At 38.1% G+C, this 141,156-nt stretch overlaps 1 protein-coding gene and 1 long non-coding RNA gene across 4 annotated transcripts; one reads left to right on the plus strand and one right to left on the minus strand.

The window, feature by feature from the left end:
* Window positions 1–30,365: 30,365 nt before the first annotated feature.
* On the minus strand, window positions 30,366–92,116 carry LOC115897049. 3 transcript variants are annotated; one of them, XR_004056998.1, is made up of 4 exons: window positions 92,023–92,116; window positions 90,307–90,423; window positions 33,716–33,901; window positions 30,366–32,768 (listed from the first exon to the last, which is right to left on the minus strand). It is a non-coding gene; the product is annotated as an uncharacterized LOC115897049 (long non-coding RNA). The 3 variants fall into 3 exon arrangements; XR_004056996.1 differs by having other exon boundaries at window positions 90,307–90,426; window positions 92,023–92,111; XR_004056997.1 differs by lacking the exon at window positions 90,307–90,423 and having other exon boundaries at window positions 92,023–92,112.
* Window positions 92,117–92,151: 35 nt separating this feature from the next.
* On the plus strand, window positions 92,152–119,060 carry IRAK1BP1 (interleukin 1 receptor associated kinase 1 binding protein 1). The gene is made up of 4 exons (XM_010370064.2): window positions 92,152–92,524; window positions 106,226–106,291; window positions 118,551–118,681; window positions 118,782–119,060. The coding sequence occupies exons 1-4, from the start codon at window positions 92,210–92,212 to the stop codon at window positions 119,050–119,052; spliced, it is 783 nt and encodes a 260-aa protein (XP_010368366.1). The 5' UTR covers window positions 92,152–92,209; the 3' UTR covers window positions 119,053–119,060.
* Window positions 119,061–141,156: the final 22,096 nt, after the last annotated feature.

Consider the following 141,156-nt stretch of genomic DNA (forward strand, 5'->3'; position numbering starts at 1 on the left):
AATCCAAATAACCTTACTAAGAAATGAAACAGAAGATATTACAACTGACACCACTGAAATACAAAAGATCATTCAAGGCTACTATGAATACCTTTATGCACATAAACTATCGTAGCTTAAATCAGGAAGAATTACATACCCTGAACAGACCAATAACAAGCAGCAAGACTGATACGGTAATTTAAAAACTACCAACAAAAAAAAAAGTACAGGACCAGACAGATTCACAGTAGAATTCTACCAGGCATTCAAAGAAGAATTTGCACCAGTTATTTTAACACTATTCCACAAGATAAAGAAAGAAGGAACCCTTCCTAATTCATCACCAAAATCACTTCACTGGTGAATTCTATCAAATATTTAAGGATGAAATAATATCAAAATTACACAATCTTTTTCAGATTACCTAGGAGGAAAGAATACTTCCAACTTGTGAATCAACCCAAATGTCCATCTGTGACAGACTGGATTAAGAAAATGTGGCACATATACACCATGGAACACTATGCAGCCATAAAAAAGGATGAGTTTGCGTCCTTTGTAGGGACATGGATGCAGCTGGAAAACATCATTCTTAGCAAACTATCACAAGAACAGAAAACCAAACACCGCATGTTCTCACTCATAGGTGGGAACTGAACAATGAGATCACTTGGACTCGGGAAGGGGAACATCATGCACTGGGGCCTATCATGGGGAGGGGGGAGGGGGGAGGAGGGAGGGATTGCATTGGGGAGTTATACATGATATAAATGATGAATTGATGGGTGCTGACGAGTTGATGGGTGCAGCACACCAACATGGCAAAAGTATACATATGTAACAAACCTGCACGTTATGCACATGTACCCTAGAACTTAAAGTATAATAAAAAAAAAAAAAAAAAAAAAAGAATACTTCCAACTTGTTTCCAAAATTAGGAAAAGACATAACCAAAAAAGAAAACTGTAGACCAATATCCTTGATGAACATTGATATTAAAATCCTTAACAAAATACTAGCTAACTGAATCCAACAACATATCAAAAAGATAATCCAACCTGATCAAGTAGGTTTCATACCAGGGATGCAGGGATGGTTTAACATACACAAGTCAATAAATGTGATACACCACATAAACAGAATTAAAAACAAAAATCACATGATCATCTAATAGATTCAGAAAAAGCATTCGACAAAATCCAGCATCCCTTTATGATTAAAGCTCTCAGCAACATCAGCATACAAGGGACATACCTTAATGTAATAAAAGCCATCTATGACAAACCCACAGCCAACATAATACTGAATGGGGAAAGTTGAAAGCATTTCCTCTGAGAACTGGAACAAGACAAGGATGCCCACTCTCACCACTTCTCTTCAACACATTACTAGAAGTCCTAGGCAGAGCAGTGGGACAACAGAAAGAAATAAAGGGCATCCGAGTCGGTAAAGAGGAAGTCAAACTGTCATTGTTTGTTGATGATATGATCATTTACCTTGAAAACCCTAAGGACTCCTCCAGAAAGCTCCTACAACTGATAAAACAATTCAGCAAAGTTTCTAGATACAAGATTAATGTACACAAATCAGTAGCTTTTCTATACAACAACGACTAAGCAGAGAATCAAATCAAGAACTCAACCCCTTTTACAATAGCTGCAAAAAAATAAACTATTTACAAATATACCTAACCAAGCAATCAAAAGACCTGTATAAGAAAACTACAAAACTGCTGAAAATCATAGATGACACAAACAAATGGAAACACATCCCATGCTCATGAATTGGTAGAATCAATATTGTGAAAATGACCATACTGCCAAAAGCAATCTAAAACCTCAACGCAATCCCCATCAAAATACCACCATCATTCTTCAAAGAATTAGAAAAAACAATTCTAAAATTAATATGAAACCAAAAAGGAACCTGCAGAGCTAAAGCAAGACTAAGCAAAAAGAACAAATCTGGAGGTATCACACTACCTGACGTCAAAATATACTCTAAGGCCCTAGTCACCAAAACTGTGGTACTGGTATAAAAATAGGTGTACAGACCAATGGAACAGATCAGGGAACACAGAAATAAACCCAAATACTCACAGCCAACTGATCTTCGACAAAGCAAACAAAAACATTACGTGGGGAAAGGACATCCTATTCAACAAACGGTGCTGGGATAATTGGCTAGCCACATGTAGGAGAATGAAACTGGATCCTCATCTCTCACCTTATAGAAAAATAAACTCAAGATGGATTAAAGACTTAAACTTAAGACCTGAAACTATAAAAATTCTAGAAGATAACACTGGAAAAACCCTTCCAGACATTGGCTTAAGCAAGGATTTCATGACCAAGAACCCAAAAGCAAATGCAATAAAAACAAACATAAATAGCTGGGACTTGAGGGGGCGGAGCAAGATGGCCGAATAGGAACAGCTCCAGTCTCCAACTCCCAGCGCGAGCGACACAGAAGACCGGTGATTTCTGCATTTTCAACTGAGGTACTGGGGTCATCTCACTAGGGAGTGCCGGACAATCGGTGCTGGTCAGCTGCTGCAGCCTGACCAGCGAGAGCTGAAGCAGGGCGAGGCATGGCCTCACCTGGAAGCGCAAGGGGGAAGGGGATCCGTTTTCCTAGCCAGGGGAACTGAGACACACAACACCTGGAAAATCGGGTAACTCCCACCCCAATACTGCGCTGTAAGCATACAGGCACACCAGGAGAATATATCCCACACCTGGCCGGGAGGGTCCCACGCCCACGAAGCCTCCCTCACTGCTAACACAGCAGTCTGCGGCAATCTATCCGCAAGGCAGCAGCGAGGCTGGGGGAGGGGCGCCCGCCATTGCTGAGGCTTAAGTAGGTAAACAAAGCCGCTGGGAAGCTCGAACTGGGTGGAGCTCACAGCAGCTCAAGGAAGCCTGCCTGTCTCTGTAGTCTCCACCTCTGGAGACAGCGCACAGCTGAAGACCAACAAGGGAAGTAGCGGGAGCCGGTGCAGACGCGAACGACTCTGTCTGACAGCTTTGGGGAGAGCCGTGGATCTCCCAACGCGGAGGTTGAGATCTGAGAACGGACACACTGCCTGCTCAGGTGTGTCCCTGACCCCTGAGTAGCCTAGCTGGGAGAAATCCCCCACTAGGGGCAGTCTGACACCCCACACCTCACAGGGTGGAGTACACCCCTGAGAGGAAACTTCCAAAGGAAGAATCAGACAGGTACACTCGCTGTTCAGCAATATTCTATCTTCGGCAACCTCTGCTGCTGATACCCAGGCAAACAGGGTCTGGAGTGGACCTCAAGCAATCTCCAACAGACCAACAGACAGTCCTTCTGACTGTCAGAAGGAAAACTATCAAACAGGAAGGACACCTATACCAAAACCCCATCAGTACGTCACCACCATCAAAGACCAGAGACAGATAAAACCACAAAGATGGGGAAGAAGCAGGGCAGAAAAGCTGGAAATTCAAAAAATAAGAGCGCATCTCCCCCTGCAAAGGAGCGCAGCCCATCGCCAGCAACGGATCAAAGCTGGTCAGAGAATGACTTGGACGAGAGGAGAGAAGAAGGCTTCAGTCCATCAAACTTATCAGAGCTAAAGGAGGAATGACGTACCCAGCGCAATGAAACTAAAAATCTTGAAAAAAGAGTGGAAGAATTGACAGCTAGACTAATTAATGCAGAGAAGATCATAAACGAAATGACAGAGATGAAAACCATGACACGAGAAATACGTGACAAATGCACAAGCTTCAGTAACCGACTCGATCAACTGGAAGAAAGAGTATCAGCGATTGAAGATCAAATGAATGAAATGAAGCAAGAAGAGAAACCAAAAGAAAAAAGAAGAAAAAGAAATGAGCAAAGCCTGAAAGAAGTATGGGATTATGTAAAAAGACCAAATCTACGTCTGATTGGGGTGCCTGAAAGTGAGGGGGAAAATGGAACCAACTTGGAAAACACTTCAGGATATCATCCAGGAGAACTTCCACAACCTAGTAGGGCAGGCCAACATTCAAATTCAGGAAATACAGAGAACGCCACAAAGATACTCCTCCAGAAGAGCAACTCCAAGACACATAATTGCCAGATTCACCAAAGTTGAAATGAAGGAAAAAATCTTAAGGACAGCCAGAGAGAAAGGTCGGGTTACCCACAAAGGGAAGCCCATCAGACTAACAGCAGATCTCTCGGCAGAAACTCTACAAGCCAGAAGAGAGTGGGGGCCAATATTCAACGTTCTTAAAGAAAAGAATTTTAAACCCAGAATTTCATATCCAGCCAAACTAAGTTTCATAAGTGAAGGAGAAATAAAATCCTTTACAGATAAGCAAATGCTTAGAGATTTTGTCACCACCAGGCCTGCCTTACAAGAGACCCTGAAGGAAGCCCTAAACATGGAAAGGAACAACCAGTACCAGCCATCGAAAAAACATGCCAAAATGTAAAGACCATCGAGGCTAGGAAGAAACTGCATCAACTAACGAGCAAAATAACCAGTTAATATCATAATGGCAGGATCAAGTTCACACATAACAATATTAACCTTAAATGTTAATGGACTAAATGCTCCAATTAAAAGACACAGACTGGCAAACTGGATAAAGAGTCAAGACCCATCAGTCTGCTGTATTCAGGAGACCCATCTCACATGCAGAGACATACATAGGCTCAAAATAAAGGGATGGAGGAAGATCTACCAAGCAAATGGAGAACAAAAAAAAGCAGGGGTTGCAATCCTTGTCTCTGATAAAACAGACTTTAAACCATCAAAGATCAAAAGAGACAAAGAAGGCCATTACATAATGGTAAAGGGATCAATTCAACAGGAAGAGCTAACTCTCCTAAATATATATGCACCCAATACAGGAGCACCCAGATTCATAAAGCAAGTCCTTAGAGACTTACAAAGAGACTTAGACTCCCATACAATAATAATGGGAGACTTCAACACCCCACTGTAAACATTAGACAGATCAACGAGACAGAAAGTTAACAAGGATATCCAGGAATTGAACTCATCTCTGCACCAAGCGGACCTAATAGACATCTATAGAACTCTCCACCCCAAATCAACAGAATATACATTCTTCTCAGCACCACATTGCACTTATTCCAAAATTGACCACATAATTGGAAGTAAAGCACTCCTCAGCAAATGTACAAGAACAGAAATTATAACAAACTGTCTCTCAGACCACAGTGCAATCAAACTAGAACTCAGGACTAAGAAACTCAATGAAAACTGCTCAACTACATGGAAACTGACCAACCTGCTCCTGAATGACTACTGGGTACATAACGAAATGAAGGCAGAAATAAAGAATTTTAGACCAATATCCCTGATGAACATTGATGCAAAAATTCTCAATAAAATACTGGCAAACCGGATTCAGCAGCACATCAAAAAGCTTATCCACCATGATCAAGTGGGCTTCATCCCTGGGATGCAAGGCTGGTTCAACATTCGCAAATCAATAAATGTAATCCAGCATATAAACAGAACCAAAGACAAGAACCACATGATTATCTCAATAGATGCAGAAAAGGCTTTTGACAAAATTCAACAGCCCTTCATGCTAAAAACGCTCAATAAATTCGGTATTGATGGAACGTACCTCAAAATAATAAGAGCTATTTATGACAAACCCACAGCTAATATCATACTGAATGGGCAAAAACTGGAAAAATTCCCTTTGAAAACTGGCACAAGACAGGGATGCCCTCTCTCACCACTCCTATTCAACATAGTGTTGGAAGTTCTGGCTAGGGCAATCAGGCAAGAGAAAGAAATCAAGGGTATCCAGTTAGGAAAAGAAGAAGTCAAATTGTCCCTGTTTGCAGATGACATGATTGTATATTTAGAAAACCCCATCGTCTCAGCCCAAAATCTCCTTAAGCTGATAAGCAACTTCAGCAAAGTCTCAGGATACAAAATTAATGTGCAAAAATCACAAGCATTCTTATACACCAGTAACAGACAAGCAGAGAGCCAAATCAGGAATGAACTTCCATTCACAATTGCTTCAAAGAGAATAAAATACCTAGGAATCCAGCTTACAAGGGATGTAAAGGACCTCTTCAAGGAGAACTACAAACCACTGCTCAGTGAAATCAAAGAGGACACAAACAAATGGAAGAACATACCATGCTCATGGATAGGAAGAATCAATATCGTGAAAATGGCCATACTCCCCAAGGTTATTTATAGATTCAATGCCATCCCCATCAAGCTACCAATGACTTTCTTCACAGAATTGGAAAAAACTGCTTTAAAGTTCATATGGAACCAAAAAAGAGCCCGCATTGCCAAGACAATCCTAAGTCAAAAGGACAAAGCTGGAGGCGTCACGCTACCTGACTTCAAACTATACTACAAGGCTACAGTAACCAAAACAGCATGGTACTGGTACCAAAACAGAGATATAGACCAATGGAACAGAACAGAGTCCTCAGAAATAATACCGCACATCTACAGCCATCTGATCTTTGACAAACCTGAGAGAAACAAGAAATGGGGAAAGGATTCCCTATTTAATAAATGGTGCTGGGAAAATTGGCTAGCCATAAGTAGAAAGCTGAAACTGGATCCTTTCCTTACCCCTTATACGAAGATTAATTCAAGATGGATTAGAGACTTAAATGTTAGACCTAATACCATAAAAACCCTAGAAGAAAATCTAGGTAGTACCATTCAGGACATAGGCATGGGCAAGGACTTCATGTCTAAAACACCAAAAGCAACGGCAGCAAAAGCCAAAATTGACAAATGGGATCTAATTAAACTAAAGAGCTTTTGCACAGCAAAAGAAACTACCATCAGAGTGAACAGGCAACCTACACAATGGGAGAAAATTTTTGCAACCTACTCATCTGACAAAGGGCTAATATCCAGAATCTACAAAGAACTCAAACAAATATACGAGAAAAAAACAAACAACCCCATCAAAAAGTGGGGAAAGGATATGAACAGACATTTCTCAAAAGAAGATATTCATACAGCCAACAGACACATGAAAAAATGCTCATCGTCACTCGCCATCAGAGAAATGCAAATCAAAACCACAATGAGATACCATCTCACACCAGTTAGAATGACAATCATTAAGAAGTCAGGAAACAACAGGTGTTGGAGAGGATGTGGAGAAATAGGAACACTTTTACACTGTTGGTGGGATTGTAAACTAGTTCAACCATTATGGAAAACAGTATGGCAATTCCTCAAGGATCTAGAACTAGATGTACCATATGACCCAGCCATCCCACTACTGGGTATATACCCAAAGGATTATAAATTATTCTACTACAAAGACACATGTACATGTATGTTTATTGCGGCACTATTCACAATAGCAAAGACTTGGAATCAACCCAAATGTCCATCTGTGACAGACTGGATTAAGAAAATGTGGCACATATACACCATGGAATACTATGCAGCCATAAAAAAGGATGAGTTTGCGTCCTTTGTAGGGACATGGATGCAGCTGGAAAACATCATTCTTAGCAAACTATCACAAGAACAGAAAACCAAACACCGCATGTTCTCACTCATAGGTGGGAACTGAACAATGAGATCACTTGGACTCGGGAAGGGGAACATCACGCACTGGGGCCTATCATGGGGAGGGGGGAGGGGGGAGGAGGGAGGGATTGCATTGGGGAGTTATACATGATATAAATGATGAATTGATGGGTGCTGACGAGTTGATGGGTGCAGCACACCAACATGACATAAGTATACATATGTAACAAACCTGCACGTTATGCACATGTACCCTAGAACTTAAAGTATAATAAAAATAAAAAATAAAATAAAATAAAAAAGTCATTGGAGATAAACAAAAAAAAAAAAAAAATAGCTGGGACTTGATTAAACTAAAGAGCTTTTGCACGGCAAAAGGAGCAGTCAGCAGAGTAAACAGAAAACCCACAGAGTGGGAGAAAATCTTCACAACCTATACATCTGACAAAAAACTAATATCTAGAATCTACAATGAACTCAAACAAATAAGTAAGAAAAAAAAAATCCCATCCGAAAGTGGGCTAATGAATAGTCAGTTCTCAAAAGAAGATATACAAATGGCCAACAAACATATGAAAAAATGCTCGACATTGCTAATGATCAGGGAAATGTAAACCAAAACCACAAAGCAATACCACATTACTCCTGCAAGAATGGCCCTAGTCAAAAAATCAAAAAACAGCAGATGTTGGTGTGGATGTGGTGAACAGGGAATACTTCTACACTGCTGGTGGGAATGTAAACTAGTACAGCCTCTATTGGCATAAAGTACCTCATAATATTCACTTGTGATGCATATATATAAGAAAACTTAGATGAAACTAGCTTTAAATCCTTTTTAAAAAGTTGATGTAAGAAGCACCAAATCTAAATAACTCTGTAAAGTAAATGAATTTGTAATTTCTTCCTAAAAAAACTTCAGGCCAAAATCACTTCACTGGTAAATTCTATCAAATATTTAAGGATGAAATAATATCAAAATTATACAATCTTTTTCAGATTACCTAGGAGGAAAGAATACTTCCAACTTGTTTTATGAGGTTAGCATAACCCTGAATCCAAAACACTACAATAACATTATAAGAAAAAAAATAGACTAAAACCTTTAAGAACATAGACAAAAATACTCAACAAAGTAGTAGCAAACTGAATCTAGCAACATATACAAAATAATAGTAAGATATGGCTAACTGAAATTCATTCCAGGAATGCAAGATTGGTTTAACATGAGAAAATCTTATCGATGTAATTCACATTATTGCCACAGTAAAGGAGATAAAATGTTTCTCCTAAGATCAAAAACAAACAAATGTGTACACATTCACTACTATTTGACAGTATACAGAGGTCTCAGCAAGGGTCAGGAGACAATTTGAAAAGATAGTGAGACAGAGACAGATACAGATTATAAAGGAAGACATAAAATAGTATTTATTCAAAGATGACATGATTGTATACCAATATTTCAAAATCCTACGTAATCTACTTTTTAATAGACTTTGTCAGGGCACTTTTAAGTTTATAGAAAAATTGAGCAGCAAATGTAGAAAGTTCCCATATACTCCCTCACTCCCCTACACACAGTTTCCCCTATTAACATCTTGCATTTGTGTGCTCCACTTGTTACAATTGAACAAATCTTGATACATTATTAACTAGTCTACAGTCCACATTAAGTTTCACCCTTTGTGTTATACAAGTTCAATAGATTTGGACAAGTTCATCATGTCAAGTATCCATATTTACAGTATCATATAGAACATTTTCACCTCCTTAAAACTACACTGTGCTCTACCTATTCATCTCTCCCTCATTCCCCCCAAAGCCCTAGCAAGCACTGATCATTTTACTGTCTCAACAGTTTTGCTTTTTCCCTATCATATAGTTGAAAACACATTATGTACAGCTAATTCGGATTGACTTCCTTCATTTAGCAATGTGCTTTTATGGTTCCTCCATGTCTTTTCATAGTTTGGCAAACTCATTCCTTTTAACTGCTGAGTAGTATTCCATTGTATGTATGAACCACAGTTTACACATCCATTAACCAATGGAAGACACCTTGATCAGTTTCTGGCAATTAGGAATAAGGCTGCTATAGACATTCACGCGCAGGTTTAGGGGCAAATACCTAGGGGCATGATTGCTAGATAATATTGTAAGCCTATGCTGAGCTTTATAAGGAACTGCCAAACTCTTCCAAAGAGGCTGTACCATTTCTCCTTCCTATCAGCAATGAATGAGATCTCCTCTTGCTGCACATCCTTACCAGCACTTGGTAGTGTCAGTATTCTGTATTTTATTTAGGAATCTATTTTTTAAAACTACTAGAACAAACAAGTGAATTTAGTAAAGTTGTAAGATACAAGGTCAGTATACAAAAATAGATTGTATTTCTATATACTAGCAACAAATAATTATAAAATAATATTTTATTATATATACATATATATTTTTTTTTACTTTAAGTTCTGGGATACACGTGCTGAGCATGCAGGTTTGTTACATAGGTATACATGTTCCATGGTCCATGGTGGTTTGCTGCACCTATCAACTCATCATCTAGATTTCAAGCACTGCATGCATTAGGTGTTTGTCCTAATGCTCTCCCTCCCCTTTCCCCCCACCCCACCGACAGGCCCTGGTGTGTGATATTCCCCTCCCTGTGTCCACGTGTTCTCATTGTTCAACTCCCATTTATGAGTGAGAGCATGTGGTGTTTGGTTTTCTGTTCCTGGGTTAATTTGCAGAGGATGATGGTTTCCAGCTTCATCCATGTCCCTGCAAAGGACATGAACTCATTCCTTTTTATGGCTGCATAGTACTCCATCATGTATAGATGCCACATTTTTTTAATCCAGTCTAACATTGATAGGCATTTGGGTTGGTTCCAAGTCTTTGCTATTGTAAACAATGCTGTATTAAACATATGTGTGCATGTGTCTTTACTGTAGAATGATTTATAATCCTTTGGGCATATACCCAGTAATGGGATTTCTGGGTCAAATGGTATTTTTGGTTCTAGGTCCTTGAGGAATCGCCACACTGTCTTCCATAATGGTTGAACCAATTTACACTCCCACCAACATTGTAAAAGCGTTCCTAAAATGCTATTTATGACAGCCTAAAAACACTGATAAATTTAATGAAAACACTGAAAACTAAAAACCATTTCTTAAGAACATTTAAAGAAGGTCTAAATAAATGAAGACAATCTAAATATATATATGCTCTGATCATATATTTGAAGATTCAACATTATTAAACTATCAATACTTCCCCCAAATTAATCTGTATATCCAATTAAACCCTAACCAAAATCCCAGGAAAAAAAAAATTTAACTGTTGAACTCACTTTACAATTTATATACAAATTCAAAGAATCTAGAATAGCCAAAACAATTCTGAAAAACAACGAAGTTGTAGGATTTACACTCCCTGATTTCAAGATTTACTACAAAGCTATAGTAGCTGTTACGATGTGATCTTTGGCCAAGAATAGAGAAGTAAATCAATGGAACAAGATGAGGTCCAGCCATAAGCCCACCTATATATGGCCAATTGATTTTCAACAAAAATACTAAGGCAATTCAAGAAAGAAAGATAATGTTAATAAATGGTCTGGAACAACTGAAACTCCATAAGAAAAAAAGAAGAACCTTGACCACTATCTCTTACCATGCTAAAAAAAAAAAAAGGTAGGGGGTGAATATCTTCATGACTTTGGAGTAAAGATTTTGTTACACTAGACGAAAATGTGTGTGTGTGTGTGTGTGTGTGTGTGTGTGTGTGTGTATACATATCCATAAACTTTAAATAATAAATTTTACTTCATCAAAATTAAAAATTATTACTATTCAAAAACACCATTATGAAAATGAAAAGGCAATCCACAGATTGGGGGGGAGGTAAATCTTTCCAAAACATGTATCTGACTAGTATTAAAGATATACAAAGAATTCTGTATCAATCAGAGCTTGATCAATAAAACAGAACCACTAAGAGTTCCATACATATGTGTGTATGTATATATACATATGTATATAGACAGATTTCATTATATGGATTTGATCTCATACATTTATGGGAGACTGTCTCCGTGAAACTGTTGTCTGTACATCTGATGCTAGAGTCTGAGATCAGCTAATAAAGCAGTCAGGAAGAGAAATTAAATGCAATATGAGAGAAGCAAGAAGAAACTCACCTATAAGGATGGTCTGAAATCGCCAAGAACAGACTGCACCAATCTCTCACCAACTTCAATCAAGCTTCCAACTTCAGTGAATAGGGAGATGTATTAGTTTGCAAGAGTTGCCAGAGCAATACGATAAAAACTGGATAGCTTAAAATAGAAATTTATTGTCTTGGTTCTAGAGGCTAGAAATCTCAGATCAAGATGTTAGCAGGGTTGGTTCCTCCTGAGAGCTGCCAGGGAGAACTTCTTCCATTCTTCTTGCTTAGCTTCTGGTGGTTTGCTGGCCATCTTTGGCATTCCTTGGTATCTGCTACATCACCCTAATCTCTTCCTTCATCTTCACTTGGCATTCTCTGTGAATGTGTGTGTCTCTGTGTTCACATTGTCCCTTTTCAAAAGGACACCACTTTATTTGGATTAGGGCCCACTCTAATGACTCATTTTAACTTGATTACCTTTGTCTCTATAAAGACTCTATCTCTAAATAAGGTTACATTCTGTGGTACTGAAGGCTAGTACCCCAACATATATTTTTGGGGGGACACAAATTCAACTGACTACAGGAGATAAGCATGCACCTGGCCCAGGATTCAGCACAATGTAAAGGGGAAGTCTGGCTGGATGAGCTATGAACTCAGATGCTGCCTCATGCTCACAGGGTGACCAGCAAATTAGCAACAGTGTATGTGAGCTGCAACAGTGCCACCTGCCTCGCTCCAACTTTCCATGAATAAAAAGAAGATAGTTGCTGCTTTATGTCTGCATTGTAAATCCTGTGCAAATTTTCAGGCCCAAAACAACCAGAGATGGAGATCCTAGAAAAAAGTAGTTCCAGTTAAGTTAAGGTGACACAATAGCAAATTCACCACAAACTCATACAACACAATGCAGACAAAATGCAATTTTCAAATTAATAAAAGGTTTAGATGTACCTTCCACAATATGAGATATATAAATGGTCAAGAAACACATTTAAAGGTGTTTATTCCCATTAGTCTTCAGGAAAGTGCAAATTAAAATCATAATGACATACTACTGAATATCCCCCAAATGGCTAAAATTAAAACAAAAACCGGAGCGTACCAAATGTTGATTGCAATGAGTTTTTAAATTATCTTGAAGAACATGAAAATACTTTATCCAACCAATAGTATATTATATCATTATGGTGATTCATAATGATGATATACCTTTATATTTGATTCCTTTACCAACTAAAGTGGGCGTAGCCACGTGCAAGGCATAACAATGGCTCCCCAAAATGTTCACATTCTAATCCCAGAACCTATGAATATGTTAGGTCACATGGTAAAGGAAAATTAAGGTTGCAGAGGAAATTAAAGTTGCTAATCAGCTGACCTTAAAATAGAGAGATTATCTTGGATTATCCAATGGGTCCAATGTAGTCACAAGGATCATTCAAAAAAGAGGGAAGCAGAAGAGGGAGTGTCAGAGAAAAACATATAAGAACAAAAGCATCATCAAAGCTACATTGCTAGCTTTGCAGACAGAGGAATGAGACCCCAAGTCAGTGAATGTGAACAGGTTCTAGAAGCTATAAAAGACAAGGAAACAGATTTTCTCCTAGTACAACCAGAAAGTAACACAGCCCAGTGGGCATCTTGATTTTAGCCCTAAGCAACTTGTGTTGGATTTCTGACCTACAAAACCATAAGATGATAAATTCGTGTTTTAAAGTGTGTAGTCATTTGTTACATCAGTCATAGAAAGCTAACACAAGTAGATATTATTAAGATTGTTTTACAGATAAAATAAAGCAGAGAAGTCCAGCATCTGGGCTATCACCAGCTGCTCACAGGGCCTAGACAGTCTACACCTTATGGTTTTTGGCTCTCACTCCACGGTTGCTTCCACAGTGCCACTCAGCTTTCTCTGTGTGTAAGCAGGATCATGTCAGCAAATGACTCAAAGAAATTATGAGCAGTGAGACTCAGACATGGAACAGGTCTTAGCTTTCTGACAAGAAAGTCACATACATTTCCACTCTCAAAAGTTCATGGATTTGAGCAGGGCACAGTGGCTCACACCTGTAATCCCAGCACTTTGGGAGGCCGAGTTAGGAGGATCACTTGAGGCCAGAAGTTGGAGACCAGCCTGGGAAACATAATTAGACCTAATCTCTAAGAAAAAAAATTTCATTAGCTAGGAAAAGCTGGAATCATTCCCCTTGAAAACCAGCACAAGACAAGGATGGCTTCTCTCACCACTCCTATTCAATATAGAATTGGAAGTCCTAGCCAGCACAACCAGGCAAGAGACAGAAAAAGGCAACCACAAAGGAAGAGAGGAAGTAAAACTATTCCTGTTCACAGATAACATAATCCTGTAATTAGAAAATCCCATAGTCTCAGCCCAAAAGCTTCTTGCTGATAAACAATTGCAGCAAAGTCTCAGGATATCAAAATCAGTGTGCAAAAATCACTAGCATTTCTATACAACAGCACCAGTCAAGCCTAGAGCCAAATCAGGAATGAACTCCCATTCACAACTGCCACAAAAAGAAAATACCTAGGAATACAACTAACTAGGAAGGTGAAAGATCTCTATGAGGAGAACTACAAACCAGTACTCAAAAAAATCAAAGGCGGTACAAACAATTGGAAAAATATTCCATGCTCACAGATAGGAAGAATCAATATCGTTAAAATAGCCATACTGCCCCAAGAAATTTATAAATTGAATGCTATTCCTATTAAACCACCAATGACATTCTTCACAGAACTAGAGAAAATGATTTTAAAATTCATATGAAATCAAAAAAGAGCCCAAATAGCCAAGGCATTCCTCAACAAAAAGGACAAAGCTGGAGGCATCACACTATCTGACTTCAAACCACTGTACTGGGCTACAGTCACCAAAACAGCACGATACTGGTACAAAAACAGACATGTGGACCAATGGGATGGAATAGAAAACCCAGAAATAAGACTATACACCTATTATTATCTGATCTTCGACAAACCTTACAAAAACAAGCAATGGGGAAAGGATTCCCTATTCAACAAATGTTGGGAAAACTGGCTAGCCATAGGCAGAGGTTGAAATTGGACTCCTTCCTAACACCTATATGAAAATTAACTCAGGATAAATTAAACACTTAAATATAAAACCCAAAAGTATAAAAACTCTGGAAGATAAGCTAGGCAATAACATTCAGGACACAGGCACAGGCAAAGACTTCATGCCAAAGATGCCAAAGCAATTGCAACAGAAACAAAAATTGACAAATGGGATTTAATGAAACTAAAGAGTTTCTAAACATCAAAAGAAACTATCCACAGAGTAAACAGACAGCCTACAGAAAGGGAGAAAATTTTTGCAAACCATGCATCCAACAAAAGTCTAATATACAGCATCTATAAGGAACTTAAACAAATGTATAAGAAAGAACACCATAAAAAGTAAGCAAAGGACATGAACAGACACTTTTCAAAAAAAGACACACTTGTGGCCAACAGCCATATGAAAAAAAGCTCAATATTACTGATCATTAAATAAATGCAAATCAAAACCACAATGAAATACCATCTCACATCACACAGTCAGTAATCAGTCATACTGACTATTAATAAAAAGTAAAAAAGTAACAGAAGCTGGCAAGGTTTTGGAGAAAAAGAAACACTTATAGACTGTTAGTGAGAGTGTAAATTAGTTCAGCCATTGTGGAAGATAGTGTGGCAATTCCTCAAAGACCTAAAGACAGATACACAATTTGACCCAGCAATCCCATTAATAGCTATATACCCAAAGGAATATAAATATCATATTTATTTATTTAGATATAAAGACACATGCACATGTATGTTCATTGCAACCCTATTCACAGTAGCAAAGCATGCAATCAACCTAAATATCCATCAGTGAGAGACTGGATAAAGAAAATGTAGTACAGATACACCATGGAATACCATGCTGCCATAAAAAAGAACAAGATCATGTTCTTTGCAGGAACGTGGATGGAGCTGGAGGCCATTATCCTTAGCAAACTAACACAAGAACAGAAAAGCAAATATCACATAGTCTCACTTATAAGTGGGAGCTAAATGATGAGAACACATGGGCACATAGAGGAGATACTGGGGCCTACTTGAGTGTGGAGAGTGGGAGGAGGGAGAGGATTAGGAAAAATAACTAAGGGGTACTAGGCTTAATACCTGGATGATGAAAAAGTCTGTACAACAATCCCCCATGACACAAGTTTACCTATGTAACAAACTTTCACTTGTACCCCTGAATTTAAGTTAAAAAAAAAATCAGCCAGGTGTGGTGATGCACAACTGTAGTCCTAGTTACTCAAGAGGCTGAGGTGGGAGGATCACGTGAGTCCAGCAGTTCAAGTTTATAGTGGGCCATGATCACACCACTCCATTCCAGGCTTGATGACAGAACAAGATCCAGTCTCTAAGAAAAAATTAAAAACTTTGTGAACTTGAACTGAAAATATGTAATGTGAGAGGTTTTTTTTTTTTTTTTTTTTTTTTTGGACACAATCTTGCTCTGTTACCCAGGCTGGAGGGCAGTGGCATGATCTTGGCTCACTGCAGCCTCCACCTCCCGGGTTCAAGCAGTTCTCCTGCTTCAACCCGCCGAGTAGCTGGGATTACAGGCACACACCACCATACCTGGCTAATTTTTTGTACTTTTTAGTAGAGATGGGGTTTCACCATGTTGGCCAGGCTGGTCTCCAACTACTGACCTCAGGTAATCCACCCGCCTCAGCCTCCCAAAGTGCTGGGATTACAGGCATGAGCCACCATGCCCAGCAATGTGAGAATACTCTTATCTTGCTTTGCCCAAAGATGTGTCAGCTACATAACCTTCAGACTAAAACCAAAAATTTCAATTTAGAGTATTTATCCCAGAATCTAAAAGACACTAGGGCCTACCACACATATCAATCATTTTAAACAATTTTACATGGGGACTATGTGAATTTATGTTAATGAGTCTCTTGTAGCTTGATACCAGGAGTCTCCTTTTGTAAGAAATCAAACAAGTGACTCTGACCTTTTTCAAGAATTGAAAAGTGGTTCAGAGAAGTACATTGTTTTATCCGGACAGCAGGTTAAGTATCAAAGTGTCACCTCTTAGAGAAACTGATTTAGCACATTAAATTCTGAAGCAATCTAGAGTGTCCCCAGGGCTGCTTCTTATTCTTGACAGCATAAGTAGGTGGTCTAGAAGTAAATAAATATATGGGGAGAGCACAGCAACTACACATTTCCCAACTCCATGGGGTCATCATTCACATAAAAGACATGTGAGCAGTGATCTCTAGAATTGTACATTGCCCTCAGTCCCTGAGGGTTCAAGATTTTTTGAGACTGTATACTCTTCGGCTTGTCACACTCATAAACTGTGTCCTTGTTCATAGATGGAAAAGGTTGTCCCTTAAACACTGATTTGAGGAAGAAAGAAGGATCCATCTTCTTGATAATCCCCCTCCCCACAAGTTAAAAGGCATGAAATTTCACCTCAAATTTGTTCCCTCAGACTGCAGTTTTTCTAACTTCAAATATCTTTTTATGACTTTTATTATTTATACTTAAATATTATCCACTTATTGTAGAATAGTGCTACAATGAACATACATGTGCATGTTCTTTATCATAGAATGATTTATATTCCTTTGGGTATATACCCAGTAATGGAATTGCTGAGTCAAGTAATAGTTCTGTTTTTAGCTCTCTGAGGAACTGCTGCACTGCTTTCCACCTGGTTGAACTAATTTGCACTCTCACCAACAATGTACCAGCATTCCCTTTCTCTTCAACCTAGCCAGCATCTGTTATTTTTTTGAGTTTTTATGAATAGCCAGTCTGAATGGTGTAAGATGGTATCTTATTGTGGTTTTGATTTGCATTTCTCTAATAATCAGTGATGTTAGCTTTTTCTCATGTGTTTGTTGGCTGTATGTATGTCTTCTTTTGAAAAGTGTCTGTTCATGTCCTTGGCCCACTTTTTAATGAGGTTGTTTTTTCTTGTAAATTTGTTTAAATTGCTTATAAATGCTGGATATTACAACTTCTTCAGATGCAGAGTTTGCAAATATTTTCTCCCATTCTGTAGGGTAGGGGTCCCCAACCCCCAGGCCACAGAATGGTACCAGTTCATGCCCTATTAGGAACGGGGTTGCACAGCAGGAGGTGAGTGGCAGGCAAGTGCACATTATTGTCTGAGTTCCACCTACTGTCAGATCAGAAGTGACATTAGATTCCCATAGGATCGTGAACCCTATTGTGAACTGTGCACATGAGGGATCTAGGTTGCACACTCTTTATGAGACTCTAACACCTGATGATCTGAGGTGGGACAGTTTCATCCCAAAACCATCCCCCAAATACCCTGCCATCTGTGGAAATTGTCTCCCATGAGACCAGTCCCTGGTGCCAAAAAGGTTGGGTGTCTATTTGATATGCCGATAGTTTATTTTCCTGTGCAGAAGCTCTTTAATTTAATTAGATCCCATTTGTCAATTTTTGCTTTTGATGCTATTGCTTTGAGCATGTATGTGATGAAGTCTTTGCCAATTCCTATGACCAGAATGGTATTGCCTAGGTTGCCTTCCAGGGTTTATATAGTTTGGGGTTTTACATTTCAGTCTTCAACAAATCGAGTTAATTATGGTATAAGGAAGGGGTCTAGTTTCAATCTTTTGCATATGGCTAGCCAGTTAACCCAACATTGTTTATTGTATAGGGAGTCCTTACCCCATAACTTGTTTTTGTCAGTTTTGTCAAAGATTAGATGGTTTTAGGTGTACAGCATTATTTCTAGGCTTCCTATTCTGTTTCACTGGTCTATGTTCATGTTTTTGTACCAGTACCATGCTGTTTTTGTGACTGTAGCCCTGTAGTATAGCTTCACATCAGGTAACGAGATGTCTACAACTTTGTTCTTTTGCTTAGGATTGCTTTGACTATTCGGGCTCTTATTTGGTTCCATATGAATTTTGAAATTTTTCTGGTTCTGTGAAAAATGTCATTGGTAGTTTGACAGGAATAGCATGGAATCTGTAAATTGATTTGGCAGTACGACCATTTTAACAATATTGACTCTTCCTATTTATAAGCATGAAATGTTTTGCCGTTTGTGTCAACTCTGATTTCATTGAGCAGTGGTTTGTAATTCTCACTGGAAAGAGATATCAAAATGTGGTTTCACCTCCCTGGTTAGCTGTACTCCTAGGTATTTTATTCTTTTGTGGAAATTGTGAGTGGGATTGTGTTCCTAATTTGGCTCTTGGCTTGGCTGTTGTTGATGCATAAGAATGCTACTGATTTTTGTATACTGATTTTGTATCCTGAGACTTTGCTGAAGTTGTTTATTAGCAAGAAGATTTTGGCCTGAGACTATGGGGTTGTGAATGACATCATTTGCAAACAGGGATAGTTTGACTCTCTTCATATATGGAAGTCCTTTATTTCTTTCTCTCACCTGACTGCCCTGGCCAGGACTTCCAATGCTATGTTAAACAGGAAGTGAGACAGCACATCCTGTCTTGTGTCAGTATTCAAAAATAATGTTTCTAGCTTTTGCCCATTCAATATGGTGTTGGCTGTGGGTTTGCTGTAGATGGTTCTTATTGTTTCGAGGTATGTTCCTTCAATACCTAGTTTATTGAGAGTTTTTAACATGAAGGGATGTTGAATTTTATGGAAAGCCTTTCCTGCACCTATTGATATAATGATGTGGTTTTTGTCTTTAGTTCCATTTATGGGATGAATCACATTTATTGATTTGCATATGTTGAACCAGACTTGCATCCCAGGGATAAAGCCTGTTTGATTATGGTGCATTAGCTTTCTGATGTGACGTTGGATTCAATTTGCTAGTATTTCATTGAGGATTTCTGCACTGATGTTCAATAAGAATATTGGTCTGAAGTGTTTTTGTTGTCATTGTGTCTCTGCCACATTTTGATATCAGTATGATGCTAGCCTAATTGAATGAATTGGGGAGGAGTCCCTCCTCAATTTCTTGAAAACATTTCAGTAGGGATGGTACCAGCTCTTCTTTGCACATATGGTAGAATTCTGCTGTGAATCGATCTGGTCTTGGGTTTTTGTTGGTTGGTAGGCTATTATTACTGATTCAATTTTGGAGTTCATTATTGGTATGTTCAGGCTTTCAATTTCTTCCTGGTTCAGTTTTGGGAGGGTGTATGTGTCCAGGAATTTATCCATCTCTTCTAGGTTTTCTAGTTTGTGTGCATAGAGGTGTTGATACTAGTCTCTGATGGTTATTTGCATTTCTGTGGGGTCAGTGGTAAAGAGACCTTTTGTCATTTCTAATTGTTTATTTGGAACTTCTCTCTCTTTTTCTCTATTAGTCTAGCTAGCGTTCTTTTGTTTTTCTCAAAAAACCCACTCCTGAATTCACTGACTTTTTGAATGGTTTTTTTTATATCTCAATTTTCTTCAGTTTAGCTCTGATTTGAGTTATATCTTATCTTCTGCTAGCTTGAAGGTGGTTTGCCCCTGCTTCAATAGTTTTTGTTGTTGTTGTTGTTGTGATGTTAGGTTGCTAATTTGAGATATTTCTAACTTTTTGATGTGGGCATTTCATGCTATAAATTTCCCTCTTAACATTGCCTTAGCCATGTCCCTGAGATTCTGGTATGTTGTATCTTTGTTCTCATTAGTTTCAAATAACTTCTTGATTTCTGACTTAATTTCATTATTTACCCAAAAGCTATTCAGGAGCAAGTTGTTTAATTTCCATGTAAATATATAGTTTTGAGCAATTTCCTTAGTCTTGATTTCTATTTTTATTGTGCAGTGACTCAAGAGACCATTATGATTTCAGTTCTTTTGAATTTGCTGAGGATTGTTCTATGTCCAATAGTGTGGTCAATTTTTAGAGACTGTCCCATGTAGCAATGAGAAGAATGTATATTCTGTTGTTTTGTGTTGGAAAGTTCTCTAGACGTCAATCAGCTCCACTTGATCCAGTGCTGAGTTAAGATTCTGAATATCTTTGTTAATTTTCTGCCTCAATGATCTCATACTGTCAGGCGAGTCCTGAAGTCTCCCATTATTTTTGTGTGAGAGTCTAAGTCTCTTTGGAGGTCTCTAAGAACTTGCTTTATGAATCTGGGTGCTCCTGTGTTGGGTACATATACATTTAATATAGTTAGGTCTTCTTGTTGAATTGAGCCCTTTACCATTATGTAATGCCCTTGTCTTTTCTGATCATTTTTGGTTTAAAGCCTGTTTTTTCTGACACTAAGATTGCAACCCCCTGCTATTTTCAGTTTTCCATTTGCTTGGTAGATTTTTCTCCATTCCTTTATTTTGGCCTTATGGGCATCACTGCATGTGAGATGGGGCTCTTGGAGACAGCACACCAGTGAGTCTTAGTTATTTATCCAGATTGCCACTCTGTGTCTTTTCTGTAATTGAGGCCTTTCATCCCTCTACATTTAAGGTTAATATTGTCATGTGTAGATTTGATCTTGTCATCATGATGCTAGCTGGTTATTTTGCAGACTTATTTATTTGGTTGTTTAATAGTGTCACTGGATTGTGCACATCAATATGTTTTTGTCATGCCTGATAGTGGTTTTTCCTTTCCATATTTAGTGTTCCTTTGGGAGCTTTTGTAAGGCAGATCTGGTGGTAACAAATTCCCTCAGAATTTGCTTGTCTGAAAAAGATTTTATTTCTCCTTCACTTATGAAGTCTAGTTTGGCCAGACATGAAATTCTCGGTTGGAATTTATTTAAAGAATGTTTAAAATAGGCCCTCAATCTCTTCTGGCTTGTAAAGTTTCTGTTGAGCGGTTCATTGTCAGTCTGATGGGCTTTATTTTGTAGGTGACCTGTTCTTTCTCTCCAGCTATCTTTAACATTTTTTCTTTCAATTCGACCTTTGAGAATCTAATGATTATGTATCTTTGAGACAGCCTTCCTCTGAAGTATCTTCAGGGGGTTTCAACATTCCCTGAATTTAAATGTTGGCATCTTCAACAAGATGGGAAAGTTCTTAGGGATGATATCCTGAACTATGTTTTGCAGGTTGCTTCCATTCTCATCTCTTTCAGGGACACCAATGAATCATAGACTTGGTCTCTTTACATAATCCCATATTTTTTGGAGGTATGTTCATTCCTTTTCATTCCTTTTTCTTTATTCTTATCTGACTACCTTATTTCTGAAAGCCAGTATTCAGGCTCTCAGATTCTTTCCTCAGCTTGGTCGATTCTGCTTTTAAAACTTGTGATTGCCTTACGAACTTCTTATACTATGTTTTTTAACTCTAACAGGTTGGTTATGTTTTTTTCTATAGTGGCTATTTTGTCTGTCAGCTCCTCTATCATTTATCGTGATTCTTAGCTTTCTTGAATTTTTACCTGAATCCCAATGATGTCATTTCTATCCATATTCTGAAGTCTATTTCTGTCATTTCAGACATCTGAGCCCGGAAAAGAACTCTTGCTAGAGAACTAGTGTTGTCATTTAGAGGAGAGAAGACACTCTGACTTTTTGAGTGTCAGAATTCTTGCCCTGGTTTTTTTCTCATCTTTGTGGACTGCCAGTCCTTCAATCATTTAAGTTTTTGTCCTTTTGATGGGTTATTTTATTTTATTTTTAATTTTATGTTTTATTATATGTTAAGTTCTGGGGTACATGTGCAGAACATGCAGTTTTGTTAAATAGGTATACACGTGCCATGGTGGTTTTCTGTCCCATCAACCTGTCATTTACATTAGGTATTTCTCCTAATGCTATCCCTCCCCTAGTCCCCACCTCCTAACAGGCCCGTGTGTGATGTTCCCTTATCTATGTCCATGTGTTCTCACTGTTCAACTCCCACTTATAAGTGAGAAGAACATGCAGTATTTGGTTTTCTGTTCCTGTGTTAGTTTGCTGAGAATGATGGTTTCCAGCTTCATCCATGTCCCTACAAAGGACATGAACTCATCGACTTTTATGGCTGCATAGTATTCCATGGTGTATATGTGCCACATTTTCTTTATCCAGTTTACCATTGATGGGCATTTGGGTTGGTTCCCAGTCTTTGCTATTGTAAATAGTGCCACAACAAACATACATGTGCATGTGTCCTTATAGTAGATTGATTTATAATCCTTTGGGTATATACCCAGGAAAGGGATTGCTGGGTCAAATGGTATTTCTGCTTCTATATCCTTGAGGAATTGCCACACTGTCTTCTAAAATGGTTAAACTAATTTATACTCCCACCAACAGTGTAAAAGCATTCCTATTTCTGCATGTCCTCTCTGGCATCTGCTGTTTCCTGACTTTTTAATGATCACCATTCTAACTGGCATAAGGTGGTACCTCATTGTGTTCTTGATTTGCATTTCTCTAATGACCAGTGATAATGAGCATTTTTTCATGTTTTTGGCTGCCTAAATGTCTTCTTTTGAGAAGTGCTTCTTCATATCCTTTGCCCACTTTTTAATGGGTTTTTTTTTTCATTGTAAATACGTTTAAGTTCTTTGGAGATTCTGGATATTAGCCCTTTGTCAGATGGATAAATTGCAAAAATTTTCTTCCATTCGGTAGGTTGCCTATTCTCTCTGATGATAGTTTCTTTTGCTGTGCAGAAGCTCTTTAGTTTAATCGGATCCCATCTGTCAATTCTGGCTTTTGTTGCCATTGCTTTTTGTGTTTTAGTCATGAAGTCTTTCCCCATGCCTATGTCCTGAATGGTATTGGCCTAGGTTTTCTTCTAGGGCTTTTGGGGTTTTAAGTCTTACATTTAAGTCTTTAATCCATCTTGAGTTAATTTTTGTATAAGGTGTAAGAAAGGGGTCCAGTTTGTTTTCTTCCTATGGCTACCCAGTTTTCCCAGCACCATTTATTAAATAGGGAATCCTTTCCCCACTGCTTGTTTTTGTCAGGTTTGTTGAAGATCAGACGGTTATAGATGTATGGTGTTATTCCTGAGGCCTTGGTTCTGTTCCATTGGTCTATATATCTGTTTTCGTACCAGTACCATGCTATTTTGGTTACTGTAGCCTTGTAGTATGGTTTGAAGTCAGGCAGCGTGATGCTTCCAGCTTTGCTCTTTTTGCTTAGGACTGTCCTGGCTATGTGGGCTCTTTTTTGGTTCCATATGAACTTTAAAGTACTTTTTTCCAATTCTGTGAAGAAAGTCAGTGGTACCTTGATGGGGATGGCATTGAAACCTATCAATTACTTTGGGCAGTATGACCATTTTCACAATATTGATTCATCCTAACCATGAGCATGGAATGTTTTTCCATTTATTTGTGCCCTCTCTTATTTTCTTGAGCAGTGGTTTGTAGTTCTGCTTGAAGAGGTCCTTCACATCCCTTGTAAGTTGGATTCCTAGGTATTTTATTCTCTTTGTAGAAATTGTGAATGGGAGTTCACTCATGATTTGGCTCTCTGTTTGTCTGTTATTGGCATATAGGAATGCTTGTGACTTGTGTACACTGATTTTGTATCCTGACACTTTACTGAAGTTGCTTATCAGCTTGAGGAGATTTTGGGCTGAGATGATGGGGTTTTCTAAATATACAATCATGTCATCTGCAAACAGAGACAATTTGATTTCCTCTTTTCCAATTTGAATACCCTTTATTTCTTTCTCTTGCCTGAATGCCTTGGCCAGAATTTCCAATACTGTATTGAACAGGAGTGGTGAGAGACAGCATCCTTATCTTGTGTCAGTTTTCAAAGGGAATGTTTCCAGATTTGCCCATTCAGTATGATATTGGCTGTGAGTTTGTCACAAATAGGTCTTATTATTTTGAGATATGTTCCATCAATACCTAGTTTATTGGTATATTTTATCATGAAGGGCTGTTGAATTTTGTCGAAGGTCTTTCCTGCATCTATTGAGATAATCATGTGGTTTTTGTCATTGGTTTTGTTTATGTGAAGGATTACGTTTATTGATTTGAGGATGCCGAACCACCCTTGCATCCCAGGGATGAAGTCAACTTGATCATGGTGGACAAGCTTTTTGATATGCTACTGGATTCAGTTTGCCAGTATTTTACTGAGGATTTTTGCATCAATGTTCATCAGATACATTGGACTGAAATTTTCTTTTTTTGTTGTGTCTCTACCATGTTTTGGTATCAGGATGATGTTGGCTTCATAAAATGAGTTAGGGAGGATTCCCTCTCTTTCTATTGTTTGGAATCATTTCAGAAGGAATTTTATCAGCTCCTCTTTGTACCTCTGGAAGAATTCAGCTATGAATTGATCTGGTCCTGGGCTTTTCTTGGTTGGTAGGCTATTAATTACTGCCTCAATTTCAGAACTTGTTATTGGTTTATTCAGGGATTCGACTTCTTCCTGGTTTAGTCCTGGCAGAATGTATGTGTCCAGGAATTTATCCATTTCTTCTAGGTTTTCTAGTTTATTTGCATAGAGGTGTATATAGTATTCTCTGATGGTAGTTTGTATTTCTGTGGGATCAGTGGTGGTATTCCCTTTATCGTTTTTTATTGTGTCTATTTGATTCCTCCCACTTTTCTTCTTTATTAGTCTGGCTAGTAGTCTATCTATTTTGTTGATCTTTTCAAAAAACCAGCTCCTGGATTCATTAATTTTTTTGAAGGGTTTTTAGTCTTCCTATCTCCTTCAGTTCTCCTCTGATCTTACTTATTTCTTGCCTTCTGGTAGTTTTTGAATGTGTTTGCCCTTGCTTCTCTAGTTCTTTTAATTTTTTATTTTACAGTGTCGATTTTAGATCTTTCCTGCTTTCTCTTGTGACCATTTAGTGCTATAAATCTACACACTGCTTTAAATGTGTCCCATAGATTCTGGTACATTGTGTCTTTATTCTCATTGGTTTCGAAGAACATCTTTATTTCTGTCTTCATTTCATTATTTATCCAGTAGTCATTCAGGAGCAGGTGTTCAGTTTCCATGTAGTTGTGCAGTTTTGAGTGAGCTTCTTAATCCTGAGCTCTAATTGGATTGCACTGTGGTTTGAGGGACTGTTATGATTTCTGTTCTTTTGCATTTGCTGAGGAGTGTTTTACTTCCAATTATGTGGTCAGTTTTAGAATAAGTGTGATGAGGTGCTGAGAAGAATGTATATTCTGTTGATTTTGGGTAGAGAGTTCTGTAGATGTCTATTAGGTCTGCTTGGTCCAGAGCTGAGTTCAAATCCTGAATATCCTTGTTAATGTTCTGTCTTGTTAATCTGTCTAATATTGACAGTGGCATGTTAAAGACTCCCACTATTATTGTGTGGGAGTCTAAGTCTCTTTGTAGGTCTCTAAGAACTTGCTTTATGAATCTTCATGCTCCTGTACCATATTAAGGATAGTTAGCTCTTCTTGTTGCATTGATCCCTTTACCATTATGTAATGCCCTTCTTTGTCTCTTTTCATCTTTGTTGGTTTAAAGTCTGTTTTATCAGACTAGGATTGCAACCCTGCTTTTTTTTTTTTTTTTTTTTTTTTTTTTTTTTTTTTTCTTGGTAAATATTCCTCCATCCCTTTAATTTGAGCCTGTGTCTTTGCACATGAGATGGGTCTCGACTCTTTATCCAATTTGCCAGTCTATATCTTTTAATTAGAGCATTTAGCCCATTTACATTTAAGGTTAATATTGTTATGTGTGAGTTTGATCCTGTCATTATGATGATAGCTGGTTATTTTGTCCATTAGTTAATGCAATTTCTTCATAGTGTTGATGGTCTTTACAATTTGGTATGTTTTTGCAGTGGTTGGTACTGGTTTTTCCTTTCCGTACTTAGCACTTCCTTCAGGAGCTCTTGTAAGGCAGGCCTAGTGGTGACAAAATCTCCCAGTATTTGCTTGTCTGTGAAGGATTTTATTTCTCCTTTGCTTATGAAACTTAGTTTGGCTGGATATGAAATTCTGAGTTGAAAATTCTTTTCTTTTAGAATGTTGAATATTGGCCCCCACTCTCTTCTGGCTTTTAGGGTTTGTGCTGTTAGTCTGATCTGCTTCCCTTTGTAGATAACCTGACCTTTCTCTCTGGCTGCCCTTAACATTTTTCCATCATTTCAACCTTAGTGAATCTGACAATTATGTGTCTTGGGGTTGCTCTTCTCAAGCAGTATCTTTGTGGTATTTTCTGTATTTCCTGAATTTGAATGTTGGCCTGCCTTGCTAGGTTGGGGAAGTTCTCCTGGATAATATCCTGAAGAGTGTTTTCCAACTTGGTTCCATTCTCCCTGTCACTTTCAGGTACACCAATCAAATGTAGATTTGGTCTTTTCACATAGTCTCATATTTCTTGGAGGCTTTGTTTGTTCCTTTTCATTCTTTTTTCTCTAATCTTGTCTTCTTGCTTTATTTCATTAAGTTGACCTTCAATATCTGATATCCTTTCTTCTGGTTGCTCAATTCAGCTATTGATACTTGTGTATGCTTCACGAAGTACACATGCTGTATTTTTCAGCTCCATCATGTCATTTATGTTCTTCTCTAAACTGGTTATTCTAGTTAGCAATTCCTCTAACCTTTTTTCAAGGTTCTTAGTTTCCTTGCATTGGGTTAGAACATGCCCCTTTAGCTTGGAGGAGTTTGTTATTCCCTACCTTCTGAAGCCTACTTCTGTCAATTTGTCAAACTCATTCTCCATCCAGTTTTGTTCCCTTGCTGGCGAGGAGTTGTGATCCTTTGAAGGAGAAGAGGCCTTCTGGTTTTTGGAATTTTCAGCCTTTTTGTGCTAGTTTCTCCCCATCTTCATGGATTTATCTACCTTTGGTCTTTGATGTTGGCGACCTTCGGATCGGGTCTCTGAGTGGACATTCTTTTTGTTGATGTTGATGCTATCCCTTTCTGTTTGTTAGTTTTCCTTCTAACAGTCAGGCCCCTCTGCTGCAGATCTGCTGGTGTTTGCTGGAGGTCCACTCTAGACCCTGTTTGCCTGGGTATCACCAGCGGAGGCTGCAGAACAGCAAACATTGCTGCCTGTTTCTTCCTCTGGAAGCTTCATCCCAGATGAGCACCGGCCAGATGCCAGCCAGAGCTCTCTTGTATGAGATATCTGTCGGCGCCTACTGGGAGGTGTCTCCCAGTCAGGACAAACGGGTCAGGGACCCACTGGAGGAGGCAGTTTGACCCTTAGCAGAGCTTAAACACTGTGCTGGGAGATCTATTGCTGTCTTCGGAGCCATCAAGCAGGGATGTTTAAGTATGCTGAAGCTGTGCCTACAGTCACCCCTTCCCCCAGGGGCTGTGTCCCAGGGAGATGGGGGTTTTATCTATAAGCCCCTGACTGGTGTTGCTGCCTTTTTTTCGGAGATGCTCTGCCCAGAGGAGGAATCTAGAGAGGCAGTCTGCCCACGGCAGCCTTGCTGAGCTGCAGTGGGCTTCTCCCAGTCTGAACTTCCTGGAGGCTTTGTTTACACTGTGAGGGTAAAACTGCCTCCTCAAGTCTCAGCAACGGTGGACGCCCCTCCCCCACACCAAGCTCGAGTGACCCAGTTCGACCTCAGACTTCTATGCTGTCAGCAAGAATGTCAAGCCAGTGGATCTCAGCTTGCTAGGCTCCCTGGGGGTGGGGCCCACCGAGCCAGACCACTTGGCTCCCTGATTTCAACCCCCTTTCCAGGAGAGTGAACGGTTCTGTCTCCCTGCTGTTCCAGACACCACTGGGGTATGGGAAAAAAAGTTCTGCAGCTAGTTCGGTGTTTGCCCAAATGGCACCCAGTTCTGTGTTTGAAATCTAGGACCCTAGTGGCGTAGGCACTAGAGGGAATCTCCTGGTCTGCAGGTTGCGAAGACATGGGAAAAGCGCAGTATCTGAGCCACAGTGCACTGTTCCTTTGAGCACAGTCCCTTACAGCTTCCCTTGGGTAGGGCAGAGAATTCCCCGACCCCTTGCGCTTCCCGGGTGAGGCAATGCCCCATCCTGCTTCACCTCCCCATCCGTGGGCTGCACCCACTGCCCAACTAGTCCCAGTGAGATGAACTGGCTACCTCAGTTGGAAATGCAGAAATCACCTGCCTTCTGCATCAGTCTTGCTGGGAGCTGCAGACCGGAGCTGTTCCTATTGAGCCATCTTGCCAGCAGATTCCTTGATGGGTTTTTGTTTTTATTTTATCCTATTTTATAACCTTGGGGGTTTGACTGTGGTATAAGGTGGGTTTAGTTGACTGGCTTTGTTTCTGGAAGACTTTAGGGGGCCAAGGTTCAGCTTGGAACTCTTCGACTGGGGAACTGCTATCCGGCCCAGCTTTGTTCCCTGGCTGTTCAAGGCTAGGAGCTTGCTGTACTGGAGGGGCCAAGGTGCTCGCAGACCACTGGCCACAACACTCTGATGAGTGTTGCAGCTAAAGCACTTCATAGGATGGTAACAGTGAGATATATCCTCATTTGCGCATGCCAGAAGCAGCAGCAGCAGCACAGCTGAGCTCATGCCCATTGGCTACAGTGGGGTGCTAGCAGGTGCTGGGTTGCCAGCTTCTGTATGAGTGTTCACCGCAGCTGCAGACGCAGCACAATGCAGGGATATGGGGGGTCCCCACTGATGTCTGCACATGCATCCACACGGGTGGTGGTGTTAGCACGAGGATGGGGCACTGATGGGCACCGGATTGTGTGCACCTTCTGTGCACATTCACATGGGCAGCAGTGGCAGCTCAGAGTAGAGGCAGGTCTGCTGTTCTCTGTGCCTAGTTTCACCCAGGTGCAGTGTAGGGCAGGGGTGTGATGCTAGTGGTAGTGGGGTCGGCAGGCTCTGTACCCATCAAAACTCCCACAGCAATGGCAGTCCAATGGGGTCATGGGGAGGGGTGCACTCACACCAGCACCAGTGGCATGGCAGGGTGTGTGCCCACACACACACACTGGTAAGGAAGGGGATGTAAGGTTTGCCCACACTCACACACGTCAACAAAGCAATGTAGGGGTGGATGTGGGTAAGTGCATGCAGGCAAAGCAGCATGAAGAGGCTGCAGTGGGAGGTGTGAGTGGACGGGTGCATGTCCATGGTGGCTACTCTGCTGGAGCTTTCTGTGGTCAGGTATGGTCTGCCAGCACAGGAGCTATGATGAAAGTCCCCAGGAGGTACCCCTTGGGTACCCAAGGCTACACTGCAAGCAGGCACAGCCAGGCTGGGGCCCCAGGGGAGGCTAGTATACCAAGGGGTACTCAGGTTGTACTGGCCTAATCTCATGGGCAAGTTCATCCTGCAGAGTTCAGGTCTTACAGTTCCCCCAGCACTAATGTCTCCTAGAGAAGCAAGTCAAGCCTAGGGAAATGGGCGCCCCTGGCTATGCTCCACTACAGATGTTCCTGCAGCAAACCCTCTGGTCTTCACGCCAGCTGGAGTTCTGACCCTACCACTTCTCTATAAAGCTCTCCCTGCCAACTCAATTGTCCTGAGCAGGCAAATAGGTTGCTCTCTGCCTGCTCAACTCACTCCTTTCCCGGTAGTCATTGAATGCCAGGAATTAGTCCCAGTAGCCCCATGGAGGGCTCCTAGATTCCTCCTTTTTCAGCCTAGCATCTGTGTCTTCCCTCCATCCACTCTCAATGCCTTTCCTCTGAAGATCTGTTAGGAGTGTGCCAGTCTTAATGTTCCAGTCCCTCAGAGACAGATGTTCCTTCTAGTTGCATCTAGTTAGCCATCTTGCCCCCAATCTATGTCAGTCTTTACATATCCTTTTAATTATTTTTTTAATTGCTGAGCTAAGAAGAATATGCACATTTTAAATGTTTTATTGCATATTGTATATATAATTATGTTACATATTTTATATTGACCTCCCAAAAGATAGTATACTCCTTCTAGCATTTTATTAGGATACTTGCTTCCCCACAACCTTCCCATAATTAAGTGTTGTCATAAATCTGAATATTTAGCTAGTTTGATAAGTATAGAATGATATCCCCTTATTTTGTCCACTAGTCATAGTTTACCAACCCCTGCTCTAAGGGATTCAGAAATAGCACTTACAGAAAAAGAATTATTAGGCTGAAGGGGTACAGGCAATGAAGAACCAAGGATTTTTAAGAGGGTAGGGCTACCACTTCCCGTCAGAGGGGAAGAAACATCAGAGGGAACAGATCTGATCTGAACTATAAAAGTGGTCCAGCCAGGTAGGAAGACAGCTCCCTAAGGGTATGCCCAGAGCTGCCAGTAAAACAGGCCCTAGGTGAGAGGGAGGAGTTGGCCTTGATGGTCAGCTCCACTGGGCCATCTGCACAATGATCTACTGACTTTCACAATGAATAACAAGGAATGAGGACTGGAACCTGGAAGGGAAGCACCCTCCTGCCATCATCCCCTCAACAATGTCCCTCTAGCACCCTCTGTTGATAAAGCTTAGCATCAAGCCAGCTGGAGAAAGAGAAATCTTTACCAGGTTCAGCTCCAGTATCACAAAGCAGTGCACAGAATGGTAGTTGGAGCTGAAAGACAATACATTGAAAACTGATATATAGGTGTAAAATTTTTCTGGTGATTCAGCTTCATTTAATGATATAAAGGAACAAAAACTTAGCATATCCCTGTAATCTAAACATCAAGTCTTAGCAGAGCTTTTGACAGACTATGGTAAATGGATGATATAAATGACTCCAATCCTTCCTTCCTCCCTTTACCCATATCCTTTGTCACATGCCTTTGCAGTTCTGACCCCTAAAAAGGCAGGGTCCACTTCCTTGCCTTTTGAATTTGGAAAGCTCTCCTGTTCTTGGCTGGTTTTGCAACTTGCTCAAGCCAATGTTAGCAGACGTGATGCAAATAGAAGCCTGAAATTTTATTTATATGTCTCTGCCTACCTATTGCCCACTGCCATTGTCATGAAAACATGTCCAGTTTGACCTACTGGAGGACATAAGACACATGAAGTGAAACCAACTCATCCAATTTTGCAAGAATGACTAGATCAACCAACAGCCTGCTGGCACACAGTCATGGAAGCAACCCCAGCCAAGAACAGCAGAGCTGCCTAGCTGACAGATACATGAGCAAGCCCTGCCATGACCATGCTAGACGAGGAGAACTCCAGAGTATAAGCTGAATAAATGCTTACTGTTGTATACTACAGAGATGTTTTGTTTATTACACAGCATTATAATAACAACACTAATTCATGTAACTAATACACTTTCCTTCTATATATTAATAGATGAAAGCAACATGATTTGTATACCACACAGGTTTATGGGTAGCAGATGTTTTACTATGAAAGCTCAGATTCCTTCTTGTTTCCCCACATTAAAAATATCCAGCCTCAGCTTCTAGGTAATGGTTAGGTATACTGTAAGTCAGGGTGAAAGCTTTTCCCAGGACCATCTTTGGAGTTGCTAGACATGAGCATGAGTAAACTGCTACCGAATCTGTTAAGTCATAAAAGAGGACCCTAGCATTTGCAGACTAGAGGAGTGGTTTCTTTCATCCTTAATACCTCCAGCTTAGAAGTCCTCAGCACATTCATAGAGACATCCAAACTTACCTACATCAGCAGCTTAGCCCACCACCATCTACTCTATCTAAAAAGGTCCACCACAACACAAAATCTACATAAGAGCAAAACATAAAAGTTTTTCTTCTTCAGCACACTTCTACTAGGCCATTCCAGGAATCCTACTCTGAATAAAGGCATCTTCCTGATAAGGTACTCAAGATCCCCGTGCCATACCCTGACAGCCTCCTGTAGCCTGCTGTCCTTCATCTTTCTCCCAACCCTGATTTATCTATATCCTACCATACATCAAACCTGCTCTCAGATGCGAGCTTCCATGAGACTCACATTCACTGAGATTACAGTGACTGATAACAGAGGGGCAATTGAAGCTTATCAGGGAAAGGGTTTAAGTGTAAAAGACAGAATGGCAGACATCAGTAGCAGAATAGGAAGGAAGGTGGGGAGCACAGCCGGAGGCAGGGCCAGCTTCATGGGTGGGAGACATGTATAGTCAAACAGTGCCCTGCACCTATAAGAATCCCCCACTTGGTTTAATGCTCTGCTGCTGCCATCTTGAAACTTTCAATAATTTTTGAACAAGGGATTCTGTATTTTCATTTGTGTTCGGCCCCACGGATCCTGTAGCTGGGCTTGTCCAGAGGTAACAGATTGTTCTTCCAGATGTGTTCTGTTCTACAAAAGAGTGGGATTTTATGCATGGAAATAATTTTATCTACAAAGTCTTCTAGGTATCAATAATCTAATAAGCCACTGAAGTCTAATCCTAACATCTACTATTTTAAACCTCCATTTTTTTCTTCTTTCCCATAGTCGTTTATATGCCAGTGCATACACCCTTCAAAAAGAGTTGAAACGGACATTGGTAAAAGTCTGAAAATGATCTGTGAGAGGACTGTTTTGATTTCCCCCAAAATAGAACAAATTTACTATTAATAACCCCGGATCATGTTAAACGTACTGCTGGAACTGCCATATAAACCCTTATCTCTCTTGACTTCATTCCACATTCTGTTCTGTGGCAGGGAAAATGGAGATCTAAAATGCAATTTTTCCCTAGAGGTAACATTTTATGTACTATTTATTAAACCTACATTGTGTGTCAGGTATCATAAAAAAACCTATTAAAATGACTTATTTCTAAAATAGCCTTTTCAATTACCTCTCAACGTAATACCTTTGTAACTCTTCCAGATGTTTTAAAGCCCAAGGACTGGAGTTTCCTAGAAGTGTCATTATTGCTTCCAGGCAACAATGAATCTGTTTACTGAATTTTTCCTTAGGCTTTCCTTGTTGCACTATATTTTACATCCTTCCCCTGTGAAACATCCCCCACAGTCCATCCACATCCCATCAATACAAGGGAGAAAACCCCAGCCCTTGGATTTTGTTTCCCCCTGCTAACAAATGAATGAGGCTGACTGCCTGCCTGTTTAATACAGTGACACAGAAACTCCCATTCATCTCTAAATCTGCTGCTAAAAGAGTTTAAAAATCCAATCTCTAGAGTCATCCTTTGTATTAATAATTATTACTGAAATGATTATTTTAAAGTGTAATGGATATTTGGAAGAGGCCATACAAGCTATATAATACTGAGCAGAAAATAATTAAATACTCACATCTCTTCCATTCTTCTTAGAGCTTCTGTTAGATATGCAGAAGAAGTCAATGATGTTAAAGATGTTATCTTCTCATTACAAACTGAGGGATCACATACTCAATTTATACACCAAGCAGGAAGGTATTCTTTCCACCAGGAAGAACTTAATCAATCTTCCTACTGATGTAGCCCGTGCAGGTCCTAACTGTAGCAAACAAAGAAAATCATGGTAAAGAACAGAAAATGCAACCAGTAGTGACAGAAAGAAGAATCAAGACAAACAGAACTTGGGCTACTGAGAAAACACAATAGCCAAGGAATCCATAAAACCTATTTCTTTTACAGGGAATTTAGCTGCCCGAACTCCTCAGACTATATAAAAAAGGAGCAAAGTCTTTTTTTAGCATGACCTTTGATCATTAACAGGATCACAGTGTGAGAGCTGAATGCAAATAAAGGACTCTATAATGAGAAAACAACAACTGGTGCAAGTATCACAGAGCAAAATATCATGATAATAAAAGAATAACTGAGACAACACAAGGAGATATAAACAATAGATCAGAACAGAGATTGTTCCTTGGATCATGCCTATGTGGGATAAACTTTTATAAAGTTTTTATTCGTTTTTTTCTTTTTTTTTTTTTTGGTTTTTTTTTTTATTTTTTATTTTTTTTTTTGATGGTTTCAATATATTTTTTTTTATTATTATACTTTAAGTTCTAGGGTACATGTGCATAACGTGCAGGTTTGTTACATATGTATACTTATGCCATGTTGGTGTGCTGCACCCATCAACTCGTCAGCACCCATCAATTCATCATTTATATCATGTATAACTCCCCAAGGCAATCCCTCCCTCCTCCCCCCTCCCCATGGTAGGCCCCAGTGCGTGATGTTCCCCTTCCCGAGTCCAAGTGATCTCATTGATCAGTTCCCACCTATGAGTGAGAACATGCGGTGTTTGGTTTTCTCTTCTTGTGATAGTTTGCTAAGAATGATGGTTTCCAGCTGCATCCATGTCCCTACAAAGGACGCAAACTCATCCTTTTTTATGGCTGCATAGTATTCCATGGTGTATATGTGCCACATTTTCTTAATCCAGTCTGTCACAGATGGACATTTGGGTTGATTCCAAGTCTTTGCTACTGTGAATAGTGCCGCAATAAACATACGTGTGCATGTGTCTTTGTAGTAGAATAATTTATAATCCTTTGGGTATATACCCAGTAGTGGGATGGCTGGGTCATATGGTACATCTAGTTCTAGATCCTTGAGGAATTGCCATACTGTTTTCCATAATGGTTGAACTAGTTTACAATCCCACCAACAGTGTAAAAGTGTTCCTATTTCTCCACATCCTCTCCAACAACTGTTGTTTCCTGAATTCTTAATGATTGCCATTCTAACTGGTGTGAGATGGTAACTCATTGTGGTTTTGATTTGCATTTCTCTGATGGCGAGTGATGATGAGCATTTTTTCATGTGTCTGTTGGCTGTATGAATGTCTTCTTTTGAGAAATGTCTGTTCATATCCTTTGCCCACTTTTTGATGGGGTTGTTTGTTTTTTTCTTGTATATTTGTTTGAGTTCTTTGTAGATTCTGGATATTAGCCCTTTGTCAGATGAGTAGGTTGCAAAAATTTTCTCCCATTCTGTAGGTTGCCTGTTCACTCTGATGGTAGTTTCTTTTGCTGTGCAAAAGCTCTTTAGTTTAATTAGATCCCATTTGTCAATTTTGGCTTTTGCTGCCGTTGCTTTTGGTGTTTTAGACATGAAGTCCTTGCCCATGCCTATGTCCTGAATGGTACTACCTAGATTTTCTTCTAGGGTTTTTATGGTATTAGGTCTAACATTTAAGTCTCTAATCCATCTTGAATTAATCTTCGTATAAAGGGTAAGGAAAGGATCCAGTTTCAGCTTTCTACTTATGGCTAGCCAATTTTCCCAGCACCATTTATTAAATAGGGAATCCTTTCCCCATTTCTTGTTTCTCTCAGGTTTGTCAAAGATCAGATGGCTGTAGATGTATGGTATTATTTCTGAGGACTCTGTTCTGTTCCATTGGTCTATATCTCTGTTTTGGTACCAGTACCATGCTGTTTTGGTTACTGTAGCCTTGTAGTATAGTTTGAAGTCAGGTAGCGTGACGCCTCCAGCTTTGTCCTTTTGACTTAGGATTGTCTTGGCAATGCGGGCTCTTTTTTGGTTCCATATGAACTTTAAAGCAGTTTTTTCCAATTCTGTGAAGAAAATCATTGGTAGCTTGATGGGGATGGCATTGAATCTATAAATAACCTTGGGCAGTATGGCCATTTTCATGATATTGATTCTTCCTATCCATGAGCATGGTATGTTCTTCCATTTGTTTGTGTCCTCTTTGATTTCACTGAGCAGTGGTTTGTAGTTCTCCTTGAAGAGGTCCTTTACATCCCTTGTAAGCTGGATTCCTAGGTATTTGATTCTCTTTGAAGCAATTGTGAATGGAAGTTCATTCCTGATTTGGCTCTCTGCTTGTCTGTTACTGGTGTATAAGAATGCTTGTGATTTTTGCACATTAATTTTGTATCCTGAGACTTTGCTGAAGTTGCTTATCAGCTTAAGGAGATTTTGGGCTGAGAGAATGGGGTTTTCTACATATACAATCATGTCATCTGCAAACAGGGACAATTTGACTTCTTCTTTTCCTAACTGGATACCCTTGATTTCTTTCTCTTGCCTGATTGCCCTAGCCAGAACTTCCAACACTATGTTGAATAGGAGTGGTGAGAGAGGGCATCCCTGTCTTGTGCCAGTTTTCAAAGGGAATTTTTCCAGTTTTTGCCCATTCAGTATGATATTAGCTGTGGGTTTGTCATAAATAGCTCTTATTATTTTGAGGTACGTTCCATCAATACCGAATTTATTGAGCGTTTTTAGCATGAAGGGCTTGGCCGGGCGCGGTGGCTCACCCAGCAGTTTGGGAGGCTGAGGCAGGTGAATTAGCTGAGGTCAGGAGTTCCAGACCAGCCTGATCAACATGGAGAAACCCCATCTCTACTAAAATTACAAAATTAGCCACGCATGGTGGCGCATGCCTGTAATCCCAGCTACTCCAAAGGCTGAGGCAGGAGAATCATTTGAACCCGGGAGGCAGATGTTGCGGTGAGCCAAGATCATGCCATTGTACCCTAGCCTGGGCAACAACAGCGAAATTCCATCTAAAATAATAATAATAATAATGCATATCAAATTGAGCTTAAAATAATGTTTAGCACTCATTCCAGAGTCTGAGTGTAGTCACTACACAAACCTTGGTCTTCATAAAGTTCTCAGTTTATAAATTCCAACAAATCTTTAGTATTAAACACAGTATAAACACAGACCTCTTTATCATGGGAAGTCATTCCAAAAGAAAATAGAAAACAAAAATGTAAACTGCATCCCTAATCACAATATGAGAAAGAAATGACAAGTTCAGCAAAAGATAAATTTGGAGTGTGGTAAGCTTTTAAGAAAATTTTTTGCCTGCAAGCCCAGACAAAACTGGAAAATATCAGTAGTTCAAAAAGTTATTGGCATACCTAGAAAGTGCAACTATTCATTCTATCGGGACTACTGAAATATACCCTGTCTCATAAGTATACATGAATTTGCTTTGTCCTGTTGAGTAAAATGAAATAAAAGTTAATAGAAGACACATACACTCAATACTGTTTTATAAGGAAATTAAGTAGAGCATCTTGGTTTGAGGGGAAATTTAACTCACCTGAGGATGTGTAACAATTGAAAAAGAGCCAGAATAAGATGAAGAATATTTATATTAATATTGCCACGGAACCAAAAAAAGTGTAACCAAATATAAATTATAAATATAAAACACTTTGTAAAACAAATTCCCGGATAAAGTAAAACTTCAAAAGAGAATTATTCAAGATCAAGAAAGACATGGTAACACAACAAAATTAGTTAAAAATAAGTCTATAAGCACATGAAAAAAGAGAAAGAAAAATAAAGACATTCTGGCAATTAAGCCCACAAGAAGTCATGAAAAAATGCAGATACACAGAAAACATGATTTAAAGTATTTTTTAATTGAAGTGAAATGGTTAACAATCAAAGAGAAAATGATAGGTATGGAAGGGAAAGGAAATTCAACATACACAAAATTGGAGATACTGAGAGAATGGAAATTAAGGTAATGATAAATATTTAAAATGTCAATCATGAAAAAGTCATAGAAACAACATAAGATTTGAATCTATAAATTGTACAAGCACATTATGTCCCTGGAAAGATAACAGGATGGTCAACACCAAGCTGTATTTTAGTAAATGTACCAGTCAGGGTCCATCAAGGACAGAATCCAAAGATCCTCAGCAAAATACTAGCAAACTGATCCAGCAGCACATCAAAGGGCTAATCTACCATGATCAAGCAGGCTTTATCCCTGGGATGCAAGGTTGGTTCAATGTACACAAATCAATAAATGTGATTCATCACATAAACAGAACCAAAACCAAAAATCATATGATCATCTCAATAGATGCAGAAAAGGTATTCAATAAAATTCAACACTGCTTCATGTGAAAACACCCTCAACAAAGAAGACATTGAAAGAACATACCTACTTCAAAATAATAAGGGCCATCTATAAAAAACCCACAGCCAAGATCACACTGAATGAGCAAAGTTGGAAGCATTCCCTTTGAAAACCAGCACAAGACAAGGATGTATTCTTTCATCACTCCTATTCAACTTAGTACTGGAAGTCCTAGCCAGAGCTATCAGGCAAGAGAAAGAAATCAAAGGCATCCAAATAGGAAGAGAAGAAGTCAAACTATTCCTATTTGCAGATGATATGATTATATATGTAGAAAACCCCACAGTCTCTTCCCAAAATCTCCTTGATCTGATAAACAATTTCACACAGTCTCAGGATATGAAATCAATGTATAAAAATCAGTAGCAATCCTATACACCAACATCCAAGTCAAGAACCAAATGAAGAACACAATTTCATTCACAAATGCCACAAAAAGAATAAAATACCAAGGAATACAGTTAACTAAGGAGGTGAAAGATCTTTACAATGAGAACCACAAAACACTGCTCAAAGGAATCAGAGATGGCACAAATAAATGGAAAAACATTCTACGATCATGGGTAGGAAGAATCAATAATTTTTAAATGGTCATAATGCCCAAAGCAATTTACAGATTCAATGATATTCCTATTAAACTACCATTGACATTCTTCACGGATTTTTTTCCAAAAAAAAAAAAAAAAACTATTCTAAAATTCATAAGGAACCAAAAAAAGATCCCAGAAAGCAAAGGCAATCCTAAGCAAAATGAACAAAGCTGGAGGCATCACATTATCTGACTTCTAACTATGCTACAAGGCTACAGTAATCAAAACAGTATGGTCCTGTTTCAAAAATAGACACATAGATCAATGGAACAGAATAGAGAGCCCAGAAATGATGTCACACACCAACAACTATTAGCTATTAGGCAAAACTGACAAAATCAAGCAATGGGGAAAAAACTCTCTATTCACTAAATGGTGGCAGAATAATTGGCTAGCCATATGCAGAAAATTGAAACTGGACCCCTTTCTTACACCATATACAAAAATCTCAAAAAAAAAAAAAAAATCCCTAGAGAATACCATTCTGGACATACAAACTGACGAAGAGTTCATGACAAAAACTCCAAAAGCAATTACAACAAAACAAAAAATTGATAAATGGGACCTAATTACACTAAAGAGCTCTGGCACAGCAAAAGAAACTATCAACAGAGTAAACAGACACCCTACACAACAGGAGAAAAATTTAGCAAACTATGCATCTGACAAAATCTAATACCCAACATTTATAAGAACCTAAAACAAATTTACAAGCAAAAAAAAATAACCTCCTTAAAAAGTTGGCAAAGGCTGGGCACAGTGCCTGATGGCTGTAATCCCACCTTGGGAGACCTAGGTGAGCGGACTGCCTAAGATCAGGAGTTCAAGACCAGCCTGACCAATACGGTAAAACCTCATCTCTACTAAAAATACAAAAAAAAAAAAAAAATTAGGAAGGTGTGGTCATATGTGCCTGTAGTCTCAGTTACTCAGGAGGCTGAGGCAGGAGAATCACTTGAGCCTGGGGAGCGGTGGCAGCAGTGAGTCAAGATTGCACCACAGCACTACAGCTCAGGCAACAGAGCAAGACTCCACTTAACAACAACAACAAAAAAAAAAACCATTGGCAAAGGACATAAGCAGATACTCTTAAAAGAAGTGGCCAACAAGCATATGAAAAAATGCCCAACATCACTAATCATTAGAGAAATGCAAATCAAAACCACAATGAGATACTGTCTCACACTAGTCAGAATGGCTATTAATAAAAAAGTCTAAATATAATAGATGCTGATGAAGTTGCAAAGAAAAGGGAATGCCTATACACTGCTGGTGGAAGTGTATATTAGTCCAGCCACTGTGGAAAGCAGTGTGGAGGTTTCTCAAAGAACTCAAAGCAGAATTACCATTCAACCTAGCAATCTCATAACTGGGTATATACCCAGAGGATGGTAACTCATTCTATTATAAAGACATTCACAAGTATTTTTATTGCAGCAGACACGGAATCAACCTAAATGTCCATCAATAGTAGACAGGATAAAGAAAATGTGTTACAGAGGCGGAGGTTCCAAGATAGCCGAATAGGAACAGCTCTAGTCTACAGCTCCCAGCATGAGCGACACAGAATATGGGTGATTTCTGCATTTCCAACTGAGGTACCAGGTTCATCTCACTGGGGCTTGTCCGACAGTGGGTGTAGCCCAAGAATGAGCCAAAGTAGGGCAGGGCATCGCCTCACCCGGGAAGTGCAAGGGGTCAGGGAATTCCCTTTCCTACCAAAAGGAAGCCATGACAGATGGTACCTGGAAAAATTCGATACACCCCCACCCCAATACTGTACTTTTCCAACGGTCTTAGCAAATGGGACACCAGGAGATTATATCCCATGCCTGGCTCAGAGGATCCACACCCATGGAGCCTCGCTCACTGCTAAGCACAGCAGTCTGAGATTGAACTGTAAGACAGCAGCGAGTCTGGGGGAGGAGTGTCCTCCATTGCTGAGGCTTAAGTAGGTAAACAAAGCAGCCAGGAAGTTTGAACTGAGTGAAGCCCACCGCATCTCAAGGAGGCCAGCCTGCCTATGTACACTCCACCTCTGGGGGCAGCACATAGCTGAACAAAAGGCAGCAGAAACTTCTGCAGACTTAAACGTCCCTGTCTGACAGCTTTGAAGAGTAGTGGTTCTCCCAGCACAGAGTTTGAGATCTGAGAACGGAGAGACTGCCTCCTCAAGTGGGTCCCTGACCACCGAGTAGCCTAACTGGGAGGTACCTCCCAATAGGGGTGGACTGACACCTCAGACAGCTGGGTGCCCCTCTGACACGAAGCTTCCAGAGGAAGGATCAGGCAGCAACATTTGCCATTCTGCAATATTTGCTGTGCTGCAGCCTCCACTGGTGATACCCAGGCAAACAGGGTCTGGAGTGGACCTCCAGCAAACCCCAACAGACCTGCAGCTGAGGGTCCTGACTGTCAGAAGAAAAACTAACAAACAGGACATCCACAACAAAACCCCATATTTACATCACCATCATCAGAGACCAAAGGTAGATAAAACCACAAAGATGGGGAGAAACCAGAGCAGAAAAACTGAAAATTCTAAAAATCAGAGCGCCTCTTCTCCTCCAAAGGAACGCGGCTCCTCACCAGCAACGGAACAAAGCTGGACAGAGAATGACTTTGATGAGTTGAGACAAGAAGGCTTCAGACAATTGGTCATAACAAACATCTCCAAGTTGAAGGAGAATGTTCAAACCCATCGCAAAGAAGCTAAAAACCTTGAAAAAAGACTACACAAATGGCTAACTAGAATAAACAGTGTAGAGAAATCTTTGAATGACCTGATGGAGCTGAAAACCATGGCACGAGAACTAGGTGACGCATGCAGAAGCTTCAGTAGCCGATTTGATCAACTGGAAGAAAAGGTATCAGTGACTGAAGATCAAATGATTGAAATGAAGCAAGAAGAGAAGTTCAGAGAAAAAAGAGTAAAAAGAAAAAATGAACAAAGTCTCCAAGAAATATGGGACTATGTGAAAAGACCAAATCTACAACTGATTGGTGTACCTGAAAATTATGAGGAGAATGGAACTAAGTTGGAAAACACTCTGCAGGATATTATCCAGGAGAACTTCCCCAACCTAGCAAGGTAGGCCAATATTCAAATTCAGGAAATAAGGAGAATGCCACAAAGATACTCCTCAAGAAGAGCACCTCCAAGACACATAATTGTCAGATTCACCAAAGTTGAAATGAAGGAAAAAATGTTAAGGACAGCCAGAGAGAAAGGTCAGGTTACCCACAAGGGGAAGTCCATCAGACTAACAGCAGATCTTGGCAGAATCTCTAGATGCCAGAAAAGAGTGGGAACCAATAATCAACACTCTTAAAGAAAATAATTTTCAACTCAGAATTTCATATTCAGCCAAAGTAAGCTTCGTAAGTGAAGGAGAAAGAAAATCCTTCACAGACAAGCAAATGCTGAGAGATTTTGTCACCACCAGGCCTGCCTTACCAGAGCTCCTGAAGGAAGCATTAAACATGGAAAGGAACAACCAGTACCAGCCACTGCAAAAACATGCCAAATGGTAAAGACCATCGATGCTTGGAAGAAACTGCATCAACTAACGAGCAAAATAACCAGCTAACATCATAATGACAGGATCAAATTCACACAAAACAATATAGGAAGAATCAATATCGTGAAATCAATAAAGTGTGAGGGGATATTAATAAAGTGTGAGTGAAAAGTAAATGAAATTTTGGATGTGTAATGAATTTTTTAAGTTGTTTGCCATTCCACCTTTTCCCAGGTAGCCATAGTAGGATATGCCTCAAAAAGAGGATATATACTTTTTTTAAGATGAAGACACAGAATCTAGGAAAGAGTAGAGCCAACATAAGCTAAAGCTACAAAAGAAGGTCCTAGGATTACAGGAATTCATCAGGCTAAGGGAGAAACCAGTCCAGATGGAAAAAGTAGGATACAGGGACCTGGAAGAGGAGTCTAAGAACTCATGAAATTGATAGATTATCTGAAATGTTTGCACACTTGGAAATTAATATTGATAAGCATAAGATAGAACCCTTAATAAATAATGGCAGATGACCAACTGCATCAACCTTGAGCCCTGAAAAGCCTCAGTGTGCACAGGTCATACAAGCTGCAAGACTTGGGCATGCCTCAGTGCTGTGCTGGTCTTGGTAGCCATGGACTTCAGGCACAGCCAGCACTCTCAGCCTTGACAACCAAAGGATTTCAGCCATGGCAGTCCTGGTCTTAAGAGTACTCCCTAGCCCTGCAATAGATAGAATGGTAACAGACTTAGGGATCTATCAGGTAACCTTTTCTGAATCTCTGAAAAAGCTTACAAAGAAAGCCTTAAAAATGCCAAAGGAAGCTCATAAACAAAGCCAGACTGCAAAGGCTAAATTAGGTACCTATGTCAATGTACAGACATTAATGCATGGCCAAAAGGATTAAGATAAATTAGGGAAATATGATGTCACTAAATGGACAAAATAGGTGTCAAGTGACTGACCCTAAAGAGATGAAGATGGAGGAACTGCCTGACAAAGAATTCAAAATGGCTATCTTTAAGGAAGCTCAGTAAACATCAATAAAATACAGAAAAACAAGTCAGAAGTTGATGAGAGAAATTTTAAAAATTGAAATAATTTTTTTAAATATCAAACTGTATTGGTTCATTTTCACACTGCTGATAAAGACATACCTGAGATGGGGTAATTTATAAAGAAAAAGAGGTTTAATGGACTCACAGTTACACATGGCTGGGGAGGTCTCACAATCATGGCAGAAGGTGAAAGGAACATCTTACATGGCAGCAGAAGAGAGAATGAGAGCCAAGTGAAAAGGGAAACCCCTCATAAAACCATCAGATTTTGTGAGACTTTTTCACTACCACAAGAACAGTATGCGGTGGAGGAAACCACCCCTATGATTCAATTATCACCCACCACGCCCCTCCCATAACACATGGAAATTATTGGAGCTACAATTCAAGATGAGATTTGAGTGGGGACGCAGAGCCAAACCATATCACAAACAGAAATCCTGGAGTTGAAAAATACAATGAAAACAAATGAGAAATGGAATGTAGAACATCAACAGCAGAACTAATGAAGCAGAGGAAAGAATCTATAAACTTGAAGACAGGTTACTTATAAATACAGTCACAATAGAAAGAAGAATAAAAAAGAATGAAGAAAGCTTATGAAATGTATGGGATAACATCAGAACAGCAAATTACAGGTCATTAGTGTTCAACAGGGAGTAGAGAAAGGAGTAGAAAGCTTATTTAAAGAAATAATAACAGACTATCTTCCAATTCTGGAAAAAGATATAAATTCCCAGGTACAGGAAGGTCAATAGTCTCCAATCAGATTCAATCCAGGTAAGACTACCCCACAACATATTTTAATCAAAATTTCTACAATCCAAAACAAAGAGAGGATCCTGAAAGCAGCAAGAGAAAAGAAAATGACATACAAGGGAATCCCAGTATCTAACAGCAGACTCTCAGCAGCAACATTAAAACCCAGGAGAAAGTAGAATAATATATCCAAAGTGCTGAAGGAAAAATAAACTGCCAATCAAGAATACTCTACCCATCAAAGCTGCCTTTAGAAATAAAGGAGAGGTAAAGACTTTTCCAGACAAACAAAGCTGAGAGAATTTATCACCACCAGACCTGTCTTACAAGAAATGCTAGAGTTCTTCAAGAAGATAATGAAAGGTGCTAATGAGTAACAGGTAAACATCTGAAAGTACATAATTCAGTAATAAAAGTACACAGTCAAATTTGGAATAGTCTAATAATGTAATGGAAGTGTGTAAATCACATATCTTTAATATAAAAGGAAAAAACTAATAAAAAATAATAACTATAATAATTTGTTAATGACTATGCAATATAAAAAGACATAAATTGTGACATCAAAATGCGAAGTGTGGGTAGAGAACGTGGTTAAGGGATAGAGGTTTTCTTTTTTCTTCCTTTGTTGTAATTGAAGTTAAGTCGTTATCAGTTTAAAATAACTTTTATAACTATGTTTCTTGAAACCCTCATGGTAACCACAAAGCAAAAAATCTATTACAGATACATTAAAAAGCAAGAAATCAAAACATGCTAATAGAAAAACATCACTTAACCAAAAAGGAAGACACTAAGAGAGGAAGAAAAAAAATCTACAAAACAACTAGAAAACAATTAAAAAATAAATAGATTTACTTATTCTATTAAAAGATATAGAGTGGCTGAATGGATAAAAAATAATTAATGATAGATACACTGAAAACTAATGTATGTGGTAAAGGGGGGGATTATTAACTACAAAGAAAAATATCTTATTAAAAAACAGTCATAGACTACCACTTGGTTTTGTAGTAAAAAATATTTTCACAATAACAACATAAAAACTGAATACTGACTTATTCTAAAAATTATTATACGATTACATCAAAAGGGTAGTTGGGTAGGAAAGTAAAGTGTGGGAAAAGAATATAAGATTTCATTTCAGAAAGCCTTATCTTGGCTGGGCATGGTGGCTAACACCTGTAATCCCAGTACTTTGGGAGGCTGAGGCAGGTGGATCACTTGAGATCAGGAGTTCAAGATCAGCCTGGCCAATGTTGTGAAACCCTGTCTCTACTAAAAATACAAAAATTAGCCAGGTATGGTGGTGTGTGCCTGTAATCCCAGCTACTCAGGAGGAAGAGGCAGGAGAATCACTTGAATTTGGGAAGCGAAGGTTGCAGTGAGCCGAGATCAGGCTACTGTACTCCAGCCTGGGTGACAGAGCAAGACTCTGTCTTGAAAGAAAGAAAGGAAGAAAGGAAGAAAGAAAGAAAAAGCAAGCAAACAAGCCTTATCTTATCTTATCTTATTTAATGGGAAATCAATGGATAATGTGGGTGAAAATACTACAAGAAATGGCTGAAATAAATACAAATGATTGCCTCTGGGAGGACTGGAGATTTGGAAGGGCAAGACAAAGGACAGCAGTTTTTCATTATTATGCTATTTTATTTTTCACATTTATGAAATACTTTGAGATACAAGTGAGAATAAATGAAACAGTCAAACTCTGTATGTTCCAGAAGTATTTGTGCCATTTACTCTGCTTGAAAAATCAAAAATTTTGATTTAGTAAAAATTGAGGATGAATACATTCTACAAATGCAGTATAATTTGTGAATTTAATCTATTCAATTATGCTACTCATTCTGTATTGATCAACATCTATCAAAATATATCTTTGGATTATAAAGGATTGGTAACACTTCAAATTTAAAGTAGTGTTTCTTAAAATTATTTATCTACTTACAGTTAAATGTAAGCAAACAAAAGGGAGGTATAATCTCTCCTGTGATATTTTCATTGTTGATTTATCCAAACATATATACAAATATGTTTATACATGGAAAATAATAGACCTATTAATTACTCTGAGCTAAATTTCCTGAACTACAAAAAGGAAAAATACAGTCTTATGTCAGGCAAATGAAAAACAAGAACAGGAAACACTACAGAAAGGGAAGCACTATAAAGACCATGCAAGTATCACAGAAATTAGCACTTTATAACTTTATAAAATATGATCTCTCCTTTAAGTGTCTAAATTGTAACTAAATAATTTAATACTTGCCTGAAAAATATATGTTTAATCTGTGCAATAGTTGTTTGGCATACAACTTTCTTGACTGTTTTTTTTTTTTTTTTTTCATTTGATTAGTTGGCTGGGTTGTTGTTTTACTGGGTGTGTGCAATGAAAAATCTCATGTATTTTAGTGAGTTTATCTGTAAGCCAAGTACTCCAACCATCTCTCAACTTTTCAAACAAATCCCCAATGGTCTCCCTGAGTTAAATTAGCAGAACAGTAATATTTCACGGGTCATTAGTGCATGCAATCAAGCAACAGATCCTGATCCAGTAGTGGAAAGGGAGAAGTAATAGTTGGTTCCCATTTTGTTAATACCACAATATGCCCATAGGCCTCAGCCAAAAGGTTTGAATTAAGGATTGAACATAACCATGAAGTAATTGGCTGACAACAAAAAAGGGGGGAAAAAGACTTTTAACAGAAAGAACTACTGCAACTTAAATTGTTCTCACATTTTAAATGTGTTAACAATATCTATCTTTATTTGTAAGCCAAGTGTCTGTTGCAACTCTGCTGAGTTTCATCTTTACGAGCCTCTTTTGCCGCTTTGAGCCACAGTTTTATCTTCATATTTGAGGCTTTACATCCAGGTGACTTCTTTCATTGCATTTCAAGGGTTCTCTAACCCAACAAAAGGATGGGAGCAGCACACGACAATCCTTTGGGGTGAGTAAAGAAAAATACTACAATTTATATTTCCATTTTATCTAAATATAATATGAGTCTATATTTGATATATGGATTTTCACAGGCATCCTTGTTCAGTAATTATATCAGAGGATCTATATCTCATACAGTGAGCAAAATATCCTGAAAGAAGCATGCATGTTCCAGGCACAGAGGGGTAGACAGTGGTGCCCTCATGTAGTCATTCTCTGATTTCAGTAGGTTACACCCTATGGCAGTTTATAAGAGACCAGTTAGGATAATTTGCAGAGTATATTGTCAAGCTTTATCTATACTAAACTTCACAAGGACAAATAGGTCTAAAATATTCCTTCAAAGGCATCACATGCTGAGGATAATATCAGTGATGAAGGTACATAAGTGAACAAGAAAATGGTAACATGGAAAATTCTACTCCTGGTATAAGCTATTCAGCAGCCATATTATAAGATTAAAAATGAAGATGATCAAACTAAATTTGACAAAAAATTGTTGGCCAAAAGATTCAAAGTTATCAAGATTGCAGTTTGAAAGACAGATTTATGTCTATAATCATTCATTATAAACCATCCTAAAGCATACATTCTTCCCTGTGATGGTTAGTCATTGATTATGTGAAGCCCTTATGTAATTACAATTAGCCTGATATTTTAAAACACAAATATTTTGTTCCCTTTTGCCTTGTTTTTTTAATATTTATTTTATGTATCTTTTGTAACATACAGAATATATTAGAACTTGTTGTTTATAGTAAATTTTTATTTATTATAAAGGCAGCTTAGTGGATTGACAGCAAGAGCATGCAGACAGACTGCTCAGCTCTGCAACTTACAACTGTCTAACATGGGCAACTTATTTAATCTATGACTCAGTTTCTTTTCATGTAAACAAGAATAACTATCTACTTCATAAATTTGTAAAGTTCTTTAAACAGTGCCTTAAATATAGCCAGCTCCATACAAGTATCATTAAATTAAATTAAAACATTACTATTTAAAAAAATAACAGACACAAATGGAATATATGCTCACATGTTTTTACTGACATGAGCAAGAAATAACAAGTCTGGAGGTTGCTGTTCTAGAAAATCCTGTGTCACATTTATGTTAGTTGAAAACTTAAACATAGTCATAGTTTATCAATAGAAAATTCCTACTCCATCTACTTAAGGCGAAAAAAATATATCTTCATAATTTTACACATCAATTAATCACTTGCCTTTCAAAATTATAAGAGAACAGCTAAAATAAGATGCTTAAAATAAATAACAAGATATCATTTACATATGGCTAAGAAAATACTGTGCCTAGGATTCCTAATTGAGTCACCTTATCAAGTGTTCTTTATGTTAATATTTAAATTGGCTCATATTAACTGAGCACCAGAAATTAATCCTGGGAGTCACAAAGGAGCCATCAACCTTCCCAGATAATCAAAACTCAGCACATGTGACAGTTCAGACAACTGATGATTACTGATGGCCAAAGATGGACAGGATGTACGTGACTCATACCTCAAGAGCCAATAATAATGGTTGTGAATGCAAATTGCTGCACCTTAGTAAGACACATATGCATAAGGGAGCCTACAAACGACATTTGACCATGATTGGCTGGGACTAGGAGGAAGAGTAGAGGCTTTTCAGAGGCTATGATGTTTAAACAGAACCTGAGTGAAGAGTTTACAGGGAAGTCTTATTGGGTTGGTAGTGATAAATAAAAACACTAAGCAGGGAATGTGGGCAAAGTCAAAAAGACATGAAACAATGTGGACTGTGCAGGGATGTATACATAGCTACTCTGTGTAAGCAGGAAAGTGAGTGGGAAAAGATGAGACTAGAAATGCAAACTAGGGTAGATCTTTAAGAGATCTTGTAGTCACCCTGAGAAGCCTCGATTTGGTACTAAAAGACCTAGAGAACTATGATGTGAAGTTGGTCTGGAAAGTGGCATGATCAGATTTTTGTGGGAGGAAAACTCAGAACAATGAAGACAAAGATGAAGAGAATAGAGGCAGGGAAATCAGTCCAGAAGCTACCTCAGTCGTCAGACACAAGTCCACGCCTAAGCTATCATGTAATATTTGTACCTAATGTCATACTTTATAAATCAGGACTTGTAATTTTTGATAGATGACAGTTGTCTCTATCTCAGCTAGTTTTATATATTATTTCAACAAATATTTTTTGATGCTTATTCTTTACTAAATAAAGTTTAAAATGCTGGAGACAGACTAATGAACAATGCAGAAAAAAACCCCTATGCCACAGTGCTTACATTCTACAAGGAACAGACAGACAATAATGAAATAGCAATGTCAGGTAGTAATGGAGTTATAAAGAATAGAGAGTGCTAGAGGTGTTCTATTTTACCTAAGGTGAGCAAAGATGACTCTCTAACAAGGTGACAGAGGTCCTGGTGAAGCAAAGAGGTAAGCCATGTGGCTATCTAGAACAAGAGTTGTCCTGGCAGAGGAAATAAAAGTGCTATCACATGAAGCAGAATTCTTCTTGGGGTGTTTAAGGGAGAGCAGTGAAACTGAAACCACAAATGAGAAACTCCGGGCGCCAGGTGGACGCTCTTTTACAAAGTCAATAATACATCTTTAAATCAGAAAAGAAAAATATGTCACTGTCACTCGGAAGCCTGGGAGAGAGAATAAATGAGCCAGAGCAATTACATCCCCACAATCAGAAAACTCACTCATGGATTCTCTACCCTCCTGGTGGTGGGCTGTTGTGTGTGTGTGTGTGTGTGTGTGTGTGTGTGTGTGTGTGACAGAGAGAGAAAGTCTGGGTGCCAGTTTACATGGCTATCAGCATGATTTAGAGGCATCACTCTGGAACGTTTGGCCAAGCCATGCATGTTAGCACACACTAAAATGTAAGAAATAGCACAAGATTTCTGGAAAAAGATGTTAGACAGTTGTTTAGCTAGAATCGTTTATTTATGGTACTATGAAAGACCTCTTTGCATCTCATTCAAGTTGGAGATTTATAGTCTTTTCATTTGTAACCATCTAAATATGATTATGCCACAGACTATTATAGATCTCAAGTTTTACTTTTGTCATAATGCTGCTGATCTCTGTCAAGAAAAAAAGTTGAACAGTATTACATAAGTACTTGGGAGAACTGACTATTCCTTTCTGATGTTATTTTTACCTTAAGTTCACGCGTTTAAGCACAGAACTTCAACATTTGCAATCCTTCTAATTATTAAAAACACGAATGCTAGTGAGCTCAATTCTATGCCAGATGCTGCACTTCTATGCATTATTCCCATTTAATCCCCATAACACCCTTAGAGGCCTGTAAAAGTGATCATAGAAAATAATTTCCATGGATTTGCCACCCAGGCATGAAGTGTAAAAGTAATGAAACAATGTCATTTATTAACTTTCAAATTAAAATATTTTAATGGAGAGTAAAAAAAAGAAAAAGAAATGCAATAATTTGAGTTACTAGACAGAACAAGAAATAAAAAAGTCGATTATTCAATAGAACTCAAATATTTATTAAGTGTTTTATGGTTTGAAGATAAATTAGGCCCTGAGAAACTTATATTTTAGCTGGGAAAGAAGGGAGGAAAAGGAGAGAGAGGAAGAAGGTGGGGGGAGCAGAGGAGAGAGAGAGAGAAAATGAATGAATTATACTGCAAGGCAGGATGCAGGAAGTGTCAATAGCAAGTTATGGGAGGAATTAATTCTGCTTGAGAGAATATGGCTAAAATTCTAGGGGAGGTATGGGTGGGGTGGGAGAGGACAGAATCTGGTTCACATAGGGCAAAAAGCAAAGGAGAGAGACTCCCTAAAATATAAATGAGCAGAAATTAGCGAACAAAGAGAACAGTATTAGGAGCCAAGCCAGAAGAAATAAAAGTGTCCAAGGAGCAAAGGTGGGATTGAGTGGAGTGTCCTGAGCAAAAGAGGAAAAGAAAGATATAGAAACAGAAGGCACACATGGGTGTGGTTTACAGGGCTACAGCCTTGCCTGATAGGTGAGTAAGGGAGATGCCAGGCAGAGAAGGGTAAAAGCCCACCTCCAGTACAGGGTAAGTGAGAGCACAGTCCATTAGGTAAAAATAATATTATTATGAAATAATAACCATTTATGTTTTTGTTATCTCTTATTTTTTTGTATGTGACATGGAGTCTTGCTCTGTTGTCCAGGCTGAAGTGCAGTGGCATAATCTCAGCTCACTGCAACCTCCGCCTCCTGGGTTCAAGTGATTCTCCTATCTCAGCCTCCTGAGTAGCTGGGACTACAGGCATGCACCACCACACCCAGCTATTTTTCGTATTTTTAGTAGAGATGGAGTTTCAACATGTTGGCCAGGCTGATCTCGAACTCCTAACCTCAGGTGATCCACCTACCTCGGCCTTCTAAAGTGTTGGGATTACAGGTGTGAGCCAACACACCTGGCCAATGTCTTCTTATTATGAGCAACTGTTAGCCAAGACCATCACTTATGGCCAGAGTTACCACAATAATTCAGTTAACAGCTGCATAGAACTGACAAGAAGAATGCATTGTGAAGGCAAATCACAGCAAAAGCACACACAGTTGAGAAGAGCTTTGAGTGGGAGGTAGTTTTTCCTTGACACTTTTGTTCCAGGGATCTAGAAGCTTATCTTTCTTTTACTGGCCTCCCTCCAAGGTTCCAGCCCCAGTGTTAGCAATAAACCAGACTATCTGACATTGTTCAATCACAGAATGTTCTTTCAAACCTCCAAACTGTTCTTGCTTTCTTTGCCTGAAAACAGCCCCTCATCCTCCTTCAAGGAAAAGTTCCCAAATACGGCATTTAAATTTAATTATAACCTATTGATTACATTGGTTTTTTCCTTTGGCAAAACTTAGTGATCCTACTGAAATAGGGATTATAGTGTAGCAAAGTGATTAGGAGTTAAATAGAAAACCCTCTTCTAAGGACTGATGTCCCCAGAAAGGACTCTTGTGATCTCAGTACAAATGGTCCCTAAATGAATGCTGAGTCCCTCTCATAGGGAAACTGAAATTTCCTCAGAAGGAGATTCAGGAAGCAGAAATATTCCCAAATCCTCACAGTAGCAAAAGCCTGAGGAATTTTCCATACCTCAGGATACACATCAGAGATTTGACATTTGGCACCCACTGTGCCATTTCCCCCAAACCACCAATTTATCATTACCCTTTTCAGATGGGGCATTCCAGTGTTACTTACTTCCTAGTGAGTAACTAGGAAGTTACTATGGAAACACTACATTAATCATTTCACATACTTTCAAGGTTGATAGCATTGCTGAGTTTGAGTTTCAGACCTCAACAAACTGGCTTTTAGATGTTTCTCAGTTGTATAGAAATTATCCTTTTTTAATAAGACTAGAAATATGAAAGTATAATTAGTTTGCTGAAACTGTCTAACACCTGTGACTCATTACACTGAGTTCAGCACTGAATTCCTGCCATTCCTTGAGCATTTTATGACCTACAAGGCAGAAATCACATGAGTCTCAGCATTCTGTACAAACAACTAATGGGTGTGTAACCAGGCTTTGCTGTTGAAGAGCACCTGTGTAATGGAAATGCTGACTGGCCATGGGCCAGCTTGCTGCTAATACTTATAATTACCAAGTTCACCACATGGTCATTTGATTTGGTGTGACATTGGTCTCTCCATCAAAGTGCTGCCATTTTTAAGTGTACTTATCTATTGAAGAGAGCAAAAAGGACCAAGTAGTTTCACCTCAGCTCCTGGATCTATGCTCATACATTTTAAACTAGAAATTTTCATTCTCATTTTGGTGTTCCTGTCATTGTTGGAAGTTCAAGATCTTCCCTAAGAGCTACTTTTTAAGTTTGCTCCTGTGGAATATGCCTCCAGTCTATTCTCTGAAACTACTACTTTGGGGCTACATCTTTGAATAATATAATAATTGGAGCTAACATTTCTTACTTAGTGGTAAGCAATGCACTAAGTGTTTTTACTTTCATTAACTCATCCAATCTTGATGCCATTATTAGACCAGAGAGCTGAGGTTTAGAAAGGTTAAATCATTTGCCCAAGATCATGGAGCTGGTGAGTGTCAGAACCACTAGTTTTTGGGTTTTTAAATAGAGAGTATTGAAGCTAATTCATACTAAAAGTGATTGTTTTTATCTGGAATTAGTTGGAAAGAGCTATTATTAACTTTGAGTTTGGATGTCTTAACTATAGGATCATTCTGGAGCATATGATTAGAGTTGGATTAGTTACCACTGGATGGAACCATGTCTTCTCAGGTAGCAAATTCCTCCCTGTAAAAAATCTGTTTAAGAAGCATAGTTTTTGGTCAGGCGTGATGGCTCATGCCTGTAATCCCAGAACTTTGGGAGCCTGAGGCAGGTGGATCACCCAAGGTCAAGAGTTCAAGACCAGTCTGGCCAACATGGCGAAACCCTGTCTTTACTAAAAATACAAGTTTGCTGGGCATGGTGGCTTGCACGTGTAATCCCACCTACTTGGGAGGCTGAGGCAGGAGAATCACTTGAACCTGTGAGGCAGAGGTTGCAGTGAGCCAAGACTGTGCCACTGTACTCTAGCCTGGGCCACAGAGTGAGACTCCATCTCAAAAAAAAAAAAAAAAAAAAAAAACTTCGCTATTGTGAACAGTGCTGCAGCAAACATGGGAGTGCAGATATCTCTTCAGTATACTGATTTCCTTTCTAAAATAAAAATCTTTTTTAAAATGGTAGGCTATAGGAATATTTGCATACTTTTTCCTCTGCAGCCCTGGGCAGAAGGCATTTCAAAGTAGAGTTTTTGTGTCACTCTTTGAGAATTTTATCAATTGAACAATAAGCACAAGGGACAATTTCATGGGAACACACAAACAGAGAACCCCATCCCACTGCTGCCTCAGTATGACACTTTCATTGCATTAACTGTGCTCCTTGCTAAAAGGCCACTAGTTGCTAGTCAGAGCTAAATAGAAACTCTAGAGCTTGCACAATATTTAGGATCTAGTGTAACTGAGATGCTGAGTCTTACAGACAGCTGTCTATATGACAGAGAATTAGTTCAGCATTCGTGGAAACAGTTAAGACCCAAAAATAAAGGGCAGCAGAGAATAGATGCCCCCACTATGAAAAGATGTCCAGCTAAGAGCTGTAGATATTGAAGGATACTAATTGTGGAAGCTTGTTGGGGCACTATGAGTATTGCTCACTCAGACTGCATGGGTAAGAATTGGTATTCAGGTATAGTGGGTATGCTGAATTTAGATGAAAAGGAAAAACAGAAATCTGAATATAAAAACTGCGACATTAGGGCTACAAATAGAGACAACATAACTTCTTTAAAAAGTAAAACTTTAAAAACCTTGCCTCCAAGAATATTCTACACTCTCTAGCAAAATCTGTGACAAGTTAATATAACACTATTAAATTATTAGTTTTTGTTATAACATTATGAAATGTTTAAAGAAACATTAAGTGACTAGGATGATAAACGATAATAAAATATTTAAAATATACACATGAAATAACATGTACTGGATGAGAGTAAAATAAACTATGCATTATAATTAAGATTTTTACTTATATGGTTTAAATGATAAGAAAGCAATAAACATAAAATTTCATATTTCATATCTAAAATAATAATAGAAATAATACCCTGCAATTTCCTCTTAAATTATGACTTGTAACACTTGCTGACTGACATATTTTTAAATCTACCAGTTTTCACGTATAAAATTCAATTACGTAACAGGTTTATATTATGTTTATAATTCCATATTTGTTTAATTGCATTTTGGATAAATAAATTACATTAGATTTAATATGCATGTTGTTGTAAAACAAAAGCTATGCCCCTTATTTTATCCCAAGTATAAAGAGTTGGATTAGTTACCACTGGATGGAACCATGTCTTCTCAGGTAGCAAATTACTCCCTGTAAAAAATCTGTTTAAGAAGCATAGTTTTTGGTCAGGCGTGAATTCTGGCCCAAATTCTGTTGGGACAGAATTTATCCCAACAGAGCAGGAAAAAAATATCAAATCCTCAATGTTTAGGTATATATAAGAATGTCACAACTTTTCATATTCTGGAAAGTCAATAATGGAAGAATTAAGATGCAATTTCCTTTACATAAGAAGAGTAATAGTTAAACAAGATCATATTTGTTATCAACGAAGTGTTTCTCCTGTGGTAATTTATTCATTGGTTTCTGGACTTCAATTCTCTAGGTTTAACAACAAATCTATGTCAAGATTCTACATAGATTCTATATAGATAGATTCGATGTTTTCCTCTCTGATTTAGCAGATTTGCAGAGTTGTCTACATTCAGATGGTCCTCTGGTGTTTATGGACTGACATTAAAGAATGCATAAGTTCTTTCAGAAAAATAATAAACAGTACAAATATTAGAAATTGTGCACCCAATTTTTGCTTTTGTTATCAATATACAGTCATCATTTATGGCTTATCTTAATTTCTGGGTTTCTAATGGTTAGAGGCACAAAGCAATATATTCATCTTTTTGGAAGCAGCAAAGGGCATAAAGCTTACTATCAATCTCTTATATCTACATCCTGGAAAACCTAGTTCATCTCAGATTAATTTTCTAAGATTAAAAATAATAACATAATCTTCAAAATATCAAATCCAATAATATGTAAGAAAAAAAAATAATGAAATAGTTAATCTCTGCAAACATATCCTTTATGAGTTTACAGTGGCAATAATATCTTTTTATTTAATAAAATGCTAAAATATTATAAGAAACTTTGCCTTGCTCTATTAAGTCATAGTCTAGGAAAAAAAAAGCAAAATTTTAGTTTTTAGAGAGTTGGACAGAAAAAACTGAACTGAAATATAACATTGTATATGAATCCTTTTTTAAAAAAGTATGTGAAATAAAAATAAGAAGCTTCTTCATTCCATTATGAAAGGGATGGGTAGTCAATGAAGATTACATATATATATATATAAAAATCTAGCAATCCAAAACAGGTATTATATAATTGTGTTTATTCATTGGAACATGTCACTCTGAGAGGGAACATTTGTAATCTCCTACTGCCATCTTATGTAATGTCTTGTCACTACACAATACAGAATATGCATGAAGGAAAACCAAAAGCACTTTCTGGAGGTTGTATTTCAAACCCATCACATAAAAAATTAAATATATATTGTTCCATTTCTCACTCAAATTATACTATTTATTTATAAGAAATTATTTCTAATTTCTTCCCTATTAATTTTGTAAACTTTCTATTCATCATGTTTATCTTTTATATACAGTTTATTATAATTTAAAATGCTATATAGCACTATATATTATTCAGATGCATGAGTAATTCAAAAGCTAGAGTTTAAAATTTATAATAAAGCAGAATCAAAGTACTAGCCGACAATGTCAACTGTAAATATATGCCAGTATTTTAATTTAAAAATCACAGAGCAAGTAGGCTGAATACATATTGATTTGTCTATAAATTCTAACAATTCTTGTTTAATACATGTCACAAACTGATCATGATTCAAAAGTCCATATAGCCCAGTATAATTTGGAAGGCTGTCACTAGGAGAGTGTCTCGACTCTTATTTTGTTACATAATACCAATACTGCAACTATTAGAGATATATATCAACTAGGAATGTGCTCATCCACAAGTCACAAAAACAGCAACTGACCATGGCTTCCACAAATAAGAGTTTGTCTCCACAAGCAGCAGTATGTTGCCTTTGATTCTATTTCTCAACAATGTCATCAATTCTCAAGGTTCTTTCCAGCTTCCCATTCTACTATCCTTTGTACAATGACCTTTGTCCTCATGCCTGTCATCTCATAGTCACAAAAGAGTTACTATAGTTCTAAACATTAAGTCCAGTATCAAAATTGGAACAAAGGGGAAAAGGAGAGTACCAGATGCACCCATCCCTTTATTATCCTTATTAGTTTCACTGGCCAGAACTATTTCATCTGGCCATTTCTAGCTACAAAGGAAGTTGAGAAAATGAGTATTTAGTTCAGCACAGTCACTGTGACAAAATTAACAAGATACAGAGAAGAACGGACAGTGGAAAGAAACGATGTCTGCCAAAAGAATGAGATTAATATTGGTCTATAATTAAGATTTTGGGTCCAGAGAGTAGGCTAAGCAGTAGCAGGAAGCCTCCCTCCCTTTCCAAACATATAATAATGATAGGTAAAATATTAGGAAAAATACATAGCCAAGCTTAAAGCAAGAAAGGAAATCTTCAAGTGCCATAGACAAAGAGAACCAATAATAATCCTTAGAAGCTGAAGTCCAAACTTTACAGAGGTAACTGGAATGAATGCACCCAAAAGGCAGAAAGGAAGATGCCTGATGCCATGCTCAGGCAAGAGCTGGCACTGACCTGGAAGCTGGGAATAGAAGGTCTAACTGGGAGGACATCTCCTACCAATTCAAAGACATGGCACAGATATGAACAGTATACCTCAGGCCTGGGCCAAACTACAGTCTTTTGTAAGAAATAAGTTCCTGGCCTACGTTGTATGCAGATGTGGAGTCTGAATCCTTACACAACTCACACAGAATGGAAACCTCAAAAAGTAAAACCAATGGAAATGGTCTACAACAGGTTATGTAAGACATTGTAACTGACAAGCATAAAACCTCCTCAAAGGGACACCTTCATAACCATGGGCACATAGAAGATAATTGCTATAAAAGATTAAGTTGCTGGAAAAGCAAATGCCATGAGTAGCACATCAAATGGAAGAAATCATCCCCAGGGATCCACAGATAATAGAGCAATCTCAAAGTAACTCTATAATAAGGTGTTTAAAATATTTAAAGAAATTGTAACTATTAAGGCAAGATTGGGTCATTATGAAAAAGAACAGGCAGATTTTAAAGTGAACCAAATATGTTTTACAAATGAGAAATATCTCAGAATATAAATAATTATTTAAGAATCTGAACTTTATCATTGTAGAGTGGTTAGCAGGTTTTTAGGATATCATTTGGAGAATTTACCAAAGATGAATATTTGATGCATTTTATAGGAATACATATATTTTAAAAAGAATTAGTTATTGGTCTTTTCAAATCTGGTCTTTGTCAGACTCTTTCACCTTTAAAAAATAAAAGCCATAAACATAATCCGTACAAAGTTCTGGGGAGTTACGGAAGGAGAACAAGAAAAAGTATTAAAGAAAAACAGGACTTGATTTATCCCTTTTCTCCCATGATCCTAAAATGAGCTTACATGTCATTCATAGAAAACAAATGAAAGGGCCAAAGGACACAGAGTCATTTACTAGAAAAAATCAATATAAAACCAACTGTATTTTAAGGAGCTAAGGGACATAGGACAGAGGTTATATAATCAAAAATTGCAAGATATACTCCCTGACCCTGAAGGTCTCCAAAACCTGGCCACAAGGATAAATGTAGTAGACCAGATGAGGGCCTCCATCCAAGAAAAGCCTCCTAAAGAGATGAATTTTCAGCTGAATTTTGAAAGATCTGTAGGACGGTGGGAGATACACAAATAACTATCAGAGTACTACTGACTCACCTTTCTACATTCCTAGGCTTGTGTCTAGTCCTAATCACACAAATTTAAATGAGTTTTAGAGAAACTGGAAAGATCTAAGGGATGTTAAAATTTGTCCAGTAGATGGAATGTCAGCATTATGAACAAAAATTAAATGGATTTGCTTCATTTCACATAAAAAATACATGTGTGCTATGCTCAAGCTCTTCTTTGAAAGTACTTAAAATATTTCAGAAGGAAATTAAGTTACTGTTCCCAGTGAGGAAAAAAGATTCAAATTGGAACAGAATTGATACACAAAAGGCAGACTCTATGACTTTCAAGATCATAAAAGCTGAAATAGGCTATCAGATCAGGAACTAACTTCCATTTCTAGGCACAATGAAACAGAACAGTGGCCTCAGAAATAACACCACACATCTACAACCATCTTATCTTTGATAAACCTGACACAAACAAGCAATGGGGAAAGGATTCCCTATTTAATAAATGGTGCTGGGAAAACTGGCTAGCCATATGCAGAAAACAGAAACTAGACCCTTTCCTTACACCTTATACACAAATTAACTCAAGATGGATTAAAGACTTAAATGTAAAACCTAAAACTATAAAAACCATAGAAGAAAACTTAGGCAATACCATTCAGGGTATAAGCACGGACAAAGACTTCGTAACTAAAACACCAAAAACAACTACAACAAAAGCCAAATTGACAAGTGGGATCTAATTAAATTAAGGAGCTTCTGCTCAGCAAAAGAAACTATCATCAGAGTGAACAGGCAACCTACAGAATGGGAGAAAATTTTTGCAATCTATGCGTCTGACAAAGGGCTAATATCCAGAATCTATAAGGAACTTAAACAAATTTACAAGAAAAAAAAACAACTCTATCAAAAAGTAGGCAAAGGATATCAATAGACACCTCTCAAAAGAAGACATTTATGTGGCCAGCAAACATGAAAAAAAGGTCATGATCACTGGTCATTAGAGAAATGCAAATCAAAACCACAATGAGATACCATCTCAGGCCAGTCAGAATGACAATCATTAAAAGGTCAGGAAACAACAAATGCTGGCAAGGACGTGGAGAAATAGGAACGCTTTTACACTGCTGGTGGGAATGTAAATTAGTTCAACCATTGTGGAAGACAGTGTGGCAATTCCTCAAGGATCTAGAGCCAGAAATACCATTTGACCTAGCAATTCCATTACTGGGTATATACCCAAAGGATTATAAATCATTCTAACATAAAAACACATGCAACACATATGTTTATCGCAACACTATTTACAATAGCAAAGACTTGGAACCAACAAAAATGCCCATCAATGAGAGACTGGATAAAGAAAATTTGGCCACATACATCATGGAATACTATGCAGCCATAAAAAAGAATGAGTTCATGTCCTTTGCAGGGACATGGATGAAGCTGGAAACCATCATCCTCAGCAAACTAACACAGAAACAGAAAATCAAATACAGCATGATCTCACTCATAAACAGGAGTTGAACAATGAGAACGCATGGACACAGGGAGGGGAACGTCACACACTGGGGCCTGTCAGGGAGGTTGGGGACAAGGGGAGGGGGAGCATTAGGACAAATACCTAATGCATGTAGGGCTTAAAACCTAGATGATGGGTTGATAGGTGCAGCAAACCACCATGGCACATGTATACCTACATAACAAACCTGCACATTCAGCATATGTATCCCAGAACTTAAAAGTAAAATAATAATAAAATAAAGAAACAATCGATCATTATGGGATTATGAGTGATTTTCACGTTTTCCTTTGTACCTTGCTGGAATGTCTAAATGTGTGTTGTTTTTTACGTTAAAACAAAATGGAAAAAATAAAAATTGAAAAGCTAACATGGTGGAGAACATCAGTTGCCTGAAAGACGCGAGTGGGGAAGATGAAGAAGTCTCCTAGGCCTTTCATTCTATAAGGTAAAAGCTCTTCCACAAATTATTTTCCAGTTCAAAAATTTCTAATGAAATATTATTAATACAAAATTTAAGAATATAGATATACTCAATAAGTTCTTCAACATCTAAGTAACAACTAATGTAGTTCTCTCAACTGTTCAATTACTTGATGGTTATTTAACTTCTTTAGCAATAATTATGGATGCTGGAGGAAGGGTGGTAGTAGTAGTTTCCCCCTTCAAAATAGAAATATACAAAAAAACCTAATTAGTAAGCTATATCATACTGATCATTTAAGAAAAAAAGATGAAATGGAAAATAATAATTGTCCAACCTATTCACCACCCAGTTCTTTAAATAATTTTCTTTATATAAAGTATGTAAGTATCATAATGAACAATAACCATGTTCTGCTTCATTATATGATAGAACTACAAAAACTGATCAACAAAGTTACAAAAGAACACACTTAAATAATTCTTCCACTAAAAGCAATAAGGCCACATAAAAACTGGACTAAATCCAATCATAGCAATATAGAATACCTCTTACTAAGACAATGACACAAACAGGAACACATATATGTAACAGATCATTTATCAGCCTGGTTTCCTAAAAGTACCTATACAAATCGCTGTTAAATCAACATATTAACAAGTCAATTTAAACCAAATTAGGTCTAAAGCCACACAAGGATCCCCTGATTTCCTAGCGCTAACATAAAGAACCTGAGTCATTCCTCTAATTCTATGTTTTGCATATTTGGCCTGAGCTTCTTAAACTTATTTCAGAGGACTAGGCTGAAGAAATTCTACTTTGATGCCATCCTGTTCATGGTGCTAAGAAAAGACATTGTAATTCAGAAATGGAAGCTAATAAAATGCTGGGCATCTGGGAAATTAGTGGCTGCAAATTGGAATCTCCAGGGGAGTCTTTTTTAAAAATACCAGATTAATTAAATCAGAACCTTTAGAAATTGAGCTCATGTTTTTTTATTTTTTTAATTTACCAGATGATGCTCTAATACAGAGGACGAATTAAAAAGCATAGCAATAGATGATATCAAGCAAACAATATTATTCAGGTTGAAAACATCCAAAACACAGAATTATGTTCCTGACCAACAGAGAGCTCCAAAGAGCATTAGAACACAAATATGGCAATGTTGGTAGTCCCAGAATACAAAGATGACAATTTATAGTAGCCAAGGCACCAAGACATTATCTGAGGAGCTGATTGCTGAGATACTGAAAGAAACTAAAGCAAGTACTCTCCCTGGTGCTCTTACTCTTCAAAAGCCATGAGAACAAATATAATATGAAAGGCGAATACAATTTACTGGAATGTACCATGTATCTTCCCTCACTATTTTTTCTTATATTTTACTAACAAAAAGGAGTTAAATGTGACAACTCTTCACTGTCATTTGGGGTAGCATTTAGTTGATACCAAAGCTAAACCTAAAGAACTTAAATATGAAAATAAAAATTAAAAATTTTATCTCTTTTTCCCAAAATTTACAAGTATCTGGATGTTTGACATCATCAGCACTTTAATAGGTATAAGACATGCCTTCCAACTTCTCAGTATGCCTCTCAAGATCTCTCCATCTGGCTTCTCTTACATTTTGCTTTTAAGCCATATGAGTGAATGCATAGTTTAATGCAGAGAACACTGTCTAGCATATTGTAAGAGTTATTGAAGGTAGCTATTTTATATTATTATTAACATATAACACATTGTAAAAATATCACATTATCTAATTATATTGTTATAATTGCTATCATTTATATTAGCCATTATAATTATTACAATTGATAGCTTTATCATTATTATTACCATACATGCTTCTATGTCCACAGCTGCTGCAAAATCCAGAGGTACTTAAGCTTCAGAGACTATAAAGTCAAAAGTATAAGACCATCTTCAGGCAAGCACCTTTTGGAGTATAGCAGTTAATGGCATGAACTTCAGAGTCAACAGAAAACAATCTGAATCCTGACTCATGCTGTGTGACTTTGCACAAGTGAGTTCATGCTCCATGCCTGTTTCCACAACTATAGAAACGTGATAATAATGGTTGTGTCTGAGGACGTTTGAGAGGATTAAATGAGATAGTATCCATTCAACACTTGGTGTAGCACCTAAAAGCGCTCAAGAAATGTGAACTGGTATGCACATCCCCAAGATCTGCTCTAGGGAAAATAAGAGGTTCTTCCTGATTTTGTACACATAGAAATATAGAACTGGCTGTGGAACATTCTATCAAACTATTTTAAAGAATATTTTATTTTTATACTGATGGAAATATCTATGAAGAAAGCCAAGGTAAAAATCTTACACATTCAAATGTTATTAAAGATGGTCTGAGTCTAGCAGCATCACTGTCTCACACATAGTAGGCCCTCAACAACACATAGTGGGCCCTCAATAAATGTTAAATTTGTGAAAAAATTGATTGCTGAAAGAACATATAATGTAATTTTCCTTGCTTTTTTTCTCTTTTGATACTCTGGGAATAAAATTTTTATATAACACTTTATACTTTCTGTGTTATACTCTTCTGAAGTTAAAGATAAACATGCTCTTTTACCAAAAGTTTGATGGAGTGGGAACTCTGTCAATTTGAATTGGAGAGAATATTTGGAGTAATGGTAATCTTATGGTTTGAAACCTTTTGAAGTGTTAATAGGCTTTTGCTTCAGGAAGGAAAATAAGCACTTTGTCAACTTGGGTCAGATCAAGCATTTCAAGAGTAGTACTCATAGACTCTTAATAAGAATAAAAAGTAAAAACCAGAACAGAAGAGTTCTTATAAAATCTACCTTCATAGAACAAGAAATAAACATAATAAGTTAGCCTCTAAAGTAAGTTAGAGGCATGCATAAAATGCATGAAATGCAACTCTAGTTGTCAATAGTTTCTTTGCCTTTTAAAACAAGTCTAATGATTGAAAGCATTGGCCTCTTTGATTTTTAAATATTGCGCTCAAAGAGATCATGCCACAGATATGTCAAAATATGAAAACTAAGCATGCATAAAACAAAAGGTGGATGAGAACAGACATGTAAATTGGGTAGGTGACTTGGTCAAGTCCATAGAGCTCATCAAGAGCAGAGTCAGAAGAAAGAATGGGAAAAGTTCAAGAATTCCATTGTTCTCTCTCTCCTAAGATCGAAAGAATCCTAATATGACACAAGCAGGTCAGCTTTTAAACTTAACCTCAGAAATAGTATGATTTCAGAGACAAGAATTTTTCTTTGTTCAAAAAAAATCCTACTTGATATTACCTAAAACTTCTTCAACAGGAAACAGAGCCTTTAATTGAAAAGAGATGAAAAGATTAACATGCAAATAAAGCATGACATTTCTCAATAAAGAAAGATCCCTAGAAATCCGGAAGAAGCTGTGTACTTGAAGGGTAAGAGAATTCTCTGAAGGAAGAAAGATTGTTAAAAGGTGACAACACAGAAGGTTTGTATCTCTGACTTAACAAATTTGTCCTACACTAAAATCTGTATAGGATACTAATCAAACTCTTAAATTTGATAGTCAGACTTTCACTCAAATCCTGCCGAGGTATGAGTATGGCATGTCATTTAATATCCCTAAGCTTCAGTTTTCTCATCTTTAAAACAAGGATGCAAATACTGTGCCTATCTCATGTGGTCGTATGAGGAAAGCATCTAGCACAAGGCTTGGTAAACAATCAATACACGTGAATTATCAATATCATTTTATATATATCTTGAACCTAGACTTCTTGGGAGTAAACATTTCTAAAAGTCTCATTCATGTACAACAAAGTATATAAATTTCAGCAGTGTTATTTCAGGCCTCTCAGATTAGGACATGATTTACTTTTATTTCTATAAAAATACGTTCCCCAAGAGTAAAACTGAATTACACTTCTTGAAAATATGTTTCATATTGTTAAATCTAATTTTATTTATCTTTGTACTTCACCCAAATATACTTCCATTTAATGTTTATAAATAAATGTAAAACAGTGAGCATATAGATAAATGTCATTGTTACGTGATTTGATAGAAAATTCAGTAAAACAAGTCCCCATCAATAGATTTTATGCAACCATGTCTGCCAGTCAACTATATCCATATCTGATATCACATTGGTTTATAAAAAGATATTTGAGTGGTAAAATCCTATGAAGAGAGGACACAATACAAATATTAATAGAGAAATATTTCTAGGTGTCTGGATCAACAACATCATATCCTGGGAACTTGCTGGAAATGCAAAATTTCAGGCCCCACCCACAGCTAATGGATCAGAAACTCAGGGGTAAGAGATCAGCAATCTATGTTTAAAAACCCTCCAGTTGATTCTGACGCACACAAAAGTCTGATAATCACTTGTCTAAACTCTAGTCGATATGGTTTCCTGCTTTAAACACCCCTCACTGCAGCTGCGTAATACCTGAGGGGCTGCACCTGCAGATGATAAAGAACCTAGAATTCTTGGTCCCTGCCATGTGACTACAGGCAAAGTTCCTTGCTCTATAACCAACTGCCAAAAACCCATGAAGGGTGAAGGGGAGGGATCTGACAAAACTTCATGTTGTATAGCCTCAAGATACTAGACAGCTGAAGGCCCTGAATTTTATTCCCTATGAGAAATTCCTAGCCAGAATGAACACAGCTGTAATCAGACTAAGGACCTCATGTTCCTTCCCACGATGCCACCACCATGAAGCTGGACACTGTTCACTAATATCAGTGGTAACAAAGGGGCCTTCAAGGGAGACTTGACTTAGAAGGTCCTTAACAATATTCCAACTCCCTTTTAAGAGATAAATCAAAATTACCTTAAAGGTTTAATCCATTTAGATAAACTGAGACTCTAGGTTTTCTAAACTATTGGGTTGGAAAGTGTGGACCTCAGTTATTTCAAGAGATAATCAGTTTGTAGACACAAAAAGCACATGTCGATAATAAATAACAAAGCAGCCCATGTTCAGCCTATGCTCAGCCTATACCAGAAAGCCTCACCCAAGCTTCCCAATAAACCTATGTGGTAGTTCCTTAAAAGAGTAATTTACTCAAGGTCCTCTGGCTAGCAAATGATGTTGACAGCAGTCTAATTCAAAAATAAATATTCTTAACACTACCACTTGGGCTCAGAAATATGCAGATATCTGGGAAACTGAGTCACTACATCATAGAGAAATTTTGCTTGAGGGACTGAGAAACTACGCAAGACAGGACTTCTTATTTTAAGGAGAGAAGAGCCAGTCAGGCACAATAAGCTTGACTAGGTGACAAAGTCTTAGCTGCCAAGTATTTGTACAATCTGCCTAGCTGTCATTCAACCCACCTTGGCCTAGCTGCCTGGACTTCCATCTGTGGTATAACAAGAAAGAGGGCTTGGACAAACCCTAAATGAGTTTCCACTAAATACTTATTAAGAAACAAGCAGTATTGTTTTAGGATACCTCAAACAAAGAGTAACCCTAAAGGTAGACAAATGAGGACATTTTCTTTGACTTCTCTCTTCTCTCCTCACCTCCAGTGCACATATAAGAGCAGTATATTAACCATAGCCAGGCCACATAAGAGTTAGAAACTGGAAAATGAGGAGCAGAGGTTCTTGTTGGTGTCTCCCAGGGGCTTCCTAAGCTTCATCTTTTTTTCCACTGTGGCTAAGTGCACTGATTTTTGTATCTATGATAATAGATCCAAGTTTGAATTTCACTTCCAGCCCCTAGTATGTATATGACCATAGACATCTATGCAACCTCTTGAAGATTCCATTTCTTTACTTGTAAAGTGGAATAATAATCAGTATCTACCTCGTAAGCAGTCATATATTACCCAATAGGCAGAATAAGAATGTGCTCTACTGCACCAGCAAAGCAGGGGAATCAAGATGAAGTGAGAAAATATTCTGAAAAAAAATTGATACAAAAAAGCATCAATATGGTCATTAAAGTAGTGATTTTGCAATATAATGGATATTATATGAAATTATATTGGGTTTGTGCTTACATTGCAGGAGTGGCAACAAAACACCATAATCTTTTCAGTGCTTATTGCAGCTATAAGTCTCAATTTGGCCCTGGCCATAGCATGGATATGAAGATTAATGGAGATTATACATGGGGTGTGCTTGGAGAAATGTTTGGCCTAAAGTAACTTCTCAATATAATGTTGACTGTTATTATGATCTGCACATCAGCTTCCTCTGCTCACTTATACCTTCTGCTTACTCATGACTTCTTGAGCCAACTGTAACCCTTGCCCTACAAAACCTTTCAGCTCGAGGTCACCACAATTGAACACAACATTCTGTGCCTCTCAGTTCAAATCCTAAAGAGCAAAAAATAGGAGTGGATTGGACCCAAACAACTGCAGGCTGAAGTGCAGGTTGGTAGAATAGAAGTGAGTTAGATGACCACCTAAGTTTCCTTTTTTTCTTTCAACAAGAGCTGCAATATAGTCTGAGAAGTAAGATTTTGCAAGTTCCTGCTGTGGTAAAAATCAACCCCCAAATCCTGTTGTTTTACAAAAAAGAAGGTTTATTTCCAGCCTATGTTCCATATTGACTGCAGGTGGGCTGTGACTCTGTTCCACATTTTCTTCATTCCAGGATGCAGGCTGAAGGAACATTCTCTATCACACACCATTCTTGTGCCACAGGGAAAAGAGCAATGGTGAAATGACTGATGGCAAGTAAAGTTTATGGTCAGACAACATACAAGTCATTCATGTTCCCATTAGTTAAAGAAAAGCACATGGCCAACCCTGGGGCTGGGAAGTACAAACCTCCTATGGGGAACTCTGAATAATTGGGGAAAATAATAACAAGCTGGCACATGGACCCTGGGGAAGTAAGTTCTTTAATACACATCTACAATCATGTGAAGAACCATGACATTTAAAGAACATAACTTACAAAGTAACTATGTTGAGAACTACTGCTTAAGAATGTCTGTTTAAGGTCTCCTAAGTCACTAGACAATCTGAAGAAGTTTCTAGTCAGCAGGAAAAGGTGTCATTTTCTGTATGTGAACCAGTCAATACAGAAGTGTTTTGGAGATAAGGAAGCTATAAAAATATGCATTACCTTAAATTTTAATACAGTTATACACCTTTCTATACTCAGTGCACAAATGGCTCCCTAAGAGAGCCATCGTTATTTTTTTAATAAATTAAGGAATTTAGAAAACAATTGTTTCTAGTAGCATAAGCTTGTACATTTAAATGTAATCAGTTTCTTCTGCTTTATTAAAATATGAATGTAGGGGAACATGATAATTAAATTAGTCTTAAATACCATAGGGAGGGAGCATCAATAATTAGTGCTATATTTAGTAATGATAATATGTCATACGATCCTAGAATAGTACAGGGAATCTACAGACAATAATATATAATGAAATCATCCTTTTTCAAATTGACCATAACACAGTAGGTCAAAAACATATAATTTTAAGTATCTGCAATTAGTAAAAGGCATGATTATATATTTCATGCTCTATGAATAAATGCACTGAATCTAAAATTAAACTTTGAAGAGTTGTGGCAAACAAAGCTAAGAACAGTTCCATTGCTATGTCTTCTGTCTTCTCACTAGAAATCAAAAAGTTGTTCATTACTCTCCCTATTCCGTCTATAAAGAGACTTTATATAGTCTGTTGCCCTTTAAGTCAAGGAGTTAATATAGCTCTATCTTCCAAGAGGTCCACAGCAAGCCCAGGGGAGGTGTCACATCAAGTAGTATCTGAAAAACTGCAAAAGTGAATCCGTATTTTTTTTTTTTAAGATGGAGTCTCACTCTCTGTTGCCAGGCTGGGGTGCAGTGGTGCGATCTTGGTTCACTGCAAACTCCAACTGCCTGGTTCTAGCAATTCTCCTGCCTCAGCCTCCCGAGTAGCTGGGATTACAGGCATGCACCACCATGCCCAGATAATTTTTTGTATTTTTAGTAGAGACAGGGTTCACCATGTTAGCCAGGATGGTCTTGATCAGTTATATTGAGCTTTTTTTCATATGTCTGTTGGCCACATGTATGTCTTCTTTTGAAAAGTGTCTGTTCACATCCTTTGCCCACTTTTCAATGGGGTTGTTTTTCTCTTGTAAATTGGTTTCAGTTCCTTATAGATGCTGGCTATTAGACCTTTGTCAGATGTATAGTTTGCAAATACTTTCTCCCAGAATGTAGGCTGTCTGTTTATTCTATTGATTGTTTCTTTTGCTGTGCAGATGCTCTTAAGTTTAATTAGGTCCCACTTGTCAATTTTTTCTCTTGCTGCACTTTATTTTGGTGTCTTTGTCATGAAATCTTTGACCATTCCTATGTCGAGGATGGTATCACCTAGGTTGCATTCCAGGGTTTTTGTAATTTGGGGTTTTATATTTAAGTCTTTAATCCATCTTCAGTTGGTTTTTTGTATAAGGTATAAGGAAGGGGTCCTAAAACCCTATCTTTCCTAAGCATTAGATGTATCTCTTGTTTCTCTAGCACAATATGTTCAATTCTCTTTCAGTGCTTTCAATATCAGACACTATTTCCTTCTCATGATATGACATCTTGAATAATCCATTCTCTTTCAAATTTGCAACATATTATTCCCTCCCAGAAGTGACTGCCTGTCATCTTTAACCATACTACTGTATTCAAACATTGTTTACAATGGTAAATCCAATGTCTTTGAACTAAACTCTGTTTTACCTTTTGTATACTGGAAAATAACTAGTTTCTGCACTATAATTGAAACAAGGATAGATGTGCATTTCAATACACAGATTTCTAAAGTCCATATTTTAATTATAAAAACAAATTTCCTTTAAAAATTGAGACCAACAGTAATAACCAACAGTTATTCCTTAAGAAAAATAAAACTGTTATTGCTTTTAAATTTTAGGGTTATTGTATTTCAGGTTAATGGCTTCCCATAGTATATGAGCTCAGAATGTTAGGCTTCTTGTAAGAGATATACATATTTTATTATAAATATATGAATATTGAGCACATAATTACGTGAACATTGATCACCTCCATGAATGACTCTCAGCAAGAGACTTCTATATGCAAAGTACCACAGAAGGTAGAGCTACAATGAAGGTTCAGGACTTGTGTCTCCCAATAAATAACATCTCATATGTAAAATGCTCATCTCCTGATGAGCATCCTGGTGATGTGATCCTCATCTGTTTTCCCAGAACAATAAAAATAAGCTATCCTTCATGTACAAAGAAAATGTGGCAAACCCAGTATCAGTGGCACGTGACTTTGATGTTTCCCATTTATTTCAGCTGTAGTAATAGGTCTTTTCTGAATTATCTATTGTTGAACTGTCCAATATGGTAGCTACTATATAAATGCTACTATTGAGCACTTGAAATTAGGCTAGTCCAATTGAGATGTGCTGTCAGTTTAAAACATATACTGATTTCAGAATCAGCACCAAAAAGGGACTGGCAGCAAACTTTGATTTAGGCCTCTTCTGTCTTAGCTATTCATTCTCATAGGTCTCTGGAGTCCTCTCCAGTCAGCCAGCTAAAGAAGAGGGCACATGGAAGATTTTCATGAGCTAAGTCAGGAAGTGGTACACTTTATTTCCACCCACATTCCAGTGCCAGAAGTCAGCAATGAAGACACCAACCTACAAGGGAAGCTGAAAATATAGTTTAACTGTGCCCAGGAAGAAAATGAAAACATATGGATATTGGTGAGCATTAACAGTCTCTGCAACTGGTAAATTTTATCTCTATTTTATAGTTGAAAAACTGGCTCTCAGAAACACTTAAATTTTACAATGTCACAGACCTAGAAAATGGCATTCACAGTTCTGTAGGACACCAAAGCCCAGGCTTTTTCCAGGCAACATTGCAGAACTCACAAAAATGGTCAGTATCTCAGTATATACACCTACCTCAGAAGAAGGATTAGGCAAATAAGCAAGATATGACAGGAATTGAATCTTCTATCCTCTCCCACCATTACAAAAGAGCAGTGCTGGGAAAACCGGTTTAGACAACCAAAAGTTCCCTTTGCATCATTAAGTAATATATCTATGAGACTTGAGATCAACCTTCAACAAATAAGCAAAAAGTACAGAACAAATGGGGTGGGTTATTCATTGCCAAAATGCTGAGTAGTCAAATACATAAGTCCCCAGGATGTTTAATAAATAATTACAGTCTAGCAGGATTAGTGTCTGTTACCTCTCAAAATATTTATTTATCTCTTATTTATCCTGAAGCCAAAATCACCTAGAACATCTTAACAATCAAGTTTATTTTGCAATACTATTGAATAACAATTATTGCTTGTATTGATGAGCCTAAGTTACTACAACATTCTGAAGTTTCTTTTGAATTATTATGTTTTATTTTATTATGTTTTAACATCATCATTAAGGATTCTATTATAAAATAAAAATTTTATTACGTTTTAACATCATTAAGGATTCTATTATAAAATAATTCATTTAATGTTGATAATTTGTGTAGACTACTTACATTAAATCAGCCACATTGCCCAAAAATTCAGAACCATTTAATCCCTGATATTTCTGAGTGAACAAAAATTAATTGTAATAGGGGGAAGGACAGAACATGGAATTACTAATAGGAAATTAGAACATTTTCTTCTGGACAGATGACTAGTGAGTTGGCTATGAAGTGCAGATAAAATTGTTAGGTGTATATGAAAACCATTAAACTAATCTGGCTATAAATGAGATGGAAATCATGGTACACCAAAAGATTAGTAAGATAAAAAGTGCTGGAACCACTCATAGAAAACCCTGAAGTTCACAGATTTGAAATTTAAATTTGATATGAAAGATCACTTTAGACTCAAAATTGCTGATACCAATGATCAAATTTCTTTTAGTGGTCACTGAATTAGACAACTGGTTCAGGAAGGAGAGTCTGGAAGCAAAGAGACAGGAAAACTATGACTATGACAGAATAATGATTATGGTTGTGAAAAGGAGCAGATTCCAAGGATACTACTAGTCATTTGCTATGTGCTTTCTCTATTTTTATATTCATTGCATCTCAGGAGCACTTCATCCATCTCTATATCTTATTAATCAGTATTCTTGAATGTACTGAATTTTATGAACATGCTCCCAAGAGAATATAGTTTCTTTTTCAGTTCTATTGTCATTCCCTGAATGTTATTTATCTAATGTAAGTCTCCTTCAGGCAATCTTCTATGGTTCTCACAGTGTATTATAGTCTCTAGCTTTGTATGAGAAGTATAATTTATGCTTTGTATGAGAAGGATAAAAGTCTGGGGGAAAAAGATGACATGTCATAACTTCATCCTCATGAGCACACAACTTCAGTTAAACCTTTTCGTCCAGCAGGTACTGTCTCTTAACTGGGTGAATGGCATTTGCAGATAAGCAGTTTTCCTCCATGCTTGTTAGAAATCATGGAAGAGTTTTGTTCCATCAAAACTTCTGTACTAATTTGCTCAGAAATAATCCTTAAAGCTAAGGCTGTCTCAGCTCCAAACATGATGATGCCAGACTATACAAGACCATTGCAGTTGAGTGCATTGTTAAGTTTTTACTGTCACATGTGAAGCATTGTGCTGCAAACCTTTAAATATCTGCACAACCATTCTGTCAATCCAGTTATCTGATCTGTCAACCAGAATCTCATCCTCTGAGACAGGCTCCTGTGGGAAATTCCATTGTCTCTGAATCCTGTGGACTTGCTTTCTCATAATTGACTGTGTCTTCTACTTTTGCTGAACTCTTGATCTCACATGTCTTGCCCTTTGCAGATGCTCCTTATCTTTGTTATACACAGAGCTTCTTTCCTAGATTTCTCCCAAACCACTATGCAGTAGAGTCACATTGTTACATTGCCAAGATGCCAACAACTAAACATTGTAAATTAGACTTCTGTGGTATTTAAAGTTCTTGGCCACTATTGCTGTCAAGGCATTTGTCTCCTTCTCCAGAGGATTCAGCCTCCTATCTATCTTGCATACCCTTTTCTCTAATTCCACCCCCTTGCCTTTCTGGTATTTCTCCTCCCACATCTCTATTCATTTCTTTGTACATAACTGTTTAGTTACCTCTTTGTATGCAGTCACCTTCTAGATCTTATGCTCAAGGCCTCAACTTCCACACTCAGAAAAGCTTATCAAGGCATTTTTTCTAAATGAAGACAGTGCCCAGTTCCCTAAGTGGAACTCTAGTACCACTGGTTCATAATTTTTTGGCATAAAATATATATGTATTTTTTTTTATATATATTTATTTATATTTATATACACACAATTTAAACAATAAAGCAGGCCAGGTGCAGTGGCTCACATCTATTATCCCAGCACTTTGGGAGGCTGAGGCAGGTGGAACACAAGGTCAAGAGATCAAGACCACCCTGGTCAACATGGTGAAACCCTGTCCCTACTAAAAATACAAAAAAAAAAAAAAATAGCTGGGTGTGGTGGTGCATGCTTGTAGTCCCAGCTACTCGGGAAGCTGAGGCAGGAGAATCACTTGAACCCGGGAGGCGGAGGTTGCAGTGAGCCAAGATTGCACTACCGCACTCTAGCCTGGCAACACAGCGAGACTCTGCCTCAAAAAAAATAAATTAATTAAGTAACTGGGCCTCACAAGAGATGAATTACATAGCTCACCTATATTAAAAATGCAGGCCATTTTACTCTAAATGCCTTTGCCTTTTAAAAACACAAAGCTGGTTTAAAAACATGTTTTAATTCATAAACTTTACTTTTTTTAAATTGGACTGTGTTTTTTATTTTTATTAATTTTTTAAAGACCGGGTCTCACTCTGTCGCCCAGGCTACAGTGCAGTGGCATGATCTTGGCTCACTGCAACCTTCACCTCCTAGGTTCAAGCAATTCTGCCTCAGCCACTCAAGTAGCTGGGATTATAGACATGCGCTGTTGGGAAAAAGCTGTGTTGGAGAAAACAAAAAACTGAGTTGGGGCTTGCATGTCTGACATAATGTCCTCTGGAATGTGTCTAGACTTGCTGGCTCCTTGCTTCTAGCCCTCTTAGGCTCCTAGATCCATTGTATTCCCATTATCTCAAGTAGCAGGAACTGTTCCATATAAATGCTAAACCGTTACAGCTGTAGATCATGTGCCTGCCCTTTTGACCCCCACATTCTCACCACCTGTTTCTTTGTTGGATTACCAACAAATAGCGTGGGCTCCCAGAGCTCAGGGCCTTCACAGCCTCCATAATCGCGATGGCCCCCTTGTCCCACTGTACTTCTCAAACTGTCTTTTTCTCAATCCTTTGACTCCACCAGACTGTACTGCCCCCATGACATGGTGTTGGGTCTGATCACCCCAACATTCCTGGCTACACAATGTGGGGCGACAAAGACCCTGGTGAAGAAACGCTAGAGCGTGTGAAAGTGGAGGACGCATTGTCAAAGGACACCCAAGGACATCTAAAAGAAGCTCAGTAGGAAGGCTGAGCACTCGGAAGAACCAGAGTAACAATTGGACAAAGTGAAAGCAGACATTGTGCTTATTTAAATTTCTTAACGCATTTACTATGAAGAGGTGGAGGGGAAGTCAGTACTCAGAATCTGTTATCACTCTTTAGTGCAGTAAAGCAGTTTTACCCATGGTTCCCGGAACAAGGGACTATGGAGTTGGATGAATGGGAGAGAATTGGCAGAGATTTTTAAAAAGCATATCAAGATGGAGCAAAAATTCCAGTCTCGGTTTGGTCAATGTGGGTGCTAATAAAAACAGCTCTTGAGCCATTTCAAACAGATGATTAGGCAGATTCAGATGAGGAAGAGGAGGACAAGTGTAAAAAACTAACTTCAGATTCTGAATGTGAGGAACAGGAAATGGAGGAAATTAAATAAAAGAAAGGGAAATTGAAAAAAGTATGTTTTACTAGTCCACCTGCTGAATTAAGTGAAAGGTCACCTCCTCTCTCTCCCCTTAATGGGCGAGAATTAGCTACAAAACTAACTGCTCCTATAGTTGCAACATTAAAATCTGGAGCAATTGGTGGTGCTATACAAAATTCGATTCAAAAGGCTAGAGCCGAGGGAGATCTTGAAGCATGGCAATTTCCCGTAACTATAATCCAGCAGGAAGGATAGAATATAGCTAATTGGACCACCTTTCCTTTTAAGCTGTTAAAGGAATTCAAGCAAGCCATTAGTCAATATGAGCCAAACTCCCCTTTTGTGCAAACTTTATTAAAAAACATTTCTCTCGATAATAGATTAATACCGTATGATTGGGATACTTCAACAAAATCTGTTCTCACTCCATCTCAGTACTTGCAGTTTAAAACCTGGTGGGCTGATGAAGCTCAAACTCAGGCAAGGGAAAATACACAAGCACAACCACGTGTGCCTGTTTCCTTTGAACAGTTAATGGGAGTCAGACCTGACTGGGGTCAATTAGAAAATCAAGCAGTAATGGAGGATGTTGCCATTGTTCAGCTACACTCTGTGTGTTTACAGGCATGGGAAAGGATAAATGTTAAAGGGGGAAAATATCCTTCTTTCAGTTCTGTCTGACAAGAACCTAAAGAATCATATTGATTTTATTGCTCGACTCCAAGAGGCTGTGTATAAAGCCGTAACTGATAAAACAGCTCAAGATTTGTAATGCACCTTGTTGCATTCGATAATGCTAATGCAGTGTCAAACTGCTATTAGACCCCTGAGAGGGAAGTCTCATTTAGCTGACTATATTAAGGCTTGTGATGACATTGGAGGTAACTTACATAAGGCTACTCTTTTAGCTCAGGCTATGGCTGGATTAACAGAAAGAATATGCCCTGTTTCTCAGGCTCTTGCTTTAATTGTGGGCAATTTGGACACACAAAAAAGGGAATGTAGAAAAGGAAATCAAAAGGCAAGAGCTACCATCAAACAACAGAAAAGTCCCAGTGTATGACCACGTGGTGAAAAAAGCCATCACTGGTCAAGTCAGTGTCATTCTAAAATTAGCAAAGATGGACAACCTCTCTCAGGAAACTGGAAAAGGGGCCCACCTCAAGCCCCTCAACAAACCGAGGCATAACTGGCACAGCGAGTGCCCTTACAAATGTACAATTGTCCACGCCACAGCAGGCAGTGCTGTCACAGACCTCTGCAGTGCAATTCCCATATCCTTACTTCCTGGGGAGCCACACCAAAAAAAGTCCCTATGGGGGATCCTATGGGAGTTAGGGGACCCTTACCCGCAGGAACAGTTGGTCTATTACTTGGAAAGTCTAGTCTAAATTTGAAAGGTGTCACTGTGCATACGGGAATAATTGATTCTGATTGTACTGGAGAAATTCAATTAATTATTAGTTCCTTGACTCTGTGGTCTGCTTCCCCAGGAGAAAGAATTGTTCAGTTGTCGCTGTTACCTTACATAAAACTAGGAAGCAGCACAGTGAAGAGAACAGGAGGCTTTGGTAGTACTAATCCAACAGGAAAGGCTGTATATTGGTTTAATCAAATGTCTGACAAAAGACCTATTTGCACAGTAACTATTCAGGGGAAAGATTCTGAAGGACTAGTAGATACTGGAGCTGATGTCTCTATTATTACTATAAATCAATGGCCCTGACATTGGCCTAAGGAAAAGGCATCCATTCGTATTATCGGAGTAGGAGTTGCCTCGGAAGTTTTTCAAAGTTCCTTGATTTTACCATGTCAAGGGTCGGATGGTCAGGAAGGGACAATTGAGCCTATCACTACACCTATTCCTGTCAATTTATGGGGTAGAGACTTATTGCAACAATGTGATGCTGAAATATCTATTCCTATGGATCAATATAGTAGTAATGAGAAATATGGGCTATCGCCTGGGAAAAGGACTAGGAAAAAAATAAATATGGCCAATCAGAACCTTTAGAATTGAAAGGACAAACAGATTGGACCAGATTGGGGTGTCATTTTTAGGAGCGGCCATTGTTGAGCCTCCAGCTCCCATTCTTCTTGTTTGGCTAACTGCCAAACCAGTTTGGGTGGACCAATGGCTGCTGAAACAGGAAAAACTGAGGCTTTAAACGAGCCGGTGCAGGAACATTTGCAAAAGGGTCATATAGAAACTACTTTCTCCCCTTGGAATTCTCCTGTATTTGTCAATATGAAAAAATCAGGGAAATGGAGAATGTTAACAGATTTAAGGGCTGTTAATGCTGTATTCAACCCACAGCTGCAGCGGAACAATGCCTGACAAGACAGAAGGAAGGTAAAGGGGCTGGACAGGATATGTGATAGAGGGATGCATATGCAGGGAGCTGTGAAAAAGGAAAGATAATTATATGGGGAAGAGGATTTCCTTGTGTCTCACCAGGTGACAATCAGGTGCCAGTGTGGGTGGCCACCAAATATCTGAAGATCTACCATGAGCCACAGCATCTAGTGCACCCACCTGTACAGTATGAATTGAAGGTTTGAAAAGCCTCGATTTGCTTTCCCTGTGCCTTTGTGTTAAAAGGGGCCTGTTTCTCATTATCAGTGGCCTCCTGGCTATAGCCACAAAAGTTTTTGCTTCTGTTTCGGTAGATTTACTAAGGTGGGGGTAAGGGTATGCTTGTGTTTTTGCAGGAGATGAATGAACCATGTGGATGCCCTCAAGATGTGTACGACCATGGAATGGGAGACTGGAGGGACTCATGGATCCCAACCACGGACTGGGTTCCCCCAGTATGAGCCATGAGCCAGTTGAATCTGAATGCGAAGATGGAATGAAGACCGACCAGAGTCACGATGTTTAATGGACCAATGCTTTCTGACTCAGTTCCTCTCTACCCTGAATACAAGAGACCTTAGTGGTTAGGCAGAAATATCATCACCCCTATTCAGCATGAAGAAATTACGGAACATGGACCTTCATCCTTCTGCAACCCCTAGGATTAAGAGTCCTCTTGTAAAAGGGAAAGGAGAGATATGTGTGAAGCATTCAAACCAGAGCAGCTCCAGTTTGAATAAGGGCTAAGAAAAACGAAGCTGGATCACCAACCCGCAATTAAGGGCTGCACAACCTGCAATTGTCTTGCTCAATTAAAAGAGGTCACTTTTATGCTAGTAATAATGATAGTAATGATAGCAATAATGATAACTTCTCTTTTACAAAAAAGAGAAGGGGGGCATGTTGGGAAAAAGCTGAGTGTTGGGGAAAAAACTGAGGCAGGGCTTGCATGTCTGATATAATGTCCTCTGGAATGTGTCTAGACTTGCTGGCTCCTTGCTTCTAGCCCTCTTAGGCTCCTAGATTGATTGTATTCCCATTATCTCAAGTAGCAGAAAATGTTCCATATAAATGCTAAACTGTCACAGCTGTAGATCATGTGCCTGCCCTTTTGACCCCCACATTCTCATCACCTGTTTCTTGGTTGGATTACCAATAAATAGTGTGGGCTCCCAGAGCTCAGGGCCTTTGCACCCTCCACAATTGCGATGGCCCCCTGGTCCCACTTTACTTCTCAAACTGTCTTTTTCTCAATCCTTTGACTCCACCAGACTTCATCGCCCCCATGACTAGGTGTTGGGTCTGATCACCCAAACGATGCACCGCCACACCTGGCTAATTTTTATATTTTTAGTAGAGATGGAGTTTCACCATGTTGCCTAGGCTGGTCTCAAACCCCTGACCTCATGTGATCCACCCGCCTAGGCCTCCCAAAGTGCGGGGATTACAGACATCAGCCAACACACCCAGTCTAAACTTTACTTTTTAGATCAATTTTAGGTTCACAGCAAAACCAAGCACAAAGTATAGAGAGTTTCCATATCTGCCTTCCCTACCTCCATACACAGATACAACCTCCCTTATCAATATGCTGCACCACAAGGGTATATTTGTTACAATCAATGAACCTATATTAACACATTATTATCACCTGAAGTCCACAGGTGTTTTTTGTGGGGTTTTTATTGTTTGTTTGTTTGTTTGAGACGGAGTCTCTGTCACCCAGCTGAAGTGTAGTGACATGATCTTGGCTCACTGCAACCTCCGCCTCCTGGGTTCCAGCAATTCTCCTGCCTAAGCTTCCTGAGTAGCTGGGATTACAGGCACCCATCACCATGCAGAGCTATTTTTGTATTTTTAGTAGAGATGGGGTTTCGCCATGTTGGCCAGGCTGGTCTCGAACTCCTGACCTCAGGTGATCTGCCCACCTCAGCCTCAAAGTGCTGGGATTACAGGCTTGAGCCACCACGCCTGGCCCACAGTTTCTGCATTGTACCTAAGGGTACAACTGCTGGATCTCATGTAAGAACAAGTTTAGTTTTGTAAGACACTGCCAAACTGTCTTCCAAAGTCGCTGTACTATGTTGCATTCCTACCAGCAATAAATGAGTGGTCTTGTTGCTCCACATACTTACCAGTATTTGGAGTTGTTAGCGTTTTGGATTTTGATCATTTTAACAGGTATGTATTGTTATCTCGTTATTTTAATTTACAATTCTCTAATGACATAGGATATTGAATATATTTTTATATGTTTACTTGCCATATGTATAACTTCGTTGGTAAGGTGTCTAGTCAGACAACTGGTTTTTAAAATAAGACTTTTATAACATTCATCATTTTGTATTAAACTTTACTCAGCTTTTAGAATTAAAAAGAAGCAACTTAAATTCTCTCATATTACAAATAAGAAAATTGAGCCAGTAGAGGTGAAAACTGAATCCATGAAAGTAGCTATAAATTCAGAGGGAGAGGCCAGGCACGGTAGCTCACACCTGTAATCCCAGCACTTTGGGAGGGTGAGGCAGGCAGATTATGAGGTCAGGAGTTCGAAACCAGCCTGGCCAATATAATGAAACCCGGTCTCTACTAAAAATACAAAAATCAGTCAGGCATGGTGGCACACACCTGTAGTCCCAGCTACTTGGGAGGCTGAAGCAAGAGAATCGCTTGAACCCGTGAGGCAGAGGTTGCAGTGAGCCAAGATTGTGCCACCACACTCCAGCCTGGGCAACAGAGCAAGACTCCATCTCAAAAAAAAAAAAAAAAAAAAAAAAAAAAAATTTAGAGGGAGAAGAAGAGACACCAGTGAAACATATAGGAAAGATGTGACCAGAGAGAAGGAAGTAGAACAAGAAGAGCAGTGTTGTAAGAATCAAAAAAGGCTACAGGTGAAATAGATTTTTTTATTTGTTTTGAGAAAAAGCTTTGCCAGCAGCAATAGGCTGTGTGTAGTGCAAATAATCAGTGATCACTGCGAGGCAGCAGGACAGAGTGGAAAGAGTATTAGACTGCCTCTGTCGGCAACCTGGGGCACATGACTTGAAAATTTTTTCTGGGTTCTAGTGTGTTCATCTGTAAAATGAGACTATGCTTCTCTAGTTTCTAAATTCAATGTTTTCTTTATTACAGGATCTTCCCTTTGTCAATTTCTTGTACAACTTTTTTCTTTGAAAATTTTGCTAATTTATTTATCATCTATATCTCTGTGCCCTGTTAGATCTTCAATGACTAACCATCTAACCAAGATTTCATTTCCCTCTGCATGCTTAGAGAATTACAGTTACGATAACTCTTTACAAACATCTAATATAGTATTCATGAACACAGAATTTAGGTAAGCAGTCTTCTCTTATTTGTTACAATTTTGCCAGGATGTTATAGTATAAACTTGACCATTTATTTTACATAAAATATCAAGAAATTAAGATTTCCTACCTAAGTAATTTATGTATCTGCAATATCCTGTTAGCTTTGACACTATTAAAATTTGGAATGAAATACTTTTTGGAGGTTAAAATATCTGTGGGCAAAGCTACCTCTAATCCACCGCTTTCAAGGAGAGACATCAAGAAGAAGCAGTCTTTACCAAAGTGAGAGTTTCACAGCTTAAATCTGAAAAGAACTGTCAAACATTTCTTACTCTCTTGGATACAGTGTAAATTAGTTAAGATATAATTACAACTAATAATCGTTACCATTACTACCATAGCTTCATTTACAAAAGATTACTTCTTCCCTAATTAAACGAAGCATTCAGTGCTTTACATAACCAATTAAAATCTTAAGTAGTTATATTATGCAGCTAAATATGTGAAAACCAAGAATAATAAGCCAGATAATACAAAAGAAAAACAGTGATGTGAAATGAATTATGGCAAAAATGAGCAAAGTGAAAACACATTTAAACCATAACCTTTTTGGAAATTTGAGGTGTCCAAGAGGTCAGTCAAGGATGTACACAGAATCAGGTGGTATGAAATCTAACAGCAAAATATAGGGTAGCCCAGTCTAACAACAAAATGATATAGTGGATTGGCTGATTGAAGTTTATTTTCACTCAGAGATCAGAGATATACTTGAGAGTACTTTATCTGGACTAAGTTGTAACCTTCAAGGTGAAGATGTAATCACGAAACTAGAACTCTGTGTAAGGAGGGCAGTGGAGACAAGTAAATAAAGCTGACTGGCAAAAATCCCTATGGTCCACACAGCATCCTATTCTACCTGTATCATTTAAGGTACCAGAAGATAAACATCTGCAACCTATTAAGAAAGCAATAAACCAACCTGGAAGTAAAATAAAAGGCTAGAAGGAAAGCTATACCCAGTGTCTTGGGAGTATCTGTGAGATAAAACAGGATATATCTCACTTCATTTCTGGAAGGTCTGAATCCAATGACTTAAACAAAACTCACTATAGACAATATTAACAAATATTTATCCCTTTCTCCTTTTCCCAATCACTCTTCCTTAACCCTTTGCCATCTGGTTAACCATAAAACATTTCTTTGAAAAGTCACTAAAAATCTGCTAAATATTACATTCAATAGGCATGTCCTCATCTTCAAGTTTTTGACCTGTATCATGACATATAGATCACTTCTTTTTGACAATTATATAAACTTTGGTTCTATAACATTGTACTATCTTAATCTTTCCCTTACCGCTTTGGGCCTTTTTTCTGTTTCTTTTGGCTTCTTCATTTACCAATATATTTTCCATAAGTATTTAATTATAAAGTATAGTAAAGTCTAAAGTGATTTTAGTACCTCTGACATCTTTTTGAACAAGCCAAGGACCTAAATACACATCTAGGTTAGTTCTCCCCCCCGCCCCCAGCATTTAGAATGTATTATTCCATTCTCTTCTGACAGTTGGGATTTTAATTTTTGAGATGTTTGAAATCGCCCACCATAAGCTGGGTACTGTTAGAGACTTCAACTCAAAGTCAGATACCCCACCAGAAATAGATAAAAAGATAATGGTACATCTGAGACACAAGCACCAGAGGGTATGAGCAAGCTGCATGAGCAAGCAGCTCAGATGCCCATGCAACCCACCAAGTTTCCACCAAAACACCTCCCTCACCTCACACCAATGGTTACATAGGGATTACTCTATGGCCAGCTGAAGGAGGAGGAAAAAACCTGAGCTTTTATGGTGAGATTATGGATAGGCTGACTTGGTATGCAGGTGCCAGTAAAAAATGAGAAGCAGCTGTGTGATAACATCACTCGTAAAGTCTTTGAATAACAGTGTAGAAGGAAAATTTCCCCGAAAGGTGAAGCTTTGAGCATTACACCTAGAGACCCACTTTGTGTGTTCTATAAATTCCTTAAGGCTGAAAGGTATAAAAGTCAGCTTTAAATTCTCCTTCTCATTTATTCTTATCAGTCTTGGTTTTAAGATAACATAAAACTGGCTGGGCGCGGTGGCTCAAGCCTATAATCCCAGCACTTTGGGAGGCCGAGACGGGCAGATCACAAGGTCAGGAGATCGAGACCATCCTGGCTAACCCGGTGAAACCCCATCTCTACTAAAAAATACAAAAAAAAAAAAACTAGCCGGGCAAGGTGGCGGGCACCTATAGTCCCAGCTACTCGGGAGGCTGAGGCAGGAGAATGGCATGAACCTGAAAGGCGGAGTTTGCAGTGAGCTGAGATCTGGCCACTGCATTCCAGTTTGGGTGACACAGCGAGACTTCGTCTCAAAAAAAAAGAAGAGAGAGAACATAACACTTAGTCAAGTTATTTATGCAACAAAAAAAGAGGGGGGAATTTTATAAGGATACAGGAATATTTTACAGAACTCCAGGGCAGGAATGAAACCAGGCCAAAGAAAAAATTCTTAAAAAAGAGACTAGAATTGCATCTGCACTATTTTTCCATCTCATCCTTTTGGAAAGTATCATTCTCTCTTTCTCCCCACCCCATCTCTACATTTTTTCTATTTCTCTAGTGGAAAAATGGCCAATCTATATTTCTCAAGGTTTTATATAAATATATATGAGTGTATGTTACAGCCCTGCCACTTAAGACACCAAATTTTAAAAATTTGGTGTAAATATAGATTCTCGAAGATGGCCAAATAGGAACAGCTCCAGTCTCCAGCTCACAGTGTGAGTGACACAGAAGACGGGTGATTTCTGCATTTTCAATTGAGGTACCGGGTTCATCTCACTGGGGCATGTCGGACAGTTGGTGCTGGTCCGCAGGTGCAGCCCAACCAGCGAGAGCTGAAGCAGGGCGAGGCATCACCTAACCTGGGAAGCGCCAGGGGGAAGGGAATTCCATTTCCTAGCCAAAGGAAATTGAGACACACAACACCTGGAAAATTGGGTAACTCCCACCCTTATACTGCGCTTTACCAAGGGTCTTAGCAAATGGCACACCAGGAGATTATATCCCACACCTGGCCCAGAGGGTCCCCCGCTCACGGAGCCTCCCTCATTACTAGCACAGCAGTCTGAGATCTAACTGCAAGGTGGCAGCAAGGCTGGGGGAGGAGCGCCTGCCATTGCTGAGGCTTAAGTAGGTAAACAAAGCCGCCAGGAAGTTCGAATCGGGTGGAGCGCACCACAGCTCAAGGAGGCCGGCCTGCCTCTGTAGACTCCTCCTCTGGGGACAGGGCATAGCTAAACAAAAAGCAGCAGGAACCTCGGCAGAGGTAAATGCCCCTGTCTGACAGCTTCGAAGAGAGCTCCACCGGGAGCTCTGATCTCCCACTGATCTCCCAGCATGGAGGTTAAGATCTCAGAACGGACAGACTGCCTGCTCAAGTGGGTCCCTGACCCCTGAGTAGCCTAACTGGGAGATATCCCCCACTAGGTGCAGACAGACACCTCACACCTAACATGGCAGGGTACACCCCTGAGACGAAGCTTACTGAGCAAGAATCAGACAGCAACACTCGCTGTTCAGCAATATTCTATCTTCTGCAGGCTCTGCTGCTGATACCCAGGCAAACAGGGTCTGGAGTGGACCTCAAGCAAACTCCAACAGACCTACAGCAGAAGGTCCTGACTTTTAGAAGGAAAACTAACGAACAGAAAGGACATCTACACCAAAACCCCATTAGTACATCACCATCATCAAAGACCAAAGGCAGATAAAACCACAAAGATGGGGGAAAAGCAGTGCAGAAAAGCTGGAAATTCAAAAAAATCAGAGCACATCTCCCCCTCCAAAGGAATGCAGCTCATCGCCAGCAACAGAACAAAGCTGGACAGAGAATGACTTTGAAGAGTTGAGAGAAGAAGCCTTCAGTTGATCAAACTTCTCAGAGCTAAAGGAGTAACTACCTAACCAGCGCAAAGAAACTAAAAATCTTGAAAAAAGAATGGATGAATGGATAACTAGAATAATCAATGCAGAGAAGACCTTAAAAGAACTGGTGGAGATGAAAACCATAACACAAGAACTACGTGACAAATGCACAAGCTTTAGTAACCAACTCAATCAACTGGAAGAAAGAGTATCAGTGATTGAAGATCAAATGAATGAAATGAAGCGAGAAGAGAAGTGTAGAGAAAAAAGAGTAAAAAGAAATGAACAAAGCCTCCAAGAAATATGGGATTAAGTGAAAAGACCCAATCTACATCTGATTGGTGTGCTTGAAAGTGACAGGGAAAATGGAACAAAGTTGGAAAACACTCTTCAGGATATCATCCAGGAGAAGTCCCCAACCTTGTAAGGCAGGCCAACATTCAAATTCAGAAATACAGAGAATGCCACAAAGATATTACTCGAGAATAGCAACTCCAAGACACAAAATTGTCAGATTCACCAAAGTTGAAATGAAGGAAAAAATGTTAATGGCAGCCAGAGAGAAAGGTTGGCTTACACACAAAGGGAAGCCCATCAGACTAACAGCAGATCTCTCGATAGAAACTCTCCAAGCCAGAAGACAGTGGGGGCCAATATTCAACATTCTAAAAGAAAAGAATTTTCAACCCAGAATTTCATATCCAGCTAAACTAAGTTTCATAAGTTAAGGAGAAATAAAATCCTTCACAGACAAGCAAATGCTTAGAGATTTTGTCACCACCAGGCCTGCCCTACAAGAGATCCTGAAGGAAGCAATAAACATGGAAAGGAACAACAGGTACCAGCCACTGCAAAAACAAGTCAAAATGTAAAGACCATTGATGCTTGGAAGAAACTGCATCACTACCGAGCAAAATAACCAGCTAATATCATAATGACAGGATCAAGTTCTCACATAACAATATTATCCTTAAATGTAAATGGACTAAATGGTCCAATTAAAAGACACAGACTGGCAAATTGGATAAAGAGTCAAGACCCATCAGTTTGATGTATTCAGGAGACCCATCTCACATGCAGAGACACACATAGGCTCAAAATAAAGGGATGGAGGAAGATCTACCAAGCAAATGGAACACACAAAAAAGCAGGGGTTGCAATCGTAGTCTCTGATAAAACAGACTTTAAACCATCAAAGATCAAAAGAGACAAAGAAAGCCATAACATAATGGTAAAAGGATCAATTCATCAGGAAGAGCTAACTATCCTAAATATATATGCACCCAATACAGGAGCACCCAGATTCATAAAGCAAGTCCTTACAGACCTACGAAGAGACTTAGACTCCCATACAATAATAATGGGAGACTTTAACACCCCACTTTCAACATCAGAGAGATCAACGAGACAGAAAGTTAACAAGGATACCCAGGAATTGAAGTCAACTCTGCACCACCGGACCTAATAGACATCTACAGAACTCTCCACCCCAAATCACAGAATATACATTCTTCTCAGCACTACATCGCATTTATTCCAAAACTGACCACATAGTTGGAAATAAAGCACTCCTCAGCAAATGTAAAAGAACAGAAATTATAACAAACTGTCTCTCAGACCACAGTGCAATCAAACTAGAACTCAGGACTAAGAAACTCTATCAAAACCGCTCAACTACATGGAAACTGAACAACCAGCTCCTGAGTGACTACTGGGTACATAACAAAATGAAGGCAGAAATAAAGATGTTCCTTGAAATCAATGAGAAAAAAGATACAACATACCAGAATCTCGGGGACACATTTAAAGCAGTGTGTAGAGGGAAATTTATAGCACTAAATGCCCACAAGAGAAAGCAGGAATGATCTAAAATTGACACCCTAAGATCACAATTAAAAGAACTAGAGAAGCAAGAGCAACCACATTCAAAAGCTAGCAGAAGGCAAGAAATAACTAAGATCAGAGTAGAATTGAAGGAGATAGAGACACAAAAAACCCTCCAAGAAATCAATGAATCCAGGAGCTGTTTTTTTGAAAAGATCAAAAAAATTGATAGACCCATAGCAAGATTAATGAAGAAGAAGAGAAAAGAATCAAATAAATGCAATAAAAAATGATAAAGGGGATATCACCACTGACCGCACATAAATACAAACAACCATCAGAGAATACTATAAACACCTCTACGCAAATAAACTAGAAAATGTAGAAGAAATGGATAATTTCCTGGACACTTACACTCTCCCAAGACTAAAACAGGAAGAAGTTGAATCCCTGAATAGACCAATAGCAGGCTCTGAAATTGAGGTAATAATTAATAGCCTACCAACCAAAAAAAGTCCAGGACCAGATGGATTCAGAGTCGAATTCTACCAGAGGTACAAGGAGGAGTTGGTACGATTCCTTCTGAAACTATTCCAATTAATAGAAAAAAAAAGGGAATCCTCCTTAACTCATTTTACGAGGCCAACATCATCCTGATACCAAAGCCTGACAAAGACACAACAACAACAAAAAAAAAGGATTTTAGACCAATATCCCTGATGAACATCGATACAAAAATCTTCAATAAAATAGTGGCAAACCGAATCCAGCAGTACATCAAAAAGCTTATCCACCATGATCAAGTGGGCTTCATCCCTGGGATGCAAGGCTGGTTCAACATACACAAATCAATAAACGTAATCCAGCATATAAACAGAACCAAAGACAAAAACCACATGATTATCTCAATAGACGCAGAAAAAAGACCTTTGACAAAATTCAACAGACTTTCATGCTAAAAACTCTCAATAAATTCGGTACTGATGGAACGTATCTCAAAATATTAAGAGCTATTTATGACAAACCCACAGCCAATATCATACTGAATGGGCAAAAACTGGAAAAATTCCCTTTGAAAACTGGCACAAGACAGGGATGCCCTCTCTCACCACTCCTATTCAACACAGTGTTGGAAGTTCTGGCTAGGGCAATCAGGCAAGAGAAAGAAATCAAGGGTATTCAGTTAGGAAAAGAAGAAGTCAAATTGTCCCTGTTTGCAGAGGACATGATTGCATATTTAGAAAACCCCACTGTCTCAGCCCAAAATCTCCTTAAGCTGACAAGCAACTTCAGCAAAGTCTCAGGATACAAAATCAATGTGCAAAAATCACAAGTATTCTTCTACACCACTAAAGACAAACAGAAAGCCAAATCATGAGTGAACTTCCATTCACAATAGCTTCAAAGAGAATAAAATACGTAGGAAAAAAAAAAGGGAAAAAAAAGGAAAAAAAATACGTAGGAATCCAACTTACAAGGGATGTAAAGGACCTCTTCAAGGAGAACTAGAAACCACTGCTCAGTGAAATAAAAGAGGACACAAACAAATGGAAGAACATACCATGCTCATGGATAGGAAGAATCAGTATCGTGAAAATGGCCATACTGCCCAAGGTTATGTATAGATTCAATGCCATCCCCATTAAGCTACCAATGAGTTTCTTCACAGAATTGGAAAAAACTGCTTTAAAGTTCATATGGAACAAAAAAAGAGCCCGCATTCTCAAGACAATCCTAAGCCAAAAGAACAAAGCTGGAGGCATCACGCTACCTGACTTCAAACTATACTACAAGGCTACAGTAACCAAAATAGCTGGTACTGGTACCAAAACAGAGATCTAGACCAATGGAACGGAACAGAGCCCTCAGAAATAATACCACACATCTACAGCTATCTGATCTTTGACAAACCTGAGAAAAACAAGAAATGGGGAAAGGATTCCCTATTTAATAAATCGTGCTGGAAAAATTCGCTAGCCATAAGTAGAAAGCTGAAACTGGATCTTTTCCTTACTCCTTACATGAAAATTAATTCAAGATGGATTAGAGACTTAAATTTTAGACCTAAAACTATAAAAACCTAGAAGAAAACCTAGGTAATACCATTCAGGACATAGGCATGGGCAAGGACTTCATGTCTAAAACACCAAAAGCAATGACAACAAAAGCCAAAATTGACAAATGGGATCTAATTAAACTAAAGAGCTTCTGCACAGCAAAAGAAACTACCATCAGAGTGAACAGAGAACCTACAGAATGGGAGAAAATTTTTGCAATCTACTCATAATTGGCTAATATCCAGAAACTATATCCACTGGCTAATATCCAGAACCTATGAAGAACTCAACGAAATTTACAAGAAAAAAACAAACAACCCCATCAAAAAGTGGGCAAAGGATATGAACAGACACTTCTCAAAAGAAGACATTCATACAGCCCGCAGACACATGTAAAAATGCTCATCATCAATTGCCATCAGATAAATGCAAATCAAAACCACAATGAGATACCATCTCACACCAGTTACAATGGCAATCATTAAAAAATCAGGAAACAACAGGTGCTGGAGAGGATGTGGAGAAATAGGAACACTTTTACACTGTTGGTGGGACTGTAAACTAGTTCAACCATTGTGGAAAACAGTGTGGCGATTCCTCAAGGATCTAGAACTAGAAATACCATTTGACCCAGCCATCCCATTACTCGGGATATACCCAAAGGATTATAAGTCATGCTGCTATAAAGACACATGCACACGTATGTTTATTGTGGCACTATTCACAAGAGCAAAGACTTGGAATCAACCCAAATGTCCATCTGTGACAGACTGGATTAAGAAAATGTGGCACATACACACCATGGAATACTATGCAGCCATAAAAAAAGGATGAGTTCGTGTCCTTTGTAGGGACATGGATGCAGCTGAAAACCATCATTCTCAGCAAACTATCACAAGAACAGAAAACCAAACACCGCATGTTCTCAATCATAGGTGGGAATTGAACAATGAGATCACTTGGACACAGGAAGGGGATCATCACACACCGGGTCCTATTGTCGGCGTAGAGGGGGAGGGATAGCATTAGGAGATATACCTAATGTAAATGACAAGTTAATGGGTGCAGCACACCAACATGGCACATGTATACATATGTAACAAACCTGCACGTCATGCCCATGTACCCTAGAACTTAAAGTATAATAAAAAAACAAAAAGATAAAAAAATACAGATTCTCGTGTGAAAAATTCCAACAGATTCAACCGGAATTAGGTACCTATTCTTAGTCCAATCAACTTGGTCGAGTCACCTTATTCAAAACAGTTGCTGGGGCTCAGCCTTGACTCTGAGGGAGAACTGAGCTACTATGTTCTGAACAAATAGCTCTATCCTCTTCATTCATTCTCCCAATCATTCCAGCTGAAAACCTAAGTCAGTTTAGGCTTATCCTTCTCTTTCATATACTATTAATGTATAGTTCTGTCATAAAGAATTAATTCATTCTTCTTTCAAAATCCAGTATTATCTATTCCTTCTCCATTCTCATGGACTTTATTACTTGCCAAAATGATAGTTCAAAAACAGACATTACACTGTAGTTAAATTTGCATTTCTTAAACTACTGGTGAGGATAAACTTTTTTTTTTTTCATCCTATAGACTATTAACATTTCTGCTTTCTTGGTCGTATTGTGGACTTAATTGTGTCCCCCAAAATTCATATGTTGGAGTGTTAACTTCAATGTGACTGTATTTGGAATAGGGTTTTTAAGGAGGTAATTAAGGTTTAATGGAAGTCATAAAGGTGAGGCTCTAGGAAGAGACATCAGGGTAATGTGCACAGACGCAAGGCTATGTGAGGACAAGGCAAGAAAGTAGCCATCTGTAAGCCAACGAGAAAGGCCTTGGGAGATACCAAACCTGCTGACACCATAATCTTGGACTTCTAGGCCCCAGAACTATAAGAAAACAAATTTGTGCTGTTTAAGCTCCAACGTCTTTGAAGCTGAAAGACTTTTGTTATGGCAATGGCAATCTAATGCAGTTTGCCTCAGTGTTCATTATTTTTCTTTTGACACATTTGTTTCTTCTAATAACAGCTCTCTAGGCATTAAGACTCTTAGCTCTTTATACACAATAAACATTAACAAACATTTTTCCCAATTTATTTGCCCCCCTACCTTTGTTTTCATTTTGCTTTATATAACTGATTTTTTTTTTTTGGAAAGTCCAATTTTTCAAACTTTTCCTTTATGGTTGCTGCACATGAAATTATGATTAAGGCCAGCCTTCTCATCCCCCAGAATATTTATATTTATATATAGGTTCTTCCAATTATTTTTCTTTTTGGTCTCATTTATTATTTTCAATGTATGATGTAAGGTATAATTTTTTTTAAAATATAGCTTACAATGGATCGGGCGTGGTCGCCCATGCCTGTAATCCCAGCATTTTCGGAGGCCGAGGTGGGAGGATCACGAGGTCAGGAGATTGAGACCATCCTGGTTAACACGGTGAAACCCCGTCTCTACTAAAAATACAAAAAAATTAGCCGGGCGTGTTGGCTGGTGCCTGTAGTTCCAGCTACGGGGGATGGTGAGGCAGGAGAATGGCGTGAACCCAGGAGAAGGAGCTTGCAGTGAGTGGAGATCGCACCACTGCACTCCAGCCTGGGTGACAGAACGAGACCCCGCCTCAAAAAAAAAAAAAAAAAAAATATATATATATATATATATATATATATATATATACATACACACACACACACACATAGCTTACAATTATCCCTGTACCATGTAATAATTTTACACTGATATGAAATATTTCATCGTATACTAAATACTTACAATTTAACTCCTGTTGCTTTTTATTTATGACATTCATTCATTCAATAATTTATTTTGGAGGCTATATTCTTCCACATTTATTGTAAGGGAAAAAGAATTTTCCAGCAAGTTTAAGAAACATTGTTTTGGGTGTCTTAAATCATAAAAGACTATGAGGGAAAGCTCTTAACGTTAGTTTTTAAATTAAAATTGTTTTCAGCTAACAAGATGAATATACACAAAATTATGTTAATCCAGTGATGAGCCTAATTAAAGGAGGGGGGTACCATTTGATTTAGTTGCATTATACTAATCAAAAAGAACAGAAAAAACGATGGTGAAGAAACTACAAAAGGACTGTCAGCTTTTTCAGGCTCCTTTTAAAAGAATAGTTCTTGTCCTTCTAAAACTAGTTATTCAAAATTCTTTTTTCCCCCCTCAATTCTCTTGATAAAATTCAGACAGTAAAGAGGTATAAGCCAGTGGGGCTATTTTTACAAAGATCATTGCTTAGTGCTAGGAAGAGAATCCAGAAGACGGGAAGTTGAGGGTTGTGTTCTAAAGATTCTCTCAAAAAAAGGGTACAGAGAAACTCCAAGTTGTACACGCCCAGCAATGTCCATGTTGGACGTGCTTTGATACCACCTAAATCTCTCCTGTCCGAGTTCAAGGACCGAACCATTCCAGGGATTTTAGAAAAAAATGAGGAGACATGAAAATGATGCCAAAGCCATAGCTATTATTACAGACATCCATTATGTTAACTCTGCTTTCCATATGCAACGCACTCTACATACCATGGGCACCTTATAAGCACATAGCAAATGTGAAAAATATTGTCAACATTGCTTTGATAATATTATGATTAATATATATTCGAATATATAATATATTTGAATATAATATATATTATTGATACAAAAATATTATCAACGCTGCTTTAGAGAAGATGAAACTGAGATAGGAAGAATCATAATAAACTGTCCAAGATCACGGGGCAAAAAGTTCACCTCAACTGAAACCTCTCACAAACCACAAAAGTGTGGCCGAGGGAGCCTCAAAAGCTGTACCCCAAGCGCCGACGGTAAAGTCAGAAAAGACAAGGCTGGGTGCAATCACAGAGAAATCTAAAACCACCCGCTCGGCCTCGCTACTCTTCTTCCTCTGAGGTGCAGAGACGCGGGTGGGAGGCCAAGGAGTTGCGAGAAAGGCCAGGGCTCACGGAGGAGACCACAGAGAAAGCCCGCTAACATTTTTTTGAAGGCCGTAAGGTAAACATGTTAAAAACCGTAGCTACTCACTCAGCCGACACCTAGTAAAAAAGATGCGGCAAGATCAACAAGGCGTAGCTTGCGCATGCCACAAACTCCGCGGCCTCCACAGCCATCCCGGCATACTTTGCGCGGTGCACAGCCAAGCCCTGGCGCGCATTGGCCCCTTCGGCCGCCGTCAGCCGGTAGTTACTATGGAAACCGAGCTGCCATCGCTATGTCTCTGCAAAAGACCCCTCCGACCCGGGTGTTTGTGGAACTGGTTCCCTGGGCTGACAGGGGCCCGGCGAACAACCTGGTCTCAGGCGGAGAGACGCTACCCGGCCTCCGCCACCCGCTCTCCTCAACACAAGCCCAAACTGCTACCCGCGAGGTGCACGTAAGCGGAACCTCAGAACTGTCTGGGGGCCCGGACCGGGCGCAGGTGGTGATGCGAGTGAGCAGCACCAAGGAGGCGGCGGCCGAGGCCAAAAAGAGCGTTTGTCGCCGTCTAGATTACATCACGCAGAGCCTCCAGCAGCAGGGCGTGCAGGTGAGATCTCCGCGGGGGAGGAAATGCGAGCCAGACTACACAAAAGGGTTGGCAGATGGTCGGGCCCCACGGCCCACTCTAGAGGGGAAGGGAAATGTGGAGGGTCTGGAGCGTTTAGGACGTCTTTGTCGCAAAGGTATTACGGGACGCCAGGACCTGGCAGAGTGAATATTTGAACCATTCTTCTCCTAGACGAAGGTAATTATTGGCCTCAGGCAAATTAAAAATGAAAGAATGCAAATTGGGTAGGTTTTTATCAGGCGATATTTGCTTCAGTGATTTTGTTTTAAATTTGAAGTGATGAAATGGTAAAACTTGAAATGTTAGTTGTAAATATTTGCCCAAGTGGAGTGCTGGACACTAAATGTTTTGTTTTGTTTTGTTTTGTTTTGTTTTGTTTTGTTTTGTTTTGTTTTTATTCCACACCATGGAATTGGCAAGTGAAGAGCACGACCTGCTTCCTTCCGATCATGTAAAACTTTGCATGGAATGGTTCTTGAGTATGTTCCGCAAACAGTAACGTTGGGGAGTGGGGAAGAAGTTGCGTCCATTTTCATTTTATAATGATTTTCATTTTGTAATAATTCCCCCAAAATTTCTTCGGCCTTCTTAGGTTTAACTTAAAAGAAAAAGTCAAGCTAGTATTGTGGATACCACATATATGAAATACTTTTAACGGAGATGTCCATGAGACAAATCACTAAGCAAATCTTACCTTAAGCCTACTCCTAAGGAAAGAAAAAAAAAATTGAAGCCATCATTTAATCCACACAATAGCACTGTTAGGCGTGTTTTAATATCCCCGTTTTCCAAATTTAAAGAGGTTAAACAATGCTGTGAACTTTAGGTAGAGCAATATTTGAACTCATGTATTCCTGAAACCAGAATGTAAGTTGCTTCCAATTCTGCTGATAATTAGAATGAAAGAAAATTAGAAATCATAGAGATGAACTATTTCAGTTTTCTCATTTTACTGAGTAGGACCCCAAAGGCTACAGATGTGACTTATCCAGGATAACATTGAATTGGTAAAAGTGCAGACATTGTTACTTCCAGTCTATTGCAAGAAATGCCATACCCTGAAAAAGCAAGTCCTTATTTTTAACAAGAAAAGATATTTGCATTGCCTTTATAATACAAACATATGAGTTATTACAAAGTCATATGGACAAGATTTCTTCAAATGATTTTACAATTTAGAAAAATACAAATAATTATAAATAATGTGAGTAAAGTGGGTTTAATATGTAGAAAAATCATTTTAAAAAACTGCTACTAGTGCCGTAGTTGAATAAGATAACAAGTTTTTAAGTTATTTACATAAAATAAAAATGGAGCTCACATGACTCTATAAAACAGCATAGGCTGGGCATGGTGGCTCATGCCTGTATTGCCAACACTTTGGGAGGCCAAGTCAAGTGGATCACTTGAGGCCAGGAGTTCAAGACCAGCCTGGTCAACATGGCAAAACCCCATCTCTAGTAAAAATAGAAAAATCAGCTGGCCATGGTGGCACACTCCTGTAATCCCAGCTACTAGGGTGACTGAGGCAGGAGAATCTCTTGAACCCAGGAGGTGAAGGTTTCAGTGAGCCGAGATGGCGCCACTGCACTCCAGCTTGGGCAACAGAGACTCTCTCAAATAAATAAGTAAGTAAATAAATTACTAAGTCCAACTTAGAGTAATTATATTAAGATTCAGTGTTCAATTCAATACATAAGAAGGACAGTAACCTCCCAATTATCTCTGCTAATTGATGAAAGAAGTCATGTAGATAATTTGTTCAGGAGAGAATACAAAATATCATTTATATTTTCAGGGTGAATTATGGGTCTTCACAAAGTCCTTATTCATTTTAAACTTTAGAATTCTGAGCTGTAAGGTTTATAAACATCACTTCCCTGCTTAAAGGGCTCCTCATAATCCAAACTCCTTTGCTTAAAAGATGGAGCTGAAGGTGGCCCTGTAATCCCAGCACTTTGGGAGGCCAAGAAGGGCACATCACCTGAGATCAGGAGTTCAAGACCAGCCTGACCAATGTGGCGAAACCCCGTCTCTACTAAAAATACCAGAATTAGCCGGGCATGGTGGTGCATGCCTGTAATCCCAGTTACTTGTGAGACTGAGGCAGGAGAATTGCTTGAACCCACGAGGTGGAGGTTGCAGTGAGCTGAGATCGCGCCATTGCACTCCAGCCTGGGCAACAAGAGTGAAACTCCATCTCAAAAAAAAAAAAAAAAAATTGCAAAAAGAGCCTGACTCTCTATCCTCATTTCCTATCATATCTTCCTCCCCTCTATTGTATTTTTCTTTAGGAATTAGCTCAACCCTGAGCTATGGAATGAGACCCTGTCTCAAAAAAAAAAAAAAAAAAAAAAAAAAAAAAAAAAATCAGCCCAAATTCACCTTCTTGGCATTCCTTTCCTAATATAACAGTAATCCCTACCATACAACACTTCACTCCCTATACTTGTAATAAAAACTTATCCTGTATCATAATTCTTAATTTACTTGTCTCTCCTCCATATTCTAAACTTCTCCAGAGCCAAGACCATTTGTTCTTTTTTTGCCTGTATGAGTTATGGTCCATACACTCCACATAATGTGTACTCAGAAGATACCTTCTGAATGAAAAAAAGAAACAATGAAACAATAAATGAACAAATTATTCAGCTATGTGGTTTTCATTGAAAAGTATTTTAAAGTTTTAAGCAATATTTACTCAGTCAACCAACAAACATTAAGCCTTTCTTTTCATTGTTCATTTTTGTTTTTGTTTCAAGATGGACTTTCACTCTTGTCGCCCATACTGGAGTACAATGGAGGCAGTCTAGGCTCACTGCAACCTCCACCTCCCAGGTTCAAGCGATTCTTCTGCCTCAGCCTCCCAAGTAGGTGGGATTACAGGCGCCTTCCACCACACCTGGCTAATTTTTGTATTTTTAGTAGAGATGGGGTTTCACCATATTGGCCAGGCTGGTCTCGAACTCCTGACCTCAACTGATCCCCTGCCTCGGCCTCCCAAAGTGCTGGGATTGCAGGTATGAGCCACTGCACCTGGCCCATTGTTCATTTTTAAACAACACTTAATATTGACTTAGTTTGTTTGGTCTGCTGTAATGAAAAACCATAGACTGGGTAGCTTGTAAACAACAGAAATTTATATCTTACAGTCCTGGAAGCTGGGCGTCCAAGATCAAGGAGCTAGTAGATTTGGTATATAGTGAATGCTACCAAGAATTACCCTGATATCTCTGCTTCCCTTTTATTTTCTCCTTTCTCCTACTATAGGCATAAAATGACCTCACAATGTCTGGTCCTCCCTTCACAAAAGTGTTTCTGTCATTCAGGATGCATATGTAAGTTCTAGTGCAAGAGAGGACTAGGAGTAAATGCTGAAGGGAGTGTTTAACCCCTTTAACCCATTGCAGTATCACCAAAACTACTGTAAGATTCCTCTAACAGAGTGCAGCTAAAAAAGAGACCCCTTTTCTCCTTTTTGCTTCACAACAGACCACCTCAGCCACCATGACACCCAGTAGGAGGTATTCCACAGGAGCAGCAGAAGAGAACTTATCTTGTATCATGACATATCAAGACATAGTTCTTGCAATGGACTAAATGTTTGTGTCCCCCCAAAATTTATATGTTGAAACCTAATCCCAAGTATGATGGCACTTGGAGGAGGCTTTTAGGAGGTGATTGGGACATGAGGATAAGGCTGCTTATAGATGAGAACTCCGAGGACCAGGGTGATTATTGGCAGGTTGCTTGCCCATGGTCATAGCCAAGAAGTGGCAGAATTTTAACCTTAGGGTCCATGCTCTTAACTACTACAGGATGTTGCTTCTTTATTCTCTTGACAGTGCGTAATTGAGGTGTTAGGCAGGGAAGATGTCGCTGATGCTATTGATACCACTGCTTACATCCTTTGGCATTTCACATTTGTGTGCATGCGGGCCCAGCTTCCATCTGACAACATTTGTAAATTCTTTGCCTGAAAACTTTCCCTGGCTGCCAGAATCCACTCTGTCTGCAAATGGGGCCAGAGTGTAATGCCAGGGAATTAAAGTCCTCTCCCCCAGCCCCACCAGCCTTCATCTGAAGGCTAATGTGGAACTAGAATGACTGAGGGAAATGAATGGAAAGAGACCCCAGCATCTTCACCCCTTGGGGTAGGATAATTCTGAGGTATGTGTTCCACCCTGGTTCCTAGAGTTTCTCTGCAGGATTAAATTTGAGTTGACCACAGTGGTAATTTGCTTGACAACACATCCTTTAGTGCCTTTCTTTCCTTATCTGTCTTGCATCCCACTCTGTTAGTGGTGTTTTTTGGGATCACCTTCAAAATTAACTGTATGCAAATTTTTGTCTTAGGATCTGTTTCTAGGGGCACCCAAATTAAGAAGTAGTGGCAACAAATTGAACATAGACATTGGATGAAGTTTTTCATTTTTGAAAATGGTCACAACATGAATGTCCTTGTAAGCTATGTATTTATACATGCCTGTAATTACAGGTTGAGCATCCCATCCAAAATGCTTTACTGGAAATGTTTTGGATTTCGGAAGTTGTGGATCTGGGAATATTTGTATTTTATGTGTACCATTGGAATATTTGTAATTCTGGAAATCCAAAATTCAAAATGCTCCAGTTTCCTTTGAGTGTCATGTTGGCACTCAAAAAGTTTAAGATTTTGGAGCATTTTGGTTTTTTGGATTAGGGATCCTCAACTAGTAATATTCTTTGGACATTAATTCCTGGATTATGTATATTTGAAGGCTTATGAAAAATTGTATTCTAAAAATATATGTTTACACCTTCACTTGGCACAGTAGGCATTATTTTCTTCTGTAATTTTGCCAACTTAATAGTCCAAAAATTGATACTGTCATTTATTATTTCTTTATCATTTGAACTTAAACTTTTTAAATACAGATTTCTAGTTCACAATATTTTGCCCATTTTTATATTGTCTTTACCTTACTACATTTATAAGAACCTTAAAATTAAGATTATAAATAACCTGGCCGGGCACTATGGCTCTTGCCTGTAATCTCAGCACTTTGGGAGACTGAGGCAGGCAGATTATGTGACGTCAGGAGTTCAAGGCCAGCCTGGCTAACATGAAGAATCCATGTTTCTACTAAAAATATAAATATTAGCCAGGCATGGTGGTGGGCACCTGTATCTCAGCTACTCAGGAAGCTGAGGCAGGAGAATCACTTGAGCCCAGGAGGCAGAGGTGGCAGTGAGCTGAGATCACGCCACTGCACTCCAGCCTGGGCAACAGAGTGAAACTCTGTCTCAAAAAAAAAAAAAAAGATTGTAAATAACCTGTCATATATTGCAAAAATTTTTCTCAGTTTTTTATTTGCTGTATAACTTAGTTTATAGTATTGAACATTCAAAATCTTAAAGTTGTGTTTAGCCAAAGTCATTAATTTTTTTCTGTATTTTTTCTACCTTTGTATATAATGTTTATTGGGTGTGTTGGGTTCTTCTCAAGCATAAAGCTATCTAACTTTTTTTTTTTTTTAAAACACAAAGTCTCACTCTGTTGCCCAGTATGGAGTAGGGTGATATTATCATTGTTCACTACAGCCTAAAACTCCAGGACTCAAGCTGTCCTCCCACCTCAGCCTCCCAAATAGCTCAGACTACAGGCACACACCTCCATGCCCAGCTATATTTTTTATTTTTTGTAGAGACAGGGTCTTCCTGTGTTGTCCAGGCTGGTCTCAAACTCCTGGTCTCAATCAATCCTCCCACCTTGCCCTCCTGAAGCACTGGAATGCCAGGCATGAGCCACCACACCTAGCCTTGTAGAACTGTTAACTAATATTTCCTGGTCTCTTAAGGAACCTTTGTAGTACATTAGATATGTGTGCTGTGCTTGGAATTTACTTTGGTATAAGGATAAGAGTTTTTTTTTTTCTCATGACATAGGTAAGTAACTGTACTGACACCATTTACTGAAGTCTGTCTTTCCCTTACTACACATGCAAGAACCTTGCTTTGCATAATTGAAAAGTCAAGTTGTAATATGGGCTTTCATTGTCAAGGTTCTGCATATTTTGATGTAGTTCTCTTGGCTTTACCTTCATCTTCCTGCATTATACTAAAATGGCTGCAACATTCCCAAGCCTTACATCTTATACTGTGGCTTAAAAAGAAAAATAATAGTCTTTGTTTCCTGCAACCACATTTATTTTTAAAAATACTACAGTTTACTCTAAATAGACAACCTAAGCTTATTTTTGTGGCCAGAGAAATGCCAGACCAATTAGTTTAGATTTGGATTTCTGTCCATCTTTTAACCTAATCCTGTAGTAAATCAGATGTGATCATCCTAAATAGTTTAGACCTGTTATGGCTTACCCTGAATCACAATAGTTACTGCTCAGAGGGAGTAGGGGAAGGATGTATGATATGAGGATTCCTTATTCCTTGTTTTACCTACTGCTTTGAAATGTTACTGGTTATTGCTATCTGTAATCTTCAAATGTTCTTGAATTAGTTACAGAATTAATTAGTTCATTTGATCCTTGTTATGGTCCTGTGTCAGTATGACTCTGTTTAAATTATTATCTTCATAAAACATTTGTAGGGCAAGTTCTCCCCTCATTACTTCAAACTATACTACTAATTAATTCAAGATGGATTAAAGACTTAAATCTTAGACCTAAAACCATAAAAACCTTAGAAGAAAACCTAGGCAATAGTTTCATGACTAAAACACCAAAAGCAATGGCAACAAAAGCCAAAATTGACAAATGGGATCTAGTTAAACTAAAGAGCTTCTGCACAGCAAAAGAAACTACCATCAGAGTGAATAGGCAACCTACAGAATGGGAGAAAATTTTTGCAATCTACCCATCTGACAAACAGCTAATATCCAGAATCTACAAAGAAGTTAAACAAATTTACAAGAAAAAATCAAACAACCCCATCAAAAAGTGGACAAACGGTATGAACAGACACTTCTCAAAAGAAGACATTTGTGCAGCCAACAGACACGTGAAAGAATGCTCATCATCACTGGTCATCAGAGAAATGCAAATCAAAACCACAATGAGATACCATCTCACACCAGTTAGAATGGCAATCATTAAAAAGTCAGGAAACGAGATGCTGGAGAGGATGTGGAGAAACAGGGACACTTTTACACTGTTGACTGTAAACTAGTTCAACCATTTTGGAAAACAGTGTGGCGATTCCTCAAGGATCTAGAACTAGAAATACCATTTGACCCAGCCATCCCATTACTGGATATATACCCTAAGGATTATAAATCATGCTGCTATAAAGACACTTGCACACATATGTTTATTGCAGCACTGTTCACAATAGCAAAGATAGACTGGATTAAGAAAATGTGGCACATATACACCCTGGAATACAATGCAGCCAAAGAAAAGGATGAGTTCATGTCCTTTGTAGGGACATGGATGAAACTGGAAACCATCATTCTGAGCAAACTATCACAAGGACACAAAACCAGCCACCACATGTTCCCTCTCGTAGGTGGGAGTTGAACAATGAGAACACTTGTACACATGATAGGGAACATAACACACCGGGGCCTGTCATTGGATGAGGGGAGTGGGGAGGGATAGCATTAGGAGATATACCTAATGTAAATGACGGGTAAATGAGTGCAACACACCAACATGTCACATGTATACATATGTAACCTGCACGTTGTGCACATGTACCCTGGAACTTAAAGTATAATAATAAAAATTTAAAAAAAATAAAAGTCACTGGACTAAAATGAATAAGTATTTTACTGGTTCTAAGATTGTTTTTCAGAGAGAAAAACAATAGGAGTGTAGAAGCAATTCAGTAAAGTAAGGAGTCTTTTTAACAAATGTTGCTGTAACAGTCAAATGTCTATATGCAAAAAAAAAAAAAAAAAAAAATGGACCTCCACAGTCACCTCACACCTTATACAAAACTTTGTTCAAAATTGGTCAATATTGCACATGTAGCATCTGTTGCCTGTTATCAGGATAGAAGTCCAAGCACTTCTGCCGACTGCATCTTAATATGAGAGTCACCAAGAAAACAATGCAGTCAAGCACTGGATGGAACAAACCTTACTTATGTAGAGAAAAGACAAGAGTGAGATCAGAGTCAGTAGTAGGTGTCAGTCCCCCATGACCAGCAACTCCTTCCCAGAAGCTAATGCAGGAGCAGTTGACCAGGGTGCACATCTCTTGTGCTGCAACAGAAGGACTCAGTCCCCTTCCTACAGGGTACAGATATAGTAGTGTGAGGTTGGCCAGGTGTCATATGACATACAACCTTTAAAAAGTAGAACAAAAAAGTACATATTGAGTCTGAAATGGGGAAGGTATTCCCATACCAGGAAACAAGCCCAGCACAAGCTCTGAAAGATACTTTATCTCTTAGTAACCAAGTGTTCCAGGGCCACGGCCCATTCCTGGGCAGTTTAGTGTAGCTCAAAAGACTATAGCATGAGATTGCCTTTCCCAACAGTAAAACACAAAACTTCTAGAAAAAAGAAAAGGAGAAAATCTATGTGACCTTGGGATTGAAGATGAGTTTTTAGATACAGAGGTTGAGTATCCCTTATCTGAAATGTTAGGACCAGAAATGTTTCAGATTTCAGATTTTTATTTTGGAATATTTGCATTATATACTTAATGGCTGAATATCCCAAATCCAAAAATCTAAAATTCGAAATGCTCCAAGGAGCATTTTCTTTGAGCATCATGTTGGTGCTAAAAAAAAGTTTTGAATTTTGGAGATTGTTGAATTTTGGATTTTCACATTTAGGATGCTCAACCTGTATTGCCAAAAAGCGCAGTCCATGAATCAAAGAAAAAGGTAAATTGTATTTTATCACAATTAAAAACTCACTTTGTGAAAAACATTGTTAAGAAAATGAAAAGTCAATCTACAGACTGGGAGAAAATATTTGTAAATTACATAGCTGATAAAGGACTTGTATCTGTTAAGAAAATGAAAAATCAGTCTATAGACTGGGAGAAGACATTTGTAAATTACATAGCTGATAAAAGACTTGTATCAAGCACATATATAGAACTCAATTCAGCAGTAACAAACAGCTCAATAAAAATGCACAAAAGATCTTAACAGACACTTCACCAAGGAACTTATGCAGATGGCAAGTAGGCACATGAAAATATACTCAACATTACTTGTCATTAGGGAAATGGAAAATAAACCACAATGAAATACTACTGTGTACCTATTAGAATGGTAACACTGATGCCAAATGCTGGGAAGGATGCAGAGCAACAGGAATTCTCATTCATTGCTGGTGAGATTGCAAAATTATATGGCCACTTTGGAAGGTAGTCTTACAGTTTCTTATAAAGTTAAATTAGACTTACATAGAAGTCAGCATTCTAGGATAATTTGCCAAAGTGAATTGAAAACTTAAGTACATATAAGAATCTGTACACAAATGTTTATAGCAGCTTTATTAATAACTTCTAAAACTGGAAGCAGCCAAGATGTCTTTCAGCAGTGGAATGGATTTAAAAAACTCTGGTACATCTAAGCAAAAGAATATTATTCAGCAATAAAAAGGAGTAAGAATTGATTCACAAAACAATGTGAGTGAATCTTAGCTGCATATTAGTGAAAGAAGCCAGACCCAAAAGCTTTGAATTTTTTGATTCTATTCATATGATCTCCTGGAGAAGAGCAATACTATGGGGACCGAAAACAGATATGTGGTTAACAATCTGTTGGAGGGCGAAGTGGTTGACTAAAAGAGATGCATGGAGAAATTTTTAAGGTGAAAGAACTATTCTTTATGGTACTGGAGTGGTACATACATGACTTTATGCATTTGTCAAACCTCACAGAGCTGTAAATCACAAATAGTGAAGCTTGATGTATGTAAACTGGGGGAAAAAGGCATCAAAGAGCCTATCACAGGATCAATCCCACGATAAAATTTATTCTCTTGACAAATGAACCCAGTTCTTACAAATGAGTGACATAACTGCTTAAGGTGATGGGGACAGGGAGTGTCCTAAATTACTGGAAAATGGTGTTTTGACTGGAAATTATAAGGATGAAGAATAAAGATACAAAAACTCTATGCTCTAGTTGGTAAATATGTTTTCCAAAGGGGTATTTGTTAACAAGTCTGAAACTGCTTTACATGTATACTGGGGTTAAACAAATAAGTGGATAGCGGATGGTGGGAGCCAGGTTTCTCACTCTCAGAGAGGGAAGTTACAAATAAAAATGGAAGGTTAAAATGAATTCTGTGATTCAGGATTAGAATTGAAAGCATCAGTGTGAATGCATCTTTAACTTTGTATATTGTACAGATGGAAAAATTTTATGTGTGTGCATATATATACACACACACACATAGACGTATATATATATATATGTCTATGTATATATATATATACCCTAGCTCTGTCCACTGAGAGAGCCTGGAAGGAATGACACCCCAATAGCAGTGAGCAGTCTCAGCATTCAGATCTTGGTTCTACATAAAAAGAAAAGGTACTATGCTTCTTGGAGAAATGGCTTATTCTAGGACTGGGACAGGGAAACTACATAACTGTAATATATTGTAACAGAAAGTAAGAAAGTGCTCAACAAGTAAAGGAAAGGGGTATCTCAAACAGATAAAGGAGCCAAGCTGAAAGAAGTGCCAATGGCCAAAGCTAGAACAATTGAACAACAAAATAAACAAAGTAGTATTTATTGAGTGAGTGTCGGCTACACTTAGTGACATGCTTCCAGTATGGAAAGGGGAAAATAGTAACTTTACAGTGGAAGAAACTGGCAAACACTACTTTACCCAAGTGACCAGTATTAGTATCTTGAGTAGTATCATGTGGATACCATGTACTGCCTGATGTGTTGTGATTAAAAAGGCATTTCACCTCTACAGTATTCTTTCCTAAAATTTATAACCCTAGTCTAATCATGAGAAAACATCAATGTCAAAATGAGGGACATTCTGCAAAATACATGACCAAAACTTCCAAAGTCATGAAAAGCAAGGGAAGACTGAGAAACTGTCAAGAGACCAGAGGAGACTAAGGAGACTTGATGAATTAATGCAATACAGTATCATGGATTCGATCCTGTAGTAGTAAAAAGCACATTTAATAGAAAAACTGGTGAAGTCCAAATAAAGTTTGGAGTTTAGTTAATGGTAATCTGCTAATGTTGGCTTTTTAGTTTAGACAGATATACTATAGTATTAACATCAGAGAAGTCTGAAACTGAGGTAGATGGGAACTCTGTACTATCTTGGTAACTTCTCCATAAATTTTAAATTATTCCAAAATTAAAAGTTTATTTTAAAAAGTTCAGGCCAAGTGTGGTGGCTCATACCTGTAATCCCGGCACTTTGAGAGGCTAAGGTGGGAGGATCATTTGAGGCCAGGAATTTGAGACCACCCTATCAACATAGCAAGACCCTAGCTCTACAAAAAAATTTTTAGAAAATTCGGGCATCCTCCTAGCTACTCAGGAGGCTGAGACAGGAAGATCACTTGAGCTCAGGGATTCAGGATTACAGTGAGACATACTTGTACCACTACTTTGCAGCCTGGGCAGCAAAGCAAGACTCTGTCAATCAATAGTTAAGAACAAAATGTACAATATAATTTTATTTATGGAAAAAGTCTGTATATAGATCTAGATACGTTTATATGCATTGGTGGTTTATTAAAATGTTTACTAAAATATTAACAGTAATGGGATTTGAGAATACTACTACTTTTTGGTTATTTTCGCTAGCATTAGATTTTCTTTGATTAGCATGTACTTTTATTTAAAAAATACTATTAAAAACAAAGATAGCAATAAAAGATACTTTGCTTTCCAGTTACCTTTCATAAAATTATTTCTCATAATTTTTCAATCAGAAGTTCATCAAGTGAAGTTGCAGGAAAGTGAAAAATGAGACATGTTTTATGATGTATGTTTACATGTCATAAAATATTAAATGACAAAAAGTTTCATGTTAATCAAGTGAAAAAATGATTACAAGCAATATGTATGGTACAGACCCCTAATTCTTACAGTCAGTCTTGGTCCGAAAATATTAAATGTAAAATTCCAGAAATAATCCGTAAGTTTAAAACTGTACACCATTCTGAGTAGCGTGATGAAATCTCTGTCCTGCTCTGTCCCAGCGGGGGATGTGAATCATAACTTGTTCAGTGTTTCCATGCTGTATATGCCACCTACCCATTAGTCACTTGTAGCTGTCTGGATTATCAGAGCAGAAAAAAAATATTATACATAAGGTTGGATACTATCTGTGGTTTCAGGTATCTGCTGGATTTTTAAGGTGAAAGAACTATTCTTTATGGTACTGGAGTGGTACGTACATGACTTTATGCATTTGTCAAACCTCACAGAGCTGTAAATCACAAATAGTGAAGCTTGATGTATGTAAACTGGGGGAAAAAGTCATCAAAGAACCTATCACAGGATCAATCCCAGGATAAAATTTATTCTCTTGACAAATGAACCCAGTTCTTACAAATGAGTGACATAACTGCTTAAGGTGATGGGGACAGGGAGTGTCCTAAATTACTGGAAAATGGTATTAAGTTCCAGGTATCTCTTGGAAGTTATCCCCTGTAGACAAGGGAGAACTACTGTACTGTTTTGTACTTAACCTGTATTCTAAATTTTCCACAGTGAGTAGGTATTACTTTCATAATAAAAATGTTGCACTAATATTTTCATGGGACTGACTGACATCACAGTGATATTTGGAACTTGAGTCAAAAGCTTTTAACTTAGGTTAAAACTTTTAAGAATTTTTCTGGATAACATAAACTGCTTGTAATTAGTTTATATCTTAAAATTTAGATGCAACCTTGTCTTCTTCAAATAACATAATTAAATTACTTGGCATAATTGTATATTGATTTAACATATATTTTGAAAAGTACAAAAAAATTACATAAAATGCAAGTTTTGCTTGTCCCCAAAGAATGAGAGTAGCTGAAGATTTTAGTCACTGAATTTAAAAACCCTTTTGGAAAGCAAATAAGAAATTCAACTTTTTTGTCAGAATTATATGCCTTGTATTTTTCCTGAGAATATATAAGTATTAATACTACTTTTTTAAAACCAAACTGGCTCAGGTTAGATGTTTCAATAAATATTTATATCATAGTGGTATAGTCTCGACTTTTGGTGAGTGCCTTCTGTATGCCAACTACTTGATATACAACTTCTCATTAAATCTGCAAAACGATGTTATGTGATATACATGGTATTAACCTGATTTTATAAATGTGGAGCCTAAGGCTCAAAAAATTGAGTATTGAGTAACTTGTCCAGAGTTGCACATAATACATATTTGGTAATTTTGTATTAAAATATTTGTAAATTAAATATTTTTTAAAATGCTGACACTCAACATTAAGTATGCTTTATGTGCAAACAATTGCTCATATATATATCACCCTAACTTCATACTTTCATTACAGGCTAATATAAATTATAAAAAAAGTGACATGAAATTTTAAGGAAACATTTATAGATTTCTGAATTCATTTTAGGAAAGTTTTAAAACATCAGGCAGAGTTCTTTTTGCATACTTTACGTTTTTCTGATTTTAATTAGTGTAGGTTTCTAATTTATATTTTAGTGTAATTGCGTCAGATGTTTAGTAATCATATTCTTGGACTTTTTCTGTTTCAGGCAGAAAATATCACTGTGACAAAGGATTTTAGGAGAGTGGAAAATGCTTATCACATGGAAGCAGAGGTATGTACTTAACAAATAATTGGAAGCAGCATGATTTTGTGGAGACATTTATTTTTATTCTTGAACTGGAATGGTGAAAATGCTTCTCATGATATTGATAGAAGATTATTTTTCTCAAAATCATGTTGGTGTTATATATCTATTTCAGTTTTTATATAAATTTAGTGAGATTTAAGAGAAATAGTTTAAAATGGAATAAAAACAGCAAGTGGGAAATAGCAGTTAATTGCCGCTAAATAAAATTTTAGTACTATCATCTAATGTGCAGGTAACACTACAGAAATCTCTTTTTAGATAAAAAGCAAATAAACAAAGTCATAACCTAAAGGATTTGAAATACTTTTCAGCAGTCTTTTGTTTTGCAGTGCAATTTTACTGTATTGTGATAAATATTGTTTAAAATGAAAACCCTTTAACCTTTATACAAATTAAAAAATAAAACTATTTTCAGTACACTCAATTAATGACAACATTTAGTTCCTACAGCTGCCTATACTTTTTACTTATATTTAAAGATTCGATGGCCAGGATTTTGTGAAATCAGAGTGTGTCCTAGTGGTGGTTAGGTTAAAGGACTGCTGTTTCTGATTCCAAACATTTTGGAGTATGTCCCTAGTCCATGTCACTTCCTTGTAACAGGAAACAAAGAGTGGAGTTATATTGAAATCTTGTATATCAAATGAGAGAATCTTTGTCTTTTGAAGTAGAAAATATCCCCATCACCTGTTTCTGTCTTCAGGCAGACAATACACTGGTTTTCTGACTTTAAAGAGGTGACCTTAGGTTCAAATCACTTAGGCCCAGATTTCTCAAAGGTCATATAACAAGAATTAGATTAGAAATTAGAACCCTGGGTTCTTATCTCTTGAGAAGCAACTTCCACAATATTCTGTTTGTTGCCCCAATGCTTCCTGCAATCATTTTGTGATTTCTCCACTTAAAATTTTACTGTGTCAGGAATTTTTAAATGACTCGTTATGATTTTGGGGATCCACTTGGCAAAACTTATTTTGTAGTAGTAGGAACTGAAAAATGCCTTTCAAAACACTATGAAGAGCAGTCTGATCCAAATTACAGAGGTTAAAAGCTGGTAGTATGTTATAGTACTCCTCCAGTAATTATTACCTGTTAGTACTTCAGATTGTAATGAATATAAATAGGAGCAAGTTATCTTAGTTAAGTAGATTTATTAAGAAGGAACCAAGGGAATAATTGGAAAAAGAAAACAGTCCCAGAAACTACGTAGCCAGGTTTCATGGAAAACTGGAACGTGTTTGAAACCACTGAGTTCTAGGAACTGACCTTTCAGATGCAGAAAGAGAGCATTAGAGCTGCTTTGTTTTAAAACATGACTAAATGAGAGTTTGGCTAAACTCTGCTCCTCTTCCTTCTGCTTTACTTACCTTTTTAATGTTTTATATTCAGATTTCTTAAGAGATAATCTGATTATATTTTCTATAGGGATTCCAGGTAGCCAGAATTTATATCATATCACACAGTCCAATACATGATTGCCCTTAGGTCAGCACCAGCAGTCAGTGGAAACCAGAGTATTGGGATCACAAAATACAAAATGTACCAATCTAAGCATTAATAACAATGTGTGGCTTTATGGCTATGGATTTAGCAAACACTAAAACCTACTGTATAACACATACCAGTATTCTTAAGTACTGTTAAATATATGGAAGGAGATTAGATGGTTGGTAGACTCCTACAACTCAAGTGAAGAAAAGCAAATAACCTGATTTTAAAAATGAACCAAGGACTTGAATAGACATTTATCAAAAGAAGACATACAGATGGACAAAAGGTATAAAAAAAGGTGTTCAGCATCACTAATTACTTGAGACATACAAATCAAAACTATATTGAGCTATAACCTCACACCTATTAGAATGGCTATTATAAAAAAAGCAGAAGATTGGCTGGTCACAGTGGTTCATGCCTGTAATCCCAGCACTTTGGGAGATCGAGGTGGGCGGATCATGAGGTCAGGAAACCCCATCTCTACTAAAAATACAAAAAAATTAGCCAGGTGTGGTGGTGGGCACCTGTAATTCCAGCTACTTGGGAGGCTGAGGCAGAAAAATCACTAGAACCCGGGAGGTGGAGGTTGCAATGAGCCAAGATAGTGCCACTGCACTGCAGCCTGGGCGACAGAGCAAGACTCCGTCTCAGAAAAAAAAAAAACAGAAGACAGTGTTGATGAGAAAGCGGAAAAATTAGAACGCTTGTGCACTGCAGGTGGGAATGTATGATGGTGTAACCATTATGGAAAACAGTATACAGGTTCCTCAAAAAATTAAAAATAGAACTACCATATGATTCAGCAATCCCACTCCTGGATGTGTATCCAAAAGAACTGACATCAGGATCTGGAAGAAATAACTGTACTTGCGTGTTCATTGTAGCATTATTCACAACAGCCAAGATATGGAAGCAACCCAAATGTTCATGGACAGATAAATGGATAAAGAAAATGTGTTATATACATACAATGAAATATTATTTGGCCTCAAAAAAAAAAAAGGGAACTCCTACCATTTGCAACATTGCTGTGCCTGCAAGACATTATGTTAAGAGAAATGTCAGTAACAGAATGATAAATACTGGATTATTCCACTTACATGAGGAGTCTAAAATAATCAAATCATAGAAGCAAAAAATAGAAGCTGGTTGCCAAAGAATGGAGGGAAGGGGAAATGGGATTTCTTATTCAATGGGTATAAAGTTACAGTTATGCAGATGAATAAATTCTAGATATGGGCTATACAGCATAGTGCCTACAGTTAACACAGTGTTGTGCACTTAAAAATTTGTTAAGAGGGTAGATCTCATGTTATGCTTTTATCATACACATGCACAAAGCAAAGAACACAAGGAAAATTTTGGAGGTGATAGATGCATTTATTGTCTTGATTATAGTGATATCACAGGTGTATGCGTATGTCCAAACTCATCAAATTGTATATTCTAAGTATGTGCAGTTTTTATATATAAATTACACCTCAGTACAGCTCCAGTTTTTTTTTTTTTTTGAGACTGAGTCTCACTCTGTCGCCCAGGCTGGAGTGCTGTGGCATGATCTCAGCTCACTGCAACCTCTGCCTCCCAGGTTCAAGTGGTTCTCCTGCCTCAGCCTCTGGAGTTGCTGGGATTACAGGTACCTGGCTAATTTTTGTATTTATAGTAGAGACGGGGTTTCACCATGTTGGCCAGGCTGGTCTCAAACTCCTGACTTCAAGTGACCTATCTGCCTCGACCTCCCAAAGTGCTGGGGCTACAGACATGAGCCACCCAGCCTGCCCTAAATAAATTTTTTTTAAAGAATAGATGAGGCCAGACACAGTGGCTCAAGGCTGTAATCCCAGCACTTTGAGAGGCTGAGGTGGGTGGATTGCTTGAGCCTAGGAGCTCCAGACCAACCTGGGTGACATGTTAAAACCCTGTCTCTACAAAAAAAATACAATAATTAGGTAGATGTGACGACAGGCACCTGTAGACCTATCTACTCTGGAAGCTGGGGTGGGAGGATAGCTTGAGCCCAGGAGGCAGAGGTTCCAGTCAGTCAAGATCATGCCACTGCACTGCAGCCTGGGAAACAGAGTGAGACTCTGTCTCAAAAAAAAAAAAAAAAAGAAAGAAATATCAGACAGTAGAACATTACTTTTGACATAATATCCAAAAATTTCATTCCAAAAGGCATGAAATTCTTTATCTACCTTCCACCTACCATGCCGCTTATCTTTGTTTCAAAGATAAAAATGTTAAACTCAAGATGGATTAAACACTTAAGTGTAAAACCTAAAACCATATAAACCCTAGAAGAAAACCTAGGCAATACCATTCAGGACATAGGCAGGGGCAAAGACTTCATGACTAAAACAACAAAAGCAATTGCAACAAAAGCCACAATTGACATATGGGATCTAATTAAACTGAAGAGCTTCTGCACAGCAAAAGAAACCATCATCAGAGTGAACAGGCAACCTACAGAATGGGAGAAAAATTTTGCATTCTATCCATCTGACAAAGGGATAATATCCAGAATCTACAAGGAACTTAAACAAATTTATTAAAAAAAAAAAAAAAACATCAAAGTGGGTGGAGGATATGAACACTTCTCAAAAGAAGACATTTATGTGGCCAGCAAACATGAAAAAAGGCTCATCATCACTGGTCATTAGAGAAATGCAAATCAAAACCACAATGAGATACCATCCCATGCCAGTTAGAATGGCGATCTTTAAAAAGTCAGGAAACAGCAGATGCTGGAGAGGATATGGAGAAATAGGAACGCTTTTACACTGTTGGTAGGAGGGTAAATTAGTTCAACCATTTTGGAAGACAGTCTGGCAATTCCTCAAGGATCTAAAACCTGAAATACCATTTGACCCAGCAATCTCATTACTGGATATATACCCGAAGGATTATAAATCATTCTACTCTAAAGACACATGCACATGTATGTTTGTTGTGGCACTATTTACAATAGCAAAGACTGGAAACCAACCCAAATGCCCATGAATGATAAACTGGATAAAGAAAATGTGGCACATATACACCATGGAATACTATGCAGCCATAAAAAAGGATGCATTCATGTTCTTTGCAGGGACATGGTTGAAGCTGGAAACCATCATTCTCAGCAAACTAACACAGGAACAGGAAATCAAACACTGCATGTTCTCACTCATAAGTAGGAGTTGAACAATGAGAACACATGGACACAGGGAGGGGAGCATCACACACCAGGGCCTTTCAGGGGGGTAGGGGGGGCTAGAGGAGGGATAGCATTAGGAGAAATACCTAATGTAGATGACAAGTTGATGGTTGCAGCAAACCACCATGGTATGTGTATGTAAAAAACCTGCATGTTCTGCACATGTATCTCAGAACTTAAAGTATAATTAAAAAAAAAAAAAGTACAAAAAGAGAGCACAGAGTGAAAGAGAATAAAATAATCAAAAAAATTTCTCCAAAATTTACTAAAATGCAAGATTTGAATTTCCATATTCAGTGGACCTAGTGGGTGCCCAACACAATGAACAACAACAATAAACTCATCAAAGCATATTGGAAATGTTAGAACCCCAGGAATAAAAGGACCCCAAAAGTTCTAGAGAAAGAAAAATAGTTCCAAATCAAGGGTCAGAAATCTGAACAGCAGTTGGATCTCTCATTGTCAACACTGGAAGCTAGTAACTGAAAGGCAAGACAACAACATCTTCCAATTCTGAGAGAAAACAATGTCTAATCTAGAAACCCTTACCCATCCAAAAAACAATAAAGGAGAAGGTAATACAAGGACAAGCAGACAGGGCTGACCAGAACTGTCACACTGTTCTTTATTTCACCAGGATCTGACGGATTAATGTCCTCTTAAAAATGTTAAAAATGTGAAACATCACTCCTGCATACAAGGTCTCAAAACATTTCCCTACCATACATGAGGAGTAAACCAAGAAATAGAAAAACAGGAGTTCCCAGGTAATGGCAAAGGAATATCCCCAGATTCAGGGGACAGGAGGACTAAGGCTTCAGTAAAATGTCTCCAAGAAAAAAATAAAGGAACTCATGGATTACCAAATTAATTTGACCTATTTGTTTGAATTTTACAGCTCTTGTCAGAGGGTTTGAAGGACATGTACAGCTAAGAAAGCAAACAAATAAAAATGAAGTGATTATTAATTCCCAGGAGTTCAATGAAGACTAGAAGAAAAGAAATGCGATCATAGTACACTCTATTGTTCAGCTGTAAAAAATCATAATAATACAAACACTGACTGTTGATTTAATTTTAAAAGAGAGTTTCTAAGTGATGACTTTAATGGTAGGTGAATGACTGGAGGTGGGAAGGAGGGTTGGATTAAAATCCTAACTCTGGGATTCCTATACGAGTACTCTTTCCACTTTTTACATTATTTTCATGTTATAACCTTAGTGTTTGGAGGAATTTTTTTTTTTTTTTTTTTTTTTTGAGACGAAGTCTCACTCTTGTCACCCAGGCTGGAGTGCAATGGCGTGATCTTGTCTCACTGCAGCCTCCATCTCCCAGGTTCAAGCGATTCTCCTGCCTCAGCCTCCCGAGTAACTCGGATTACAGGCTTCTGCCACCACACCTGACTAATTTTTGTATTTTTAGTAGAGACAGGGTTTCACCATGTTGGCCAGGCTTGTCTCAAACTCCTGGCCTCAGGCAATCCGCCTGCCTCTGCCTCCCCAAGTGTTGGGATTACAGGCATGAGCCACCGTGCCCAGCCTAGAGGAATTTTTTAATCCTGGGAAATAATAGGTATTCAATACTGTGTATCAGGTAGAAAAAGTAGTAGTGTAACTTCTCATATAGTTTTCTCCCTCTTCTTTCCCCCTCCTTTTCCTTGCATGCCTGCTATGTGTTAAGCATTTTCCATATATTATTCCATCCAATCTTCTTTAAATATTTATTTTTATTGTGAAATATTTTATACATATATAGGCAGGAATATGTAAGACTCATTCCATTTCAGACATCTGATCAGTACAGAATCTTTGAACATTAAGCCAAAATTGTCTCACTAGTAGCCATCTGTTAGTGTACCTCTGTAAGAAGAAACAAAACAAGGTAAATACTTCTTCCTTAATATATATACTTGAAGTTCATTTTGATATTGATGCTACTTTTTTCTTTTCCAGGGTAAGAATCCTGTTTGGCCATTTCTTATGTAACAAACTCTTTCTTTAGTTAGCCAGTTTCATTCTAAACCATCTACAACTACATTGTTCTGCTTATGATTTGGCCAGTCTAAACTAGAGAAAGTTGATTATCTCCCTTATTCTAGAATATTTATTTCTAATAACATATGTAAGATTGAATTAACTTTTTGGCATTTGCATCACATTGGTCCCTCAATTCAGCTTATAGTCATAATAATTATAACCAATAAAAGTGTCTTTATCATGTGCTACCTTTAAATCATATTTATTTCATCTTATACTTTGTTACTGTTATTTCAGTGTGAACTGCGGGATTTTACATTTATTTCCATGAAATTTTATCTTAATTTGGTTTACCTATATTTCCAGTCTGTAAAATAGCAGAGAAGTAAAGCTCATAATAAGGAGAAAAATCAGACCAACTCAGGAGTGACACAGATGTTAGAATTAAAAGACATAGTCATTAAAAGTTATTTTGACTGTAATTCACATGCTCAAAAATTAAGGAGGGGTGTGCAAGATATTAAAAAAAAAAAAACTGAATTTCCAGAGATGAAAACTACAGTATATGAGATAATAAATACACTCAATAGGATTAACAGCAAATTAGACCTTATATAAGACATGCTTAGTGAACCTGAAAATGTAGCAATAAAAACTATCCATAATGAAACACAGAAAAGAAAGACATAAAAATGAGTTAATAAAATATAGGACAACGTCAAATAGCCTATTGTACATATAATTGAAGTCCCATTGCAGAGGAAAGTGGGGGACAAGAAAAATACTTGGAAAAATTATGACCCAAAAATCTCCAAACTTGATGAGAATTATAAACCTACAGAGTCAAAAAGTTCAACTAACCATAAGCACAATAAATTTAAAAAAAAAATGCACCAGTACACATTATAATCACATTGCTCAAAACCAGTGATAAATCTTAAAACAGCCAGAGGAGGGGAAAAAAGACGTATTATCTACAAAGGAACAAAGATAAGACAACAGATTTCTCGTTGAAAACAGTGCAAGCAAGGAGACAGTTGTGCCACATCTTTAAACAACTAAAAGGTATGTGTGTATATATATATATCTCTCACAACCAAGAGTTTCTATTAATGTATCCAGCTAAAGTAGTGCTCAAAAACAAAGACCAGAGACTTTTCCAGTAAGCTGAAAGAATTCATTACCTGTAGACCTACACTATGAGAAATTTAAATGACATCATTTAAGCAGGAAAGAATGATACCAGAAAGAAATAGGAATTTACACTACGTGGGTTTTTCTTAACATAAATCTCTTTAGAAATCTCTATATTTATATAAAAGATAACTGACTAGACTGGGTGCAGTGGCTCACGTCTGTAATCCCAGCGCTTTGGGAGGCCGAGGCCGGTGGATCATCTGACGTCAGGAGTTCAAAACCAGCCTGGCCAACATGGCGTAACCCCGTCTCTACTAAAAGTGCAAAACTTAGCCAGACATGGTGGTTCACACCTGTAGTCCCAGGTACTTGGGAGGCTGAGGCAGGAGAATTGCTCAAACCCAGGAGGCGGAGGTTGCAGTGAACCGAGATCACATCACTGCACTCCAGCCTGGGCAACAGAGCGAGACTGTGTCTCCAAAAAAAAAAAAAAAAAGGATAAATGACTAAATAAATGATAATGATAAACTACGGGGATTATAACATAGGTAATATATAACAACAATAGCACAAAGGTCAAAAAGGGAAGAACAGAAGTACAATGTTATAAAGGTATATGTGAAATGGTATTCTAGCTCTTGACGGTAGATTGTAGTAACTTAAAAATGTATTCCGTAAATCCAAAGCAAACACTAAAATAATGGAGTTACAGCTAATAAGTCAATGAAAGCTATGAAATAATATAATAAAAATATCAAAAAGAAAACAGAAAATGAGTAAAAGTGAAATAACAAGACCACAGGTTTATATTTAACCATATCAATAATCACATTAAATGTAAATGGTCCACATACCTTCATTAAAATACAGATATTTTAAGTTGTATTTAAAAAGTTGACTCCACTTACATGCTGCCTGAGAGAAGTGTACTTTAAATATGAAGACATGTATCGGTTAAAAGTAATGGGATGGAGAAAGATATGTCATGCTAACATAAAAGAAAGCTGGAGTGGCTATAGTAATCAAAGTAGATTTCAGAGCAAAGACTTTCACACATAAAGACGGTCATTTCATAACGATAAAAGTCAATCAAGAGGACATACAGCACTAAATATTTATACATAGAATAAAGCTTCAAAGTACTTAAGGCAAAAGTGATAGAACTACAAAGAAATAAATCTACAGTTTTTGTAGATTTCAATACCCCCCTGTTTTCAAGTTGATAAAACCATAGGCAGAAAATCAATAAGAATATATCAGATTTGAATCACACTGTCAACCAATTTGACCTGCTTGACATACATAGAACACTCCAAAAACAGCAGCCTACACATTCCTTTCAAGTGCACATTGAACATTTGCCGACGTAGACCATATTCTGTGTCATATACAAGTATTTGGACAGGCGCAGTGGCTCACACCTATAATCCCAGCAGTTTGGGAGGCCGAGGTGGGCAGATCACCTGAGGTCAAGACCAGCCTGGCCAACATGGTGAAACCCCGTCTCTACAGAAATACAAAAATTAGCTGGGCATGGTGATGCACACCTGTAATCCCAGCTACTTGGGAGGCTAAGACGGGAGAATCACTTGAACCCAGGAGGTAGAGATTGCAGTGAGCCGAGATCATGCCATGGCATTGCACTCCAGCCTGGGTGACTGAGCGAGACTCCATCTCAAAAAAAAAGGATTTGAATCATACAAAGTTCACTGACTACAGTGTAATTAAATTAAAAACCACTAATAGAAGGGTCTCAGGAAAATCCCCCAAATATGCTGAATTTTAAAAACGTACTTTTCAGTAACTCATGTGTCAAAAAAGAAATTGGAAAGGAAACTAGAAAGTGTGTAAGGAAGAAATCATGCCAATTCTATACAAATTCTTCCAGAAAACTGAAAAGGAAGAAATATTTCCTAGCTCATTCTTTGAGGTCAGAAGATAACCAGAAAAATACCACTACAAGCAAAGAAAATTACAGACCAGTATCCATCATAAACATGTGCAAAAATCATAAACTAAATTTTAGCCAAATTTAATGATTTATACACATACACGCATACACACTGCACACACACATGTATCCTTTACATGCAAGTATAAAGAATAGTATTAATACATAATGACCAAGTGTGGTGTATCTCAAGTTGGTTAACACTGAGAAATTGGTCAATCTAATTCACTATATTAACAAACTGAAAAAAAATCACATGATCTTCTCAATAGATACAGAAGAAACACTTAACAACATCTATTATTTATTCCTAGTAAAAATTATCAGTAAAATAAGAACAGTAGAGATTTTCCTTAAACTGATAAGAGGAATCCATGAAAACCTACAGCTGTCATACTTAATGGTGAAACACTGAATGCTTTGTGCCTACAAGACAAAGAAGTCTTCGTTCATGTCTGCTTTCACCATTGTGCTTGAAAAAGAATGAAAGACATCCAGAGTGGAAAGGAAGAAGTAAAACTATCTTAATTCATGGACAACATGACCATTTTTGTAGAAAATCTGATAGAATCTACAAAAAAAGCTATTAGAACTAGTAAGCATCAAAAAATTTAAAATACGTAGAGATAAATCTGTTATGAAGATGTGAAAGACCTGTATGCTAAAACTGCAAAGCATTGCTGAGAGAAATTAAAGAAGACCTAAATTAGTGGAGAAACATTTCTTGTTCATGGTTTGGAAGATTCACTATTCCAGATATCAGTTCTCCCTAAATTAATCTATGCAATCCTAATCAAAATCTCAGCCAGCTTTTCAAAAAATAGAAATTGACAAAAACTGATTACAAAATATATTTGGAAATACAAAGGATCTAGAACTACTTTGAAAAAGCAGCATCTTTATTTATAATAGCCCCAAACTGGAAGCAACCTAAATGGAAAAAAACAAAAAAAAAACAACAAAAAAAAAACCTGTGATTAGATCATATAACGAATACTGTTCAGCATAAAAGGAACAAAAACTATTATGCAACAATGTGGATGAATTGTAAATATATTATGCTAAATGAAAGAAGTAGTCTCCAAGATTACATACTGTATGCTTCCATGTATATGACATTCTGAAAAAGGCAAATCTTTAACAGTGGAGAATGTATCAGTAGTTGCCAGAGTTTAGGAACTGAGGAAGGAACTGATAAAGGAGTTACTTGAGGTAATTTTTAGGGGTGTTGGAACAGGTCTAAATTTTTGTTATGGTGGTTACAAAGTGCTATACCTTTTTCAAAAGTAATAGAATTCACTAGGCATGGTGGCACGTTCCTGTAGTCCAGCTACTCAAGGAGCTGAGGCAGGAGGATCATCTGAACCCGGGGGTTGAGGTTGCAGTGAGCGCATGATCACACCACTGCACTCCAGCCAGGAAAACAGAAAGAGACCCTGTCTTAAAAAAAATATATATGTATGTATGTATGTATGTGTGTGTATATATATATATGATTAAAGACAGATGTTCTGCATTGTATAAGGCGAGGTTATCTTATATCTGTCTTTGCTACTCCAGCTTATTCTCTAATATCTGTACTTTTTGTTTTGCATATTGAGATTGTGTAAGGGTTCTTTAGAACAGAAGGTTTAGGCTGGGTGTGGTGGCTTATGCCTACAACCACTGAGGTGGGAGGATTGCTTGAGGCCAGGAGTTTGAGACCAGCTTGGGGAACATAGTGAGACTCCACCTCTACAAAAAAATTGTTTTTAATTAGCTGGGCATGGTGGTGCATGCCTGTAGCCCTTCCTACTTGGAAGGCTGAGGTAGGAGGATCGCTTGAACCCGGGAGTTTGAGGCTGCAGTGAGCTATGATTGTGCCAGTGCACTCCAGCCTGGGCAACGTAGCAAGATCTTGTCTCTCTTAAAAAAAAGAAGACAAGGTTTAGTTCTCTTCATTGAAGAGTTTACAGACCGGTTTTAAAGTATTGCCAAATATAAGGACTGCTTCCACATATTTAAAGGCAGAAGACAGAGTGAAATACATTAGCTTCCACATATGGATCTGAACAGAACTATTGGAAGAAGAAACATTTCTCAATGACAGCAGTGAAGTATGACATAATTACTACTAATCAGGAAGCTAAGGGCATTGTCCAGACAAAGGAATCATGTCTAGTTATCAGGATTAAAATTTAGCCAAGTAGTGAGATTTAAGGGAAACTCCTCCAATTTCATTTAAAAATCCCTGGTTTAAAATATAAATTTTTTAGTGTTCAAGACAATATTAGATAAATTTGAAAATTCAAAAGCAAAAATCTTAAAGAACAAAATAATTTAGTTACAAGTACCAAATAGGCTTTTAAAAATCTGTTACATACTATAAAATTACCTCATCGTCTGGCTATACTTTTTTACTTAGATGTAGAGAAAATCTTGAAACAGTACATCAGACATGAAAATAATATCGTGTCATTTCATTTACAGGTCTGCATTACATTTACTGAATTTGGAAAAATGCAAAATATTTGTAACTTTCTTGTTGAAAAGCTAGATAGCTCTGTTGTCATCAGCCCACCCCAGTTCTATCATACTCCAGGTTCTGTTGAGAATCTTCGGTAAGTTTAAGCACATCTTTAAGATATTCTTTAAACAAAACTATCCAGTGCTACATTTCATTGAGTGTCATATTAATAATCTCTCCATTTAATTCCTAAGACGGCAAGCCTGTCTTGTTGCTGTTGAGAATGCGTGGCGCAAAGCTCAAGAAGTCTGTAACCTTGTTGGCCAAACCTTAGGAAAACCTTTACTAATCAAAGAAGAAGAAACAAAAGAATGGGAAGGCCAAATAGATGATCACCAGTCATCCAGACTCTCAAGTTCGTTAACTGTACAACAAAAAATCAAAAGTGCAACAATACATGCTGCTTCAAAAGTATTTATAACTTTTGAGGTAAAGGGGAAAGAGAAGAGAAAAAAGCACCTTTGAAATTCCAACCAAATTATTATTGTATTTGTATCTTTTTACCTATTTTTATACTTTTTATAATGTTTGCTTTTGTCCTGAATATATATATATATATATATATATATATATATATATATATATATATATATATAGTATAGGAGATAAGCTATTTCTTTCCAAAATCTATAAATCTTTTAATGTAGTCCCACAGAATACTTATGTTCACTTTCTATTTTTAAAAGACTACTCTGAAAAACACTCTTGAGAAATAAATGTATTATGTACATACTTATATACTGACAGTTCATAGAAGCACATGTGTAATATTTCTATTATAAGGACGAATATTGACCCTTGCATTTGATAATTTTTAAAGATATTTAAGCTAACATTTTCTCAGCCACATTTTTATATAAAACAAGTTTTATGTAAAAACTAGGCTTCAATACTTTTTAAATTGTAAGACAAAATTTTTATGTAAAAGAATTCTTATATCCCATCAAACCTAATAATTTTCCACAACTAAAAATGAGTATAAATACATAATTTTAAGTGTATCCTGTCAGGTCTGATATTTGGTTTTACTTTACTTAGAAGCTAAGTAGTTACTCTGTTACTTTTTCATGGATGCTAACAGAAGACATGAGATTCCTGGACAGAAACAAAGGACTGTTACTCATGGAACAACAAGGAATATAAGCATCAGCACATTCTCATTGCTTCCCCTTGTCCCAGGTCCCGTGGGGGCAAAATGATATAGCCATACACAATATGGCTACATATACAGTGGGCTTTAGTTGTAGATAAAGAATACTGAGCTTGGAGGGTTCACTGCTTTTTATCCATGAACAGATGCAAACCTGCTCTTTGCCTCATCCCGTACAGATGCTCACTCAAAACTCAGTACTGAGAAATGGCCCAGGTATAGAACAGTCAAGGTCTTGCATGGTAGCCACACCCAGCAATATGTGTAGGAAGGTGAAGTCTATTGAGGGCTATCTCATATCTAACAGTTTCTTTACTAGGACCAGAGACCATTTGATGCAGACAACAACCCCAACCTTAACAACTTCACAACATGAATAGAAATAGTGATAGATAATTCATAGCTTTTTACAAAAGAATAATGAGGTATAATAGGAAAATGTTTTGATGCCAAAAATAAGAGTTAATATTTGAATCAGACCCCAACAGGACTCCTTAGAATGATACAAATACAAAGAGAATGATATGTGTAATTTAAAATTTCCTAGTACACACGTTTTTTATTTTTGTTTTTTGAGATGGAGTCTTGCTCTGTCACCCAAGCTGGAGTGCAGTGGTACGATCTCGGCTCACTGCAACCGCCGCCATCCTAGTTCAAGGGATTCTCCTGCCTCAGCCTCCTGAGTAGCTGGGATTACAGGCACATGCCACCACGCCTGGCTAATTTTTGTGTTCTTAGTAGAGATGGGGTTTCACCATGTTGACCAGGCTGGTCTTGAACTCTTGACCTTGTGATCCACCCACCTCAGCCTCCCAAAGTGCTGGGATAACAGGCATGAGCCACCACACCTGGCCTTGTACACACATTTTTAAAAATAAAACTTTAAAAAAAAAGGGTTGAAACTAATTTTAATAAGATTTTATTTAACCAAATATAGCAAAAATATTATTTCAGCATGTAATCAACATTTTTTAAATTAATGAGATATTTATGTTTTATCTTGCCTTCAAAATGCAGTGTATTTTTTTGCATTATAGCACATCTCAATTCAGATGCTAAATTTTCATCAGAAATATATGATCCATATTTAAATTTCCTAAAATGTACAGTTGAGAAAAAGATTCACATACCCAGGTTGTTCTAGCATGCCTAAAACATCTTGTAACTGGATCAAGTATCAGTTTTTAAATTAGTTAAAATTAAATAAAATTTAAAATTTAGTTCCTCAGTCACACTAGCCATATTTCAAGTACTTGAAAGCCACAAATGGCTTGTGACTACCTTGCTGGACAGAGCAAGGTCAAACACTGAGATAATAATGATTCTTAAGGACATTTGAAAGTTGACAGCAAGTATGTGTTATTGCTGTTGAATGTTATCTACAGGCAATCATAAGCCATGTCTGTTGTGCAGCATAGGCTTTCCATTCTCTATACATCTAGGTCATAGCGTTTTTCCATTGATAAATCTGGATGTTTGTATACCAACATTACTATCTTACAACATATTCCAGTATACAGTGTCCATCTTCACCTGCTTTTTAAAGTGGTCCTGAAACAATTTTATTCATCTTATTGGAGTGTTGCTGTAGGGGAAGAGTAGAAGCTAAGAAGAGTTTGAGTCCAACACCATTATATTCAAACTGGAGTGTAAGCTCCTTAAAAATGGGGATCTTGTCTGTCTTGTTCACAGTTGTGTTCCCAGCCCCAGAGGTAGTCTCAAGGCCAATACCAAGTATGCTCTCAAATATTTGCTGGGAAAATTTACTAGCTGGATAAAAGACAAGTTACTTTAATCTCTTCAGTCTTCCATTATAAGAATTAAAGTTGATAAATACATGATCATGAGAACAATGGCTAGCACATAGCAGTCACTCTGAAATAGTAGCCAATATATCAAGCACATTGTTTAATTATTGTCGGCTCAATTAAAAGTTGACTTTTCCAAATCCTCCATTTGAAAGAATTTTTAAATAGCCATATTAAAAATAAAGTTAATAGAAAACCAATGTAACATATGTTGAATTTTTATTACCAAAAGTTACTATCCAGTTGTACAGAAAAGTAGAATGAGACTGTGCGTCAAGAAAAAAATTGTTCATTTTCAATAAAAATTTAATCACATGGGTAGTTTTTTTTTTTTAGCTATGGGTTCGTGCTATATTTGGTTTCGTCATATTTGATAAAGAAGCTTTCAACTTAGCATGAAATACCTAAAGACAATTTTTTTTAAGTTAGCAGGCACTTTTTAGAATTTCCAGGAACTTTTAACGATGTTGCTTCTGAAAAAAAAAATCCTGTAAAGTATACAATCCTACATCTTTCTATAGAAGATCTTAGGGAAGAAATCCTTCAAAGATTGGAAAGACTTATGTGTAGTATTCTGTATACTAAAGGGTATCAAATTTAGTTATCAGCTGATAGCAATTTAATTTCTTGATATGTGGCATACACTGGATTCTTATGATGAATTACTTAGGGGGACCTGTGCCACAAAGCCTACTAGAATAAACCTGTCCTAAACTTAATCCTGTTAGAATTTCCTTCTTTTGAACTCCCTTAAAAAAAAAAAATCTTTCCAGAAAGTAGAAAGTTATAATTTCTATTTTCTTTTTTTTTTTTTTTTTTTTTTTTTTTTTTTTTTTTTTTGAGGCGGAGTCTCGCTCTGTCGCCCGGACTGGAGTGCAGTGGCCAGATCTCAGCTCACTGCAAGCTCTGCCTCCCGGGTTTACGCCATTCTCCTGCCTCAGCCTCCCGAGTAGCTGGGACTACAGGCGCCCGTCACCTCGCCCGGCTAGTTTTTGTATTTTTAGTAGAGACGGGGTTTCACCGTGTTCACCAGGATGGTCTCGATCTCCTGACCTCGTGATCCGCCCGTCTCGGCCTCCCAAAGTGCTGGGATTACAGGCTTGAGCCACCGCGCCCGGCATAATTTCTATTTTCTGAAAGACAAAATTCTAAATAGGGTATTTGAAACAGACCCACTATATTCTAAACTCCTTTTTAAAAGGAAATGCTATTAAAATGAGATTTCATATATTACTGATAATTCATAATGAATTTTAGGATTCCATTTAGTTACATACTAAAATTACTTTTTTTATAGTAGCAATGTACTTTTAGCAGTATTCTTATTTGACAGTCAGTTTGAGTTCAATGTAAACAAATAGGACTTAGAAAAATAATTTGTAACTCAAGATGCTGTACCTCATATCCTATAATTATTGTTTTGTAATTTTCCTTCTCAGGAATGTGGGCTAAGGATATCTCAGTTCTGTCAGATTTGTTGATAAGAATTTAATAGTGAGGAGTTCTTATAGCCTACTAAAATAAATGCATGAATTATGAGATCAAATGTGGGAGTTAATACATGATTATTTGCATTACAAAATGAAAGCAAATTATTTATTCCAACAAAAAAAGACATATAAATTAGTTTAAGCTAACATTTAGACATTTACTATTAACATGTATGGTATTTGCAACCAAATCACTGAGTTTGTTGTTGTCATTGTTGTTTGCGACTGTTGCTCTGTCACCCAGGATGGAGTGCAAGTAGCTCAATCATAGCTTACTGCAGCCTCAAGTCTCCTGGGCTCAAGAAATTCTCTCACCTCAGCTTTTTAAGTAGCTGAAACATCAGGTGCACACCACCAGGCCTGGCTAATTTTTTATTAGTGATAAGGTCTTGCTATGTTGCCCAGGCTGGTCTCAAACTCCTGGCTACAAACAATCCTGCCTCAGCTTCCCAAAGTGCTGGACTACAGGCATGAGCCACTGCACCCAGCCCCAAATAGCTTTTACTCATAGCCTAGTGTGGCCTAAATTTATTTAAAATGCCCGGGTAGGCCAGGCACGTTGACTCATGCCTGTAATTCCAGCACTTTGGGAGGCCGAGATAGGCAGATCACTTGAGGTCAGGAGTTCAAGACCAACCTGGCCAACATAGTAAAACCCCATCTCTACTAAAAATACAAAAGTTAGTTGGGCGTGGTGGCGTGTGCCTGTAATCTCAGCTACCCAGGAGGCTGAAGCAGGAGAAACGCTTCAACCTGGGAGGTGGAGCTTACAGTGAGCCAAGATCATGCCACTGCACTTCAGCCTGGGTGAGAGAGCAAGACTGCATCTACATACATACATACATACATACATACATACATACATACATACATAAAATGCCCGGTATCTTACAAGACTGGTTCACAGTGGGTAATTCAAATCAGACACTGCTCTTGAAGAGAGGTAATATTAATAGAAATCTTTCAGGAAGGGTTGTTTGTACTATTAAATGAATAAAACTCTTATAAACCTGTTTATCAGGAGGATATTTCTGTTTCAGCAATACCTGGAACCCTTCTTCAACATCCCAACCAACAATTACTCCCAGATAGCCTTATCACTTGTGAATTATCATGAATCCCATGTCAAATGAACAAATGCTGGCTCTGGACTCTGAATGTAAGTTGGTTAATTATAAGAGTGAAAAAAAGAAGACTAAGAAAAAACATACTGTATTATTTGCTACATAGGGTTTAAGCTTTATTAGGAGGCCAGGCATGGTGGCTTACACGTGTAATGCCAACACTTTGGGAGGCCGAGGCAAGTGGATCACTTGAGGCCAAGAGTTTGAGACCAGCCTGGACAACATGGCAAAACCCCATCTCTACTGAAAAAAAAAAAAAAAAAAAAAAAAAAAAAAAAAATTAGCTGGGTGTGGTGGCACATGCCTGTAATCCCAGCTACTCGGGAGGCTGAGACATGAGAATCACTTGAACCCAGGAGACAGAGGTTACAGTGAGCCGAGATCATGCCACTGCACTCCAGCTTGGGCGACAGTACAAGACTGTGGCAAAAAAAAAAAGAAAGAAAAGAAAAATGCCTGGTGCGGTGGCTCAAGCCTGTAATCCCAGCACTTTGGGAGGCCGAGACGGGCGGATCACGAGGTCAGGAGATCGAGACCATCCTGGCTAACATGGTGAAACCCTGTATCTACTAAAAAATACAAAAAACTAGCCGGGCGAGGTGGCGGACTCCTGTAGTCCCAGCTAATGTAGTCCCAGCTACTCGGGATGCTGAGGCAGGAGAATGGCGTAAACCCGGGAGGCGGAGCTTGCAGTGAGCTGAGATCCAGCCACTGCACTCCAGCCTGGGTGACAGAGCGAGACTCCGTCTCAAAAAAAAAAAAAAGAAAAGAAAAAGATTTATTAGGGTTGTGTATGCTCAGTATAATTAACAAGACAATATTAGTGAACCAAAAACTAAGAATAATTTACACACGAAGAGATGAAAAGCCCAGGTGGCAGGTGAAAGTTCTAATCTAAAATGATCCTGAAATAAGTTACTGGTCCCTGATTTTAAAAAAGAACAGAAAAAAAAAAAAAAAAAAAAAAAAAAAAAACTCCCAAATGCCATGTTGCTTACCACGTGATAGACAGGGGTCAGGCAGTGACAGTATGTGTGGGAGTGTATGTCCATTTTTCAGAATAAGATACTTTTTCAGTGTCTTTCAAAAATAAATATTCTGTCACCTATCCTCCTTTTTTCCAAGGAACAATTTTGGGCAAAGAGTAAAAGACAGACATATAGTTTCAGTGCTTCATATGGACATCAGTTTTGCGCTGATCACATTAATTATGCCCCAATTATTTTTTATCTTCCCCTTCATAAGACTATGAACTCCTCAAGAGTAGGGCTATGCCTGAAACAGTTATTTTCCCGACGTTTGGGTAATAAGGAGGAAAAAAGCTGGCTGTAAGGTATCCTGCTTTATTCTCAAATAAGATAGATACTGTTTATGGCAAAGTACCTGAACATTGGTACACATGGAAGTAGGGATGGGAAATGCAGGACATATATTTAAACTGTGTTTGCACGTTTTGCAGTCCAATAAGCATGCTTTTATTTCTCCAGAGCTTAGCTTTCTCAAAAAGTAGTTTGTGGCTATGCGACAACATACATTCTGTTGTGTAAACAAGCTTCTTAAATCATTTCAGAACCTATGTTCGTTTCAAGCTAATTGGATCAGCTATAAGTGTGTATCTTTGCCCTTTACCTCCTATTGCCACTGAGGGTGATTACCACTTAAGCCATACATTCCTCACCAGAAGGCCATAACTTACTGTCCAGAGAAAGTTGCTTTTGAAATTCTGACAGCAGCCACTATAAAATTACATCTAATAAATTCAGTAAACTTATAACTTTTAATAAACAGATGCTTAAATTGAATTCGTTCCCATGGGCATTTACTTCCAAAGGATATTTTAGAAAATCGTATTTGTACTTCATAGCAACAGTAAATGTATAGCTCATACAAAAAGGTAATGCTTTGTTCTTCCATTGAATCAGTCACATATATTATAATTTCACTTTAAAAGAATTAGTATAACAATTCAGATAAATCAACTCCAGCCCAAGTAACTAAATAGCATCAAAAGAAATTGTTTTTCGTTTGTACTAAATTAATCATGAAAACTTCAAGGTATTACATTCTATAGGGAATAGGAGGTGAAGTATAATTAATTCAAAGTTTAATGTCAACCAAATAAAATACAGAATTATTTTTAATATATCAAATATTTCACTAGCTCAATACGTACAAAGTAAGCATAGATTTTATCTTCATTTTCAATATACCTGTTCCTAAAAAGATAAAGATTTAGTGATAGAGATTCATGTCATCCACAAAGAAATCAATAGGAATATGCAGCTAAAACTTTTTTTTTTTTTTTCTTTTTTTTTGAGACGGAGTCTCACTCTGTCGCCCAGGCTGGAGTGCAGTGGCCGGATCTCAGCTCACTGCAAGCTCCGCCTCCCGGGTTTACGCCATTCTCCTGCCTCAGCCTCCCCAGTACCTGGGACTACAGGTGCCCGCCACCTCGCCCGGCTAATTTTTTGTATTTTTTAGTAGAGACGGGGTTTCACCGGGTTAGCCAGGATGGTCTCGATCTCCTGACCTCGTGATCCACCCGTCTTGGCCTCCCAAAGTGCTGGGATTACAGGCTTGAGCCACCGTGCCCGGCCGCTAAAACTTTTAAAGAGAATTTACTTGCAAACCACAAAAGTCAGCATACATTTGAAGAATAACTATATGGCTTTCATTTTGTAGGAATGCTGAGAATTTACAGTATCCCAAAATATTACTCCTCTGAAGCATTGCATTCGTTTTCAAAATATTCAATTATTAAGTACTTGAAAAGAAGAAATAGAGAATTGATCTCCCTAATATTAAATCCAATGCTTTAGAATTGTTTTCTCTAAAAGATTAGACACTTCATTGACCAATATTAATTAATGATATTTCATATTGTTTGGTGATAACTCTGGAAACATAACACTGCAACAGCCACCTAAATGACTATGAGAATGCGTGAAGCTCCGAGTTTTGGACAGATTTCAGCCCTCAGTCGATCACAGTAACCCTGATGACAGGAAAAGTTGAAACATCAGCAATGTCCAAAGAGCCATGCAACTACTGCTTCTCTATATGTGAACTAGAATATTCAGAAAGGGACAGAGACATGCAGTTGAAGAAACAACAGATTCCTTGAAAAATAGTGTGGCATGATAGGACCTATAATATTACTTCCAGAATATATGGAGGTAATACTTTGAATGCTAACTTTTCAGTCTGCTACTTGTTAGGTTTTTTTTTTTTTTTTTTTTTTTTTTTAACTGAGGTTGAATCTCGCACTGTTGCCCGGGCTGGAGTGCAGTGGTATGATCTTGGCTCACTGCAACCTCCGCCTCCAGTGTTCAAGTGATTCTCCTGCCTCAGCCTCCTAAGTAGCTGGGACTGCAGGCACATGCTACCACGCCTGGCTAACGTTTTGTATTTTTAGTAAAAACAGGGTTTCACCGTGTTTGCCAGGATGGTCTCGATCTCCTGACCTCGTGATCCACCCACCTCGACCTCCCAAAGTGCTGGGATTACAGGCATGAACCACCGCGCCCGACCTAGAAATATTATCCATACTTTTTGTACACCCACAGATAAATGCAATGCATCTGTACCTAAGTGAATGTCAAGACTGGAAAGAAAAGTAAAAATCTAAAGAATATTTTTAAATGATCGGCAGTATGGGATGTAGTATAGTTGTGATGCTACACTTCCAAGAAACATCACTTATGAAGAAGGGATGAAATTTAAAATTCACTAAAATGGTTGAAATTAATAAAATACATGAGAAATTTGTTAAGTCTTCTAGAAGTAAGTCTAGCTAGAAGTAAGATTTTATATATGCTGGAATAAATTATCCTCAAGTATATAGGAGATTGAATACTCTTTTTTTTTTTGTCTGAGTAACCTAGTTTATTTTGCAGATTTATTGGGAAATGGCAGATGAAACAAAGTGGACAAAGAACAGATTGAGGTCACTTTTTCATTGTCCTCATCTTCTTGCTTCACTTTTCATGAGATAAAGCTAAAAAGTATATATTTTTCAGAAATTACATGCTGTCACCTAAGGTTACTAAGTGACCTCATTTTTCTTCAAAATTGTTTGCCCCCTTTTGCCCATCAGTGATCAGAGCTAGTTTTTGAAAATATTTTAATAATAGTTTGTGTTTGTCTTAAAGCTAAGTATAACGTGTAAGTATTCAAATCACCAAAATATTTTTGAAAAGTACTGTACTAATCTCAAATAAGTACATGGAGTGTTACAATTTATTGACTCACATTCCTCTACTCCCCACCCCAAGAAAATGATTAGGGAGGATGATTCAGTTACAAACTTCCACTGCAAAAGGAAAATGCATACTGATCTTGGATTAGTTTTTTTTTTTTTTTTTTCCAAATATTTACAAAAGGATGATTATACTAGTGTTTTGGGGGATTTTTATTCCAGGACTTCACCTTTCAACATAAATGGTAAAATGTGCACATGTCATTTTATATATTTTATTTGCCAAAAAAAAAATAATTAATCACATTATTTTCTGCCCTGAAATCCCAAAATACTGTCTTAAATGATGGGTGAAAAGATCTCCTCTGAAACATGGTAGCTATTTTTTCCAGGATGAAAGAAATAAAGTAAGACAATTAGAGTATAGTGCAACCTTTTTATTCTTTGAAGACTCTGAGCAGAATCATTGTCATACCCCTTAGAGATGAAATGTTATATTGATACAGTTGCTAGGAGAACACAAGGTTGCAAACTGTCACTACACTATTTGTACACAACTCCACAGTGATGTCTTCCAAGATGCATCTCTAAGCAGTATATGAGGAAAAAAGATGAAAAACAAGTTTACTAACTTTGCTGTGCAAATTATTTTAGAAATATTTACACTTAAAATGCTAGGTGTTTTTCTAATTACTGTGTGAATCTGTCACGAATTTTTATTTTTTGGAATTGGATTGAAAACTAATTAGAAACATTACCATATCATTAGCTTTCTTCCCAGTTATACCTATTTCTATTAAAATAAATGATAAATAGCCATAATTTATTTCCCCTGATTCAAGCAACATATTTTCCATAAAACTTGGGGTCATATAACAAGTGTCTTATATTTGTGTGTCCAGATAAAAGCTCACCTGATATTTGTGATGAAAATAAAGAGGTAGCTTCGACTGCAAGAAAAGCTTTCTTCACTAGGAACAGAAGATCCTTTCCCGAGGAGGGGAAGTGAAATTCCAGAGACCCATTAATCCATAGTTTCTGTGTTAAAACTAAAACTTTAGAAGCTGTTACTGAGAATATTTATTTTGTCTGTGTGTTGAATACACACACAAAATGAAAAATTGAGGTAGCCTAATTATATCGGATGTTTTGCTTAGTTGGTAACTGAGGTAACACTTGTTTTATTTTTATTTTTATTTTTTTGTTTTATTTATTTATGTATTTATTTGAGACAGAGTCTCACTCTGTCACCCAGGCTGGAGTGCAGTGGCGTGATCTCTGCTCACTGCAACCTCCGCCTCCTGGGTTCAGGTGACTTTTCTGCCTCAGCCTCCCCAGTAACTGGGACTACAGGCGCGTGCCACCAGGCCCAGCTAATTTTTGTGTTTTTAGTAGAGACAGGGTTTCACCATACTGGCCAGGCTGGTCTCAAACTCCTGACCTCTTGATCCGCCTGCCTTGGCCTCCCAAAGTGCTGGAATTATAGGCATGAGGCACCGCACCCAGCCTTTTATTTTTTATTTTATTTATTTTTTTAAGACAGAGTCTCACTCTGTCGCTCAGGCTGGAGTGCTTTGGTGCAATCTTGGCTCACTGCAACCTCTGCCTCCTGGGTTCAAGCAATTCTCCTGCCTCAGCCTCCCGAGTAGCTGGACTATAGGCACCCGCCACCATGCCTGGATAATGTTTTTGTATTTTTAGTAGAGATGGGGTTTCACCATGGTCAGGATGGTCTTGAACTCCTAACCTCGTGATCCGCCCGCCTCAGCATCCCAAAGTGCTGGGATTACAGGCGTGAGCCAGCACACCCGGCCATTATTTTTTATCTTTTTAGAGCAGGGTCACACTCTGTTGCCCAGGCTGAAATGCAGTGGTGCCATCATAGCTCACTGTAACCTTGAACACCGGACTCAAGTGATCTTCCTATCTTAGCCTCCTGTGTAGCTAAGACTACAGGTGTACACCAACACACCTGGCTAATTTTCCTATTTTTAGTAGAGACGAGGTCTCACTATGTTGCCCAGGCTGGTCTCAAACTCCTGACCTCAGCTTATCCTCCCACCGTGGCCTCCCAAAGTGCTAGGATTACAGGTGTAAGCCAAAATGGCACTCATTGGTCATTGTTCAGTAGGTGCCTACATATTGCTATCATGTGCACATCTACCAGAAGAACTTCTGGGTTTAGACACATAATGGGGTGGAAAATCAATGTGCAATATTTTTTTAAGCCACCGTCAGCTGACTCTTCACCAACGGTAGTCTAATTGGTAGAAGATGGTGGGTCATCATCTGCCTTTCAAGTTCTTTCCCAACAGCAGGTTTATTTATTGATGTATGTGCAGTCCTAGAGCTGAAGGAGACTATTAGATAAGATCAACTCTGGGCCCACCTTCTGTCTAATCCCAAACCTCTTCTACAGCATCCTTGATGATTTGTCAGCCAGCCTTTGGCATCAGAACATTGATCAGAAACTGTGAGGAGTAATAGCATGAAAGACCAGTCTTGGGACTACAGAGAAAATATGAAGTGATAAGAAGGAAAAGTGTATATTGAGAAGGAAAACCGCTGATTTAAGATGGCAAAGCAAGCAAATACAGATGATTCTGACTTATGATAGTTCAGTTTATGATTTTTCAACTTTATGGTGGTGCAAAAGCCATACACATTCAGTATATACCTCCACTTATGGCAAGAATATGTCCAGACAAGCCCATTATAAGTTAAAAATATTCTAAGTCAAAAACACACTTCTGACTTAGCAATATTTTCAATTTACATTGAGTTTATCCAGACATAATCTCATGGTAAATCAAGGAGCAGTTGTAACAGATTGGCCTGAAGCTTAGCACAGCCTCCTTCTCTTTACCTGAAATGTAAAGATTTTAACCTAGCTTCTCTCAGCAACTTTCATAAAGTACTTCAACATTGCCCTGAATGAAAACATAATTAAAGAGACATGTATTTGTATGCTCTTTTCACTTCCTGATTCCAAGCCGAAAAGCTGGACTATTTAAGGGCATGACAAATGCAGAATTGCACAACTCTAAATCTGAACAGCACTGCCAGGTCCCCACATTTCACTAGGAGAAGGGCCTTTAAAAAATCGTAATTTGCTCCAGCAACAATAAAAAGTGGTACATAGGCTAAGATGAAGTCCAGATGCAGGGGGAACCTATGGATTACTTTAAGACATATGGGAACCACTTACAATGTGTGGAGTTTATTTGGATCTTGATTCAGACATGCTAAATCAACAAATATTTATAGCAGGAGACATTTGGAAATTTGAATACTGACCAGATGTTTGATGTTATTTATTTTCTTGCTCACTCTCAGCAGAATCAGTGATGTTATTTCTATATGTTGGATATTTTTCATAATTTTTTAATGACATCTTTTCATCACAGTGTTCTGTTTTCCACAAAAATATAGGAAAAGGGTGGAAGGGAAACAATGAAAAAGTTCAGGTGGGTCACAAAGATGGACACAAGGAGTCTGAAAGGCAGGTCTTGACATTTGTCTGAGTAATACTAACGATGACCCTTCGGAGTTTCACGGGAGAGGAGGGTTGCCAGACTGTAATGGAGAGAAACTGGACTTAGTTGCTAGTTAGGATGACGGTGCAAGGTCCATGAGAGGGAGTGAGGGAATGCCTGCTTGGGGAGGGGAAAAGGGGACTGGACGTGGGGCAGGGCAGGGTGGCTGGGAGAGCCTATCAGTTACAAGAAGAAGGAGAAAGAGGATAGTGGTTTCTCCCTGCATAAAAAAACGCGATGGATTCTCACGAATTTATTGAAAGTCTGTGTGTCCACCACAGTCCAAGGTATTGTGGAATATTCAAGGGAAATACAAATCCAAGAATTATCTCAGGAATCAGCATCAGAACATAATCCCCCAAGAGTAAACTATTCATGGAAAGCAGTAGACTGATAATAACATTTGAAAAACTGATTTCCTATAGAATCAATAGTTACTGTTTGACAAATTATACAATGTAGACCTAGGTCGTGCGATAGCTATAAAATACCTAAGGAAATGGACTAGGTCGTAACAAGAAAAAGTGGTATCAAGCCCCGGGAGAAGGGAGCATTCTCGGCGCGGAGGGCGGAGCCTTTTCTCGAGTGGCGGCGGATGACCCAGGCTCCCGCTCCTCATCTCGGCGTGGGGCGCAGGCGGCGGCCGCAAGGACCGCGGCTGCTTGAATAGGGCTTCTCGCAGGCGGGGACGACACCGGACAAGCACACCCGCCCGACCTCCGCCCTGTCGCAGTTCCGGGGCGTTTTGCGCTGTCATGGTTGCTAGGTGCGCGCTCTGCCCTGGGACAGCCGCGCACCTCCAGCGGAGGGCATTAGCACCCCAAGACGCTGCTGCAGGGGTCTGAACCGGTCCTTGACCTGCTGGCACCGGGTCCTGGACGAAATCTACCGCGGTCCACCTGAGCTTCATCTTGTGCCGTGACGCCCATGCCTAGGTCTTGACACTTCACTCCTTGCCCGTTATTGCCAAGGGTCGGGATGGCCTTCGTGTCCTCTGCAGCCTTCGCCTTCCTTCTGCTGCCAACAGCTGTAGATTTTACCTCTTTCCCTTAACTTCCTCTCAGGCTCCTACTCCATTCCTATCGCGACTGCTTGAGACCGGGCCACCTTCCCCTCAAATTACCTACACCAGTGTCAAAATCAGGTCAGGGCAAATCCATGCCAGAACGCAGTTACCTAACTTAAATGCGACTCTGATTGCGTTCTTCCTAGTTTAGAACTTCTGGTGTCTCCTGATGGTCAAAGGGACCGAGGTCAACCTCTGCCCCTTTCAAGGCACCTCAAGATCCAATCCCTTTATTTTCCCCAGTCTTGACCCTTCTCTCCTGCTCCAGGGGAACGAAACATATTCCCACCTCTGGGATGTTACTCATCCCCATTGCCTCACTAGTTTCTCCGTTTGATGTTTTCACACAATAAAATAAAATTATCCAGTTTCTCTGGATAATTTACTTGCCTGTAAGTTGAAAACTCATAACAGCAGATCCTGCAGGACTGCCACCTCAGTTCAATTAGATGACCCTTTTGTATCTAACAGCAGTTGCATGTTTCTCTCCAGTGTAGTCAAGATCACTACTCTAGCTATTTAGTTACCTATTTATCTTACTTCATTCCCAGTAATTTATTATCTGAGTACTCTGTACCAGGCACTGGGTTAAGCAGAAGTTATAAATACTGTACTTACAACTACCATGTGAAGTAGCTTCTGTTACCCTCATCATTTACAAGTGGCCATATAGAGGTTAAGAGAGTTTAATCTGTCAATCTACATGGCCAGGATGCAGAGAACTCAGACAGGCATCCTTGTTGTTGTTGGTTTTTAATAAACCTCCAGGTGATTCTGATGTGCATCCAGGATTGAGAACCACTGCTCCAGCCTGTGAGCTCCTTCATGACAAAGGGCCATGTATTTTGTCTCTGTATCTAGTACAGTGACTGGGACATAGCAGGTGTTCACTAAGTGTGAAATACATGGGAGTTTTGTTTTGTTTTGTTTTTTGATCCTCTACACCACTCGAGGGCAGGCCATACAGGGATCATACTTGCCTTTTTTAGATGTGCAAAGAGATACAGAAAGTTGACTTGGCAATTCATAAATGGCAATGCCATGATTGAAGACCAGGGACATGTGACTCCTCTCATGCTTTTTTCACCGTTGTAGTTTTTTCTGGGACAACTTCCCAGAAGAGGATTTCCTTTTTATTTTTTCCTGGAAAAGTTTGGTGATAAGAGATTCATTTTTACATCTGATCAGATTTAGACCCTCTATAGTGCCAGAATAGAGAGCAAAGAGGCACAAGAGTAAGTTCTGCTGACAAAAGAAAGTGGAAGGGGTAGCAAACCCACTTCACAACATCATTATTTTTATGTATAGCATCAAAAAAATTGCTTGAGTTTCTGTAGCAATTACTATATAAGTACAATAATGTATCCTGAAGTCATTCCAGGCCATCTGGAATATTATTCCCCGTGGTACCAAGCCACCAGCTGAAGAGTTTTAAGTAACGTGATCAGAATTGGATTTGCTGTATAAACACACAAATGTGTATACACACATACACACCACCACCACCACCACCAGCCACAGTGCAGGGAGTGAGTTGCAGTGATACAAAGGAACTACAGGAAATGTTGTCGATAACAGGATTGTTTCTTAATAGCAAAAGGTGGAAACAACAACCATGTCTACTGGCAACAGAATGGTTAGATTGTGATGTTTTCACACAATAAATATGACATAGCAATAAAAACAAATGAATTTTACCTTGTGTAAAAACATGAATGAATCTTGGAAATATTACAAAATTATTGTCGTATGAAAAGACAAAGAATATGCCACCAGAAATGTGGAATAAAATATATTAGCACCCAGGCTCTTGATTTGTTGAAGAGAAATGTACTATCCATGTTTACACTTATATGCAATATCTGCAATTTATTAAATTTATCACATAAATATTTGAATGTTTATAATCCATAAGGGATCTATAAGCATATATATGTGGGTGTGTATGTGTGTCTGTATCATGGTCTAAAATGGACTGCAAAATCATGATTGATTCCACAAAAGTACAAGTCAAGGCCGGGCATGGTGGCTCATGCCTGTAATCTCAGTACTTTGGGAGGCCAAGGCAGGCAGATCATGAGGTCAGGAGATGGAGACCATCCTGGCTAACATGGTGAAACCCTATCTCTACTAAAAATTTAAAAAAAAATAGCCAGGGGTGGTGGCATGCACCTGTAGTCCCAGCTACTTGGGAGGCTGAGGCAGGAGAATCACTTGAACCCCGGAGGCCGAAGTTGTAGTGAGCCAAGATTGCACCACTGCACTCCAGCTGGGTGACAGAGCAAGACTCTGTCTAAAAAAAAAAAAAAAAAAAAAATACAGGTCATTACTGAGGCCGGGTGCAGTGGCTCACGCCTGTAATCCCAGCACTTTGGGAGGCCGAGGCAGGTGGATCACTTGAGGTCAGGAGTTCAAAACCAGACTGGCCAATGCAGTGAAACCCCATCTGTACTAAACATATAAAAACTAGCTGGGCATAGTGGTGCACACCTGTAATCCCAGCTACTTGGGTGGCTGAGGCACAAGAATCACCTGAACCTAGGAGGCAGAGGTTGCAGTGAGCCGAGATTACACCACTGTACTCCAGCCTAGGTGATAGAGCGAGACTCTGTCTCAAAAAAAAAAAAAAAAAAAAAAAAAAAAAAAAAAAAACCAAGTCATTGCTGAGAAGATGGCTGCATCTTTAAAATACAGTTTAGACTAAAAAGTGATGAGTGTGAACTAATTAATGGCTATTTAAAGTGAAACCTCTACTTTTTTCACTCCAGGAATATTTCAACTATTTATATCAAAGGAGTAGAAAATGGGCATTTGTTAGAATTCTTGGAAAAATACTGATATTGAGTAAAATAAAATAGTGAGCAGCAAATAGGAAGTGAACAGATGATATATTCTTATGCTTTTGACATTTGCTAGTTGCTTCTTAGTAACCACATATGACAGAATATAGAATCTATATTTGTAATCATCACAACATTATACTAAGCTAAAATGCGTAAGTCATTTGAAGTGTTCCAAAATATGAAGTCATATGAAATGTTCCAAAATGTTACAAACTTCACTTGTAATATCGATCATTTTAACCATTCCACTAAATTAAAAGAAGCTTGCTTTAATTGATGATTAGCACATTAATAAATTAATTAACTCACTCCTAGGTAATCTTAAACTTGCAAAGGAACATTGAAAAAAAACTTAAAACTGGAGAAAAAGAGTGTTTCTTAACTTGCCTTTCAACTGACAAGAATTATGAAAAGGTTATCCCAAAGATTAACTTTTTAAAACCTCTAGCCTGAAAATGAATCTTAATTTTGAAGATAAGCCATTATCTGAGTTTTGGTATCACAATATTCAGCACATTAAAATGATTTGTATAGTACCTTCATGTTTCTCAAATAAAATGTCTTGCTTTTGCATACCAGGGTTATTGGTAGACAGGCATTCAAACTATATGAGGAAAAAAAATTGAGTGTTTCCCAAGATGCAAAGCATTACTTACACAGTTGTAATATGACATTTCTGCGTTATGTTCAGTGGAGCTGTTTTGTCTAAATTCCATGTCGTCTGTTTTCTTAGTTGATTATCTCTTTCTTATAAAATCTAATTTAAGGCAATGCTCCTAAACAATTTCACTGCTTCTGTGAAATATGGCATATTTATAATTGCTAGAAAGATTTCCAATGAATTGTCACTGCCTACATGTAATGATGGAACAACTCACTTATGAAGTAATTATGACATTTGGCTTAATACGATGAATAAATTTTATCAGTACCAATTAATACTAACGAGTTACAGGTTTTTTGTTTTGTTTTGTTTTTTGTTTTTGTTTTTGTTCTTGTTTTTGTTTTTTGAGACAGAGTCTTGCTCTGTTGCCCAGACTGGAGTGCAGTTGTGTGATCTTGGCTCACTGCAACCTCCATCTCCCAGGTTCAAGTGATTCTTCTGCCTCAACCTCCCAAGTAGCTGGGATTACACGCATGTGCCACCATGCCTGGCTAATTTTATGTATTTAGTAGAGACGGGGTTTTGCCATGTTGGTCAGGCTGGTTTCAAACTCCTGACCTCAGGTGATCCACCCACCTCGGCCTCCCAAAGTGCTGGGATTACAGGTGTGAGCCACAGCATCTGGCCTAAGTTACAGGTTTTTATAACCTAGGTATTATAGGCAGAAATGTCATCATGCCTCAAATGTGAACTTCTGGCCACATGATATGGATCACTGTATGCTACAATGCATATGATGCATTAAATTATAAGCAAATTGATATAGTGATTCAAAGACTGTGAGTCAGCATTTCTAACAATATAATTCATCAAGAAGTTGGAAAATATGGCAATAAAGTGAGCAAAAATGTTGCATAGACCTCATGACTAAAATAAAGCTCAGAACTTTTAGGATGCTAAAGCATGTTATAGTGGCCAAGAAAATGTGCCTCACAGAGTTTCACCTGCAGGGAGTTTATTAGACCAAGGCCTGAGCAGCTGTACTCTGAATTTCGCTGCTGTGTGTGTGCTGTGGATTCACACTTCCCTCAGACTATCCTAGCCGATAATGAGTACACAGGTATACCTAAGTTGGTCTTTACCTGGGAGACAGGGGACTACTGTGATGATCAAATTTGGCCCAAGGACTCCCCAACAGCCTTGCCAAACCTTCCTTAGACTACATAGAAGTCAAGGACACTTCATCCAACCTTACTTCCTTTTCTCCTTCACTTGGGGCTCACAGTGGCATGACAGGCTGGAAGACCTCCCAGCCTTTCCTAGCTCCCTTCCCATTTTATTTTGTAGGCATTTCCTTTATTATAATCCTTGTGCATTTTATTCCATCTTGGCATCTGCTTTTCGAAGGACATGGACAAACCCATATGGCCAGATAATAGTGTTGGCAATTCAATTAAAAGTAATATGATCCATGGCAGATTGATGATGTTTTGTTACCAGTGGAGGGTGTCCATGAACAAAGAATTGGACAAAACTCACAAACAAAGCAAGGGAAGAATGAAGCAACAAAAGCAGAGATTTATTGAAAACAAAAGCACACTCCACAGGGTGTGAACGGAAAGAGCAAGTGGCTCAAGGGCCCAGTTACAGAATTTTCTGGGTTTTAAATACCCTCTAGAGGTTTCCATTGGTTACTTGATGTACCTCCTATGTAGATGAAGAGGCTAAAGTGAAGTTATAAAGTCATTTACTTGGGCTTAGAAGGTTGGGTTTTTTGTTTGTGTTTAATTTGGTTCTAGAAAGTGTTTAGGTTGCCTGCTCCTACACCCTATTTCTTGCCTCAGTTTTGTTAAATCCTAGATATCAGAAAATGATTATGTGTAGTGCAAGAACATCCTCTTGGTGGTCTGTACACTGGCCTTTTATAATAAGACCCAACCTTAGAGTTGCATTTGGAGTATTATAATCCACACGTAGAAGTCACTCTTCAATCCTGTCAACTAATTTGGCAGTGTGATGGGGGGAGGGAAGTTATTTAATCTATCTGTGTTTTACTTTCTCTAATATAATATGGGAATAATAGTATCTGACTCATAAACTTGTGAAGACTAAATGAACTACTCCATGTAAAGAATGCAGAACAGTGCCTAACACCTAGTGTTTAATTAGTTGTGTTAGTCATTATTGTTACTGTCAATGAGTTTGGCACTTGAACATATGTAGTTTGCCAAGACAGCTAGTATAGAAAAATCTATATCTAGGTGAACAAAGAGCTAGAAAAGAAACAGAGTGGTTAGAGAAAAGCCCAGGCAGATCTCCAAACATCAGAGCACTCTACAAAAATAGAAGAAAAAAAAAAAAAATAGCTGGGCATGGTGGCACACACCTGTAGTCCCAGATGCTTGGGAGGCTGACGCAGGAGAATTGCTAGAACCCAGGAAGTGGAGGTTGCAGTGAGCCAGGAATGTGTCACTGCACTCCAGCCTGGGCAATAGAGTGAGACTCCATCTCATAAAAATAAAAAAAATAAAAATAAATAAAAATAAATAAAAATTAGAAGTTCCAGTGTCTTCAGATGAGAAGAAACCAGTGCAAGAATTCTGGCACTGTGAAAAATCTGAATGTAGTGATACCACCAAATGATCACACCAGCTCTCCAGCAGTGGTTCCTAAACAAAATGGAAACTCAGAAATAACAGATCAAGAATTCAAAACATGGAATTGAAAGGAAGCTCAATGAGATCCAAGACAAGGTTGAAAATAAACACAAAAAATCTTCTAAAGCAATTCAGGAAATGAAGGAAGAGATAAACATTTTAAAAATAAGTCAACCAGAGCTTCTGGAATTGAAAACCTCACTTAAAAAATTTCAAAATACAATGGAAAGCTTTATCAATAGACTAGACGAAGCAGAAGAAAATAAAATCAGATTTTGAAGACAGGTCTTTCAAATTAGCCAGACAAAAGTAAAGAAAAAATGAGTTTTTAAACTGAACAAAGTCTTTGAGAAGTGTGGAAGAGTGTAAAGCAACCAAACCTACAAATTGTTGGGATTCCTGAGACAGAAAGAGAAAATGTAAACAATGTGGAAAACATATTTCAAGGAATAGTTCAAGAAAATGTTTCTAATCCTGATAGAGGTAGACATCCAGATACAAGAAATTCAGAGAACACCTGTGAGATACTACACAAAATGAACATTGCTAAGGCATATAGTCACCAGACTGTCAAACTGAACACTTAAAAAAAAAAAAAAAAATCTTAAAGGCAGCTAGTAAAAAAGGTCAGATATATACAAAGAGAATTCCATCAGACTAACAGTAGACTTCTCAGCAGAAAGCTAACACAGCAGGAGCTATTGGGTGCCTATTTTCAGCATTCTTAAAGAAAAGAAATTCTAACCAAGAATTTCATATCCTGCCAAACAAAGCTTCATAAGTGAAGGAGAAATAAAATATTTTCTAGACAAGCAAGTGCTAGGGGAATTTGTTATCACTAGGTCAGCCTTACAAGAGATCCTCACAGGAGTTCTAAACATGGAAATGAAACAATGATAACTGCTACCACAAAACACACTTAAGTACATAGCCCACAACCACACCTAAGTACATAGGCCACACAGTAGAAACTACAAAGCAACTACCTAATGACTGCATGATAGGATCAAAACCTCACATATCTTGCTTGAGCCCAGGTATTTGTTACCAGCCTAGGCAACATAGAGGGACCCCATCTCTAAACAAAATATAAAATTAGCTGGGTATGGTGGCACACACCAGTGGTCCCAGCCACTTGGGAGGCTGAGGTGGAAGGATTGCATGAGCCTGGAAGTTTGAGGCTGCAGTGAGCCATGATCGTGCCACTGCACTCCATCCTGAGTGACAGAGTAAGACCCTGCTCAAAAAAAATACATTTTTAAAATATCAATATTAACCCAGTATACACATATCAATATTAACCCTGAATGCAAATAATCTAAATGCTCTACTTAAAAGACAGAGACAAGTTGAATAAAAAAACAAGACCTATCTGCTGTCTTCAAGAGACCCTTCGTACATGTAATGACTCTCATAGGCTCAAAGTAAAGGGCTGGAGAAAGATTTATTACTCAAACAGAAAAAAAAAGCAGAGGTCATGATTATTATATCAGATAAAACAGATTTTAAACCAAAAACAGTAAAAAACAAACAAACAAACAAACAAAAAACGGGGGGGGGGGGGGACAAAGAAAGGTGTTGCATAATGATAGGGAGATCAATTCAACAAGAAGACAGCTATCCTAAATATATATGCACCCAACATTGGAGAACCCAGATTCATAAAACAAATACTTCTAGACCTATAACAAGACTTAGACAGCCACACAATAATAGTGGGGGACTTCAACACCCTCCTGACAACACTAAACAGATCATTAAAGCAGAAAACTAAAAGATCCGGCCACTGCACTCCAGTCTGGGCAACACAGTGAGACTCCGTCTCAAAAAAAAAAAAAAGAAAAGAAATTATGGACTTAAATTAGATACTTAACAATTGGATGTAATAGGCACTACAGAATACTCCAGTTATCAACCACAGAATATAGTTCTTCTCATCTGCAAATGAAACATATTCCAAGATTGACCACATACTTGGCCATAAAGCAAGTATCAATAAATTCAAAAAAATCAAATCATACCAGCCATACTCTATGACCACAGTGGAATAAAAATAGAAATTAATACCAAGAAGATCTCTCAAAGCCACACGA

The sequence above is a fragment of the Rhinopithecus roxellana genome, chromosome 4 (assembly GCF_007565055.1).
Source record: "Rhinopithecus roxellana isolate Shanxi Qingling chromosome 4, ASM756505v1, whole genome shotgun sequence".
In the NCBI taxonomy this organism is placed as follows: Eukaryota; Metazoa; Chordata; class Mammalia; order Primates; family Cercopithecidae; genus Rhinopithecus; species Rhinopithecus roxellana.

Bases quoted from the DNA above. Each gene is read 5' to 3' on its own strand.
- IRAK1BP1 (XM_010370064.2), top strand. From the start codon at position 92,210: ATGTCTCTGCAAAAGACCCCTCCGACCCGGGTGTTTGTGGAACTGGTT. The intron at 106,292-118,550 runs GTATGTACTTAA...TTTCATTTACAG, and splicing joins CTTATCACATGGAAGCAGAG to GTCTGCATTACATTTACTGA. The intron at 118,682-118,781 runs GTAAGTTTAAGC...TTAATTCCTAAG, and splicing joins GGTTCTGTTGAGAATCTTCG to ACGGCAAGCCTGTCTTGTTG.